Source organism: Siphateles boraxobius, unplaced genomic scaffold (genome assembly GCF_051911475.1).
Source record: "Siphateles boraxobius isolate OS27281-9 unplaced genomic scaffold, OSU_SipBor_1 77, whole genome shotgun sequence".
Lineage (NCBI taxonomy): Eukaryota > Metazoa > Chordata > Actinopteri > Cypriniformes > Leuciscidae > Siphateles > Siphateles boraxobius.
In genome coordinates this window covers 10,876,174-11,017,678 of record NW_027509205.1, presented here as the reverse complement: position 1 = coordinate 11,017,678, position 141,505 = coordinate 10,876,174, and the positions used below count along the sequence as shown (strand labels likewise).

The following is a 141,505-nucleotide window of genomic DNA, read 5'->3' as shown; positions in this document are numbered from 1 at the left end:
TATAAACATTTTGAATTAGCTTTTAGTTGAAGTTTTAGTAATTTTGCTATGAGCTTTTGTCGTTTTCATTTTTAATTATAATAAGCTCAAATAAAGTTATTTCAGTTTTAGTAACTTTAGCATTTTATTATTTAATCTCATTTCAGATAATCTTTAGTTTTTATTTTAATATTAATATTTTATTTTGTATTTTTATTTCCATTAATAAAAAAATATTTTTAATAGATTTAGTAACACTGGTTGTAATGGTTTTAGAATAATTCATATTGTTAAAACAAAATACTTTATTTTAACCAGTGCACTAAAATGTTATTGTACAATACATAAGACAATAAAACACTAGTAAAAGAAAAAAGAAGGGATTGCAGATGAAGTGAAGAGCTTACTATAAAGGCGTCAATACAAGAGGCCATTGCTTTGAGACGTGACCGTCCACGCCCTCTTCCACCACCGCTGCCGCCGCCGCCACCGCCACCTCGTGGCCGCCGTTTCCCTGGGAAACCACTGCCTCTGCCCTGAAGGGTCAGGAAATAAATTTATGAGCATCAAACTTGACTGCTCTTGGACTAGTGGCGAACCTAAATTTCATGCAGAAAAAGTTTAGAGACTGACATCCACCTGCTTTACCCGTGAGCGTCCAGGAGAACCCCTACGCTTCACTTTCTCCCCATCGGGCTTCAGCGGATCAAATGGCAACGAGTCCTCTGTTTCCGTGAGCAGCGAATCAGAACGGGTCCTGCCAGCTGGCACCAGGCTGAGTTCCATGGACAGCATCTGAGAGTCTGCCTCAGCCGGTGAGCCAAGGAAACCGCTGCTGCTCTCGTCACCATGGCTAATGTTTGATGTCTCATCGAGGACCAGCTCAGGCTTCATATCTTCTTGCATCTCCTTCCTGGATTGTTCATCTTCTCCCTGACTCCCATCTTTGAGGAGAGACTCATCTAAGGATTCCTCCAACCCCTGCTCATCCTCCTCTTCCTCATCCTCAGACTGGCCCATTCTGTCATCGGTGTCAGATGCAGGGGGCATTTCTGTCTGAGGAGGATGTGGAGGAGTCCTGTCTATTGACCCTTGCCGCATCTCAGATCCCATGTCCTCCAAGTCCATCGCAACTGGCTCTGTTTCTTCCAAAACAGGGAGTGTGATTTGAGAAGATTGAGAACACAGGCTTGACGGAGGCTGTGTTTCAGTGGAATCCACTGTAATGTCCACCTCTGTCTCTGTTTGCGGAGGCTTGTCTTGCCCTTGCGACTCCTGCCTTTCTATAGGAATCTGGGATACATCAGGTTGGGCTTCCTCTATAGTATCAGGGACAGGGCTGTCTGGGCTATCCTTCATAGGAGGGTCCTGATTGTCCTTCGATTTTTCCCCAACTGCCTCTGTAACCAATGTTTCACTTGTACTCTCCTCCTCTTTTTGTTTTTTATCCATATCTATAGAAGACAACGAGCATAGGAAATACAAACATAAAAAAATCTCTTAAATACCTAAGTCTGTAGCATGGATAACATGGAGGATTTGTGGGAACTGCCAAGAATGTTTTGTGATAGTTTTGGAAGGATTAAAAAACAAAGAAAAAGAAAAAAAGTAATTTTGCAACAACAACAAATCATAGTGTTACATTGTAGTTTCATATTGCAGCTATTATTGGAAATAAAAACCTAATATTTGCAGCCTGTTTGCAAATTAAACTTAATAGAAAACATTAATTAAAAAAATATGTATAAAATGTGCAGTTTATAAATTACATTTCCCCATCCAAAATATAATTATATTTTTATTAAACATTGACCTATGCGTCCATTCAAATAAAATGACCCATCAGATTGCCTATTTTTGTGGCAGGGCCAGTGTAAGTGTTTGCAAGTAAAACCTAAACTATGGTGGGTTTCAAAATGTACCTGAAACCGTAGCTAAAGAAGCCTGCAGCTCTGTAGAGACCTCACTGTGCACATCAGTCTCTGTGGAGCCCTCAGCACCTTCTGGCCGTAGTTCCTCCTCTATAATGCTTTCTTTCACTTCTGCCATTCCAACCACCTCAAGCTCTGTCCCTAAAATGAAGCATCAGCTCAATATCCACATCTAATATCAGTCAATAATACACAGAGAACAGAAACTAGGGCTGGGTCTCACCAACTAACCCATGATACCACATACACATTGGTATACAGAGAAAACACTGACTGCAATGCAGCATGCAGAACTGAATTAAAAGAAGCCTTTTAAATTCCATTTGAATGCCGAAATTTTCAAATTTGTATTCATCAGGTGCACTACTGTTCAAAAGTTTGCGGTCAGTACCATTTTTTTAAAGAAATGAATACTTTAAAACAGCAAGGATGTATTAAATTGATAGGATAACCAGCAAAATGTAAAACAAAGGATGATTTACAGGAATACAGGCAACAGGAATCATTAATGTTTACACTACAAATGAGATGTCACATGCAATTCTGACAACATCTGAATGTAGTTTGAAAAAAAAACATTCATAAGTACATCTTGGACACTATTTAGTCCTCATCACGAGACTCGTTTTAAAGAGCCCTTTAAAATAGTTAAAAACAGAGTACCCACTACATACCCAATTCCATTGGCACCTCCGAATCCGCTTTCTCATCTACATTTGTGGATGATACCTCAGACTCGATTGGAACCTCATCTGGGATTTCTTTGCACAGCACACAGATGCATTTCTCCTCAGGAGGCCCTGACAGAGCGGCACAATCTCTGTGTACCCATCTGCGGAGGACATCAAACAAGTTACAAATATGCAAAGAGACAACTGAAAGTCAGTTTGTTTGTTTGTTACTTCATAGCAAACATTGCTTCACAATAGAGAATTTTTAACAGGTCACCTCCATTTTAATAAACTGCTTCTTTGTACAGCACCAAACGCTCTGCTTTAGACGAGGATGTAGCTCACCTGCCTGTGCTTTATAGCAGAAGGTACAAAAAACTAACCTGTGGCAGATGGCACAGCAATGTTGGAGGGAGGCCGAGGGCTCCACGACTTTACTGCACACACCACAGACAGAGGTGCGCCTGCGCTGACAGCCATCGCATACTGTGTAGCTCTCAAACCACTGTTCAGAGCCAGGAAGCTTCAGCCCTCGCATGCCACAGTCAATACACACACGGCACCGCTGAAACAGATATGCAAATGAGGTCAGCCAAACCAATAGTGATATTTCACTTACAAAAATCCCATTTTCCTATTAGCCAAACATCTGTTCAAACTGATATTACCATCACACGCCACAATCACTCAAAGGGACATTATAAAAGGAATGGCACATATTTTTAACCTCCTTAGAGGCCAATCATAAAGTGTGTTTTTGCGGTTAAAAATGCGAGATGCAGGGCAGTGAAACTAAAGATTTGCATTCCATAAAAACGCACTCAAGATTTGTTTTTTGTTTTTAAGTTGAACTTTTTAACTTGATCACTGTGTTTTAGAAAAGCATATCAACCGGAAGACGTTGCAAAGGATACCAGACGTGACGGCAATTGTCAAAGGTGTCCATCTAGCACATGTTCTTTACATAGAAAAACAATGGAAACAGCACAGAGGAATGAAAAACAAAAAAAAATTTTTGTGTGAATGGCCTCTTAAAAGTGCTTGGATTACATTTCATTCGAACTGAATAAACTTCTTTTGTGTTTCAACCATATGGTGGCGAGTTAAATGACAGCAATTTTCACTTTTAGGAGAACCTTGGTGGGGAATTCAAGTGGTTTCTCCATCCAATTTTGGGTATGAGAAAAGAGCAGAGCAACTATGTACATAAACTGCACAGGTCTAATTTCTACCTTAAATGGTGAAAGATTAAGGGCATGTAAGAGTGAGTCATGAGTATAAGCTTACTTTGCACTTCCATGAATCAGGGGGCACAGAGTCCATGGCTGGCAGTAGACAGAAGGTGTGGTAGCCCTTGTCACAAGCATCGCAAACCAGCATCTTCGAATCCTCTCCTGGTTGCCTGTACGTCATTAAAAAAAAAAAAATACACTTTTACCACAAAGTCTGTGCAAACATTGATATAAATATAGTTTTATGACATCAACTTCATATAGAGATGCAAGAAGCATTCAAACATACCTGCAGGTCTGGCAAACTTTGCACTCAGGACACTGCCAGCCTGATCGCTGAAGTGGTGTAGCACTGATTTCTAGACAGGCGTCATGATAGTGCTGCCCACAGCCCGTACAGTATAGCAAACCCGACAGGTCTCCAACAGAGTCGCACACTGCACACCGTGCCTCCTCTCCGGCTGCAAAACAAACACAGAGTTTGTCATCTCAAAAACTGCAAACTTTATTTACTGATGATATCGCATCTCTTCAACTGCAATTCCGTACCAATCTCCTCTGCTTTGTCTATGTGCTCTGGACAGAGGAGCGCCAGCTGCTTCATGGACTGGAATGATCCACTTGCAGCCGAGCAGGGGAAGTGGTAGAACCGTGAGCAGCCTTCGGCCCGGCATTGGATGGTAGCGCCCATCCTTTTACAATAATCACATGGCTGAAGCAGAGATAGAAAAGCCAGGTAAAAGATGGGAAAGTTAATTTGCCCGCCATAAAGCAATATTTATGAGGTTTAATGCTTTGATAAAGGAAGCTTTTGGCCTACCCGCTGTATCCCTGAGATGACTGCCTTATCCACGTTTATCAGCACCTCACCCTCAGTCTGTTCCACTCCCCCTGACCACACGGCACACCAGTGGTGAACCCAGCAGCTCCCTGTTTCAAAAGAAAGGATTTGCAATTATAACAAATCTGAGAAAAAAAGTAAATAAAAAATGGGCCAGGTTTATTAATTTTTTTCTTATCCCAATTTTGATCTTGATTATATAATAATTTCGAATTTACATTTTTACAAACTTATTGTTATTATATTATTTATAAATAATACTTTGCAATTATGTTAGAAGCATCAGTTAGAATGGGTTACACTACATTTCAAACTAATATGACACTTAATTATTTGTTGTTGTAATTGTATTTAATCTAAATTAAAAATGTTTCTTGAACACCTGTTACATAAACACAAATACACTACCGTTCTAAAGTCAGTATGCTTTTTAAAAATAGAATAATAGTTTGATTTAGCAAGGATGCATAAAATGGATCAAAAGTGACATTAAAGATATTTATAATGATACAGAAGATCTCGATTTCAAATAAATGCTGTTCTTATTGGGGGGAAATTACTGCTTCCACAAAACTGTCTTCAATATTGATAATAATCAGATAAGCTTATTGTGCACCAAATCAGAAATTCAGTATATTTATCTTTCCCATCATAGCAATAAAATAAATTTTTAAGAAAAGCAGGGATGCATAATATATCAGCCAACAAATCGGTATCGGCAGATATGTGTTCATTTTTAATGTTACCGTTATCGGCAATTGTGTGCTTGGGACATGGATTTTAATGATGAGACTTTTGTTTTTTAAAATCAGGCTCTTAAAAATTATATAAAAATTTGGATTTAGATTTATCGGCCAATTTAACGGTTATCGGCTTTCAAATATAAAGAATTATCGGTCATCGGTATCAACCAAAATGTTCATATTGGTGCATCCCTAAAACAAAAGTCAGAATAGAAGATGGTTATTTTAATTGTAATAATATTTCACAATATCAGTGTTTTACTGCATTTTTGATCAAAGAAATATAGCCTTTGTGAGCATAAGAAACTTCTTTCAAAAACATTAGGGAAAAATCATATTGACCCCAAACTTTTGAATGATAGTGGGGGCATGGCATAAGAATGTTAATTCTCTGTATTGTAAAACTCTGTATTGTCCAAAATAGTCACAAATAGAATTTTTATTTTAGTATTTAGAAACTATGATATTTCACTCAAACATGGAGAAAGGTTACAAATTGGGAAGAAACTACTGTCTTAAAGTGTCTCACTGCAGCATCCGAACATGATAGCGATATCACTATGATTCAAACCATTTGATTTCCTAAGTATACCTGTGTCATCAAAGAAAGATGCCAGACAGGTGGATTCAGAGAATCCGATGGAAGACAGGTCATCGTTTCCAGCTGCTGGCAGAGAGGAGACAGAGGGCTCCAAGCTGGGCCGATCAGAAGAGGGAACAAAACACCGGAGCTCCCGTTGACCATGCAAACTACGCTCCACACAGTTACACAGAGCACAGGCCCTGACAGTCTCCCTAAAAAAAAAAAAACACCAACACAAAAAAGATGATCAGCAATTCCGAACACATTACTTCAACAAAACTGCTCAGTGCAATCAAATGGGATGCATTAATATTCAAATTCTGTGTGTCATTTGACCTTGGCTGATAGATCCAAGGCTCTAAATGAGTGACTATTTTGTCTACATAACCTCATGTTCAATTTAATGAAGATAGCCTTTTCCTATAAACTGAGCTATTCAAGCATGACCTACATTTTATGCAAAGCAGCGCAAACTGCAATATTTATAGAAGGCCTTACAATGATGAGCAGGAAGTGTCCACAGTAGTGCCTGAGATGTCCTCTGCAGCAACAGTGACACTCAGTTCCCCCTCAACTTGGACGCTCTCCTTTGCAGGGGTCCCATCATCAGCTGTGAGAAACATTGCAGCCGTAAGTTAAGATGGAGCAAATATAAATGTTCCCTTTAAAAATCCCAGATAGGTAGCACTGTTCCCTCACAGGGAATTCAAGAAAAGGTCATATGCTAGAGAGGATCACCATTTAAAGATATCATTCTGGTGCAAGATTCAGGACTATTTTTTATATGCTTTGTTAAGCTATCGAAAGTAATGCATCCACAAAACTGTGCATGAATAAAAATAGTGTAGTTAGTAAAACATGCACTTATAAAAGGGTTTAAATGCCCTTTAAAACAGTAAAAAGACACTCTTGAACTTCAGACACACGCATGGCTAAAGAAATCATCTTATTTTTCTGGTGCATGTTTTTCTGATGATTACTAACCTGCAGTTTCTGAATCATTTTCTTCGCAGTTTGATTTCTGCTCGTCCATTCCTACTCCTGAAGAAGATCTCTATTGCAGAGATCTGAAACAGGGAGGACAGTTAGATGGTTTAAAAACAAAATGATCATGCCAACAAAGTAGAGCAGCATCCATATACAAATCCAAGTTTTGCAATGATCTACAACCACAAAACCACTGTCCCATTTTTATTTAAGCCTCTCAAAGGCGGTAACGAAAAAGTTGGACTGGTCGACCTCTCTCTTGATAATGCACACCATCCGATCAACTGCATTTGGGAATGTCTAGTCATTCCGCAAACGCGTACTTAATGTACATAATCCAGCAAAGTTCAAATTACTCCACACCTAACTACGCAAACATTAGTGTATATAGGAAAACACAAAGCAGCTGATTAAATACAAACCATGAGGTGGATTCGCGTGTTCGGTGCATTTTCTCCGTTTTGGTTAGCGCTGGTAGATAAACAACGGTTAATGGGTTTGTTAAATGTGTCTGATCCTGCAGCTGCGTCGTTCTGCTCAGCTTACAGTAGTGCCTTGAACCTGCTAACACGCTAGCATTCTGGCCGGGGTTAACAAACTCTATGCAAAATAATCCATTCGCCCATCATCAAACCAGGTATATACAGACACGTATACACAGCTCTTTTGCTTATTAATGACCCGCGGTCAAAAAAACTCTACAAATTCGTGCATAACTAAGATAACGTGTTACTTTCTTTATGTAAAACGACGCTAAAGGGAGAAACACAAAGAAAATACAACTTCCGTGTACCGCGCTTCCTGTGACACACAAAACGTGGTCGGGCTAAAACATGGGCAACGTTATTTTGTTCCGCCTGTTATAGTGCACGTTTATAAACTCAAATATGGTCATATTGACAAAAATTATACCATAACTGTGAAACTCAATTTGCAGCGTATTTGACATTTAAGTAATTACGTCTTTCTCTTCTTACACTCATGTTCTTGCAGTTCCTGTTGTATGTGTATCTATCTATCTATCTATCTATCTATCTATCATAGCATAATGTCACTTTATGTTGATAGTTCAAACAGAAATGTAATTCAGTTTCAAGGTTCCATAATGGGCTCAAGATATCATGTATAAAAGAAAAAAAGGGGGAAAAACGAAACTCAAACTGAAATACATATGTCCTGTCCTTGTCTGACTCCTGCACGCACATCTCTTAATAATAATAATAATAATATAGGTGTGTGTGTGTGTGTGTGTGTGTGTGTGTGTGTGTGTGTGTGTGTGTGTGTGTGTGTGTGTGTGTGTGTGTGTGTGTGTGTGTGTGTGTGTGAACAGTTTTGCAAGAGATGAAATCAGCAGACTGTAACAGTTTAACATTTTATTTAGAAAACAATAATAATAATTAAAGTGATTTTTTCATTATTTAATGTTTCATTTTATCACTTACATTGTAGTGACATGTTTAGTGGCTTTTTAATTAATATTTAAAAGAATTTCACTGTACAGATGGAAAAAAACACAAAATTACCAGTTAGACTTTTAAAGACTTTTAAAGTGATTGGTGGACATCCTAATCTAAAGCCTAAACTAGAAACACAAAATTCTTCGGACAAGACACTTTAGACTAAGCATTACCTCTGATTATGTGAATGTTTGCATAATAAAAGCAAATCGGAATTACAGATCATATTAATCCTTAAAGTAACTTAATAAAAAGTAATATGACTTATGGTGGAAAAGCATACATTTCGCACTGTGTTGATATTCTGGTTTATCCTGATATGCTGATTATTCAGTAAACTCAATCTAAGCTTGCTCGTACTGTGACCATATTTTTCTATAAAAGAAAAAAATCTTTAAACGTTTATACCCTCATTTCTTTCCTCAGTTTGATCAAATTGTTTCACTTAGATGTTCGCATAAGGAACTGTGTAATCCTGTACGCACTGCTTCCCCATTTTAACTTTCAACTGCGTAACGTTAGCTAATTACAAAAATATGGGACATTGGTACCATTCGCACTAGTGTTTTATTGTTATTATTTATTATCGTTTAGCTGAATACAAATATTTGAAAACACCAGATGCCTAAAATATAGGCTACAACGCCACTTTGACAATCCCTGACCCTTTAACTCGGAATAAACTGTCAAGCTAAATCCTTTCACACTAATTTGTTGACATGTTTCCCAAGCAGTTTTAAGTCCTAACACGCTAACTGACGACCACATTCACACATGCTACAGACAGCACAGTCCTTTAACAAAATCTATTTTAAACTATTTGCCTCTGTTATAGCATTTTCAATTGTTTTACCGAGGAAAATACTAAAAAGGAACTAAACGTATTGCCTGTAAAGCAGTGCATGCTAACAGGCTGCAAGTAGCGTCTCTATGTGCTATATAAAACTACAACCACTGCTATAAAACGAAATATATTAGAATAATCACCTATTTTGATCAGATTTTATTATCAGCCCCACTTTTGCACAAACAAATCACCCAGTTTAACATCTGCTAACTCTTGCTAGCCAGACACTTTCATACTCCAAAATGTTGTTGCTCTTTCCAGCAAAAAACAAATAGAGCAGTTTAATTGACTTAGATAGCAAATAAAGCGTTCGGAATAACATGATAATGTATATCTGACAGTAAGCAACACATTAATTCTTAAGCTTTAGTGGTTTCCGTGTTCATAATGACGGAACGTCCATGGACTGTTGCTGGCTAAAAAAATAATATGGCTTACCCATTTACCAAGGACATAAACACTCATGCACGAAGCTAAACTAAAAATCACAACGAACTATCGTAAAATAACCTAAACGGCCTGCACAATAACATTACATCCCTAACGCTGGTGTTTTTAACCTTGAGTTTAGGAAACGCAATGGTAAGTTACGTATGAAGCTAGCAGCACATTCATTTTGGCCGACAGATTCGAACTCACTTCGCTAAATGGACGTAGAAGGGGGCCCAGAGTATTGCTAGGGTGATTAATCAGCAAGTATATATATTAATTTAAAAATTAAATCCTTCTTTTGAAACTCACCTACAATGCGCTGCTAACGTCCTCGTACATGATCGGAACAATCCTCCGGATAATAATCGCTGGGGTCCGTTTCATTTCATTAAGCTAGCTTTGGCTAGGCAGGGTTTACTAGTTTGTTGTTGATGGGGGAAGTGCTGTCGGACGAGCAAACGTTTGCAAAACTACCTGATATTAAGATTTTGGTTGGCCAATACCAGTGAATCAAATTCATGCTGGACTCTCGTGTTTGCTGCTTTCATCCAGACTGAGTAGCTTTGGCTAACCCCCACACCCAGATCTCCAATCTGGAGAAATCTAGCAAGCTTGTTTGATAAACTTGCTTCATGTAACAGTTTGGAGGATACGGCACCAGCTTTCTGTCTGTGCGATTGCAGGCTGCAGATTAAAACATGCTTTTTTTACACCTATGTTCAGTTCAACGGCGACCCCTACTTTTGAGAGGACAAACGGGGTGCACTCTATGGGTCATTAAATTAGTTAGAGAGTGTTTCTCCCGTTTTACATGTCTCTTGTAGTGCTGGAGAGATGCGATGCGGTAATGGACTGTAACTTATAGGCTAACTGTGTTTTTGTTTGTTTGTTTTTTGTTTTTATTATTAATAATTGTATTATTAGAATACACATCTATCTATCTATCTATCTATCTATCTATCTATCTATCTATCTATCTATCTATCTGTCTGTCTGTCTATAGGTGGGTAGGCTACTTGAGTGAAAGTACAGATGCTAGTCAAATATTACTCCATTACAAGTAAAAGTTGTAAAGAATACACATCTATCTATCTATCTATCTATCTATCTATCTATCTATCTATCTATCTATCTATCTATCAGAGGTGGGTACTTGAGTGAAAGTAGCCTATACAGATGCTACTGGTCAAATATTACTATGTTACAAGTAAAAGTTGTAAAGAATACATACAGGTCCTTCTAAAAAAATTAGCATATTGTGATAAAGTTCATTATTTTCCATAATGTAATGATAAAAATTGAACTTTCATATATTTTAGATTCATTGCACACCAACTGAAATATTTCAGGTCTTTTATTGTTTTAATACTGATGATTTTGGCATACAGCTCGTGAAAACCCAAAATTCCTATCTCAAAAAATTAGCAAATCACGAAAAGGGTCTCTAAACGAGCTATTAACCTAATCATCTGAATCAACTAATTAACTCTAAACACCTGCAAAAGATTCCTGAGGCTTTTAAAAACTCCCAGCCTGTTTCATTACTCAAAACTGCAATCATGGGTAAGACTGCCGACCTGACTGTTGTCCAGAAGGCCATCATTGAAACCCTCAAGCAAGAAGGTAAGACACAGAAAGAAATTTCTGAACAAATAGGCTGTTCCCAGAGTGCTGTATCAAGGCACCTCAGTGGGAAGTCTGTGGGAAGGAAAAAGTGTGGCAAAAAACGCTGCACAACGAGAAGAGGTGACCAGACCCTGAGGAAGATTGTGGAGAAGGACCGATTCCAGACCTTGGGGGACCTGCGGAAGCAGTGGACTGACTCTGGAGTAGAAACATCCAGAGCCACCGTGCACAGGCGCCGCATTCCCCAGGACAAGCCACTTTTGAACCAGAAACAGCGGCAGAAGCGCCTGACCTGGGCTACAGAGAAGCAGCACTGGACTGTTGCTCAGTGGTCCAAAGTACTTTTTTCGGATGAAAGCAAATTTTGCATGTCATTCGGAAATCAAGGTGCCAGAGTCTGGAGGAAGACTGGGGAGAAGGAAATGCCAAAATGCCTGAAGTCCAGTGTCAAGTACCCACAGTCAGTGATGGTCTGGGGTGCCATGTCAGCTGCTGGTGTTGGTCCACTGTGTTTTATCAAGGGCAGGGTCAATGCAGCTAGCTATCAGGAGATTTTGGAGCACTTCATGCTTCCATCTGCTGAAAAGCTTTATGGAGATGAAGATTTCATTTTTCAGCACGACTTGGCACCTGCTCACAGTGCCAAAACTACTGGTAAATGGTTTACTGACCATGGTATTACTGTGCTCAATTGGCCTGCCAAGTCTCCTGACCTGAACCCCATAGAGAATCTGTGGGATATTGTGAAAAGAAAGTTGAGAGGCGCAAGACCCAACACTCTGGATGAGCTTAAGGCCGCTATCGAAGCATCCTGGTCCTCCATAACACCTCAGCAGTGCCACAGGCTGATTGCCTCCATGCCACGCCGCATTGAAGCAGTCATTTCTGCAAAAGGATTCCCGACCAAGTATTGAGTGAATAACTGAACATAATTATTTGAAGGTTGACTTTTTTTTTGTATTAAAAACACTTCTTTTATTGGTCGGATGAAATATGCTAATTTCTTGATAGGAATTTTGGGTTTTCATGAGCTGTATGCCAAAATCATCAGTATTAAAACACAAAAGACCTGAAATATTTCAGTTGGTTTGCAATGAATATAAAATGTATGAAAGTTTAATTTTTATCATTACATTATGGAAAATAATGAACTTTATCACAATATGCTAATTTTTTTAGAAGGACCTGTATCTATCTATCTGTCTGTCTATCAGAGGTGGATACTTGAGTGAAAGTATACTACTGGTCAAATATTACTCCGTTACAAGTAAAAGTTGTAAAGAAGTAAAAGTACCGAAGTACTTATTTTTAAGTATCAAAGTAGCCTATCAAAAGTAAATGTCAATGCATTGTTTTATTATTGTTGTATGCAATACTTACAGTACCTTACGCCTCTGAATCTATGCTTGCCTACCTACCTACCCTCATATTTATTAATTTTTTTTATTTATTTAAACCCATAAATTTATTTCTAGAACACAGTTCCAGTGGGATTGAATGTGAGATTAAATAAGTGCACTCAATAACGTCCACAATGGCTTTGGACACCCAAATGGCTGTTTCCTCAAATAGTGTCCTATTTAAAGTTTTGCTTTTAATATGAATATGTTAGCCTTACTCTTGTCTATAAGCTAGTGTGTTTCAAAACAATGACAAAATCAACATTTAGGAGACCAAACTGTTGGACAGATGTTGTATTGTGGTTGAAAATGAAAATTGTTTTGACGTCAGAAACCAACATCAGTCGGGTTCTGACGGCAACCTGACTTCCAAAATCCATTTCCAAACAAAATCCAAGTCAATCTGACATCGGGTTCTGCATGTCAGACCGACTTTATTTTCCAACCAAAAACCAACGTCAAACCGACCTCGGATTCTGACGTCAACCGACTTTATTTTCCAACCAATATGCAACCCCTGCAACCAAAATCATCCCCTGACTGACCTTACTACTTTCTACTCAAGGACCTTGACAGAAATGTAGAGGACTAAAAAGTAGGACATTTGTCCTATACTGTTAAAGTTAAAGTTAAAAAATAATACTCAAGTAAAGTAGATACTCAAAAAGTGTACTTAAGTACAGTAAATGTACTTTGTTACACCTCTGTCTACCTCTGCTGTCTATAGCCTACAAGTACACGATTACATAATTAAATTATTTACTCAGTTTATTCATTGCCACAAAAAGGTAGCCATTTTAAGTGGCCCATCTGGCCACAATGCTCACAGGCAGCACTCTCCGAGACATTTGGTCATAATAGATGTCAGTTCATCTTTTCTTTTAAGATCAGCACACTAGCTCAACAAAAATCAATTGTTACCAAAACATTTAAAATGAGTAAATGAGACCACAAAATATTGCCCGATCAAAGGTTAACTATGTCTATTCTTAGACTAGATAAGTATAGATTTATAAAGAGACCAACTTTATTGATCCCATGCAAATGCATAAGCTGCCCATTTTGAAATAAAAGGTCTCTGTTATGTATGCCTGTAATACATGGCTATTTCTTATTAAATATAATCTTATTTCAATCTACAGAGGATTGTTGAATAAACTATTATTATTTATCTAATGAAGAAACCAAGCAGGTTTAGATGTTGTTCTGTGAGCTGACAAGCCATCAATGTGGTATAGTTTGGATCACAGGCATTAAATACAGCACTCAACACACCCAAACAGAATGTTTCATTTTCATGCTGGAGAAGAATGAAATGATGGCTATTTAAATGCACTACCAACATCTACTACAATGCAGTCATGTTCTTTCTTACATATGACTCAATCATGCTGTATTTGGTCACATTTAAGTCAAAAATTCTGATATTGCAAGATTCCGTAGCACAGTACAGGCATATTTTGTGCACAGTGTCTTTTAAAACACAAACTGGTATGTTGATCTCTACAGAACATAACGTGTCATATAAAAAAAAATTGTCTGATCAAACTAACCCATTGACAAGATTAATAACTTCTTCCCAGCTTTCACTGGGATTAATTTGAACAGGAAAGGTTTGGATGGAGCCTGAATAAGCTTATCTTAAAAATCTGATTGGTTCGCCAAAGGTAATGGTTGGGTGGGTCTACATTACAGTCTTTGCCATTGGCCTGATCCAGATGGAGTTTAGAGTTTATGGGGGGATGGGGGGGGGGATGGGGTTGTATGGGGGGTCCACCTGCCCCCTCCATAATCCTCTTCTATACCTTCACAGCTGAGAAAAATAAATAGAGGAAAAAACATGCACTTCTAAAAACCGACAGTCTCAAAAGCTTAATTTTAGCATTACAATGCTAAATCTTTTACATTGTCAGGCTGTAATGGATTAGCATAGTGCACTATAATTGTACATTGTGTTTCAGTTTTTAAAAAACAATTGCCTATATGCACATTACACACCCAATGTGATTTTTGTTATTTGAATTGCATTTATTAAAATTAAAACAAAGAAGCTTTCCCAGTCATTTTTGGCATTAATGCTAATGCACAATGCTTAAAAACACAAACATTAATAGAGAACAACTTACAAATATAACAAACAATAATTTATTACTTCATTAATTTTATTAATTTCAGGAAGCTGATTTTCAGAACAGATCATTTGTAAATCATACTAAGCACATCAGAAGATACAGTGGTGTTTTCATTGGTGTCCCCAAGGGGGTGTGATGCACTGTTAATTCCTGTTTAGCACCATCATTTCAGAATTATACCTCAATTAGTCAGACATGGTTAAACAGTGTTAACACAATATTTGGTTGGCAACTCATTTCTGTTTAGAACTTCTAAATGACTAACTACAGGATGTAATGTAATATGCAGATTTTTCTGACGTATTTCAACAAATTGGGAACTGACATGATATTGTACTCAGTACAACTCTATGAGAATAAAACTCTCTGTGTTTTGGGTGAATAATGTCTATAAACACTATAAACTAAAATAAGTAAAAAAATAAGATTGTATCAGTGTCTGTTTGGTATAACAAAGGGCCTTTAGCCATAATTTGAACTACATGAAATATATATTATGAATCCAAATGTATAAAAATAAATATTTATTACTCTTTGAAATATTTTCTTGTAAAACAAACATAAAAATACAAGTTTACATTTCAAACCCCGTTATTGTCCATATGGTGATTATTCAATATGACAAGTATTATCTGAAAATACAAATATTATCTGAAAAATTTGATTTTTTTAAGTTACACTGAATATTTCACATACAGTATATGTATAACGGCAACACATTTACATATTCTCAATTAATAAAGTAATTGTAACTGGATGTTATGTGGTGAGTAATTATACCAGTTATAGTGCCTAATGCATTCTCTTTTTTTGGTCAGTACAAAAATCAGTTTTATATTATGTTATGCATATTCTGTGTCTTAACCATCAGTAAAACTTCTGAGGGTCAAGAAATATCCGTCCTAATGTGTGCAAAAGCCTTGCATACCAGTAAACCTCCTTTTGCTGCAAAAAACTCTGTTCATTTTCCATTTCCACTTTGGCATCTTGGAATTTGCTGCATGTGCTGGAAGGACTATTGTGCATCACATTTGTAAGGAAGGTCTGATTTGTGGAACAGATATTAGGGATCATAGCACTACTTTTAACCCCCACTCTTTGTAAGTTTTCTTCCATTTCTGTCTGGAAAAAGCCAAACAGGACACGGACAGGCCAAAACGCCCAGTGTGCGAGTCTGTGATCTTCAACAGAAGCATAGTTGGATACCAGCACGCCATCCACAAATAAGTTCCCATGTTCTGTCAAAGGAGCATAAACCCCCATCCTCTCCTCCAGAGAAATCGAGACCACTTTAGATGGCTGAATTCCTCTGTTGTCTCCAGTAGTAAGTATATAGTCCCCAATCCTAACTTCATTGGCAAAAATAGCTTCATACTCATGGTGGTGCAGTACGAGATTGTGAGCCGCAAAGATGAGGTGATTGGGAGTTAGTGCCATTTGTTTACCATTTTCGGTGCCAAAAATAAAGAAAGTGGCTCTGCTCTCTCTATTCAGATGTAGAAAGAGAAGTACCCGACCGAGAACAATTTCACCTGACCCAGACAAGGAAAGCACCTGTTCCCCAGGCCACAACCTCGAAATAGGCTTTTGAACACCATCGGCCATTGTCACAAGTCCCAATCCTGAAAAGCAGCCACCTTTCTCCACGGCTACAGAGTGATCTGGAAAAAAAATATAGAGGTGGAACTAAGTTAAATGGATAGTTCACCCCAAAAACCGAAATGCTGTTATATCATTTACTCACCATAATTTGTCCATACACTGTAAGTCAATGGGATCCAAATCAACTCTGGACCCCAATGACTTTCATTGTATGGACATTTTTAAAAATATCTTATTTTTTGTTCCTCTCACAGTTTCGAGGGTGAGTAAATAAGGACAGCATTTCAATTTTTGGGTGAAATTTTCCTTTAAGAGTTACATGATCTGAATGAGGAATAACACTGAAAAGGAAAGGTTTAGCAGCTTACCAGCTTTAACTGAGCAGTGTACATGATACCTGGATTCATAGTGCACCCAGTCAAATCCAGCCTCAACTGCCAACTGGGCAAGTAGTCCATATTTATCTGTGTCTCGGTCTGAGGTGGTGATGTCGACAGCACGGCCCTCATAATGTAAAGAACCATCAGGGTGATGGCCGTCCTCATCCCAGGCCTCTGTCACTCGCAGTCGGACCCCAGCCCATTGGTTCATTACTGCTATCGCCAGTTTATTGAGGCAGTCCTTACAGCGCTATGCAGTGGAAAAAGTAATGAAACCATCATACAGGTGACACAAACAGAAGGACAAAACATTCCATTTAAAGCGATAGTTTTCTTAGTTTAAAAGTCTGTCACCATTTACTCACCCTTATATCATTCTAAACCTGTATGGCATTCATTCTTTCTTCAACATTTATCAAAATATCTTCTTTTGTGCTCCACGTAAAAAGAAAGTCATTCAGGTTTAGAACGACATAAGGAATAATATACAGTTTTTTGGTGATTTTTCACTTTAACCATTCCCGACTGTCTCCCTTCTTACTAATGTTTCAAAGCAAAAGTGTGCTAATTTTGAAAGCATATGCAAATACCATGACATTTAACTATTTTCACAATCCTTTGGCAAAAATTGGTGCTGGCAGACATCAGCGATTTTTTTGTCCAGCATACTCGGCTCTGCAAAAGGCCATTTCCACCCCCTTAACATCTAACAAGAACAAAGCTACTTTAACTCATTTCCAGCATTCTTCGGACACTTCAGCATGGTCACAGAATGAAGTCAAGGTCAATTCCCTTTTTTTCTCTTCACACGATGGGAACATTTTCACACAGTCTTTTGAACGACCCGTGTTAACCTTGAGACTTTGTACTGAAACATTTGACTTCCTCCACAGATTTTCAAAATGTTGTGTCTCAATACACCTCAGGTGAAGGGGAATCTGTGAGGAGGTAGTATTATTTGTCTGTGAAAATAATATAATGTGACCTATGGGTCGTGATTGAGAGGGTATGGGAAAAGGTGAGAGAGCAAAACAGGGTCGAAAAGCCAAGGCAAGCGAGAAGAAAGCAAGAACCAGTCCGAGAGAGAGGGCAGATGGATGGAATGTTTAGACGTGTTCTTGGGAATGTGACAGCAAGAGTGAGAAATCAAGAGGGGAAGAAAACAAACCAGGGAGATTTTTCTCGCAATGCTGTTGGACAGAGGCGATTCATTGTGAAAACTACAATAGAGGCTTTTCCGATGGTGCCATTACTTCAACAGGCGAGAATTCTGCACAGGCGACCCCGCAGAGGCTTGAAAAGATGCACAAAGGATAGCTTTCAGAGTTGGGCAACAAGAGGGCACATGCATACGTACACATACACCAACGCAAAGCACTTTCATAAGAGTACTCACTAGATGCCAATTTAGTCAAACTTATTATCAGTGATATCAAACTTATCAGCAATATCTCAAAACGACCTGATACCGTTACAGATTAGGACATGCCAAACAATACAGTGTCTTTTTCTGTTAACTTATTTAACTGAAATTTTCATCATATTGCCTTAGAGAAGCAAGTTTTGAATGTCTCATATTGTGACTTGTATGTATTTAAGGTTTAAAAATAATATGTAGTGTGGTCTGCGTTCTTCACGATGTTATCTGCTTTACCTACCTTCACGTTTACACAAGAGAACACACACACACACACACTCCCAGGCTAAGGAAGTTGAGGTGTAGTGATTATTTTATAGCTCTAATGAAGAACTTGGTTAAAGATTAAATGGTGCAGTGGCAGTTCAGACAGACCTATTGTCATGTTTTTTGGTTTTTTTTACATTGCCTAGGGAACATGGGAAAATGGGTAAACATGCTATCAACATCATGATATCATGACAGTCAAAATCTCTCCTCTTGGACCCTGAGTTTCAGCTGCACAAATCTAAACATTAAAATAATTCTTGTTAAGATTTCTTTAATTTAAGGTAATTCATTTTGCAGGGCCTGTTCTGAATAATTCACCTTCTGTCACTGTGTAATATCATAATAGCTATTTGCATCAATTTGCAACTAAAACTATGACAATGAAACACATCTGAATTACAGGAATCTGAAAACCCCTGTATTTTCAAGTACTGTTTAACTGTGCATGAAGTATGTCATGGATGGCTGAGAGAGTTGAATGGGCCACCAGACATCCATCTGGGTCATTCCACGAAATCTGTGCCTTAATTCTCCATTTTGATTTTAAATCAGATTTTAAAATTATATGAGACAAAGAATGCCTTTAGGTATTAATAAATTGAATTGCGCTTTTGTTTTTAATTGTATACATTTTAAAAATGCAATAGGCCTACATGTTAGGATACAGCTATGCCTTTAACAGGTTTGACAGTAACAAAGTTGACAGTTTTACGGTTCATTTAGCCATTACTAGTCTTGTCCTCAAGATTATGATTCTACAAAAGACAATTTGTGGATTTGTGGATGGCGGGCTTGTATACATCTATGCTTCTGTTAATATGAAAGACAATTTAATGATGATGATGATGATATATATATATATATATATATATATATATATATATATATATATATATAAAATAAACTGTTTACTGTAAAAAAAAACACAGTAAGAAGTATTGACTATTTAAAAACTTTCCTCATTGACTACCTAATGTAAGGTAAAGTGACAACTATGATGTCAAAATGAAATATTCCTAAATAATAATTTTAATAAATATCGAGTAAAAATGCTTTAAAAAATGAAAGGGTATTCTAACATGGCCTATATAGAAAAATATTAAAATAGCATATAATTTTTTCTAAAGATATTTTAATAGACATTAAAATGTATAGGTACTGTTTTAATATACACACAAAGATATAGGCCTATCACATAAAAAGCCATGAAGAATGTTAAAAAAAAATGTTTAGTCATTGTTTACACTCGTTAATGACAGAAAGCACCGTACAGTGACCAGTCTGCAAAAAATATGACGCGGTGGATTATATTAACCGTTAGACACGGGTTTCCTTTACCTTGGTCATTAACCGGTCGGCTTTGGTATGCTCCTCGTCTTTGAAGACAATGTCAGGGTTATAGTTGCACACGAGCTTATTGAAGCCTTCCGAATCCCTCGTTATCCTGCCCTCCGCTCTTCCGCTCGCTCCCAGGTTGTTCTCAGAGACACCGGGCACGAACTGCTTGTAAGACATTGGAGTTAACTTGCGTTGCCTGGGGCGACTGCCGTAACCGGGACCCGGCCCGCATCCGTCAACCGCCAGCCATGAATAAAGACACGCAGTCAGCAGGCCGAGCCTTGCCAGCCTTAACCAAGGAGTCAACGTCATTGACGCGCGTGAAGTGTGCCAGGAGATCAGCGAGCCGCGAACCCTGCAGCGCGAGCGTCTCTCCCAGCACCTCGTGGTATTTCGTTAACACAACTGACTTTTTCCATGTCCATATCACGGTGTTGAATTAAAATGGGCACTCGTGGAGATTAGGCTCGTGAATCATTGACCAAAGTGTAATGGCTTCCAGATTAAACTGATTATTTAAACCTTAACATCAATGCATCCGACATCCAGACATGGTGAGTGTTTAACACTGAAGAACTTTCCATATAATTTGCATAAAATAGCTCTCAATGAGCTTACACAGGTCAAATTTATATAGCCAATTTCAGTATTCCAAGCTGAGATGGATTGATCGCATCCTCGTTCTCGTTTGTAGATATTGGCATAGCAACAGGTGCTTCATCCCATCATCCTACCCCACCTTGGACAGCTCCGCGCGAAGCAGCGTGTTCTGCAATAATGTTCACAGCGCGTGTCTCTGTTTGTCCTGCCTCATAGTCGCGCTCAAGCATAATTTCATTCCTTTACTGTATGAGGGCTCTGACTCTGGATCAACATGTGTTTGCTCCCGCTTTTAAGCGTTGCGCTCGGACCATTGAGTATTTGTGACCGGACAAATCGCCCTCCCTTCCTGCGCGCGCTCCGGGACAGTAGCGCACACGCCTCCTCGTGCGCGTTTCCAGTCATGCAGTTGTGAAGTCATTGCAGTGTATTGCAATGAGTGCAAAGTTTTACTTCCCTGTGCTGTGTATTTAACAGCATAGGCGAATTGTCTCTCCTTGAACTGAGAAACAGGAAAGACTGGGACTATATGAATAAATTGGCTATTTCTCAGGGTCGGTTTAGGCTATTATTAAAATCAATTTCTACAAACGTACAGTCTTGGCAACACGTTGATATTTTGTGACAACGTGCCCCAATAGCGTTTGCTATTACACTATGTCAGTTGCTTATTTTACAGAATATATAAATGGGTAGTTTGAGGCACCTCGCTACCACAGAGACTGGGGCTATAGTTACCACAGTTGGCACAAGGGTTTGTGTTTCAAAAGCCCAGTTACACAAAATGTGTTTTTACTTACATTGGTGTTGTATGTTGATACATAGCCTATATATATATATATATATATATATGTTTATGAAAAATACTGTTGTCCTCCTGAGAACGCAGTTTAACCTTTTTGTTAAAACCTATCTCTCATACTAGACCCTTGCATAAATTATTTTAATTCGTTTAAAAAAATCGAATTATTCTAAGAGGGGGTTTTCAACAAAAAATACATTTGTGTACTGGACTTTTGAAACACAAACCCTTGTGCCAACTTTGTGACAACTAGACCCAGTCTCCATAGTAGCAAAGTGCTTACAACTAACCATTTACTCCATCGGTCCATCGGCTTGTATTTACTTGCAGGTGAGGGTCATTGGCATAAATGTATGAGAGATATCATAACAGTCATTCGCAACATTTCTATGACTCATTCATTTCTCTCTTTGTTTTTCTCCTGAAGCAGAAGACACCGGCTGACATGCACCCCGTGCCGAGAAGACCTCTGGGCTGTTAACACCCATGTTTTATCAGCATCGTAATTTTAAACCACCTCAGAACAATGGCTCAAAATTAGAAGACAATACAAATATCTTAAGTCAATATGGCAATGCTAGCGAGAGGAAGAAAAATAAAGAGCAACAAAATATCAAAATGATTTCCGCTGACCTACTATGTGCATTCAGACCTTTGGCATCTCAGACCATTAATTCACACACACAGATAAAACATGTAAAGGTTAACCCTGTTCGGAAATCTCTCAATCCTTTAGATTTAAACATAATGTTTTATATTCATTTTCCTTCATAATATTGCTGTTTTATTGTTTTCAGGTTTAAATTAGACTTTGAATGACAGATGTTTTTACACCAATGGACAAAAATGACTATAATAAAGCTAGATATTATTTTGTGTTCAGGTTATTTAGTTATGCAACATGTTTGATCAATTTAAACATAATATTTTATATTAATTTTCCTTCAAACATGTCTGTGTTTTAAACTTTTAAATTAAAATTTTAATTTACCAGTTTTCAGTGTGGTCTCAGACACTCAGAGATACAAAAACAGCTGTAAAGTAAGTAATTATGCAAAACTTTTATATATAATTTTTTTATATTAATTTCCTTCATAATGTATTTTTGTTTGAAACTTTTCAAAAACTTGAAACTTTATTTTCAGGTTTAAATTACATTTTTAAATGACCCATTTTCATTATCTCCGACTAATAGACAAAAAACATTATAGAGTAAGATAATTCTGTGGTCAAGTAATATATTTATGCAACATATTAGAATAAATCAAAGATCCAAGATCATGCAGTAGGCCTTCTTTTATGTTCTTCTGGCAGACAGATCTATGGTTCAATCACATCCCAGACACCACAAATAACAGCAAATGTGGGGAAAGGCTTAATCACAAGTGCAAATGCTTTCGAGAGCTTAATCAGTGATACTGACATTCCGCCAAGGGGAAAAAGAGAAAATAGCTGCCATTAAACATTAAAGGGAGGAGATGACAATAAAAATAAACACGACTGTTTCAAAATGGTTACGGTGTAATTGTTATTAGTATTTCTGCATCCCCCCACCCCGTTGCCTCTTAAGCGACCTCACTCCCCCACTTCAGGATGGGAGTATATAGAACAGTGAATGGCTGAGTTTCCTGAGCAGCCACAGCACAGAAAATGAGATCTTTCCTGCCAGAGTTACTCCAGCCCTCGTTTTCCTGTTACAGACGAATCGTGACTACACCTGGCCTTATAATAGTAAAGTACCGTTGAGCTCATGCTACTTTATTTGGCCTCAGCTAAATTAGATGCTGCGTCATTCACAAAGCCCTCGATTTCAAAACTGCCTAGAATAGTCAGCTGATCTTCGGGGGTGATGGTGTTCAATCAATCATGTCAGACGTTACAGAGCACGTTTGCATAACACAGGCTTGTAAATAAGGTAGATGCACTTAGATTTAGTAGGAAAATGCTGACTAGATGCTTTAAAGAATACGTTTCCTGAAACAAAAGCTGTTGGGGGGACGAGATGAGGGGTCACCGAGAAGAGTCAAGGAACTGACACCCATTATGACCCACCACCATCGGTCAATTCTATCGTCCCTCACCCTGTTATCAGTGCAGGAAGAGGCAGGGTGGTGTGTTGTACTGTGCTATGCTAAAAGCACATGATTTCTGGCTTCAGTGCCAACATACAGTTTCGTAGGCTGGCCCTTACCTTAAATAAAATGCTAGGGATCACGGATAAGCAGGATGATAGGTGTACATGGCTACACCCCGTACTGCATTATGGCCTGGTTTAGTTGACACTCATGCAACGTCAATATATGCATGCTCTGTGCTTTTAGAAGATATTGAAATTTGCCTATATAATAATTGTAGTAATACAACAACTGTGACAGAACAATAGCAGATCAGGGTGGAACTTCCTGATCCGAAACAAACAGGTTAAAGGTCAAGAGAAGAGAATATATTGCAGATAATGTACTGTACCTGCTATCATGCTGACCAGATTTAGAAACATGTTTTTACAGCAGTACTCGACCAGGAGAATAAAAGATACCATGCAAAGGACAGCTTCACGTTTCACTTTTGTATGGCTAATACTTTAAAATACACTCACAGCTTGTTTACGTAGGCTATTTATTGTAAAAAAAAATGTGAATGTCACTTTAAGAGCTCTGTACTATAAAAACCTTGTTTAGAATGTCTTTAAATATAACAGGTTGACAGACTAGGGACTGTCTTTATGAGTGAGTCATTGAATTAATTACTCAACCCTCTCTTGGCATGCGTCTGTCAAGAATGACAATGCTTGGGTAGTTCACATTAGTCCATATTGGTTAACTTCATCCGTCTTTCCCTCAACTTACGAAGGTTGTTGGCCTGGTCTAGTTGTCTTCCTTTGTGTAGTTGAGCCCTCCACTGATCCCAATTCCTTGATGCTAAGGTCCATGATTCAGGTTGAATGCCAAAGTCCACAAGATCTCGTTTGAGTACATCTTTAAAGCGAAGCTTTGGTCTACCAGTGTGACGAGTTCCCTCTTCCAGAACGCCATAGAGGATAGAGTGAGGGATGCGGGAAGGTGGTATTCTGTTTACATGTCCTGCCCATCTAAGACGAATAAATTTGAGCCTAGATGATAGAGGTCCTGAATTAGTTATCTTAAAGAGTTACTCGTTTGTCATCTTATCTTCCCAGGTTTTTCCTATGATGAACCGTAGGTTTCTGGTGTGAAAAGCACTGAGTCTACTTTCTTGTGGGCGATAGGCCAGCTTTCTGCTCTGTAGAGGAGAATGCACAGGACACAGGCTTCATAAACTCTGACTTTAGGTCGGACAGACAGGTACTTATTCCGCCAAACTCGTTTAGTGAGTCTTCCGAAGGTAGAAGCTGCTTTACCAATTCTGGTACCCAATTCAAGATCAAGTGTTGCATTTCGAGTTATTGTAGAACCCAAATAGGTGAACTTCTCAACTTCTTTAAGTGGGGTCTCATTGATTGTAAATGTATGAGAGTCATGAGCATGTGACATTGTAACAGTCTTTTTCAGGCTAATGGTGAGTCCAAATTTGTCACATGATTCGGCAAATTGATCTATCAGGATTTGAAGCTGATCTGGAGATGACGCGCATAAAGCAGCATCATCGGCGTAGAGTAGTTCACGCACAACAAATTGCTGGGTCTTTGGTTCAGCTTTAAAACGAGACAGATGGAAGAAATTACCATCGTTACGTGACGATAAGGAGACACCAGTGTTGTTGTCCAAGTCTTCGTATGCTCTTTTGACTGCATATGTTACTCAACCCATTTGTTCAAAAACACAGATTGATTCAATAACTATTTAAGTGACTGCATGGCTGCATCTGAAATCGCATACTTCATTTAGAAGGTCAGAATTCACAGAATACTCATAAAAGATTAGTTTAAAATGTACTCGGATGACCAACTACTTCCGGCGAGATTATGAAGCGAGCATACGATTGACACTATATCGGCCACAGAAGAGGATTTGCAGTCACATGACTATGACAACATTGCGGATCTAGTATGATACATTACATAGGCTATACTATATAGAACATACTTATTTAGTGGATGCAAAATAATTCTTCAAAATAAGTAGGCCTACCTGTCTTTATGAGTAAATTATTGTATTATTCACTCAACCAACTAGTTCATAACCCTAATTCATTCAACACCTTAAGGCTTACTGTACTGGGTGTTGTTCAGATACGGTTGATCGTGTGTGTGGCTTAGTTTGGAGCTGTATTTGTTGGAGAAACATTGTTAAATAGTGACGTCTTAACCTTTGAAAAACACAGAGGCGTTCCTCTCAACTGTATCATAGGGTTCATTACTCAAAGCTTGTCGACATGATACATAGCCTACATGGTCAACAATATGAATATCACCACCTACCAAACATGCTGTGTCCCATTACAGCTGCTATTTTCACATCTGGTTCTGCAACCGATTTTTCATGCAACTTTTGTAAGACATAAAAGTCATTGTCGAAATGATTAAGTTGTTTTGGTGATAAAATCTGTGATCTATAACCTAACCATGCATTATTTTTTTTTTACCACATTATGATATAATTATTTTTCTGTCTTTTTTTTACTGGAGTAAGGAAACCTGCGCTGGAGTTCTCGCTTTTAGCAAAAAACAAGTTTGTAATCCGATTCAAAATACATAGGGTGAATTGCCCTAATCTGGGAATTTTTTTGCACTTCAGACTTCTGTAAATAGGGCGATGTGTAACCAAAACATTATATCCACACCCAATACCTTTTTAAATACCCCAGTATGTTTCCTAATCAAATCAAAAGAGAAAATTCAGATAACCCATTCATAAGAGAAATTATAGACATATTTGTGCTCTTATTGCAAGTTGTCTGAGAAAATCTGCAGGTTCCTAATGTGGGACAGTTGTGTTCCCAATATGGGACACTGAAAAATCTATGATAAAAGACCAAAAATCACATTGATACATGTAGAATAGTATAATCTTATTTTATTTTAGATTCTTTTTAAAATCTTAGTTAGTAATTTTCTTGGTTATGAATGGATGAAACATGTAAAATAAAATGTTTAGTTATATTATCCATTTCCAGTAAACCAGTATCACAATCCATAAACAAGTCCATTATATCAGTTATAGTGATGAATTTCTAAAACACCTAACAAATAAACGGATAAGCTTTGGACCAAAATAATTTGGTATAATTACAACTAAAAAATAAATGTACAATCTTTTCTGTTTCCTCTTTACAAAAACAGCATAATGGAGAAACCCCTTCTTTAAACTTACTGATAAAATCATTACATGGATAATATCTATTTATTATTTTAAAGGGAGTTTCTATGACTTCTTTATTAGGAATTACATAGCCTATTTATTCATATCTGACCACAGAATCTGTAAAAGGTAAAGAAAATTTCATCCATTTCATCAATGCCTTAGGTGAAACATTTTTTTCTTTAGTTAAGATTTGTTTAATATAAACATTATTAATATTAATATTTGTATTAAAATTAAAACAAAAGAAATTAAACCATGCCCCACCACACATTTTTGACTCATTGAAGTACTGTCCCACATTAGGCTGATCATGCTGTCCCGGATTTGGAAAAAACATTTCCTAATGTGGGACACTAGGAAATTTGATAAAAATATAAAATATATAGTTTATACACGTTAAGTTACACAATTTTTTGATGGCAAACATTTCATACGCATATTAGGCTAAAAAGTAGCAGGATTGCTTAGTTTAAAATCTATTTAACTCCTTAACATCAAATTTGTTAAAACTCTATGTCATTAACCTTCATATGGTTTTCACACAAGGTGTCTCCTGTTTGATGATTGCTACACCCTCAAATATGATTGGACATTTGATAGGTCGTGTGATTTTGATCACATGACACCACAGCTTTGTCTAACCCATAGTTTCACTGTCATTCATGTATTTAGGGGGGACCTACAAACACTAGACCTTAGGTGTCCCACATTAGGCAGTTTCCCACATTAGGGCAATTCACCCTATAGCCAAATTCTCATGTCCTTTTCTTGTTTCAATATTATAATTTTTTCCCGGTTATGTCCGTTCTTTTCTTACAAAAACACCTCTTAAGGTAGGCTTTATGTGAGAAAGGCTCTTGAGTGTGTGAAGGGAGTGTGTCATGAGTGTGCAAGGTGGGTGTGGATGTGCCGTTGGAGGCCGGCAGCAGCCCATTATCAGTTGATTAGCAAGTCTTTTCCGGCCGAGAGTTTTCTATTTTCCAGAAGGAATAATATCTTCTAATGCACTTTGGCACACACTTCAAACAAAAGCCAGGAGCTAATCTGCCTATTTCCCCCTTCATTCTTGTGTTTTGACAATAACGATAGCCTATCGCAACCTGTGAAAGACTGCCTGTCTTCCTCTTGTCTGATATGATTAAGTCATTTTGGGCCAGTCAAAAATGCCCTCTTGCTGACAAAAGTGGCTTGCGTCCACCCAATATTGTTGAACTAAATGTTTCTGAGGTAAACCAAAAGTTAGAGGAAATGCGTTTGCAGCTGTCATAAGCACGTACGTTTGTTAGTTTGAGTTCACATGATCAATGTCACAATTTGCTTTAAAAGGTGACTCAGAAATAGTGTAGAATCTTGAGACATTTTCTAAACGTTTCCTTCATAATATATTAATAGGCTATTTACATATTTTTTTCATCAAACGCTAAAACTTAATAGGCCTATTAAAAATTTGATTTTTCATCCCACATTATTAATGTCCCCATACTTTTGATCAAGTAAATAATCAATTTGCAAGATTATAATACTAAACAAAGGTGTAATATTTGATTACACAGTGGTTTAAGAAATGTTAAATATTATTTTAGCTTAAATCATAATTTAATGATGTTATTTTAACTTTTGCTTCTCATGACTTAAGTGTAGGCTATTTTATATTAGGCTACATTTTCAGTAAAAATAAAGAAAACCTTTATGGTTTAACTGTTTCAGCAGAGGAAATTCAACATTTTAGGTCTATCAGGACATCCACCAAAGAGCACAAGAAATGGCATGAAAACAAAAATCAAGACAGACAAATCATAATCAGAGGCCGGGATTTCTTTTTCTACTTTAGGAGAAAAGAAAAAAGGAAAAGGAAATGAACACTCAACGAGGACAACGGATGGACGATATAGAGGTTGGGGGTGAAAGGGAGAAAGCGAGTGGCTTGCACTCTCCTGATGATGTAGGGCTTTTATCTGCCATGGGCATCCGTGAAGGGAAAGCACAGGATGGGTCAGCAGCGGCGTCTCTACGGGCCTGGTGACAGACCTGGGGCAAAATAAAGACCCTGATTAAAGCCGGCCAGCTACGGGTGGAGGGACAGCTGGGGGAAAATGTATGGACAGACAAACACACTAACACCCGAGCTAAACATAACCACCACGGCGCCATTAAAGCAGTAGTCAGGTGCTCAGATGGCAAGAAATGTATGCTGACCTCCATGGAAAGGTCCTTAGCAGTTCCAGAACCAAAAATGGGTCTAAAAACACCCACAAATGACGCACTGGTTGGAAAAACAAGTGTAAACACATTTATTGTACTTTTCTCCTGTGGAGAAATTGTTTGTCACAGTCCCTTGGTATGCTTCAAGGAATTATTGAAAGAAATTAAATTGTCAACATTCTTTTTTTACAATTATTAATGCTCACTGTATTTGCTTTGTCCTCCATAAGAGTTAATGATTATTAACTATCAATTATTCATTAATAATGAAGTAAAAAAGACATCCATATATGATCTATCAGAGCAGGACACCCAGTCTGACATCATGTCACTCTTGAATCAGGTTGCTTTGAGATGTAAAAATGCTTTTTATGAGTGTGGAAAAACACTTAAAAGGATAGTTCACTCAAAAAATTACACGTTCCAAACTGTATGAACGGAAAAGCTATCTTGAAAAATATCTTTTTTTGGCCATACACTGAAAATCAATGGGGTCAAACATTTTGAACCTCAAGCATTCTTCAAAATATCTTATTTTGTGTTCCAGAGAAGAAACCAACCATACAGGTTTAGCACATGAATAATGAATAAAACATTATTATTTTTGAGTGGACTATCCATTAAGCAATGATTTTCATCCATAATTGACTTAGAATATAATTTACAATCATGTTGCTATATTAAAAAAATCTGTTTCAGCACTAACATGTTATTAATATATATTTTGTTATAATGGATTTGTGGTACACTGTCCTCTACTGGCCACCATTTGAAGGACATTATGACATGTATGATGCTTCCTATGTATATTGTGTTGTTATGGTAGGTGACATCATAAATTGCCCCCTGGGGACAAATAAAATGTTTGACATGAAATGAAATTGGTTTAAAATGATGCTGATACAAAAACAAATCCATAAATAATACAATCATACAAAAGAATAAACAACAATATAATCAGCAAATAAAATGTGTACACCATAAATACTGCACTCTATAAAACTAGTGATTATCAAATCAAAAAGTCCACATTTATCAATCACATTCTCGTAGTGTCCATTAAACAGGAAACGGCCATGTGCGTTGATTGTCCCGCCACACAATTCAACCCAAAATGTATGAACTAACCAAACTGTGGCATTTTTGCCCAATTTAGGTGTTCTTAAAGCAAACACCTTCTTTTGGTCATCTGCATAAGTTTCTGGAAGGTAGTAAAGTTACATTTGCATTATTCTGTGTTAACATTTCAGAATATAATATTGCACATTAAAGTTTCACACATGAAATAACAAAAACAGGAACAAAATCCCTAAACATTCACAGTATTCTTGGCCTAAAGCTTGAAATCAATAGCAGCCATAGTCTAACTTTAACATACATTTTAAAACAAACTCTCCAAAAAGTGTCTTTTTCAACCTAGAATCTCACCACGTTTTTTCACACCGAACATATAATCTCCAAGATCAGTATCACTTGTTCCACTTTCATCCCTTTTCTCAGGTTCTTCTCTTTAGTTAGAAGCAGACAAACCCCATCATAATGGACTTCCTGCTATAAGGACCCACAGTACAACAGGGATTGGATTCATTGGATGACACTAAAAATAGTGATATACAAGGGGAAAGCGTGGGGGGCCCACCAGGACAGAACTCAACACTCATTCCACCACCAGGAAAAGGAAACGTGGTCATGGCTGTGATGTCATCCTCTGAAATAGCTGTTCTGGATGCATGTCAAAGTCCTCCAAAGCCATTGTTCATTTTTCATAACGCGTTAGTTCAAGGCGTCCAGTGATTTGACATCCCTTTTAAATGCAGTTATATGTATAAATATTACTGAAGTAAAACAACGCATAAAACTGCAGTTGCAGAAACCCACTCCGGAAATTCCATCAGTCGATATATATCGTTCAGGCAACCTTTGTAAACAGGTTTGGTGACTATTCACCTATAATGGACGCAAATTAGCTTTGATCCAATAGGAGACAGCCACAGAATTGGATCAAGCAGGTAATGGGCTTTAATATCCAATGATATATGAAAAAGCTGATCGCTCTTCAATGAATCTTTGAGAGCCCATTGGCCAGGAGGAGTTTGAGGGGGATGGTTGAACGAGACACAGTCAGAGGCAGTCTATGGAGACCTGGAGAAAGGAAACAGGAAGTAAACAACATTAGAGCACTATACCTGTTCTAACAACCAGAAAAGGTAACTTTGGTGGGCGATGTTTGGGATAAAAGCAAATCAATTGAAGAATAAAAGCCAGTAGGGGGAGTAACGAAAAAGAAATGCTATCTGAAGATGGTCTATGAGAGTGTGTTCACATTCAGCAGTGTTGTTTGTGTTGGGCAGAGGGCGATGGGTGTGTGTCTTCCAGAAGGAGTTTGACGCCCTGATGTCCCTAAGGAACCCTGCTTCACCCCTTCTGTCCTCTCTCACTTTCCTGAGAGAATTGTGCTTTTTCTATCTGAGGAAAGAGACCTACCCATAGAGAAACATGGCCTGTGTGAGGAACACCTCACCCAAAGACTAACTACAAACACTGGCAAATGGCAATATAGAACACACCCCTTGTCCTTTCAAGATACAATGTGTACATGCACAAATCTTTCTCCTTGCACGTTTTCCTTGAGATAAATGTTAGAATTAACCGTTAAAAAAGGTCAATACAAGTTAAGGTCTATCGACAACATATGTAGTGACATGTTGAAAATAAAAGGCATTAAAAGTCCAAATCCAAAAGAGTCATATGTATTATATAGTGTTTTACAAAAAAGAAGTTCACATACATACAGAACCAGTGATGAGTCACTCTTATTCAGTGGTTTTTCTTTATTTTTATTGTTTTCAAAATTGTATATTAACACTGAAGACTTTGAAATTATGACAGAACAATTATGTAATTAACAAAAAAAAAAATAATACATTTTATTTATAACGCACTTTTATAACGCTCGAAGGATCTCAAAGTGCTACCGGTTAAAAAAAAGAGCTCTACACGTGGATAAAAAATATAAAAAAACATAAAAAATATGTTTTGTATTTTTGATTCTTCAAAGTAGCCAACTTTTGCTTTAATGACAGCTTTGCACACTCTTGGGATTCTTAGTCAGCCTCTTATGAGGTAGTCACCTGGAATGCTTTTCCAACAATCTTGAAGGAGTTCCCAGAGGTGTTGAGTACTTGTTGGCTGCTTTTCCTTCACTCTCTGGTCCAACTCATACTAAACCATCTCAATTGGATTTAGATCAGGTGATTATGGATACCAGGTCATCTGATACAGCACTCCATCACACTCCTTCTTGGACAAATAGCTCTTACATAACCTAGAAGTGTGTTTGGGGTCATTTTCCTGTTGGAAAATAAATGATGTCCCCACTCAATGCAAACCAGATGGGATGGCATATCGCGGCAAAATGCTGTGGTAGCCATGGTGGTTAAGACACCAACAGTGTCACCAGCAAAGCATCCCCACACTATCACACCCCTTCCTCCATGCGTCACAGTGAGAACCACACATTCAGGAACCATCCGTTTACCCTCTCTACTTCTAGCAAAGACAAGGCAGTTAGAACCATAAATCTCCAATCACACCTATCTTAACGATTACTATATATTGCTTATCCTGCCCGTAAACATTATAAAGAAAACAGTCAAAGTATCCATTAATGTACATGCATATATCTTAAAAACTATTCATGTGCTATTAATACGCTGCAAATCAGGTGATTTTTGGTCGATGTTTTGGCTGTAAGTTAATGATGCACTCTGTTGGTAGGGAATAGCAAGATGGCCACTCGAACACTTCTGGAGGCTTCACCGCCTGCTGGCAGTTTAGAACGCAATGAGCAATCCACTCATTATACAAATCAGTGTTTCTTGGCCCAAGCAAGTCTCTTTTGCTTGTTGTTCTTCTTCTAAAGTAATGGTTTCTTTGCCGTAATTCGACCATGAAGGCCTGACTCACAGTCTCCTCTAAACAGTGGATGTTGAAATATGTCTGCCACTTCAGCTCTGAGAAGCATTTATGTGGGCTGTAATCTGAGGTGCTTTAAACTGGCAGTTTCTGAGGCTGGTAATTCTAATAAACGTATTCTCTGCAGTAGAGATAGCTCTTGGGTCCTTTCCTGGGATGGTCCTCATGAAAGCCAGTTTCATCTTAGTGTTTGATGGTTTTGCTATGCTTTGAGAAAATCTCAAGAACTTTGAATGTATCACTGACTGACCTTCATTTCTTAATATAATGATGTAATGATGTAAAATATAAAACATATTCTGGGTTGTTTAACACTTTTTTGATTACTACATAATTCCATACGTGTTCATTCATAGTTTGGATGTCTTCAGTATTAATCTACAATGTTCAAAATAATAAAAATAAAGAAAAACCACTGGAGAAGGTGTGTCCAAACATTTGACTGGTACTGTATTTTCCACCGAATATTTAAAAAGAATAAAAGTATCATCAAAATAAGTGGTAAATAAATAATAAATAAATCATTATCATAGGGATCTTCCCCCAAAAATAAAAATAAATAGACAAGTAAAAATACAAAAGACTAACCAAAGGCACGGATGAGTTCTCGTTGCAAGGCCCATGTGACTGTGTTGATGAGGCAGGCAGATGTGAGTCCAGCAAAAAGCATATTGTACAGGAAAACAATGTGGAAACTGCCGAGCCAGTTAACCCGTCCAAAGTCTCCAAGCAGATCAAACCTTGTAATTCCTACACGTAGTTACATGAAAAAGAGGAAAATTATAAAGTATTAATTAAAATTGTAATACACAATGGACACATATTGCTGAATTATTGCTAACTACTGCCGTCTTGTGGACAGACAAAAGATTACAAATTATACTCTGGTTATTTATGAAGTTTGACACATGGCGCTTTTATTAAACATTTTCACTAATATGAATATGCTTTAAACCACCAATAAATGTGTAGTACACTCAGTTCATTCATAATAATTTAGCAGATTTTTCTCTAGAATGCAAATTGTCTTGGCCTACAACAGACCTTGAAATCATGCTGCTATTAAATAACATTTTACATATAAAAACATTAAATAATGACTAATAATTTAAAAATACTTACCCAATGTGCGGGAGAAAACAGGCAGGGCTGAACTGAGTATTAAAAGAGAAACACAGTTCCCTATAATCTGTGGAGAGATGTAAACAATTCAATTTAACTATAAAGCCACAGCATCTGAATGCGAGATATCCAGCCCTATTTCTACTGTTGTTTTTTTATGACGAGTATAGGAGATCTCTGTACCTGTGTGAGGGTAGTGTCCTGAGCACGGGGCAGCAAACCGGTGAAGAGTGGAGAGCTGTAGAAGCCGACGACAGAGGAGACCATGAGATACAGGATGATGACCACCTGCACTGCAGCTCCCAAAGAACCGAACATTGAGAACGAGGCAAGCCCCAAGTGAGGGTCCTGCAACAGAGAAAACCAACCATTGTGAGTCTATGATCATTAATGATTGCTGCACTTCTTTTTTGATGATGCTTTGGGATGTTTTTAGTGCTTCTTTTGTGTTTTGTGGAAGGAAAAAAATTAGCAGAATATGGTTTTAGAAGGACATGAGGGTGAGTAAATTAAATTTTCCTTGAATTTTTTACATTTACAGGTCCATATATGAATCCCACTGACATGCATCTCACCTCCATGCCTCTAGGCATAGCAGATTCATCAAAGAGCAGTTCCAGCACATGGAAACAGACCATCAGCACACACACCGCCTGAGAAACACCGTACATTCTGTTTTAGCAAAATGGTTTAATCGTAGCCAGTATAAGTATTCTGAATTCCATAAGGTTTACTCTTACAGTCAAAGCTAAAAGTAGCAGCATGGCCACTGGGTATCCCAGGTTGCGTTGCCATGGAGATACTCTCTTCCTCATCTCTAAATGGAAGAAATAAGGATGAAAAGCAATTTACGATTGTTCAATTATCAATGTATTTAACAGTTTGACAGATGTGTTCTTACCTAGAGCAATACGTTTGGACTTCACACTCAAAAATTCCTTGTTGATGGCCTCTATGTTTGCACTGATCCAACAGGAGGTGTTACCTAAAACATCAGATAGAGAGAGAAAGTATTTATAAGTTTAGGAAACCATGTTTTGGCAATGTAAATCCTGGTTCATAATGGTTCAGAAAAAACTGCTTTAAACAATAAAAAGAAAATGAGAGAAAGAAAGAGAAATCTTTATAAGGTGGGCCCACTTCCTTAACAACAGCCAGTTTGTCTCTCATATCCTGACACTCACTTTTCAACTTCCTGGACAGAGAGTCCTCTTCAAAAACTGTGCAGTTCATTGTTTCTTCCAAGTTTTCCAACAACTAAAAAAATTTAAAAAAGAGAAGACTCTTAACTTCACACTTCTAATTTCTCTTTAAATATATGCACTATAATTTAAAAGTTTAAAGTTTAAAAAAATTTCAGCAAGAATACATTAAGCTAGTTTAAAGTGACAGTAAATACATTAATGTTACAAAATATTATCAAATAAATCAGTACGAAATAAATGCTATTCTTTTAGAATTTCTATTTATCAAAGAATCACAGTAGTTTACACAAAAATATTAAGCAGCAGAACTGTTTTTAAAATTTATAATAAGGAATGTTCATTTAGCGACAAATCAGCGTATTATAATGATTTCTGAAGGATCATGTGATACTGAAGAATTACAGTTATATACAAAATATATTGAAATAGAAAACTAACACACATATATATATATACACATATATATATACACACATATATATACATACATACAGGTCCTTTTCAAAAAATTAGCATATTGTGATAAAATTCATTATTTTCCTTAATGTAATGATAAAAATTAATCTTTCATATATTTTAGATTCATTGCACACCTTTTATTGTTTTAATATTGATGAATTTGGCATACAGCTCATGAAAACCCAAAATTCCTATCTGAAAAAATTAGCATATTTCATCCGACCAATAAAAGAAGTGTTTTTAATACAAAAAAAGTCAACCTTGAAATAATTATGTTCAGTTATGAACTCAATACTTGGTCTGGAATCATTTTGCAGAAATGAATGCTTCAATGCGGCGTGGCATGGAGGCAATCAGCCTGTGGCACTGCTGTTATGTGTTATGGAGGCCCAGGATGCTTCGATAGCGGCCTTAAGCTCATCCAGAGTGTTGGGTCTTGCGTCTCTCAACTTTCTCTTCACAATATCCCACAGATTCTCTATGGGGTTCAGGTCAGGAGAGTTGGCAGGCCAATTGAGCACAGTAATACCATGGTCAGTAAACCATTTACCAGTGGTTTTGGCACTGTGAGCAGGTGCCAGGTCGTGCTGAAAAATGAAATCATCTCCATAAAGCTTTTCAGCAGATGGAAGCATGAAGTGCTCCAAAATCTCCTGATAGCTAGCTGCATTGACCCTGCCCTTGATAAAACACAGTGGACCAACACGAGCAGCTGACATGGCACCCCAGACCATCACTGACTGTGGGTACTTGACACTGGACTTCAGGCATTTTGGCATTTCCTTCTCCCCAGTCTTCCTCCAGATTCTGGCACCTTGATTTCCGAATGACATGCAAAATTTGCTTTCATCCGAAAAAAGTACTTTGGACCACTGAGCAACAGTCCAGTGCTGCTTCTCTGTAGCCCAGGTCAGGCGCTTCTGCCGCTGTTTCTGGTTCAAAAGTGGCTTGACCTGGGGAATGCGGCGTCTGTGCACGGTGGCTCTGGATGTTTCTACTCCAGACTCAGTCCACTGCTTCCGCAGGTCCCCCAAGGTCTGGAATCGGTCCTTCTCCACAATCTTCCTCAGGGTCTGGTCACCTCTTCTCGTTGTGCAGCGTTTTTTGCCACACTTTCCCACAGACTTCCCACTGAGGTGCCTTGATACAGCACTCTGGGAACAGCCTATTTGTTCAGAAATTTCTTTCTGTGTCTTACCCTCTTGCTTGAGGGTGTCAATGATGGCCTTCTGGACAGCAGTCAGGTCGGCAGTCTTACCCATGATTGCGGTTTTGAGTAATGAAACAGGCTGGGAGTTTTTAAAAGCCTCAGGAATCTTTTGCAGGTGTTTAGAGTTAATTAGTTGATTCAGATGATTAGGTTAATAGCTCGTTTAGAGACCCTTTTCATGATATGCTAATTTTTTGAGAATTTTGGGTTTTCATGAGCTGTATGCCAAAATCATCAGTATTAAAACAATAAAAGACCTGAAATATTTCAGTTGGTGTGCAATGAATCTAAAATATATGAAAGTTTAATTTTTATGATTACATTATGGAAAATAATGAACTTTATCACAATATGCAAATTTTTTGAGAAGGCCCCATGTATGTACAGTATATATATATATATATATATATACACACATACATATACATACACACACATACATAAAAAAACAGTTATCTTGTCCACCTACCCGAGGTTTGACCAATAAGCTCCCAGTGACGCTAAACATACGTGAAAGCCCCAGGGGTGTGCACACTGTTACAAGACAAAAAGGCAAAAAATCTATATATGAGAAGTCAAAAGCAGTAAAATACCAAACAACATGTTAATCATCAAATGATAAAAAAATTATATACAAATGCATAAACACTTACACAAAAGCAGCAGAACTCCAAAAAGTGAAATTCCAGAATAGAGATAGGGCAGGTAATATTCCCACAGGTCTGAAAAGCACAAGAAAAAGACCAGAATATTACAAAACCTTTATCTTGCTCTTATGCCATTAAGAGGAAATTTGGGAGTCTAGCTGGCATTAAAAACTTTGATGTGATCCATTCAATCAAAGATACTGAACAAGTGCAGCACATAGTCTATAATGTTGCATTGCTGCCCTTACCGTAAAGACTCTCACGGGCGGTGTTGTGATGGAGAAGAGCTGATGCCACCCACACAATGCCCAGCACCAACAGACTGAGGAGAAGCAGCATCACTGCAGTCTCATACACCCGTGCCATAACACCCTTTCAGAGAAAAACACACATCAACTAAACAAATACAGATCTGAATTCAGATGCTATAGAGATGTGTTTACTGTTAAACTAAACTAATTACATAATTTTACCTTTTTGGACCCAGCAAATCCTTCTGATTCAGTAAAGAAGTAGGCGAATGGCATTAGGAAGACCAGAGAGAGGTTTGAGAATAAGAAGACTAGGTTCCACAAGCCTGAAACCGAGACAGAAGGAGAATGAGTGATTAAATGAAAGATGATTTTGTACTCTTCCCATATTAAAAAGCAAAAACCCAAAACTTACATGATAACATTTGTCTTAACACTACTCTTCAAACTCTGGGTCTCCACAAATATATTAAGCAGGACAAATCTTTTCACCAGTGCTAATAATAATAATAATAATAATGTTTCTTGAGCACCAAATCAGCATATTAGACTGATATCTGAAGAATCATGTTACACTGAAGACTGCAATAATAATGTTGAAAATTCACCTATGCCATCACAGGTATAAATTAAATTCTAAATAGTAGTACACATCAACAATATTTAACCATAATATTTTGTGCTCAAAAGAACTATCAGGTTTATAGGAGGAATACAACGAATATAGTACACTTACAGACCACTAGGGAGCAACCATGTGCAGCTTATGAGATCTGGTGTTACACGTGCACTATAAAGCAGCATTTCACCAAATGCCGGCAAACTGAATAAATCTGGATTTTCAACTAAATTGTGGCCTTGGATTTACAGCCAGAACATCTCATTCTCTTGGCAGACTCGCTGCCATTTCCAACACGTGCTAGCACAGAGCTGTAAGACTTATTAGTTTGTGTTCCCACACTAAGTCCTTGTGGGAATAAAAACATTACCATTTCAGTTCAGATTGGGTGACAAAATACTGCTTGAGAACCTAATGAAGTTGTGATTAATTATATTGATAACTCTATTGACTCCGATATGGTAGACACATAATCCAAATGTGCAAAGCAAACGTAGTTTTTCATTAGTGCGTGTGTTTGTACCGTGGATGAGCGAGCCATTGAGCCACTGCATGTAGTAGCTGTGTGGGAATGTGAGCAGAACTTCATTGGACAGGATAGAGATGGGCAGAAGCAGCACTGCACACACGGCCACTGAGAGTGTGAACGTACACAGCCACAGCCTGCGGAGTGAGAAAAACAATCAAAGAAGGGCGAGGAAATGTTTTTGCAGCCATTTACTTTGACATAGTGCCAGCTATGAAGGGAGGTGGATGTTAAACGCCACTCTGGAGACCAAAGTGCAATTTGTTCACTTACAATCATTCAGGGCAAACTAATAAAAAAACTAAATACTAACCAGCAGCCTGTCCTTTACTTAAAGTCAGAGTGAATTACTGTGCAATGCACCATTTTACTGCCATAATGTGACATTTCTCAGTGGAATGAGATATTTAATTACTTAAGTAATGTGGGAGCTGATTTTATCCATTTTGGAATTTATTGGATGTTAAAAATGGGAGCCAGACTGAATTTGAGCGTGCTGAAATAATGGCTGCGGCCCACAATAAGAAATTTAATTTCCACGCAACTTTGATACTTTACTTAAAGGGATAGTTCACCCAAAAATTATTTTACTCACCCTCAAATTGTTCCAAATCTGTATTAATTTATTTTTTCGGCTGAACACAAAAGAAGATATTTTGACGAAAATAATAAAAAATACTATGGAAGTCAATGGGGTCCATTAACTGTTTGGTTTCCAACATTCTTCAAAAGAACTTATTTTGTGTTCAGCTGAAGAGGCTGAAGTAAACGATGACAGAATTTTCCTTTTTGGGTGAACTATCCCCTTTATTCCGCCTTTTATTGTGCTTCACTAAATACTGATTACTTACGCAATTTTGTTGACAGTGGCATCCTCAATGTCATCTGTGGGCAAAAAAAGGAAATAAGTTTCTGTCCACAACACTATCCCACTGCAGACATACTGATGACTAGACTCACAGTTCAACCTTGAAACTAAAATGATCAAAATAACAAGATCCCAGAAGGACCCAGATTCATTATGAAGCTATTCCATGAAAGAAACAAAAATATATTGGAAAGATTTTGGGAAGCCTTTGTTGTTTGATCATTCCTTATTACATGTGCAGGAGAACAATATCCATTTAAAGAGGAATTTGTCGCAATAACAGGGACTGATTGAGAACATGAGGCAGAGAGAATGAAAAATAAACCTCAAACATTCTCCTGCGAGAAGAGCAAAACATGCCCAGTGTGACAAGAGCCCCAGGGTAGATACACGACTGGTGCACGTTTAGTCTATGAAATGGTCTGAGTTATAGAGGTGTTAAAAATACAAAAAACATTGAGCAACAAATCTTGTGCAGTGATTCTGTTTGTGTTCCTAAATTAGAATATGTATTATAATGATAATGGTTTGGCTGGAAGTACACAATGTTCCCTGTGTCTAACAAAAGACATGTTCTTATGTTCCTCTGCACTATTGATCATGTAAACGTGCTAGCCGAACGTTTTTACAGGCTGCCATGACACGGGAGCTGCTGTGCTCACGGGGACCCAGATTAAAGACCGAACCAATTTCTCCTGTCTCTCCTTACACTTTCCTTTCCAGTCTACTCTGACCTATATATAATTATTAACTTGTATAATTTAACAAATTGTAAAACAATTCTTCAACCATCTAGCAGTCTGGCTATAAGTTCTGTACACAATGTTCCCCAAGTGTGCCTGACACAGGACATGTTCTTACTTTCCTATGCACTATTTTTACATTTTTGATCATGTAAGCATGTGGTAGATGGACATTTTTAAAGGTTGCACTGACACAGGAGCAGCTGTGCTCACAGCAACCCAGGTTCAAATTCAAAATGATTTCCCTAGTCTCTCCCTACACTTTCCTCTCCACTGATAGGAGACAATTATAAAAGGTATAAAGAAATTAAGAATGCAAAAAATTAGTTTGAGACCCCTGAATTCTGTCCAACTGTACCTAGCTGTCATTGATCAATAAATGAAACAATGTAAAAAGCCAATAAATTAATAAATAATTATAAAATGTATTACATGAAAAATATGTCAAGACCTCTGCATTCTGTTCTGCTGTACCTGTTTCTGAACAACAAGAATGCATCCTGTGTGTGCGGCTCCTTACAATTCTTCAACAGTCTAAACAAGCCTGATGTTTTTAAACAATTCAGGCATGAAAAAACAACCCCTTAGATTTTCCACTGAGAGCAGGTTTAGCTGAACCAGGAGAGAGCGGAGAGTTCAATTAAAGGGGTGTACACCAAAACATGAGGTAGAGTTCTCCAATGAAACCTCAAGCAGTGCTCGCCTCGGGCAGGGGGCCTATGTTTATCTCACGGGAACATTCCTCATCCACACTGCTGCCCTCCCTCAACGTTACATTACTGCTGTCGACAGCAATCAGAAACTGACTCCTCTATTCTGAAGAAGATTTCATTTTCGAGGCCAAAGAACACCAAACCTATTAATCAAATAACAGAGGAACTACAGTAATAGTTCACTATCTGAAAATGATTAGGAAAATGCAGGAGAATGACCATGTCAGGTCGTGCTGACCAAGCGTGCCGCACAAGCCCTGAATCGTGAAGCCAAAGCGTCTCGATCGCCCCCCGGTGACTCGTCCTAGTATAGCTAATAAACCCCGCCTCCCCGTGTTATTCAATGGGACGTGAGACCAACTAAACAATTAAATTACACTTCACATATCTTTTTTCCAAAGATTGTTTCTGTCATTTACTGTAGTTTTCATCACGCTGATGTAATTTCAAGCGTTTGTTTTTAAAATAAGATTGTTTTTAGTTAGTTATTTGATGCACGGTGCTGTGGCGTACATGATTGACAGCTGTGATTGACAGGTTCTCTGAGCAAAGTAGTCATTGAAGCAACAACTGACTATTTTCGGGATCTTTGGAGGACTGAGGAGATTGTAGCTTTAAATTTAATATCTAAATTTCTATAATTAATTATTTCACACCGACATAATGGTTTGTTCTGCAGCAGAGGCGCGTGCTTGCGCTTGATTCAGCAAGAGTGAGGGCGGGACCAGAGCGGGACGTTGATTTCACGGCTTTACTTCCTGCTCACTACTGCGCATGTCTGGTCCCGAAATCGCAACTGCGCAGACTCAAGTCTCAAGATGTCAGCGCCATATCGGGACAATAACGGCTTCACTTCTCGCCAATGGAAGAGAACGAAGGGGCGTCGTCCATCTTTTTTTACAGTCTATGGTGCTGACCAACAAATAGTAAGTGTGTGTACAAATGTTGTTCAGCTCACAGAGCAGCTGCAGTAAATCACAGGTGTGCTTCGAAGGACTGTAATACATAAAACCAAACAAGTCCTGAGGGTCCTGGGTGTCACATTTAACTTACCGGCGACAAACTCAGCATTCTTCTTGAAGTGAGTGAGAATGAAGTGTGACAAGATATACAGGCAAATGAAAAGCAGCACGCAAATCTAAAGCAGAAAAAAAAGAAGAAAATCAGTGCAATTTGAAAACATGAAATTTGAAACATTTACAAATTCAATGAACATCATCTTTCAAGAAGTCTGAATTTCACAAACAAAAAAAAAAGAAAAAAGTCTGAAGCTGGAACATACATTTGTAATCGAAATTATTCAAGCCCCATTGCAAATCAGGTTTATTGGCAAAATTGACAGACTTTCAGCTGTTTAACATGAGCTATTTCAATTACTTTTGTTTGATTTATTCAACAAATGTTTCAAGTGGTTTTCCCAAATTCAACAGAAGAGGCAACTTTTAATGACTTCTGCAGTTTAAAAATTAATCAACCCCTTCATGGCAAGCATCTTTATTATTTAGTAGAACACCCTTTGCTTTTATGACCTGCTGCTAATGAGATGTATAACCAGACACCAGCTTCTGGCAGCTTTCTGAGGAATCTTAGCCCATTCCTCTTGAGCAATGGCCTCCAGTTCAGTAATATTCTTATGTTTGCGTGCTGCAACCGCTTTCTTCAAATCTCACCAGAGATTTTCTATGGGGTTCAAGTCAGGTGACTGTGATGGCCACTGTAGAATCTTCCAGGACGACTTCTGCAACCAAGCCTTGGTGGAATTAGAGGTATTCTTGGGATCCTGTTGGAAGGTCCAATGACACCCAAAGTTCAGCTACCTCACTGATGGTATGACGTTTTCTCCTAGGATTTCCTGATACTTCAATGAATTCATCGTGCCTTCTACACGCTGCAGCTTTCCAGTGCCAGAGGATGCAAAGTAGCCCAAGAGCATCACAGAGCCACCACCATGTTTAACTGTAGGCAGAGTGTTCTTTTCAGCATATGCCTCATTCTTCTACCCAACATACCGCTGATCCATAGGGCCAAAAAGTTCCAGCTTTGTTTTAATCGCTCCACATAACAGAATCCCAAAACTTCTGTGGCTTATTTATATGATTTTGAGCACTTTTCTTGTGTTTTTTTGTCTTGGGAGTTCTAGCATGGAAACCGCATCTAGGAACATTTAGTGCCTTCGTAATCTTTTTGTATCTGGTTCCTTGTTAGTGAAGGGCGATGATGTCTTCTTAACTTTTTGGAACATTCTTTTGACTTAGCCATATTCCTAACATGCAGTCAAACGTAACACTCAACAAACCTAGCCAGTTTCATGTGTTCTAGTTTAAGCACACCAGGTGCAACTAATGAAGCCCTTGATTAGTTGCATCAGGTGTGCTTGAGACAACACCTGTTTTACAGATTTGTGCGGGATTCTATTCAGGGGCTTGAATAATTTTGAGACAGCGGAAGTCATTAAAAGTTACATTTTCAGTTGAATTTGGGTAAATCACTTGAAACATTTGTTGTGTTGAGCTATTTCAATTACTTTTGTTTGATTTGTTCATTGCAAACAGCTGAAAGTCTGCAAATTTTGCAAATAGACCTGATTTGCAAAGGGGTTGAATAATTTCGCTTATTTACAACTGTAACTGAAGTGCTAGTTTTAAAGCACATTTTATTCTAAATGAAAATTGTATTTTCTTCTTGTAAGCTCACATAAAGCTAGCTTTTCCAGTCATTTTTTTGTCCTTTTATTAACTAATATCCCCACCCTTGGCCTGCACCCAATGTGATTATACACTCAGGAAAAAAGGTACAAAAGCTGTCACAGGGGCAGTACCTAAAGAGTGCAAATTAGTAGTTCAAGGTAACATATTTGTACCAAAAGTGTACATATTAGTGCTTAAATTGTATGTTAGAACCTTTTTAAAAAGTACACGCGTCTGTAAAAAAAAAAACATTCTGAGAGTGTATGGAAGAGAGCAGTGTGAACATTCTTCAAAACGTTTCCTTTTAAGTTCCACAATGGAATAATCACTATCTTTCTTAGAATATTGGGTGTAAATGCCACTTTGCAGAGTATCAGAGATTACCTACATTCTCACAGGCATCTACAGTATGAGTCATGCAGTTAATGAGAAATATAGTTGAACAGGCAGCTACAAGACGTGCTATGCAAACGCACTGCTTAGATGTGTTGCCTGCCAATTTACGTTATCAAGAACACGTTAGACAGAGAGCCTGTAATGGAGCAGAGGTCATGAGAGACACTCCAACATAGCCCCATTATCGCTGATAAACGCTGCTGTGCACAGTCCAGAATTGCCTTTATAGCTCTGTGACATAAGAACTCCTAATCAAGGACATTTGGTTCTTATGATAACACAAAGTCCGGTGATGGGACTAGACCAATCAAAGATGTTATAGGTGTAGATTTCGTATTATTGATAAAGATAATGGGAAGAAAGTGGTACAGCAGTGATAAACAAACTGCATTCTGTGTCCTAGAATGTAAAAGCAATAAGTGAATCAATAGGTAGTGTCCTTTTTTTTTTTAAAGCCAGCTGTCCCCTTTCTGAGGAATCTGAATTCTTAATTAACACCCACAATACAGATTTAAAAATAAGGGTAAAAGCACCAGATGGAGGATGAAGATTACAGCTCAAAAATGCAAATTAAGATTTAAACTATGCAGTTACAACTGGGATTAGATCAGTGATTACAGTAAAGATTTGGTAAAATGTAGAGATTTATCACAAGAACTTAATAGTTGGTCATATTTATATTGTATATTACGGTCTTACTACATTATCTATATAGCTATTTATATATAAATAGTTGGTAATATATATTACTGTCATACATATATAGCCATAGAGTTTCATGACAGAACTTAAAATAGGCCTATATAATAACAAATAAAATCACAGTGCTGCAATATAACATCTCTCAACATTTGACCAGAAGAGAACATAGAGATGCAAGAGAAAAACAGCAGAAAAAAAAGTCAATGCATGACTCTACCCAAGTTCCCATTCTCATCCTGCAGGAGAGCTGCAGTGGGATCTGTCCACATGACAATAACCTTCTAATTCCATGATTAACCTCTAACCTAATTTCAGATATAAGATCCTCATGTGTATGCAATTCATTTGAGAAGTGAAACACAAGACATGATGATTGTATGATGAAGTGAACAAAAGAAAAAACATTCTGAAGCACTGTATGTCCCATAAAAGAGAAGAATGACAGCAAGAGGAAGAGAGATAAGGGAGGGGGCAGGAAGCTGGGATTTTGTCTTCAAAGTGCCAACAGCAGGGAAAACAATGGATCCGTGGGATATATATCTCTCTGGAGCTTTGAAAGGTGTTCTCACTCATCTGTGCTCAGCGTTTGAATAGTTGTCTCCTTTGACTAAGACAAGCGTGCACTGAACCAGAGTTGAAACAGCCAAGCTAAACTGCAGAATATGTTAAAACTGAAACAAAAGATTGCTTAACACAGTTGAATATAACATGAGAATACATGTCGTTTTTTTCACTGCCCTCAACTGAAAAAACAGTTATTGAAAATATCTTTTGTGTTCCACAGAAGAAGAAAAAAAAACTTCACACAGGTGTGGAACGTCATCAGGGCGGGTAAATGACGAAAGAAATTTCATTGTTTGGTGCACTATCCCCTTTAAATCCTTTCAAACAACCACAAGGGTGGACAATGATAACATTTGACAATAAGTCCCTGTAATACCCTGTCTGTCGTAGGTCATTAAACAGAAAGAAACTTTGCCTTAACTAATATGCAGGCAATGGTGGGCATGTTTTCAAACCTCTTCATTAATTTGGGTCAATGGTATTGAGACTGGCCGTAAAATGTGAGTGTAATCATATATCAACCAGCATCCAGTGTATTTGCTGACCGATTTGGCAGGGCTGGTTAAACGGCCGAGCTCAAACATTTTGAATCTTAGGGCTCATTCAGCTGCTCTGAGTAATCCTCGGCACACAATACAAGACCTGGAACGAAACCCAAGTTATTCCTTGAAGTGAAAGCCTATTTAACAAAACAGTCAGCTATAGAGCGACCCCGAACTGACACAATGAGAAAACAACACTCATGGTGTGCTGGGATACGTTAGCAAAAGGACAGACATATAGGACAAAAACTCAACAACTTGATTTTAACCGGGCCGTTAAGGAGGCGAATATTTAGACCAGTGTCAGAAACTTTATGCTTTTTAAAAATGTTAGTTGGTAAATACAAAGCCCTCTATTGTTCAAGGCCGAGCGGCATGTTCAGATAGGCACCTTAATAAAGTCTATTACACGCACACTGCATTCCTTGCACATCTAGTGGGAACCGTTCCAAATCAGCTACTCCCTCTAACAGGTTGGCTCTCTTGAAGATCAACCAAGTATAAAACTGTGACATTGCCATAAATTGTGTTGTTTTTTAAAAGTGGGAATTCAGTACTTCTGAGTTCCACCCAAGAATCCCTCTACTAAAAAAGTTTTTATCTGACATATTAAATCATCCAAGTGCATTCTTAATTTAATTTAGCTTCTGATTTAAATTAATTTAGCTTCTAATTTAAATTTAATTCATTTTATTTAGGCTTGGTGGTAACAACTTGTGGCAAAAATGTTTGATATTAGTGTAAATAAATATCCGGAAATATCGAATTATCCTTTAAAAAGTGTCACAGTTCCCACAAAAATATAAAGCAGTAGAACACTGTTTACAACAATGATAATAATAGGAAATGTTTCTTGAGCATCAAATCAGCATATTATAATGATTTCTGAAGCATCATGTGAAACTAAATACAGTAATGATAATGGAAATTCAGCTTTGCCATCACGGGAATACATAATGTATATTTTAATGCATTTTAAAATAGTAAACTTTCATTTTAAATTCTAATGATATTTCATAATATTACGGTTTAATTTTGCTCTATTTTTGATCAAATAAATGCAGTCTTAATGAGCATAAGAAAGTCTTCAAAATACAAACATATTTAAATCAGTTGTTCTCAAAACTAGTTTCACTTCAAAATTCAGATTTTTGAATGGGCATCAAAAGATGTTAAAACTATATAGCATGGCAAAGTAATCAGGAAGAAAACTGTCAAAAATGGAAAAAAAATGCAGAAGTGATTTATTTGCATAAAGTGAGGAATCAGAGTCAAATATTCTATTGGTATAGTCATATTACTGAGTGACAGGCTGACTTTACGCACAATCTTTGACGTCAAAAACAAAAGATATGTGAAGCATTTTCTCCACCCATATTTAAAGTTCAATTGAGATTTTGCTACCCTAACAACAAACAACTAGCCTATGATTAGTTGCATTTTAGTATTTTCAATTTTACATTTAACATTGATTTTCCTAATCCGTGACAGATTTACAAATTCCTATCAGAACAGATCGGAGATGCATTTTTGAGGCAAAACCCAGAAGTTAAATCACTTAAATTATACTTAAATTTAAATTATAAATCCCAGATAGCATCAGTGACCAAGGGATCAATAACCATGACAGCATGAGCTCGGTGGTGCCCAAGGCCTGGGGCAGGACAATAGTAAAAACAATTTACAATATCTAGTGTGATCCATCTGTGCATTTCACTAAGAGACGTATTTCACATTTTTTAGGAGGATTACAGAAGCTTTGCATCACAACAAAACAAAACAGAAGCGTGTATAAATAAAAGTGAATGCCCTTAAAATATCTGAAAACAGAGCAGCTTGTTTGTGTAGAAAACCAAAGAATGAAGACAATAATGTCTACAAGTGCAGCTCCAACAAGATTAGAACTAATTCTGAACTGATTTTACGTTGTCCTGGTGAACACTGGATTTAACCTAGGCTATAGTTTTAAGAGGTTAGTTTTTGCAGCTAGTGAATTAGGCTACATGATCTGAAAGCTGGGTCGTTTAAAAATATAATGCACCAAACTGTTTGTTTAAAGTGCTAAGTAAGATGCATCATTGTGAAGGACTAAAGGTTAACCCCCAGTGTCTTGTTGTGAGGTCCTTGAGGTCTGAAGTTCTAGTTGTAGACATGTTCATGCAGGAGGGTGCCAAAAACTCACAAAGCGGAGAAGGCTCATATTGTGCCATTTAAAGAGTGTTACATTTCACAACGAGCAGCTGCATCATTTCTTTGTTCGCACTTAAGAAAAAGACTATCTCAGAGTCTGATTGTGAACACGTTACTCTACTTTATAATTAAATGTCTTATAAATAATAAGCAAAGATAACACTTACTCCAAACTGTCCAATTACAGTGAAATCAATCAATATTTTATGAGAACATAAGCACTCGAGCACAGTTCACGGTATAACGTCACACAATCTATATATAATCGTCACACAATAGGCTATATCTAATCAATCAATTATTATTATTATTGAATACCATTAGGACAAACACAAGGGCACATTCAAATTGTAACACTGCAAACGGTAACTTACTACGTAAACAAAAGCAGCAAAGAGAGGGAAACTCACAATGGTTTCTCGGACTCGGTCGTGGAATAGTTGCTCTCTAACCGTCACGTCTTCTGTTTCCATGCTTTGAAACCATGTCTTGGTGTGTGCTCGGTTATAATTTGCAAAGCATTTGAGTCTCCGAGAAGATAATAGCTTACGTGGAAACTTGTCTCAATTCTCGAACGAACGGTTTCCAGCTCTAAACGTATTGCAGTTGCTCCTTCTGAAATCACTAAGTCAGCATAAGCGAACTACTCCTGTTTTACTTCATTGAGGTGGATAGAAGCTTCTAAAATGATTATTCACCAGCAAACAAGCAACAGAATTCATCGAGTCAGCGTGTTCACAGATGCTCCTCAAATGAATCTTCCAGTCGCTCTCAAACTCCATCTACTGGAGAGGCTGGGCTGTGGGAGGAGGGAGAGGCGGATTTAAGACTAAAGAAACTTCATCAATAGTGAACATTTGCAGACCATTATATAAAATAATACAACGTTATAAGAATTTAATAGTTTCGTGTTTGAGTATTATGTAGGCCTAATAGAATATATGAAATTGTAAAAATATATATATTTATGTGTTAAAAATATGCGCCAGAGCTGTTTTCACTGAAAGGAACTTGCACTGACATAGCCTATCTTAAAATATGTCAGTGCTTTTGTTTTGTCTCGATAAGCACACCAGTAATGTTTTAAGGCACATTTTAAAAAAAGCTTAAATGTCCTAAATTAACTAAGGCCTACTCCTGGCTTAATCGAAACCCTGTCTGTGAAACCAGGCCTTTATGCCCTAATGATGGAATATTTCACGTTAGATAAAAAAAGAAAAACATGTGTATGACAAAAGGATGGGGAAATATATACATTTATAGCCACATGGCTGTTTCTCTTTTGTTCTCTATTTAAACCTACAAAGATGGAAACAACAGTCATCCAAATCCACCAATCAACTGTTTAATGTTTAACAGCATTTACTTACAATGAATCATACTGGCCCTATACTTTATATTAACAGAAATGTGTTTAAGGTTACAGTCTGAGCAGTACAGCAGGTTACTCTTGCAAAACAGTTTAGTCAAATGCATTTTAGCCAATGCCTATGTTCTGTGTCTTATTTGTTTCCACAGATATGGTAAATCAAAGTTTACTCTTTATGACCCGTGTCATCATCAAACCAAAGTCCATATACTAGTGCAAACACGGAAGTCCATAGGTTACATTATTTTCAGAAAGTGAATGATTTAAATTTAAAGTTAACTTCAAAGTTGTGATCTATTGCATGCATTCTTACATTTTTAATGCTGACCTTGTTGTAGGAGTCGTCTAAAACTATTTGATGTATGAATGAAGCTTGATCTCTCAGTCCCGCAGGTAAGAGAACAGTGACCTGTTTGATTTTATAACTTGAAAGCCAGTGATATTGATGATATGAGAGAGAGACAAGAGAGATTATCAAAACCATAATTCACCCCCAAAACGGCAATTCTGTCATTATTTACTAACCGTCATAAATTTCAAACCTGTGTGACTTAATTTCTTCTGTGGAATACCAAAGGAGAAGTTATATACCAAAATATGCTCTTCTCATTCAGTGGAAATAAATGCAGACCAAGGAATGTCAAGTTACAAAAAGAGCAATTATAAAATAAATAATTAGGATTTATATGCTACATTCCACGTCTTACATAAAAGCTTTGAATTTTCATTTATTGGTGAACTATTCCTTTAAAAACTTTATAAGGTCCACATGACATGCTTGTCCCTAATTTTAAAGCACTTTTCATATTGGCTAATCTGCTTTTAATCTGCTCAATGTTTAAAGGCAAGTGTTTACAATTAATTTTAAACATGCATTTTTATTAGTTGCACTTGATCAACTATGTTTTAGCCAAGTTATATCAGCTTAATTATATTGAGTAGATTTGGTTTATTCAAGTCTGTCCTTTAGAGTATGGAAATGACATTAATGCTGTACATTTAAAAGTTACTGCCCTAGTCTTTCCCATAGACCTTATTGACCATATTGAATTTAACGCTGATGAAAACGAGGCTGTGAGGGATAGACGTTCCGTCTTTACAATGGCACGCACTGTGTAAAGGTCTTAGATCACATAATTCTCACAACTTTAAAAAAATGTAATGGAGTTTTTGTCTATAGTGAAAGTTTTTTTTAGAAAGACGTTTCGACAGCTGAACAATTGGATTGTTGTTAAACAACTGTACAATCCATTGAATGCACTGTAGTCTATCTTTCACAGCCTCGTATTCTTTCCTGTCAAAAATCAAGTATGGTGCTACCCTGACTAAGGTCTATTGTAAAGTTATTGCTCATTGAGTAAAGCAACACTCATTATATTAATTAATGTAGCCAACTTCAACTATTCATAAGCTAGTCTTGATGATAAAAAAAAACACAAAAAAAGAAAATCAAATATAACTGTACATTAAACATTAACAGGTATTTCCCTTTACTCAAAAACACATTAAATAACAACATTTACTCTCCTGATCCAGCTATATACAAAGCATCATGTGGACTAGTTTCAGTAAATTCAGTTCATGTATCCCAAACACAAATTGATTAAGTAAACATCAATTTGATATATTTAAGTGGATTCAACAATGAAATTAAGTTTGAACAAGCAGCAAAAAAATCATATTTTTCAGTGAATTTTTTTTTTCCGTGTTTTAGTGTTTCCTTAACATGTTGAAAATTACTTCTTTTTCAAGTTCCTGTGTGCAGCTAGAATGACCTCATGGCTAAAAAGCTCCTGATCACATATGCCTTGTGGGCCATGGGTGGCCCACTTGGCCTTCATCACATTTACCTGGGCAGAGACAGCCATGCCCTTCTTTGGATACTGACCTTTGGTGGTTTTGGCATCGGTTGGGCAAGGGAGTTCTTCCGGATCCCATCGTATGTGAGCGAGGCCAACCATGAAGCAGAGAGAGCCCATGTTAGACATCCACGTTCCACTCCGCCACCACCCGTAGGCCTGATTCGGTTTGCCGGTCAAATTTGTGTTGGTATTTACTTTGGCTCGGTGGCTTTAATAAGCCTCAGTTCTTTTAGCTTCTTCTACTTCCTAGTGCTGCCATTGAGCATAGGTGCAGGTGTGCATCTGGTGTCCTCTGTTGGCCAGCAGACCTCTGACCTTCAAAAGACCTTTGTTTCGTGCATCATCACGTCTTCTATCTTCTACGGCAGCAATCTCTCACCTCTGCCCATCAGCATAGCTGCCAGTGTTACCGCTGCACAGCACAGCACGTTCAAACCTCTGAGGCCAGAGCCACTGGGTGAGATGCACTATGTACATTTTGGTCTAATTTGTTAGGCTATAGTTAATGCATTGACTAACATTAACATTTGTTAAAGTCACCATGAAATAAAATTGAGCAAATCTTGTTTTTTATAATTTCTATAATTATTATAAATTATTTATATCCGTGCACATCATTTTCTTTAAAATGAAGATACAACGTTTGATCTAAAAATGTAATAGTAAATGTTGAGATTTACATTAACATCCTTTATCCAAATATTATATACGATTTTGTAAGCATATTACAGTTATTAACACATGCAAAAACAAAAGAGAACCAACAAAATATGAATAACTGATTATGTTGTAGTCAGTGTGTGCTTTTTTTGTCCTGATGAGCTTTTTGTTTTTCTATGCATTTTTTTGCATAGTAAAATAAAATCTGTAGCTATAGTTCGCCTTTTTTTTGGCAAAATAATTATAAAGTCATTTCTCTGACAAAGTTATTTTCCAAAAAAGGCAAAATACAGCTACCAATTTTAGTGTTTTTTGTTTTATACACACACATATTTTGATGGTTTAACTAACTTGTAGGGTCATTAAAAACAAATATCCCCTCCTTTTGGGAAATATGTGTCGAACTGGTCTTACATCATGTGCAATAAATGTGTTTAATTAACCCGGTTTGTGTCAATCTTCCCAAGGGCCTCGTCTGTATCGTCTAAGTTTAGGTGTGCTGGCTTTCTCCGCTCCATTGGGATACTGTGTTTTCCACAACACCACAGCCACATTGTACTACATATCGGACTGTATAGCGGCCCTGCTTGATTTCTTCTGGTTCCTTCCATGGCTCAAAGGACTCCTGGAGTATTTTCTGCTGTTGCCATATCGTCTGTTATGTATCCTGACAGGAGGGGGTTTCTACGAGGAAAGCTGGAGGAAGATGCTGGAAATAATTCTTAATGAGTATAATAAAAAAGAAATGGAGGCACTGAAGGTGAGTTCAGTACAGTTTTAAGTGGTCAACAGGGAGTCTATTACTAATCTTTTTCATTTGTAGTGTTTATAGAATCACAAGGTAATCAAGGATGTTTTTGTCATTATAATGTTTTCTTACAATCAGATACTATCATTGCCAGAAGAAGCTACTCTGGAAGAGGTCACTCGCAGCTATAGAGAACTGGCTAAAGTGTGGCATCCAGATCACAACCCCAAGAAGCAAGCAGAGGCACAACAGATGTTTATTCAGATCCAGGAGGCATATGAGATACTTCTCGACAGACACAATACAAGACAGAAAAAATAATCTTCTAAGGAAGAAGAGGACATATACCCTTTAGAAGGCTCAGATTTAACTTTCACATACCAAAGAACAACAGGATTTTTTTTTACATAAAGCCAATTTGGTGTAATAAACGTGAAACTATCTTAAACAAAAGAATTTTTCATTTTTGTTCAGAGAAATTCTATTCTTAGGACAACTTAGGATTCTCTGCCATCTTGTGGTAACAGTATGAATAGAGTTGTTTCAAATGGAGGGTTTGTACTGGTACTGCAGGGGGTCGGACAAGTATTGTTTGTCAAACCATTTTTGTAGAAAAAAATGAAAATATATTAAACAAAATGGGTATACATTATAGTAAATATACCATATTAAATTTCATTGTCCCCCCACTTAAAACGTGTTGAAATAAAATGAATGTAGGCTATGAGAAAGTATATGAATAAATAGTAGTCTCAGTAAGTATATGTACATTAACATGGTACTATATGCTTGTTACTACGGGCCAGGCTTAAAATGCAACACTTTGGAGTGAATCTAAAATAGAATATGAATAATGTAGGCTTACTATAATAATAATAATAATCACACTAATTATATTATTAAGGGTTTTAAAATTTGGAATATCATAATGTATTTTTTTTTTACATTAACATATTTTTTGCCAATTCATAGAAAATAATTTTTTTTAACACATTCAACAAAATCCCCACAAATATACATATAGGCCAATTACCTGTTTGACACAGAGAAAGAATTAGGCTAAATTCCTTAAAAATCTTAAATTGCTTAAATAAAGGAAGTTGTATTCATGATAAATCTTAGTAAACAGTAAACACACGAGTCACTTTTACTGATACTACCATCGAAATAACAACAACATCAACACTAATAATAATAATTATGATAATAAAAATAATAATAATATTTGGTATTTGTAGCTTTTTGCAGGATTTTGTTTTTCTAACCTGTAGCAAGAGGATCGATGCATTCGATAATCCCTCCCAATCATGGATTTGAGAGGCAGTTTTTCGGTTATAGGTTATTCGGGCCTGTATCCCGGCATGGGCCCGGAAGTTGTTTGGGGTTTCAGGTAAAATATCCCGGAGATGCTGCCTTCGCTAGAGAAAACAAACGGCGCTTCTGCTGTATAAATATTGCAATCACAGTCGATCGTCAGGTAAGAAAAAATACTCACCGTGCAAAATCAATGGCAGTTATTCAAGGAAAGTGACATTAGACCAGGTAACTATGCTCGGATTGGGAGGGTTTACACGGCTAGACTCATCTGTCGATTGCTGGGTGCCATAGCAACGCCAGCGGGCTCTCAGGAAACAGAATTCCGCTTTAGTTTGTCACGTCTAAAGATCGACTGTATTTCACGACCGGAGGCTGCCGATCGGATTGCGTTGTCAGCAACACTTGTTCTTTCGTTTGTGAGTTAGTTTAGCGACGTCTTTGCCTTAATGTGAGCTGTCACGTCTCGTTAGCTGGTTAGCAGCGGTGGCTAGCTAGTGTTGCTCCAGACAGTCAGGATTGACATGATTCTGCGTGCTGTCAGTCCTCCGCTACAGCACGATGGTGTATGTAAAGTTACTAAAGATACGAGACCTCGTGTTTTCGTCGTCAGGCGTTGTTTTCTGGTGTGACTGCAGACAGATAGGGCTGTTTCGATTATTGCGTTAATTAGACTCATTGACAGCTCTATGAATTCATGAGATCTGCCTGTTGCAGCTGTGAATGGTTTCTGTCTCATACGACACAATTAGGTCTTACATTTCTGAAGGCCTGTTTGTTATTAGATCGTGTAGTAGTATGTATACCATAAATCCGATATAAAATAATAACAGGACTCTGTTAGAGTCCATTTATTTATTATTTATATGAGTCCATATTTATTCATGGTTTGAAAGAACTGAAAAGAAAGCAGTTTGCCATCTCATAGGATAATAGCATCAGCCTGCACCTGCTCTTTATAAAATCGGAATATGTTTCAATTATGTTTTATTTTATTTTATTTTTATCTGTGATAAATTTTTAGCCATATTATTAACCATGAAAAAATCATAAATGATAAAATTATGATACCATAGGTTTAAAGTCTTTCAGAGGGAGTTTTTATTTGAGGGATTTTAATTGGGAGTTTTTAGTTTTTCCAAAGTGTATTATAGTGCATAAACAAAAAAAATCAATTTAAATATTCATGGTTAGACACAATCTGTGTAAAAAGAAATGTTGAAGAGTTAGTGTTGGTAAAAGTGTCACTTTTCTTGTTTAGTTCAAACACATTGTGAATTATGTTGCTGTTAGTAAATGTATGATGTATGCTTGTCTCTAATTTTAGTTTGTGTATTTCATAATTCTCTGTTGTGAATGGAGCAGTTAAAATGAGTCAACTTTTCAAATTCATTAAACAAAGTCATTTATTCTCATTTACGTTATGTTGTTTAGGAAAGTGCAAAGGTGGTTTTTGTTGTCATTTGGGGTTTTATGAAATAAAATTACATACAAGGGCCATTGTACAACAAGTAGTCTTTGGCCCTACTGTTTCCTATCATCTAGTACTGTATGTGTGAGGGGGTCAACCTTAAACAATATCAAAGATTTTGGGGGATAAATTTGATTTATAGATGTCCAGAAAACATGCTGAAAGGATTAAACCGGTTCTTCATATGCACGTCAGATGTGACCACCGATGAGTCAAATAGTTATTTGTATAAAAATTTATTATTTCATTGTAATATGTGTTGCGTTTAACCATTTCCAATACCAAAGTGATAATATGTGGAAATTTCTGAGTAATAGCAAATCATAACAACCCCTGCATTTGGCTTAGTATCATAATTGCTTTAGATGTCAGCCTGTGTTCTGATAGGTCACAAGATAAAGGGAGGGCAGTTTCTTGCACACTGCGCTCTTCACTTAAGAACAGAATTCTATAGAATGGACACTCAATTCAGCTGTTGAGTTAGAAATGAGATCTTGACCAGTGTGTATATCAATTATTCAGATACTTAAACCTTGCAACCACACAGGAAATGAAGAAATAAGAAACTGCAAGTGAACTAGCAAGTTTCTTTTTTCAGCTGAAATCAGATGAGCCAAATATATATATATGATTTAATGTTTTTTGATTGCACTGTATTATTGTAAAATGTACCAATGCATCTCTTTAAAAACTTGCTTTCCTTTTTTTTGGCAATGATGAAATTGTAAGTTGGTTTTATGCTTCGTAAAACAAATATTTTTGTGTGATTTCTTGGTACAGGCAGCTGCTGTGATGATGAATGCTGACGATTGCAATGGCCGTTCGTACATGTCAGGTCAGGTATCTTTTTAAGTTCTTTTTCTTTTGTTATTTTCATAGATATGCATGTAGCTAAATATAGTGGGTTCCAAATGTCAATGACCACACTGAGATCTGGGACATTTATTATATATATACACTGCTGTGATCCTCATGAAAGAATCCATACATATTTTATTGAATTGTGCTGGTTTAAATTCTCTTAGGAAATTATATTACTCAACAAACTCCTGAAGAAATTTTTGACAGGGTGAATTCCAGAGTTTTTATCCAAAGCAAACTTTAAAAAACTTATTTAGGTTCTTTTTTATTTCATTTTATTTTTCTATATTTTTTTATTATTTTAATTTAAACACATTGAATAAAAAAAATCCTGAGACTTTCTAAAAAAATAATAATAAATTCACTCAAATTGTTCTGCCGATAATACAATTTCTTGGGGAAATTTGGCATGAAATAAGAAAAAATACAAAAGTGTATTTTAAGCGCCATTGTACATTGTAAATGTTTTCAGGTAGTGGAGATTCTTCAACAGAGCGGGAGTTTTTTGCAGGGCTGAGAGGTCCCACCGTGAGCACACCAAACAGTCAACAGTCCTCACCCAGCCGCTCACTCAGTGGTCAGTCTCTGTCCATTAAACACACTTTAACATCTAAGTTTGAACAAGTTCTGCTTTAGGTAAAAGCATCTGCCAAGTGAATAAACTTTATCTCTATGCCCAGCTAACTCCATCAAGGTGGAGCTCTACAGTGACGAGGAGGCAGGTGGTGCTCCACTGACGGAAAGGAGAGTCGGGGAGAAGAATGAAGGATGGAAAGATGAAAAGGGCGAGTTGGCTGAAGATGTTGGAGTGGAGATGGTCGGAGGTACACGAGGAGGACAGGCTGGGAGCGGCTGTGGAGAGATGGCCAGCTCTGAGCCCGCATCCCCTGGTCCCATTCGGTTGCCCAATGGGAAACTTAAATGTGATATATGTGGGATGATCTGCATTGGACCCAATGTTCTAATGGTGCACAAACGCAGCCATACAGGTAAGTGCTTCTTCACTGACCCATGACAAAAAAAGACCAAATATATTTAAAAAATGTCAGTTTGAAGATATGTGCTGCTGTTTTTTTGCGCCGGTGGGAAAACTGGTAGTCTTGGTCTCGGTAGGTGAGCGGCCATTCCAATGTAACCAGTGTGGGGCCTCCTTCACTCAGAAGGGCAACTTGCTGCGTCATATCAAGCTCCACTCTGGCGAAAAGCCCTTCAAATGTCCCTTTTGTAACTACGCCTGTCGCCGCCGTGACGCCCTGACAGGACACCTCCGCACCCACTCCGGTGAGCCTTTGTGGTTTGAGAGAGGCCATTTGCGAGAAATAAAGAGAAGGAAGGAGAGAGAACTTTGTGGCTGGAAAATAAATGGATGGAAAAGTGTGTGGGATGGAAAAAGCCATTTTGATTTGCCACAGAGCATAAATGAATAGTCAAGGTCATGTAACCTACTTCTCTTTTAATGTAAGTGGTGATTATTTTTGCTGCATAGAAGTTCCTTTTAAACCTGTTGCTCTACTAGAGCTTGTGCACACAGACTAATAAGTGTGAATAAGACATCATTGATCGGTTATATAATCAAGTTTTTTAGTCAAACGATATGCAGCGGTCTAGTATGACATTTAGAGTATTATGAAAACAGGAAATCCTGCTTGTGTTTTTGAATGATGAAGAGCATTCACCTGTAGTGCCTAAGGTCCTTTGAATAAGAATGCAGATATTCAGAGAAATGACTTGATAGAATAATGAATTTCTCTGAAATGACGCACATCTCTAAAGCTAAATGGACAGATGTGGTCTGTAGTTTTTTCCTCTTCTGTTCACGTCATAGATGAACAGCGTCATTTCGTTTTTGGGGAAATTGTGACAAGGGAAATTCTGTGGTCTGACAAATCCTGTACCAGTAATTAGAGTATTCTAATGTAACTAATTATATTGGAAATATTACTATATTATAGATCATAATATATTATTATATATTATCTGTTATATATAATATACACTGTCCAGCCAAAAAAGGTTGCTGTTAAGATTTAAATAGGCAAATATTTAAGAGTCTATGAATTATTATTGCTGTGATTATTATGTTTCTAGCGTGTTATATAATTGTCAACAGTTCTTCTGAACCTAATTGATGGAGTAGCTTTTCATTTCTTAAACAGCCATGTACCTATGAAGACACATGGCCATATTCCAAGATGATAAAGTGACAAGATGAATCAGGCTCAAATTGTGAAAAATCATTTTCACACTTGAATTGGCACCTCTGAGTCCAGACCTTAAATTCATTTAAAGTCTTTGGGATGTGCTGGAGTAGACTACTGAGTGCTGGACACTCTTGCTTTGTCAATACAAGATCTTGACCAAAAATAGATGCACCTCTTGATGAAAATACATGTTGTGGTGTTATTTCCTTCAATTATGGTTAAAAGAACTGTTGCCAAACATATAACATGGTAGATGATCACAGCAATAATGATCCAATTATTGACAATTATTAAGCATTTCACTATTTAAATCCAAACAGCAACCTTTTTTTGGCCAGGCAGTGTATTATTTAATAACTTTACAGGGTAACACCTTAAATTAACCACAGCATCAATACTGTGTTAGTGATGTTTGTTTACATAACACATAAGCTGTGTGAAATGCATTCATATTCTCCCTCCACGTTATTTCAGTGTCCTCCCCTACAGTAGGGAAGCCCTACAAGTGCAGTTACTGTGGCCGCAGCTACAAGCAGCAGAGCACCCTGGAGGAGCACCGTGAGCGCTGCCACAGCTACCTACAGAGTCTGGACCACCAGCCTGCTCATAACACCCAGCCTGCGCACGGTAATGCCATATTTACTAACACAAATGCTTGGGAGGTCAAAACTAGCTTTACTTTGGATATCAAGTTGACACTAAAATGGATGATTTCGGTCTTTCTGCAGTACTTACTTAATTTGTCCTTTTGAAAGCTCACCAGTGTTGTTATGTGCATGCTGTGTGAAGATCACAGCTGGTGATGTAGCTGCGCACTTGAACGGTCCAAAGCACTTCTTGATTAAAATACATGCCTTAGAGAGGTATTATTGTAAACACAGAGAATCTAAACGGGTGGTTATGTGTACAAATATTACTGTGCTGTAGGCCTTGCAGTATGAGCTAAAATGTAACCTAATATAACTGCTGCTGTCTCTTATGTTGTTAATATGCTGAATTTTATTGTTAATTGAAATAAGCTGCTACTCAGTCAAACTCTGAGAGCATTGAATCAGTAATAATATACATAACTAATAATCATATATTTAAGACTCTGCAAAAAGAATAATTTTAGTAATTTATTTTACATTAGACCACTTGTGAATTTTTTTTATTAATCTTATTAATAAAAGTGTACACTGCCGTTCAAAAGTTTGGCGTCGGTACAATTTTTATTTATTTTTTACAGAAAATACACATTAAATTGATCAAAAGTGACAGTAAATACATTTTTATATATTGGTACACAATTTCAAATAAATACTGTTCTTTTGAACTTTTTATTCATCAAGAAGTCCTGAAAATAATACTAAGAAGAAGAAATGTTACTTGAGCAACAATCAGAATATTATTTATTTGACACTGAATACTGAATTAATGACTTCTGAAAATTCAGCTTTGCCATCACAGGATTAAACTGTATATTAAAATTGAACAGTTATTTTAAATTGCAATATTATTTCACAATACTGATTTTACTTTATTTTTTATCAAATAAATGTAGCCTTGGTGAGAGATTTCTATTCGAACGATAATTAATATAGTTTCAATACCATATTACATGCTGTGGTATCAAAATTGGTGTGATATACTCAAACACACAGCATTCTATTATAATCATGCTTATGCGTGTGGATTGTCTTCAGGTGAAGAGTCCCATAATGTGGAGATGATGTCTGAACCACTGATCCAGTCCTCCTCAGAAAAGATGACCTTCATTGATCGGCTGGCCAATAGCATCACCAAGAGGAAGAGATCTACACCCCAGAAGTTTCTGGGTAGGCCCATTTCTTTGAATACCTATCTAGAACAGTAATACCTGAGTTGTGAGCTTGTGAATTATATGCAGCGAGAAAGACTGGAGATTTTTTTAAAGTAATAAACATGCAAATTTGTAAGAATCGTAAAAATCAGTCTGTTTAATGAATGGTTGTCTATATGATAACGTGTTGTTCAAGACATATATATCTTATAATATATAATATATATATAATAGGTTATATATATATATATATATATATATATATAAAACCTATTGTTCAAAAGTTTGGGTCTGTAGTTGTTTTTTTACAAATGTTTTAGAAAGTAGGCTCTTATGGACATAAGGGAATATTATTACAGGCTAAAATAAATGTTTTCTATTTTAAAATAGTTAAATAGGCGAAGCTGAATTTTCTCTGCATCTTTACTCCAGTCTTCAGTGTCACATGATCCTTCAGAAATCAGCCTAATATGCTGATTTGGTACTCAAGAAAACCTTTATAATTATTATTATCAATGTTGAAAACAATTGTGTTGCTTTTTTCTTTAATTTTTTTGTGGAATCTGTGATACTTTTTTTAAAGTCAGGATTCTTTGATGAACAGGAAGTTGAAAATAACAGCATTTATTTGAAATGGAAGTCTCTTGTAATATTATAAATGTCTTTACTGTCACTTTTAATCAATGCAATGTATACAAGTATTAATTTATTTTACAATAACCAAACCTTTTAACGGTAGTGTATATATGTTTATTACTTTTTAAAATATTATATTTTAAATAATTTATTTTAAAAAATCTCAATTTCCAATTTGTTGAGTTTCAGAGTTTTGTTTCTATAAATTAGATTTAGAAATAGTATAGTAACAATAGTATTGGCTTTTGCATAGATGCAAAAACAGAACAATTTCAGTGCAATCTAGTGATTACTAAAGATCAATGATTATGATACTTCCTGTCTTTCTAGGTGAAAAGCACATGCGACTGAATATATCCGAAGCACCTTATGAACTCGACTCCAATCCTGATAAAGAAGGGGACATGTTGCTGTCGCACCCCGAGGGGGACCCCGCTGTTTTAGCGGGCATGGGCGGGCGTTTTCTGCGGGGGCCGAGAGGAGGCAGCAACGATGTGGATCCTTCCCGGTCGCTGCGGATGCCCCCCCACTCCACCTGCATCTCAGAGTTCACCCCAGTCATCAGCTCCGTCTACCCTCATATAACCTCTCTAGGGCAGCGTCTAAACTGTGCAGGGGGTCTCTCCATGGGCCTGGCCGGGAGGGAGGCCGGCGAGGGTCACGAAGATGCACCTTCCACCCGCAGCCATGCCGCTTCGCCGAGCAACGGTTACCAAGATTCGACAGACACTGAGAGCATGGCGGAGGAGCAGTGCGTCATCACCTCGGTGCCACCGGGAAACTTGAACCACCGTGGGCGCGAGCGGCACAGTCCTAGTCACGCCAAAGAAACGGACATGGAGGGGGACAGGGAGAAAGGGATCCCTGGGGGTTTACCGACCAAGGCGAGCCCACGCTCGCCACTGACAAGGGAAGCCATGCAGGTGGTGGACGGGGAAGGGCGGCCGGTGCGCTCCTTCCGCTGCGAGCACTGTCGCATTTTCTTCCTGGACCATGTCATGTTTACCATCCACATGGGCTGCCACGGCTTCCGCCAGCCCTTCGAGTGCAACATCTGCGGCCACCGCAGCCAGGACCGCTACGAGTTCTCCTCGCACATTGTCCGCGGGGAGCACCAGGTGGGCTGAGGTGGGCGGAGGTCAAGACTGGGGGGAGATGTACAGAGTGTTGTATGCTGCTTTGAGATGGCGTCATGGCGTCTAGTTCGGTCTGCACCAGATTGGGGCACATTAGCACTTGCTTTTATAATTAGCGGACATCAGATCTTCCATCGAAGGCTAATCGCTTAGGTACGAGCATAAAACGTGCATATCCTCCGATTGCACTCCCACACCAAGTCATTCATCGCAAGAAGCAGCTGTTTTGCTTTAGAAGTGCCTTACTTCGGTGGGGTTTATTTTTTATCAGTTGGGAAGAGAAATTCGAGATGTGAGATTAGGTCTATACCCATCTGTTTGGTGGCGTTTACATAGAGTCTGCCTCTTGAAAAGAGAAAGACACTGAATTGCTTAGACGTCCAAAGTCTGGACTGTTTTATCCAGAGTGGTTTTCCAAAGTTTCTGAGCCTGTTAAACAAGAAATCTATGCCTAAGAGTATTCACACTAACTTTGAGCTCTTTTAGGATACCTCAGTGGGACTGTTGAAATTAGGCGACTCAGGGAGGAAACTGCTGACAGAGAGGGAATGGAGAGCAAGCAGCGTGAATTGCAAAATTGAGGCTGGAATATTGGTATGTTAGCCATATAAGGAGCACAGACACATATTGCCTTAATCGTTGCTTTATATGAACCCTGTACGAGTTAGTTTTAGAATTGCACATGGTTTTTAATGCTGGACCATTCCGTAGGTACAATGCAGCCTGAATTCGGGTAACTTCGAAACAAAGATGATACGTCACTCTTGGGTCAAATAGGATTGGGTTTAGACTAAGGCTCGGATAATTTTATTGCTTTCTAAAATGTATGTTGATGTTTTATTTAAGAAAGGAAATGAACTTGAAACATTTGCCTTAGTTTTTGAGTCTACAAAAAAAAAAAGTTGGTTTCCTTGTGCCTCAGATCTTGATTGTCGTTTCAACTTTATCTCAACCTCACTTAAGTGGCGATAAAGATTTTGCCTATCAAATCTATTGAGGTTTTTTTAAATAGTTTTTGTAGTACGAAGTCCCCGCCATCCATCCTCTGCCATGCTGCGAACACAGTGAGCCACATTATGTTTTTTAGATGCGGAAAAGAAGCCTTAATATTCTGGTGCAGACCAAACACAGACCTATGATGCATTCCGTGAATCTGATGACGAGTGAAGGGGAAGGGTTGTTACCTCATAAGGAGGATTGCACTTTTTCTAATTCTGCTTAAATGTGAGTGTTTTTGCTGGGGCTGTTGGGAGGGTTTCGGACAGGCGGGGCGGCACTGGGTGGGAGGGGGATTTTATTCAAAGGCTTTAGGGGAGCAGACACAGTAATGACTGGTAACTGAGCTTTGAAACATATTCTTTTGTTTTCTGAAATTGCTCTATTGCACTGATTTCTGATAAAAATGCTATTTAGAGAAAACAAGAAACAATTTGATACAAGAACACGTTGGTTATAAAGACCAGATGAACAGTGTGGTGTTTTTAAAAACAATTCTATAAAGGCTATTTTCCTAATCATAAAATGGGTCGCGGTCATTTAAGGATTCAGAACTGAACATTTTCTCCTTGTGTTGTAAAATTTGGTGCTTGGATGTTTGTGTGACTTCTGCCATTGATATTGGACTTGTATCCTGTACGCTTGTCCTGTGTGGTTATGTCCCATATGAGTTCATGCATACGGTACTCTCGATCCCCACTGAGTACAAACTGCTGCTCGAATTTGAAGGAAAGGACTGAAATATTGTTGTAGAGTTACGTACCGTCCTGCCAAGATATATTGTGGCCTGTTTTATCAGCGGATCTCACTTGCACAAACTGAAATGAAACTAAAGCACCAATGAGAGAATTTTGGAGAATCTCGAAGAGTTGTTTTGTTTGATTGCTTGTACATCTTTATGTGACGTGGGATGTGGTTAAGGGTACTTGGATGTTGTAGCATGTGTGTATCACTTTGATCTTGGAGGTGGTCAGCTGTTTCCAAAACTTGCTTATGTGTAATTCACTGACCCTACGTCTTTTCAGTTACTTTTACAACATTTGTAGGCCTCTTAAGGGATTCACTCCAGTGCAAGCCTACGGAGTACAGTATGAATGGATCGAAGAAATGAAATCCAGTATTTACAAAGGTTAGTCAGTGACTTTGCACCCTTTATAGACTTTAATTTTTTTTCTGCTGACATAAATTTATTTACTTGAAATTATGGCAAAAACCATATGTGACACTTAATGCACTTATCAGTCAAAAAGAAATTATGTAATGAATTCCACCGAGTGTGTGAATGAGAGAGTTTGCATGTGTACTCGTTTGTTTGCTGGGGTTCTGCAACTGTTCTGCTTGTGAAATACTAGCTGCAATTTTCCCTATTTCCTCTAAACCAAACCAGGCTCTTTTCTGCACCATTTCATATTTCTTATCCCCAAGGTGTGATGAACTCAATATTTTTAAATGAACTGTGAAGCAACCATAATGAGCAGCAACTGAGAAAGAGAGACCTAGCATTTTGGGGAGGCAGGGATCAAACTGTCATTCTTGGGCTTTATCCCTGGGTTCAATGTTTTTAAATATTTTGTGAGAAAAAAAATGTATATGACAAAGAAAAACTCTTTACCTCAAATTTGTTAAAATATAAAAAAACTGCCTCATGTTCTATAAAGGTGTGTTGATTTCAAGAGGTATTGTTTATTTGATCTTGTTTTTAAAGAGTGTAACCCAACTTTAAGTTGAAGTAATTTTTCATGTCCAATAAAGTAATATTTGTTGTAACTTCTGTCCGCTTACAACTCTCTAAACACTTGTTCTCTAGTTTCCCTAATTCATGTCCAGTCTTGACCGGGTCAACAAATAATCGGTCTTTGAATTGTTTCTCTACAGGTTCAATATGTGGTCAAGGTGAACATTTAAAGTGACTGCTCACCATCTTTAACTGCATTTTTTTTTTGTAGTGCACTTAAATAGTCATGCAGTGTGACGGATGAATTTGAAAAATAACAAATAATCTGTGATCTCTAGATTAATATAAAGGACAAAATGAAAAACTATTTTAGAGAACAATTTTTTAGTATAGTATGTACTATAAACTATTTAAGGCATTTTTTCTCAGTTCAGCCAACTTGTTTCAGTGCAGTATTTTAGTATTAATATATAGTATTTATTAATATTTTGAATTACCTTTTTTATATGTTTTCACAATTTATTATTAATATTCAGTTTTTACTTAGCATTTGTAGTTTTAGTCAGAATCAGAAAGAGCTTTATTGCCAAGTGTGCTTGCACACACAAGGAATTTGTTTTGGTGCTGAGGCTTCCAGTGGACTATACAAATACAACAAGAAACATAATACTACAAATTATAAGAATAAAAATATATGAGAATAAAAGTATCACAGTTGGGTTTAGTCAGAATAGACATTTCCAGATTTACAGATTATGAACATTTACAGTGTTTTGAATATTATAATAAATAAATCTAAATATAAGTAATTGTAACTCAACTGTTTAGATTCTAACTGTTAGTTTATTCTCAAATTAATGTTTTTTTCCCCGATAATGCATTCATTTCTATTGTAAGACTTGGCTTACATCGAGCAATCTAATTTACAGCATTTATTAATCTTTATTAAAAAACAATTTTTCATGATAGTTCAGAGCATTCATTAATGTTAACATATACATTTGATTTTAAAATTGTTAGTAAATGTTAAAATGACCATTTAGATTAGTTAACTATACTTCTACAGGATTTTTTAATGAACAAGTGTTTTCCTATTGAAAATGGGTTTCAGTAAACTTAAGACCACTCATGTTTTACACCATTTTTGCCTTAATGTAAAAACTTCAATTTAAGGTCGATTTAAAATGACTAACATCAATCAGCTTTATTTTTCCCCAAATGAACTCTCCGAATACAACAACCAACCCCAAGAAAAACTTTCTTGTACACATTAGAGGACAGCAACAGTTTCCATTTTTGATTAAACGAAGACAAGAGAACATTTTAGGTTTAGTCATCTTTATTTCTTTACAGAAACATGTATGCAAATATCTCCGGATCACATTGGTTTTGGAGGGGGACGTGGGGGACCACCCTGAAATAAAGAAAAAACATAATATTGTATTGATCAGTATTTTTATTGACAAAATAGAAGCAAATTTGTACGCATGTAATAGCTATTAAGCACAATAAGTATGCCTATGCCCTAATTTAAAATAGATAATGATGAATCACTTACAGCGGGCCTGAAGCGTGGAGGAGGGGTACGGTCCTTCCTGGCCTCACGAGAACGGTTCCTCACCACTTTGCTGTGGATGGCACAGCTGACGCAGTAGTGCAGCTTCACATACAGTTTGGGCAAAACGTAGGCTGTAGAAGGACAAAGAAATGGGTTCGATAAATGGTTTAAGCCTGTTTGTTCCCCTCCCTAAGAAGCCCCAGTATCTTACTCACAGTCAAACACACTGGCTTCAGAGATGTCCCTTACAGCCGCAGCCTCCACAATATTTCTGATGACAAACTTCTTGATGGCTTTGTCCTTGGGCACACACCGGGCACAGTTTGTGCAGCGGATGGGCTGGACATGCCCACGTCCCTTCTTAGCACGACCGTTATTCCTCCTCTTCTTAGTCTGAGAGATGGAGAAATAAAGTTAGAACTGGTTTGCAACCTTTAATTATAATCTGTTAATGCACATTTACAAAACATTTAGTTTTATTAGTTAAAATGTAATTGGTTGCTTTCCACTTGATACTTTATACCTTGATACGTTATACAATTTAACAAAACTGATGAGTTTTATAATGTGTATTTGAATTTTATAACGTCTGTACACCTATAGTGCACACAGGCACAGTAAATAAGACTTTTCTGTAATTTGTGGAGAATAGTGAAATCAATCCAAATTAAGATACCAAGAAATAGTAATACGGAATTTCTTAAAATACAGATAGCTATTAACGGGGGTAAAAGGTTAACTCATCGGTTTAAGATAAGATAAAAGACTGTAACGTTAATGCGTGTTTAGTGTAACGTTGCATGCGTGATACTTCAGGCGTAGTATCGTTAATGAATTATTATGATCAAAAACTATGAAAAACTGAGTGGTATTTGGTTGTATATGGAGAGATATTACTCCGAAATGTGAAACGAATGAAAAAACGCACTTGTCGCAATATCAACAGGATAAAAGACGGCGCTCTGTCTGAACGATTGGTAAACTCACCATCTTGATTTAGAGAAGCATGAGAGAGGACCGGAGATACTTTTACGTCATTTATATAGTGCGCGCAGCAGCCGGACGTCTTTGGGTAATATAATAAAAGCCATTATTCATTTTAAAATAATTTAACTTTATTTTCTTTATTATTATCTTAAACTTAAGTAAAAAAACAGATTGTAAAAATTGAGTGTTTTACCATGTGTTTTCAGGAGTGTTTTGTAGTGTATTTTACCTGTGATATTTGCAGATATATAAAGACGTATAAAGACAGACGGTCTTCAACGTAAACTGGTGCCATTTTGTGGTTTACAGCCGCAAAATAACCTGAGTGAAAGATCAATACAATTGATTTATTATATTCTTGGTAAATCCAAAGAATGCAAAGTATAAATTCGTGTGCATACGTTTGTGGCCCATTAAGACTACCACTAGATGTCAGTAAAGGCTTTGTTATAGCAAAGAGAACCAAGTCTTTCACCTTAATGCTTGTCAATGCTCAGAATTAGTCAGTGCAAACAAGCACCGAACATTGAGAGATACCAAATGTAGACGTTTAAGAATCAGTAATTGCAACACTTATATTGACTGACCAATAATCTAAATGTACTGGTCCTTCTCATTGTCTTTGTTGGTTAGTGCTCAGTGCACAGTGGATTTCTTTATGAACACTTTTGCTGTCTATAATACCAGTCATCGAAGATCAAACCACACCTCTGTGTGTACCAGTGTTGTCATTTTTAGGTGGATTTATGAGATTATGGACAATGATTGACATTTGGCTGATGTCCTCTGGTTTGCCTCTGGAAGTGATTACAGAGTTGGGTTGTGGAGTGGAGCTCTGGTGAAGGGTGGGGGCAGAACAGGGAGGTGTTCTTAAGCAAGCAGCTCTCAACATGCATGTGCAGTCTGGAAGAGTGAGTGTGTAGTTCCTGCAGTTGACTGTCCCCTGTGTCACTGCACTTAGGGAGCTGTTGCCAAGTCTTTTTTACAGGGTCGCTGATGGAAACTGAAAGGATAAAACCAGGGCCCTCTTACGGAAAGGTGCATTCAATCAAATACTCCCTCTCATTTTACTTTGACCTTGTAATGTGGCATTTAAGATATTCATTTCGGCGCTGGGACTTAGTCATACTTGTGGGAAAGTTTGCTGTGGCTATAATATTTGCATTGGTAAATTGAATTTGAGAATGGAAAGTGCCTGTGAGTGTGTGTGCAGAAGCTGAATAGTGTTTTAAGCCATCATGACAGTGTCAGGAATGTGTCAGTGTTCCTGTAACCACTATGCCCTTAAACTGCAGCAAATAAACATTCCTCCATTCATGTGTCAGAGCTGAACACTTGCCCACTGTTGCTGTAAAAACATAGGCAATAATTAAAACCAAAAACCCAATACTTTTTCCTTTGTCTTAAACAACATTTTTCTTCCAGTGGATTGCATTTCAACAAAGTACCTTAATATAGTTTTTTTTTTTTACCACCGAGACTGGATAGTATGGTAGTGTGCGAGACACTACAGATTACAATATATCATTTGCATCCACACAGGCAACTTTTGTGACGGCAATGCTGGAGGATTCTTAGCAATGTAGAATGGCTATTTGGGATACTTGATTCTGATTGGTCAATAGTGCCATCCAGCGGTCAGATATTTCCTAATATTTACCATTGTCTGTGGCAACACTGTAAATATCAAACTACTTAACGGCTAACTGAAACCGTTACGTTTATGTCTCCTGTATTACACCATGTATTCTTGTTTTACAAAAATGCATTTGTTTCAGATTTTTTGTGAGAAAGACCTCAGAGGACTTCATTAGCTATTAATATTGCTTTAAAATTCATCAGTGTTTGTCTTGTTGCTAGGCAGTTGTTTCGTGTTTTGTAATGTGCTTTTTTTAAAATTAACAGATGTTTTGAGATAATATACAGGTAAAAAATGATAAAATATATTATGTCTATATATTTTTGGTAAGTAACAACAGTGCAAACAACGTTGGACCTTTATTGACTTTCATTGTATGGACAATTTTTTTTTTATTTCATGTTCTGAAGAAAAAATGTATGCAAGTTTGAATGATGAAGGAATCTTAATTTTGGGGTGAACTGCCCTTTTAAGACCTTTTCCCCCCTGAGACAACAGTAACAATTCACTTTTTACAGCCATCAAAAAAATATGGCACCATTATATTTGAGCTTTATCTCTGTCATCATGTGGTTGCAGAAAGTGATTTAGCCTGGCTGAAAAACAGGCCTACTGAGAACCGTCCGTCACCTCAATAGACTAAATCAAGAGGTCATGGTCCATTAGTGAGGGGGGGCGATATACCTAAATCATTACTACATCAGGCCTGTTCGCCCACACACACGCCAACTTACACACTTGCAAAGACATACAGATATTATCATGCAGACATTACACATGCATACTCCACTCACACATTGCTTAGCATTACCCACAGATGTCAGTGTAATAGTTTATACTACCCACCCTCATTCCACAGACACATCCTCAGGAAATAAGTGGATTTAAGATTGTCACAGCTCCTATTTCTGTGGATATAGAGTACTCATACACTAAATAATGTAATACTCTCTCTCTCTCTCTCTCTCTCTCTCTCTCTCTCTCTCTCTCTCTCTCTCTCTCTCTCTCTCTCTTTGATCTTTCATGTCAATCTCATACCCTCAGCTCTGTTAAAAGCAATGGCATGTGTCTCAACCTCTTGATTTGTGCATTTTCTTTCATATGCTCAACTATTTTGTACTGAAACAGGAGGTTTGGACAGACATATCAAAGATCTTAGTTACGTCACAGTCATCAAACATGATTTGGTATTTGGTGTTTCTACTGCATTCAGAAGCAGGTGATATTTAGGGATGGGGAAATGTGCATGTGACCCAGAGTGCAAGATAAGTAATCAATGTTTTCGTTTGCTTTTTTTTTCTAGAAAAGCAGGAATGTGTATATACATTAATTTGGTCGATATTTATGAGTCCACTAGCATGTAGCCTAATTGGCTTCCGGGTATCAGGTATAAATGGACCCTTGCACATGATATGCAGGGGAAAAAAGTGAATTAATAATTTGTTCCCACTACTTAATAATTTGTTCCCTTGTATTAGGTCAATCTTGACCACGTTGAATTAATTAATTTCATTTAATTTTAATAATTGAATTCTGAATTCTTAATCATGGCCAAATGACATATGCGGAGCTCCATAGATATAGAATAAAAGCCACAAATCTCATTGTAGATGGATATTTTGGGAAATTTCACGTGTTTTTGTCCATACTATGAAAGTCCACAGGGTCCAGTGTTGTTTTGGACCCCATGGATCCCATTTTTTCAAGATATCTTATTTTGTATTCCACGGAAGAATGAAAGTCATACAGGTTTGAAGCGACATGAGGGCAAGTAAATGACGACACAATTTTAGTTTTGAGGTAAACTATCCCTTTAAATTAAAGTAGAGCCTATATGAATCAAATCAAATGATCTATTAGATCAGTGATCATATATCTAATTGCATTATGATTTCTAAACAATGATGCCAACTAATGCCCTGTCATCTTTAACATTTCTCCTCCTCAAGGAGCAGTTGCAAGGCAGAGAACGAGCGCATGATGGAGATGTTACAAGACTAGAGTCTTTGTGATGTAAGATGGCAGTTTCTCTGGAGCCACCATCTGCTGAGAGGGTCAGGCAGCATGCAGGGTTCAAATCTCCTGGATTCTGCCTGCTTCCCAGCTGCCATGCCCAGGCACTCCGAGATCCACACACAACCACACTTACACACCTCGCAATTATCACACACACTCGTAGACGCTCATAATCCCAGCCAGGCATGCTGCGCTGCCGAAACAATTCTCATCAGGGCTGACACTTAAGAATGTTTGGATTCTTGTCTTGAGGTACCAGTGTTTTTTCCTCCCTCTTTGGGTTTGTGCAAAATCCACACATTCTGTTGAACCCATGCGCCCACACTGCATCAGCCCTGCATGTGACCACTGCTCCACTGTGCTCTATTCAGCACGGTGACTCGAACTTTGCTCACATTCCATATACTTTCTTTGGTCCATTTTGCCCGTCAGCCTGTTCCTCAACCCTTTGAATAGGCCCCGAGCTTAGAGGGAAAACAATCTCCCAGAATTTTTGGAAGAAGCTGCTTGCCACTTTTTTTTTGTTTTGTTTTTTGTGGTCTATATATCATGTACCTGTCTGCTGTACTGTTCCTTTGAGTTTAAAGTGACTCTTTTCTTTCCTCGAATGGAAAGTAGTCATTCTACAACAACATCGCTTAGCCAAACTCTTACTCAGTCCAACCCAGTGAGGTTTTGTTTTGGATTTTTATCAAGTGATTTAATTTTTTGCCATTATTGTATTAGCTTTAAACCACGACTGGAAGGTTAAGTTTCTCGAAGTTCTTCAGAGACTCTCAAGGGCACTTATTGAATTAAACCTTTATTGCTCACTTTTGGAAAAAGAGCAGAGCACTCCAATTAAGGAAAGAGGCAATTCATCAACCCTCTCGACCATGTTACTTAATAGAGATGTACAGTTTTAAAGAGTTTTCAACTTGCAGTTTTGCATCTATCGCAATCTGCGACTCAGAATTTGTGCTTTTTGACACGTCGGTTGCATATGTCCATCACGCTCCTTATTGGCATTGGAAGTGAAATGAATAAAAAATTTTCTTGTGTTTCGAGATGCCTCCCTTTCCCAGCCTCCCTCCCTGCTTGCCGCCTGGCAGGCCCGTGTGTCAAAGGTGGCTGCTGCAGAACAGACTGTGGGAACAGCCGGTCAGCCTCCCCTGTCCCCTATTCCCTAACCAGAGGGGCAGCCATCAATCCAAGCCTGCTCGAACCCCTCCCGGCGCACACATCTCCGCAACCCTCACACTCGCTCCCCAATAATCCGCGGAAGCAATTTCATCTCGACTCGGGTGGCGGCCCATTGTCGCCAACTCCTTCAATCTTTCCTAATTAACTCTCGCTTTGTCCCGCATCCGAGCTTCTGGACTCATCTCTACGACATTCCGATCGGGGCCGGTCTTCACACTCCCGGGCAACCCTCGGACCCTAATCCCACTGCACCCCTCCCTCCCGAGTAACTCTTTCCATTTTTTTCTTTCCCCCAACCTGCCGATCACCTACTTACAGAGTTAGGTAGGGGCATTAACTCCTTGGGTTTTTTGAAAGAAGAGGACGAAGGGGGGGGCGAGGAGGAGATGGCCAGAAAGCGACTCCAACCCAGACAATTAGAACAATGGGCCGGGCCTGTAGGAGGCTAACTCGCAGCGTCACGCCTGGACGGTGGGGTATTTTGTCGGTTTAATGAATTGTCCGTCAGTCCCTGGCTGCATCACAGGCCGTGTAGAGAGTGGACAGCAGGGACCCAGACACTAAGTCGGTATTTATTACATTGCCTTTGTCACTAATTGAGCTAATTATCAGTGACTCTTCAGCACTCCCACAATGACAGTAGCCCTCCACCCTCCGCCTCCCTCATCCCACCAGTGCCTGGGAATGCAGCCTGACTTTGCTTCTTTATCCCCCTTTTTTATCTTTCTCTCCCTATTCTCACTATATCTTTACTGTTTTTATTAATGCTTCGTATTGTTTCATTATTTTGCCTTATAATGCACTTGCAAGTATACAGGAACTTCCTGTAAAGTCAAAGATCAGTTTCATTTGTTGTTTCTATTTTATTCAGTATTATTTACCATTCAAGTAGGGAAGCTTTTTAGTTATATATTTTTGATCTTGTTTGGGTTTATTAAGACAGTTGAATTGAGACAGGAAGTGAAAGGACTGTGATTGGGCATCGAGCTGAGATTCAAACTCAGATCGTCGGAGGTGCTACTATGCAATATGTTGAAGTGCAGCCCACAAGGTTACGGCTTTCAAAGAAAGTATGTATAATGTGCATTATTTTTGTCTCGTATAACTACACCACCAGTCAAAAGTTTGGAATAATCCAGATTATTTTTTTTAAGAAGTCTTTTATGCTCACCAAGGCTGCATTTAGGCTATTTGATTAAAAAAATACAGTAAAATAGTAATATTGTGAAATATTACTGCAATTTTAAATATCCATTTTCTATTTGAATTGATATATATATATATATATATATATATATATATATATATATATATATATATATACTTTTTTTATTTTTATTAAATGTATTATGTATTAGCTAAATGTATAAGCTGAATTACTCCAGTCTTTAGTGTCACATGATCCTTAAGAATATCATTATGCTGATTTAATGCTCAGTTTTTACCAATAATTATTGCTGCTCAATTGTTTATGATGGTTCTTATTATTATTCATGTTGAAAACCGTTTTTGCTGCTTAAATTTTTGTGGAAACCATACATTTTTCAGGAATATTTGATGAATAGAAAGTAAAAAAAAACAGCATTTATTTTAAAATAGAAATCTTTTGTAAAATTATAAATGTCTTAGTCACTTTTGATCAGATCAATGCATCCTTTTGGAATAAAAGTATGATTATTTTAAAAGTCTTACTTACCTAACTTTTGAGTGGTAGTGTTTCACGGTTTCCACAAAAATATTACGCAACCGGACTGTTTTCAATATTGATAATAAGGAATGTTTCTTGAGCAGCAAATCGGCCTAGAATGATTTCGAAGGATAATGTGACTGAAGACTGGAGTAATGATGCTGAAAATTCAGCTTAGCCATCACAGGAATAAATTACATTTTAAAATATATCAAAATAGAAAAGAGTTATTTTAAAATGTAATGGTATTTCACAATATTACTGTTTTTACTCTATTTTTCATCAAATAAATGCAGTCTTGGTGATCATAAAAGTCTTTCAAAAACATTTTAATATTATTTAAAAAAAAACATTTGACCAGTAATGTATATAATTAAAAAGTTGTATGTAGAAGTTCAACATTTAAACTTAAGCTTTAAGCTTAAGAACCTATGTTTATATTTATTATATATCTGTTTTTTCCTTTACTTTCTATCAGTTATCTGTGAGCTTTCTCTTTTATCCTGCCAACATTCCAGATCTCCTCTCTCCCATCGCTGTGTGTTCTGGGATGCGGATGTGACGACTACAGCGGTGCAGCACTCCGTCTGGCTGACCTTCAGTGGCCCTGCGATATGTTGCGGTGGGTGAGAGAAAGAATCGTCCGCCTTCATCCAAACTCTTGTGGTCGCGCTGGCCTCGGCAGCAGGGCGGGGGCAACGCAACCTGTCATTATTTCTAATACCATTTCTTTATTTTGTTTCTGATATTAAGTAAGTGAAGCAAAACCGCTAGTGTTTTGAAAACATACAGATTTAACGCTGTGTTACACCACTGCCCAAATTCCCTCAGCGGTTACTGAGGATTTAGGGTGCATAACTGTTCTAAGAAGAAGGCTGGTCTTGTGCTTTTGGTGGTGGGAATGATGTTTAGAGGAACGGATATACTTTGCACACTCACATTGTTGATTTTAGGATAAGTGCTTTAGACATACCCTGTTATACCAGGTTGTGGTTCTGAGAAATGATTGATGGATCATAAACTAAGCTGTGGAGAATATTCTGAGGAACATATGGAAAGACGAACCTGTTATTCAGCTCAAACTGTGAGCAGTGTTAGAAAATGAGGGGTTCTCTGAAAACACAGATAATGAAAATATAAACTTTATTGTGCTATTACTCTATATGAAAACAACTTTTCTAAACTGAGCTAAAATATTTTATCAGCGTTTTTTTTCTAACAAAAAAGCCATCATACAATAATAAATACTTTTCATTCACAATATTAAAAGATGGTGTTCAGTGCATGTAAAACACAAGTGTCAAGAGACAAGCAATTCAGGCATTTGACAAAGTACCGGTAATCATGTCTCTGAGATGTATGTGGCCTTGTTTTGATCATCCATTTGTGATCATCTGTATAAGTTAGCACACAACTGGATGGAATTACTCATAAAATTGTAAATAATAATAGTGTATTCACCCCACTTTCAGATTAAGTCATTTTCTCACATTGCAAGTTGCAGCATAAATATATAGATCATATCTATTTATAATATTTACAACATTTTGGTTATGTTAGCTGATATACAAAATACAGTTTCCATAATTGTGGCTCTTTCAAAAACATAAATGTGAACTGTTTGTCCACTGTAAACTAGGTAGTAGGGCATTAACAGGATTATCTTTACACACTTTTTTAAAACTAGTATGTACTTGTGCGTAATCGATGTAGTGTCTTTGACAACTTCTGACAGAAGTCTTCTTCTGTAATAGTAAACATGCTTATGTCAAAGCTGAATCGACGAGTCAATCTCAGGTCAATCTTAATTTTTCTCTTCCCAATACTTTTCCATCAGTACAATAACATGGTATACCACATAATAATAAATGGTATTAAAAAATGGCAGGAGACTCAAAGCAATGACGGGAAGTATGGCAGGTCCGAATGGGAAATCACGAGAGGTTGGGCCGAGTTCGGGATTCCGCTACATAGTAATCGGAAAAGGAAGCCCCATCCCTTGAGAAGCACTTCACACAGTTTTATATGAGACGAGTAAGACTGCAGCTAAAGAAAACAAAACGCTAAAATATTTTAAAGAACCGCCCTCTTGTTAGAATTTTGCACTGGTTTATGAGAGAGCATGCTTGTGGTTCGCTAACCACAGGAACATCTGTCAAACTGTGTCCAGTTACTACTTTCTTGCTTCTATGTTCCCCAGAGTACCAGAGATGGAGATCAGGAGAGTAAAAGACAAGCTAGAACCTCAGGACTGGTGGTTCAGCACCCTAAATTTTAAACGCCACCTACATGAACGCCTTTTCCTGCAAATAGTTGCGCAGTGTGTAGTGATTCTCGACCCATTTCTTACGATTTGAAGCCCTATGCTGTAGTAACATCACCAAAATATTGTTTTTCAAGACCTACCATCAACTAAGAGTTCTGCTCATGAACCTTTGAACTGTTCTCAGTAGTTAATACATTGAATATACTTGCCTATTCAACCAACAGATAGTGTTTAGTCCCATTTAACCTTGCCATCCTCTCTCTTTTCTCCAGTATTTAAACTTAACATGTTTACTCATTCCTATATAACCTCCAGATATCCCAACGGCCCCTTTTTTTTACCCAGCTTGGGACCCTTTGTCTCTAGTTTCTCAGTTTGTTGTGTTTGTTCATCATAGACACTGATGGACAGTCTGTGTACTGGTGCAGTTGAGGCAGCTCACGTGACAACACCAGTGGAAAGTACAGTGGCATCTTTCTGTGACCTGCTCCATTCGAGTCTTGTATCCCCTTCCACAACACAGCAGCTCGCACCCATCCAGCGCCGGCGAGGAACTGTTGCAGGTACGTCCCGATGTGCCATGCGTGCCTGTTTTGCCATTGTAGGAACAGAAGTTGGGCGACTTTTCAAAGTAGACCAGGTCCCGAGCCGAAGGGAGCTTATGTGCTGGATTCTCCGGTTCCAGGTGGCGGGGGTCGGCTCGGTGGGATGCACGATTGCTGCCTTTGTTGCCGTACACGACTCGGGATGCGCCATCGAAACGGTCCTTTAGAAAGTCTCCCACTACGCGGAAGCTGGGCAGTCTCATCCAGCACGTTCGCACAGTGCAGGACCCAGACATCCCATGGCACTTGCACTCTTGTTGCATTTCTGATGCGACTGTCTGTGGGGAGAGGAGAGAAGATGAAAGAATCTGTTGAATACAAGAACAACAACAGCAAATATTGTAATAATTTATACATTTATATTGAAATTCTGAACATTTTGAACAGATGAAACTGTTATTTTAGTAGCTTTCCATCTGTACTTTGGAAAAATCCATTTATTGATAAACCTATTCCTGACATACTGGTAATTTGATGAGACAAATGGCCTCGGAGAGTTGAGTGTTTAAGGGGTCTCTTACCATTCTTCCTGCTTCATTGTTGTGCAGGTTTGTCAAATACCGTAGATCTCTGCCCTTCTCACTGGAATCCACAAACTCTCGTCCGAACATCCTACCAAATTCCACATTGTCGCTGCAGCCTCCCCAGTGCCAGTCTGGCCCTCCAGGACCTCGGCGCCGGTAGTCGCAGGTGCAGGACTCAATGGCCCCCTCAGAGCAGGACCGAGCCACGGCGTGAGTAACACCAGCACTTGTGATGGCAAACACAAATGCGGTCTCACGGCAACCTAACAAAACAATAAGCACAACTTCTGACAAGCTGCATCTCCATCCAGATAATATTAATGTGTAATAATTATGTATTCTCTTATTTTATGGTATGAGATGAATAGTGTTCAGCCCATCATTTAAAGCTTTCATACTGCCATTTGAGAACCCATGCTCACCTCGGTTGACAATTTTGCCAAAGACGTTGGGGCTGTGGGTGGTCGGACAGTTCCAGCGCCGGTTACGAAACTGCCATTTGCATTCCTTGATGGCTGTGTGCAGGCCTGCTGCAATGGCGTGCAAGATGCCGGGGTTTTGCCGGATCAGTTTTCTCTGACGACGATTTAACAATGCCAAGCTTGGGTCCAGCACCAACTGTACATTCTTAGAGTTGGTGAGGTGATTGCCTGAGGATGCCACATTCACAATACCCCTGGTGGAGAAAACGAAAAATTGACTTTGGTAAGTTGGAAAAAGGCCATTTCTCATCTGAATGGACTGAAATGCTAAAACTTTGTAAGTTAAGGTCTTGGGGCTTTAGACCAGTTTATTATAATATTCTCATTTATTCTGTATGTTTGCCTTTTTGGTTTGTGAGATAAATATATTTACCCTATATGTACCTATATATTTAGGCTATTATATATATATATATATATATATATATATATATATATATATATATATATATATATATATATATATATATATATAGCCTATATATATATATACATATATAAAATCAAATTAATTATAATATAAAATAATAGCCTATATATACTTTTATTTATATAGATGAAAGAAGGAAGAAGGTAGAAGAAGTTCATCCTTTGTAGTGTATCAATCAGCTTTTATTATTTTTAATTCCCCTTTGACCGCTATTATGCATACGTACAGCTTTAAGGCTTTGGCTCATATGTCGTGTTTTAACCTACTCCGGAACGCTCAGCACATTACACGAATTCGACCCTGAAAACGACCTGGAAAGGAACTGCTCCCAACCATAAAATAAATCCGCATTTAATTTATCCCACATTGGATTGAAAAATCTTGTCCCGTGTTCAAGCCACACTGTCATAATGACTGAGAGAGATTGAGAGAGAGAGAGAGAGCGCGCGCCCAAGCAGTGGCTCTGAGTAAACAGGCTGAGAATCCATTAATTTATTTGGGAAATTAGTTTGACTTATAATATATTAATAATATATAATATACCTATAATAGTAAAAATATGTTTTCTTTAATATAGCCTATATAAAATAAAATAACAATGAAGCTCCGCATATGCCCTTCGCATGCTAACACAGTGTTTCACTTCAAACAACGGAATGACATTATAAATCTTTAGCTTGTCTAATATCTTTGATTGTTTAATTCGGGCCTACTACTGTACCATGCACTAAGCATCTAATAGACTTAGATATGTAGGCTATCATAGACATTGTGTACCAGCCAAAAGAAAAAGAGCACTAATTATTCACATTCTAGGGTGTACATGATATAGCCTACAACTATATCTTACATGACACTAAATGTCATAGTAGCTATATATATAAAAGGCCTGCTGTATCTTACCACCACCGGCCGCTGTTGTTGACCGCCCCTGTGCCAGTGAGAGAGGAGACCAGGAGGACACATGCCGCTTTGACTGCGAGAAGCAACGCGAGGACCCGCATGATATCTGAAAGGGCAAAGTTAACCAATTAACCTCAAATGACACTCCTGCAATAATAAACGATGTCAGTCTATGGTATGTTTTTCTATATTAGAGGAGCTGGTGAGCATCTTAACAATTATGAAATTAATAAAAATGGCAAAATAATTAGTGTAGTGCAATGGAATTATGATATTTATGTTTTATTTTAGCCTTTTATCGCATGGCGAATTTTATTATAGCATATAATAATACGCTTTTGTTTACATATGTGTATAAAGTTTTACACGAATGTCAGAATACTAATGTCATTATTCTGCATGTCTCCTCTAAAATTAGTCTACACTTATAAAGAAAAGAAACCTTTAAAGGTTTAGAGACAGCATAATCCAGATGCCATAAATAACTTTTTTATTCTTTAGTTCTTTCGAACACCATATGATGGTTTAAAGAACATAGGAACTAATATGCTTATCTAAAGAACCCAACATCAAGAACTTTTTAGTCTCCAAAGAACCATATAGCAACACACGAAACCTTATACTGCCCAAAAATATTTTTGGTGCTCTAAAGAACCTTTATTTTTGACATTCTAAAATTAAACAATGATAATAAATAAACAAGCAATTTGGTTGCATTACGCATCCACTTACCACTCCACATTCCAGTGCGACTGACAGCGTGGGTCAATGTTTATTCATAAAATCAGTGTAGAAGTCACAGAAAGGGTTCTGGATGGGATGCCAGTGCAACTGCTGCTGCTGCTCCTCTTACAGTCTGTGTGTTAGTGATGCTCTGCTCACAGCACTGAGCGCGTGGGACAGTCCCGAAGACCTGATCCCCTCGGTGACTGATAGGCGACACATTGTTCACTTATTGCAACGCTACAAGATGAATAAAAAAGGGATTTGCTGCTCTCATCTCCCTCTGTTTTTTTTCCTCCCTCCTTTTGAGTGGAACTGAATGGACGGATAGCTTAATTCTTCTCATTGGGCACAATGAATACAGGAGGCAAAACCCGACATAAAGGAGAGGAGATGAAGAAAAGATCCGTTATAGGCGCTTTAAATTACATATCATTTTGTAATCCTCGTCCAGAGATTCCTCAGATACATTCAAGCGAAATCATATAAAATACAGTTCCTTCAGGCGTCTTCAATATATGCAGAGCAGATTTATTCCTTCTCATTGCAGTGAGTGTGTGCGCGCGCGCCATTTGTGTCTTCAGTTCCTTCTGCTTGGATGGTGTCTCGAGACGCTTACTGTAAGAAGGGAATATAAAACCTCTAAACTGGCTTTTTTTACCCGGAGTGCATGCATGCATTACTCCCTTAACTGCGTCTCCTCCCTCTTTGCGCGTAAAAAAGTGTTTTTATAGATGTCCAAGCTTGCGCTCTGCACTCACCCGTATGTACTGTTTAGCCTGAATAAAGCACATCAAGTGGAAACGTCATGCAATGATTATGGTAAAAAAAAAAATTGGGCTAAATGAAAAGGAGAATATTAAAGACATGGGGCAGTGGTAATGCTGCTTCAGTTTCTCATTTTAAATGAGGATTGACCGGGGAGTGTAACAATCTTTTGTTTCAAACAACTAGGCTTCTTTTTTGTGTTGAGTCTCAAATTTTTTATATATTTAGCCTATATATGCCTATATATAGGCTATATTTGTCTGCTACAAATTAAATTGGTTAGATGTCTACAGTTTATCACTTAACTGTGTAAATCAATGTCAACTTCAATGAGGGATGTTAGGTTGTAAGGATACGTTGATTGTAACAGTAAAAACGTGGACATTTTAAATTGTGCACATTTATTTATTATGGTTATCAACTGTATTTGTTCAAAATAATTATTCCATCACCACCCCATCCTCATTTCATTTTAATCATTTAATTTAAATGTAAATATATTGCAAGCATTTTATAAAATATAGTCGGTAAAACTGGTAACAATATACAGACGGTGTTACACACCTTTTAACCTCAAAATTAATTATATATATCTTTAATTGTTTTCAGAATCTTACAACTTCTAATAGTAATTTAACCCCAAAGCAAACTCATTTCTAATTGGTTACACTGATGGTTACAACTTGTGTTAAAACCCTCCCATCTAATAGGCCATTCTTCGTCGTTTGCGACAACGAATAAATGAAGAAATTGGTACTGATAAATAACACACAACACATCTGAGTTTACAGTGTGACACCACATACGAAATAGTCATGATAAAACTGTTCACCATCTGGACTGCAGACCTCCCTTAATCGCATATGGTCACTAAAGGCACGAATCAAATAGTATTTTGCTGTCAGTTTTGACTCCATACGTTTATATGCTATCTGCACAAAGAATTATGATCAAGTGGCAAATATTAAATCAACGTGTTTTAAGCATATGTGGTGTTTGATGTCGCCATGAAAGAATCTGGGAGAAAGAAAGCGCACTTTTTTCTCTGAGGGATTGAAGTAAATGGCTAACTGAAGGAAGTGCGCTTTTGTTAGTGGTATTTAATGAGGGCTGCTTTTCTGGGCTTAGCCTGCTCTTATACTCTTGAAGGATCTTAAACAGGTTTTCCTGAAACACTCATGCGATACGGCGCAGATTAGCGGCAATCCGGTTAAAGGGACGCCTTTTATACACAAATCAACTTCAAATCACTTTTTAAGCCACTTAGATATACACGCCATGGCAAAATGCTAATGCACTTTTCATTGCCAGAGCTTAAGAAGAGGAATAGAGGTGATTAGCTCCAATACAAGAATTGATCTTCCAGAATAGGAGGTGATTAGCCCAAAACCAAGAACTGTTGTCAGGATTCTGTGTTGGTTAAGGGTGGATTTAACTCAATTTCATGACATTAATCCCGATTCTACTACTGTTAATTGTAATATTAATAAAGATAAGACGCAAGATGCTCCTCTAGGGTCAGTTAAAGAGTTTTTTTCACCTGCTGCGCATAGTGCATAGCTGACCACCAACACGATAATCCCTTAATCTTGTAAACTGCTAATGCCTTAAAAATTCTGGTTTATTCATACATTCAGTGTTCAAGTCTTCTTGTAGGCTATCATATCATGTCTCAACTAGAAAAAAATAAAAACACTGACAGCTTGTATATTGAAGAAACGTATTATGTGCATTATGCATAATTTGTTGGCCCACTATGTAATTGCGCATCCCTTTCAATGAGTCTTGACAAAAACCTCTCCATCATGGTCAGTTATGGGACTAATTATACGCACAAACTCAGACGTGTAGACAAACAAACGAAATAAGTCTATTTTCCAGTAGTGCTCTAGGCTATCTCCGGTAGCAACAGTCAGCAAAGCCTTCTCATTAAGAGTGTCGGGGAAAATGATGAATGTGGGCCTAATTAAAGTGAAACGTCACTAGGGCTGCACGGTGAACTGTTGAACTGATTCGGAGTGGGAGGATGGGCGGACACATGAACGCGCACACGCACCTCTCATTGTTCGAGAAGAGTCGCACGCCTGCCTGCTGCTGCCCTGCTCATTGTAGCCTATATGAATGACTTTTAGTTTAGTTTAGCTTAGCTATAGTTGGCATACATGTTTACGGGGGAGCAAAATGTCTTTTCACAAGTTCTGCAGTAGTGCAGGTCAGATAATAAGCCTACACTGTAAACAAACAGAAATAGACAGCGGACAATATAAAAATAACAGCCTGCAAACGGTAACACTTGACAACGGACAATATCTAGAAGTCTAACAGCGATGCATCGAGTTACACACTAATTAATTTAGGCAACACATCAATTCATGTAATTATACTCGAGTTTGCATAGTTTCAACATGTATTTATCATCAATTCAATTCAAAGTGCAAAGCAACGGAAATTAATGTATTGCTGATTGTCATTTGGCATCAAATTAATGTTAGCCTAGCCTTCAAATGTGAAGCTCCAATTAAAATCTTACATTTAAAAAAAATAAAAATAGCCATAACTGGTTTGACTATTTATTTATTTACCTGTATTATAGGCCTAGTTTTCTATTTAATCAGTTATCGGAACTACCGATGCATAGCATCATTTGGGGGTTCTTCAAAAAAGGCACCCGAGAATGCCATTACAACACTTTAACAGGAAACAACAGTAATCGCAGGTAAAGCAAATTGCATATTATATGTTGTTGGCATAAATTACTTTTTACATAGCAGCCATTTATTTTCAAGTGATCAACAAGGAAACTTGTTAAGCCTATTGCCCAAAACAAAGATGACAATAAATTCGCCGTTTAGATCGTAAAACAATTTTGCATAAATGTAATGGCACAGCTAGCCTAGTAATAATATGCTAATCAAAATTATAATATATTTAATGTTTTTGTTGTGTAAAAAGTAGAAATAAATACAACCAATTAAAAAAAGGCTGTGGTAGCTAATGGATTGGTTGTAAAAAAAAAATGTTTTCAGGCTACCATTGAGAACATGTCTATTGTCAATCACGTGTTGTTCAATGCACTTGATACCAAACAAGATTTAAATTCAATGTTGTCAATATTTGCTCCAATTAGTTGAGGTAGTGTTGGACGATAGGCTGAAAACAATAATTGATTTATTCATAGCCAGATTTATGCTCATTCAGCATGAATAATATTGGTAGAGATCACATCACATGCAGTTTCAGGAAGATGGAGAATTTGACAGGCCTCTCTACTTTTTCATCATGTTTAAAAACAAGCGCCTCAGGCGATGTTTGCCCACCCCGACGGCGCCCCCTCCTCCTCAGTGACATACACGCTCCAGTCCCTAGCTTCATCAAATGCTGCTTGCTCAACTCCGCTCCTCGCACAAACAATTGAAGTCATTTCCAGTTCGCCTATAAAGCGATCCCACAGGTGTTTTAATGTCCCGTCGAGAAAAGCTTTCAGCGCAATGGAGTTACCTCACAGACAGTGTTTGGGACGAGTCCTGATTGTGACTGCTGCGCTTCTGTCACCTGCGTTCACGTAAGTAGAAAGTAGAAAGGTAGATCCCTTTCATGGGGAATCATTTATTTGTTTTGGAAAGCAAGGGATTCAGAAACATGATTATGTACAATAGCCTCAAATTGTCATTTGCATGATAATTAGCTATTATTATTTAATAAAATATTTCAGGTAACATGTAACAGCAGCTAATAGTAGGCTATCTAAAACAAGTAACCTCCTTAGTAAACTACTTATATCTAAAACGAACTAGTATCTATTTTAATGTAACTAAAGTAACACTTTGTTTTACAGTGTCATTGTTACACATTAGCTACATCATGTTTCTAAAGTAATTACTATAAATTATGCATAATTACATGCAACTAATCCCAACCCTAGTAAGTACATGTAGTTAATTAATATTACTTACTAGTGTATTATTACACTGTAACAAGGACACCTTAAAATAAAGTATAACCATAACTTCTATATTAATGTTTCTATTTGTCTTTAATAATATTTTGGTATTTGTTTTTTCAAAGTATATCATTTTCAAGTCAATAAAAGGCTACTTATTTATTTACATAATACTTATTCCTTTGCTACTAGACCATTTAGTCCTCCATTGTTACTGGTAACAAAATACACATGATTGCTTGGCATTGAATAAATTGGAATCTGTAGTTCAGATACTAACTAGAATGTATTCCAACTGTCGTTGGTTACCTGTTTCACTCATTTTAATAGTAACAATTAATTTAGGTTTTCCTACTAATTGAATAAACACAATTCTGGTAATTGTTACCAGAAAGAGTTTTAATTTAACTGTTACTGTTAAACTTTATCTAAGCTCTCTCACTTTTCTCAAAACTGTCAGTGGGCATAATGTATTTATTAACATCAGTGTGTTATGATTTGGATATAATACTTCCCACAAATCTTTTCCATATAGTCATTTTCTCATCAGATTATTCTCAGGCATGCCAAGACACTGATAGAAACCAGGGCGTTTGAATATTCATGGATGTTTTATGTATGCCTCTTGCAAGGTCACAGCCTTGTTTGAGTGTCAGGGCACTAGAGCACAAGTGTTTCCAACTGCTGAATCTCTAGAATTTGTCACTTTTTTCTTTGCCGTATTAAAAATGTTCCAGTAAGCATGTATTGATCATATTATTTGAAATGAATATGGCACTATAAAAACATCCATTCCTTTTACAATATTTTCCTGCGTCTCGCTAATGACTGAATTCATTGTCATAATTTCTTCACATATGTGAGTCATTTAAAAAAGACCACATGTGATGCTAAGTAACACCAGCCTTCTGCAATATTTACTGCATGCGGTGTTAATTCATAATGATATCACTGCTATAAAATTAATTTTCTCCTTTCTCAGGGTACTGGGTAATGACATCCTTGGCCTGAAGGTGGCAGGAGAGCCAGTGCTTACCCCCAACGCAGTGTGTTTACGACTGGCTGGCCTGACCAAAAAACAGATGCGTCTGTGTGTGCGCAGCCCTGATGTCACAGCCTCTGCTCTGCAGGGCATTCAGGTTGCTATTCACGAATGCCAACACCAGCTCAGAGACCAGCGTTGGAACTGCTCCTCCTTGGAGAACCATGGCAAGTTGCCTCATCAGAGTGCCATTCTCAACAGGGGTGAGTGGATGGCAAAAGGGGCATGGGAAGTGCTGAAGTTGAAGTTGTAGAGAGAGCCAATACAGTCATAATCCGGGCATTGAAATGCTACAAATGCCAGAGAGGCAAATATCAGCGTTGAGTCATTGTTTAACGCATTTGCGCCATGGAAAACATCTTTTATGAGATTTTAGATAAAGATTATTATAGATAGTTATATCACCAGCTGGCTCGTGCGCACTTCACTTTCTGAAGGCTCTGTTTACTCTCTTGGCAGCTTTTTTTGCTATGTAAAGGCCCATTCACACTAAGGACCATAACTATAAAGATAAAGTTTTAAAAATCGTTCTAAATTGAATAGTGGGCACATCACAACTATAACTGCACAGAGGAACGATATCATTGGGATCACTTTTCAGAATGATGAAAAATAAACTAAAAACCAGTCAATCAGAATCCATCCACCTTTAAAATTCTTGAAAAACTGCAGCACAGCTTAGTCAGGTTAGAAGCCATTTTGAATTTATTGAGGATGAAAATGAGCCTGTGAGGTATACATGTAGACAGTCTGAAATCGCATACTCTTTTGAGTAGGTACTTATTTTGAAAAAGCAGCTAAAAAAGCATGTTCTCTGCAGTGAAAGTGTGTGTAGTATGAATGTAATCTGCACATACTACATTCACCATGCTGTCATTATCATGTGACCTACCAACGTCAGTTACTGTTCGTCACTTCACTGCCATTTATAAATCCTCTCTGTGGCCTCATGGGGAGAGTAAGGTGTCCATCGCATGCTCGCTTCAGAATCTGGCCGAAGTAGTAGGTCATCCGGGTACTTTTTGCCTCCTCTTTTATTAGCTCTGTAAATTCAGACATACTTCTTTTATCACATTTATTCGCCTACTATATAGTAGGGAAGTATGCTATTTCGGATGCAGCCTTAAGGCGCTCGCCTCAGCTCGCCTCGACTCGACTCGCCTTTGTTTGGTTTTCCACGGCGTAAAAGTTGTACCTGTACCTGTTTTCGGGTACTTTTTTTCGTATCACCTCCGGCGAGGTTCTGAGCGAGCTGAGGCGATACTAAAATGTGACGTGTAAACACGGCAGACTGCTGATTGGTCAGAGAGAATCGTCACTATTCACTCCATCATCATTACACGCGCCAGACAGAGTATCCTGAATAACCCCTCCATTTTCAAATAGTTTGGCCAGAGATTGCGTGATTTTTAAATAGATATAAATTTACCCATGGCAATTCGGAAGAATACGCCGTGTGAGAAACAGCCACATCCCGAGGATCAAAAACAGACACTCGATTTCCTCCATTATCCTGTGTGTGAATAGCGGGTGTGTGTCGCTTTGAAGATTACGTCACGGCAGTTTCCTGCGGCGTCGCTATGACGACCAGGTACTATTGGGGAGGTACTATCTGCAATGGAAAACGGAGCGAAAAGCGAGCCGAGACGAGGCGAGTCGAGTCGAGTTGAGCTGGTACTGGTAATGGAAAAGCGCCATTAGTCTTTACAGTAGCACACACAGTGTGCAGGCTCTAGATCACGTAATTGTCACAATTTACAACTTGTAAAACTCTTTTATGTTTTTTTTTAAAGATGTTTCATCAGCTGAACAATCGATATTTTCTTAAACAAAAGTACAGTCCATTGAACGCACTGTAATTCTATCCCTCACAGCCTCATTTTATTTCCTGTCAAAAATAAAAATTATGCTACCCTGACTAAGGTCTATAAACAGCATGTTCTCGTCCATTAATGTGTACGCTAATATAGTTGTCTTATTGTGTTCTTATTGTCCTTGGTGTGAACGGCCCTTAAAAGTGCTCTCTTTCATCCCAGGTTTCCGAGAAAGCGCCTTCTCGCTGTCGCTGCTGGCTGCAGGTGTTATGCACTCGGTGGCTTCGGCCTGCAGCCTCGGTAAGTTGCGCGGGTGTGGTTGCGAGGCTAAACGTCACCTGGACGATGACAAAATCCGTCTCAAGTTAACCCAGCTCCAACTTCAGACTTTTCAGAGGAGTGGTGCAGGAGAGAACACACCTGAGTTCGGTTCACTCCACGACGGTCTGCCGGTCAATCTACGCTCGTCCCACCCCGTCAGTCTCCTCAAACCCTTACCAGATGAGGTCACAACGTTACAGGACACCTGGGAGTGGGGAGGCTGTAGTCACGATGTTCGTGTTGGCGTACGGTTCTCTAGGGATTGGTTGGATTCCAGAGGATCTCCTCGTGATATACACGCTCGTATGCGGATTCATAATAATAGAGTGGGCAGACAGGTGTGGTTTTATATTTTCAAATCTAATAATCATTTCTAATAATCGGTATTGCATTATATGGTCTTTCAAATAATGACAACTGTGTCCTAAACGGGTGTGAAATAATAAATAGATTTTTTTCCCCATGTATATTGGAGTTTTGGGTTGGGATTGTGGGTCAATGACACTGATTTTTAATCTATCAATTTATCCAAAAACACATGCAAGTGCAATTTATACATCCAGTGTATTGAATACACCTAATACATGCATATTTCTAATTTAATTTCTGAATTTAAATTTGTTAACTTTTTTGGAGGGACATTAAGTAAAAAATGTTCGCCAAAAACATAATTATATGTATGAATTAATAATTTAATAATATTTGTTACAAAAAAAATCCATTCAATTACATTTAAAAAAATTTGAAAGTAATGATTTAACTGTACACATATATTCAAGATGTAAGAAACAAATTTTTATGGTTGCACTAGACTTTTAGAGTAATTACATCTTTCAATAAAAATATAAAAAACAACGTGGGTAAATTTTTAAGAACTTGGTGCATGTGTCACTAGATTTTTAATAGATAGATAGATAGATAGATAGATAGATAGATAAATAGATAGATAGATAGATAGATAGATAGATAGATAGATAGATAGATAGATAGATAGATAGATAGATAGATAGATAGATAGATATATAGATAGGTGTTTACTAACTTTAAAATACACATCTGCTATATTATTTTTATTATGTCTTTGACCTTAACAGGTAGTTTCTGACAACATGAGAAGAAAGTGCAAGTGCCATGGCACATCAGGCAGCTGCCAGTTCAAGACTTGCTGGTATGTTTCTCCTGAATTCCGGTTGGTGGGGTCACTGCTACGGGAGAAATTTATGACTGCCATCTTCATAAACTCTCAGAACAAGAACAACGGGGTATTCAACTCTCGAACTGGAGTGAGCACCGGCTCAGATCAGCTCAGAGGCGGGCGACGCAGCATCTCGCGTGAGTTAGTGTTCTTCGAGAAGTCCCCTGACTTCTGCGACCACGAGCCCGAGGTGGATTCGCTGGGCACGCAGGGTCGCATCTGCAACAAGAGCAGCCCCAGCATGGACGGCTGCGGGTCGCTGTGCTGCGGCCGCGGACACAACATCCTCAGACAGGCACGCAGTGAACGATGTCACTGTCGCTTCCACTGGTGCTGCTACGTGCTCTGTGAGGAGTGCAAAGTTTCGGAGTGGGTTAATGTGTGCAAGTGAATCTCCATTTCCTCGTTTTTGGACCGGGAGGCAGCAACCTGTACCCTTCCATACCGAATGTGATTGCCTGTGTGTTTTGCTCTCCCACGTTGTGTCTGTTTATCCATTTCTCTCCTTCTTTTAACCTCCATCATCTGGGATCCATTTGCGTTGTGTTGCTGTTGTTATTCTCAAAATGCCAAGTCAGAGATTGAGGAGGAGTTGACTCATGTCATTTGTCTTTTTTTCCTCACTTGGAATCTTCAGTCTCCAGAACCATACAAAAGGCCCAAACGCCATCTGCACTCCTCCAAATAACTAGGCACAACAGCTGGAACAAATTATTCCTGCAAAATATAGGCACTGCTACGATCTACCTTTTTTTTTTCTTCAAAAGTGCACTTAATGTATATTCCCTTCTTTGGCAAAATGTTTGAGAAGTTTATGTTGTAATCATTTACAATGGTGAAAAACCATCTGTGCTGGGTTGAGGTTTCGAAACACTGTATCTTGCAGCATTATGATCTTTGCCCACGTTGACCATGAGGAATCAATGGCTGTGATAATTGAATGGAACATTTCAGTGCCATTTCATAAGATGTTATAGAGAAACATTCCCAAGTCTGGAGCAAATCTTGGCCATGGACAGAGAATGTGCCTTGCGTAGGGGTCTGAGTTTGGTTGGTTTTTATGAAAACCAGGACAATTGTGATGCTGTGTAACCCTATAACCTTTAATAGAGACAGACCAATCAGAAACGGAGATGGATAGAGTGAAGGAACGCCTGGAAAACACTTGTGCCTCCCGTGGATTTTTTGCAGCTGATTAAAAACAGTCACATCTCATCTCATACTGCTGAACAATATTGGATGCCAGATGCCTTTAGAGTATGAATGTCTTCCATTCTTGCATCAAAGTCCTGTGTTAAGCTGTATTTAAACAGTTGCCATTACAATCTTATTACAGTGAAATTGATGTATACAGTCTTAAAACGATGCTTAGGAAATCAAGTTAATTATATGGATAAATTAACTTTCATATATTGCCGCCTTTTGCATTTTTAAGGAGACTGTAGAGAATTTATTGTTGTATTATGTTAAGAAAGCCTAAATTTTAATGTTAAGAAACCTTTCTTGGTTTATTGTGTGTGTATAATCACACTGGTTTTAGAACCATAAAAGACCCTCTAGAACAGAAGAGGGGTCGTATATCATCGTTTTAGAAATAATTCTTCTCTTCTGGAGATATTTTTTAACTGAATCTGACCTCTCATAATGGACAACAGGTATAGGCTTTCATAAGAGTTCTATAAGCAGATTAAGGCATGAACCTGTCTTACAGGGATCAGCTGTCCAAAGTTGTGCCATGTGCTGCTGAGTACTGTTTGTCCTTGTCTGTGAATCTGCATCTGCAGCCGTCAAGAGACTGGACCACTGATTTCCTAACTAAACACAGGCCCACTTCTGATGTCTACACTCTGTCTGAGTTCTTTGATTGCACAACAATCACAAACATCTTAGGAATAAATGAGTTTTTCTGAATGTTTCCTCACGAGACTCTGTTATGAGGATGCGCTGTGGCGGCTGGCGATTGAGTGAAGTGACCACCTACGGTCTGCTGGCTTTATCGAATTCGCTTCTTGCGGTATTTCCTCTGGCAATAAATGATGGGAGAGAAAGAGAACTGGAGAAAGAGTGGTGTGGAATGATAAAGCACTCGATATATCTGGTTTGTATTTCTCTATTCCTTTATCATTTCACCCTGGAGCTGCTGCAGGAGGGAATTTCCTGTCGCTGTTTCTCCCATGTGTGAGACAGAGAAATTGGACAGCCATAGACGACCAAACACCTCCCCCTATAATGCAGTGCAGCCAATCACACATACAAAGCAACTTACTGACAGCATCAAGAATAATGACAACCAGACTGCCACAGTTAAGACAAAAGGGCATTGAACTAATATTGGGTCATATGAAATATTTCAGTTAGTTATACGTATAAGTAGATAGATAGATAGATAGATAGATGGAAATATGTGTATATATTCTTGGGTACATCAAAAGAGAAGGAAAAGGGAAAAACAGCTGGAAACATCTGCTTCTGGGCTCCTTGTCCAGCTACCCCTTCCATTTTTGATGTGGGATAGAGAGAAAAAGAGAAAGGGAAAGAAAAAACAAGGAGCCAGTTACCCAGAACATCAAAGGCGTTGCCTAAATGTGCAAGCCCTCATTAGTTCTGCAAGCCTAACCAACCCGACTTATGATTGTGTTTGCTGGGATGCACTTTGGCAAACACTTCAGAGGAGAGGCTCCTTTAAATTATAACCAACCCCCCCCCCCACACACACACACCCCAGCCCAGCTTTCCTTCTCCCACCCCTACCCACTGTAGCCTCTTTTGCCCATCCCATAACCCCCAAAACTCCCAGTGCACACGAACACAGCACCCCCCCCCCCCCCCCCCCCCATACAGCACTCCACCCTATAATCTGGTTTGCAGCTGCAAGCATCTGCTCCACTCCCTCTCTCTTTTCCTAACCACTGAATTGATAAACACATCGATCATAAACCCACTGACACACGGTGGACCAAGTTTCCTTTTCATCTGGACTAGGTCTGGGCTGGCACTGTGTGCACAATTACTGTTAAAAAATATATATGAGGAGACATTTTAAACACATTTATTGATGTACAAGAAGCACAACGCAGTGCCAAGTCCTGTAATAATTAGACCCATTACAATTTTTGCATGTCATGAAGCTGTGTGTATTTCTTGTAGTATTATATGATCTTTACTCTATAACGAGTGATATTTTGCTTAATTTCTGATAATCTGGCATGTAACCTCTAGTAACTACTGAGTTGGCAGCCTGAGGAAATCAGTTACTGCCAAGTTCTGTAATTTGGCAGCATCTAGTAGGTTACTTATTCATTAGGTTCAGTCATAGCTGAATTATTAATCACAATATGGAAATGTGCTTCCAAACATTTGCAGCAACAAATCCTTCAGTTGTAAATTATCACATAATACACATTTCTGGAGGAAACATTATCAAAATGTACTAGTTCACAGATGTGTTTTTTTTTTATACATGAGAAAAAACAACTTTACCAGCCAACTTAACTGGATAGACAACATTTCCACTGTAAAATAATTTAGAGGTCATCAGAATGTTCGTAACTCACATGTACAATTTAATTTGATTATAGTTTTTTTGTATCAAACTTATGACATTAGCCTACATTCATTTACTAAAACCACCTATCCTTAAACCAACTCAATGCTTGAGATATATATTATTAAACTTAACAAAAAAAGAAATAGCATCTTCCATAGGAACAATAGATTTAACAAAAATTACTTACACCTCTTTTTATTTATAAAGTTTCACAACCGTGTCCTCTTTACTGGTATATATTTATAAATATTTGTAAAACAAAATCATAACATTCAAATGCTTTCATCCTGCAGGTCCATGATCTTCTTTAAAATGTAATTTTCCTGTTTAAGAAAACACGGCACTGAACATGTTAGTGAACTCTGGAGTTTTGTAATCACATTTTAATGAAATGTGCTTATATTTTGTCACAAGCATTGGCTATATCAACAAATTATATAAAAAGTTTTGGTAATTTTCTAAACTTATAGGTAAATACTTAATAATTTTCCTCTGTTCATATGTAGAGATCTTACATCCTCGTTCATATACAGCTCTTGCATGAGTTTCATTGACATTTTGAATGCACATACCAGGATGCGCCTCAATGATATCGCGAGATATCATCTAACATACTCTTGCTCATTCCGCTGATATCGCGAGACTGGAGTGACTTGCGTGAAATTATCCGGTGTCGGTCTCCGAGGTGAGTAGGGATGCTGGAAAACGTAAAAAAAATAGGCTATAATTTCGTTTAAATTACGGTAGAAATTCATGGCGAAATGGTATATGTTACATTTAATTTACATTAAATACCTGAGTAATTTATGATTTGTCAATACGCAGGCCGGCTTTTGCTGCTATAGTATTTCTACGTCGTGACAAAAATAAAAGATGTTTAAACAGTAGGCTATTGGCTATCACTGCCTGATGTGACATGCGCCGGTTTACCATAAGAAGGCATTTCTGTTTTGTAAATGATACAATGGAATTTGAGCTTCTTTTGCGTAGCCTAGCCTATTCATCAGCAGCCCACATATGTAGGCTGACATTAGAAATCAATTCTCATATCAAGGTTTTTCTGATTTTAAATAATTGTTTCCATTTGTGTCCATTGTGTTAAAACATATCTGATTCCGAAACCTGAATGTGAACTGATCTGGGCTTCAGTAGTTCTGTTGGATTTAAATTGTGATACAAATCACCAGTCTTAGATTTTCTGGCATTTAAATACTCCACAAAAAATATGGATGTCATCACCATTTTATTGAGGATGAGAAACCTCTCCCCCTTACATACACAGTAATGAATTGGTCCATGGTGCATCTCAATCTGTCAAGCAGTACCTAAAATAAAATAATACTATGTTAGTTGTTGAAATATAGGCGTTTCAAATTGGATATTTTAAAAACCGATGATGCCGAACTGGACTAGGGACATAGTCTTGTATTTTATTTTTACTTTTTTACGTGTAGCCTATATATTGTCCTGGACTCTATTTATTTAAAATTTATTTATTTACATTTATTTAATCAGTGCATGATGACAGTTATGAGTCACCTGAGATGAATTTGCAGATTAGTGCTCTCACTGTAAGGCTAGTTCAAGATGATCTTACATTAACTTGACATCACTGATATGTTCGTGTGCTCTGGTTCTGTTTTTTTAAGGATTACATTTTGGTGCAGGCTCTAGTAACAGCTATATTTTCCCAAATAGAAAGTATGCTTTATTAGTCAAGGGTGATTCCGAGCATGGGTTACCAAACTTGGCCTTCACATGACGTCATGCCATATTTTCATCTGTATTGCTATGCTAAAGGATTCACTCTAAAACATGTCAAAATGAAAAATGTCGAAATTTTCTCTCCTGATATGTGGTGCTCTCTGTGAAAGACATATGTTATTTTATGATTTTGTCCTGCCATAGTTAAAGATCATAAATGGCAGAGGGGTTTCTAGAAGAGTATACAGTATAAGAGGAACATTGTGATAAGGGTCAACAACGTGTACTAATGTTTAGATAAAGTTAAGAGAATTCAGTGTAGTAGTAAGTGCTCTTTTTTTTAAAATATATTTTCATTTTCTTGACAATAAACAAGCCAGAATGAGAACATGAAAACACGAATTAAAATCAACTCCCTACCAATCCCTCCCTCCCAGTATGTGCACTTTTTGAAAGCGCCTAGCCTTTAACTGGAGGCAAGACAGTTGTCATTTAAGAAAACTGACCCAAGATTTTGTCTTTTTATATAAGTAAAGGCTATCCAGCTACGATGGGGAACATTTTTGGTAACCTTTTGAAGAGCCTCATTGGGAAAAAGGAGATGCGGATTTTGATGGTTGGTCTGGATGCAGCTGGGAAGACCACAATCCTGTACAAACTGAAGCTGGGAGAGATAGTGACTACCATTCCTACTATTGGTGAAGCACATTTTCAGACTTAAAATGTTTAATCGCTTAATTATCATCGTATCATTTTCCTCTTACACAGAGACAAAGTCTATGTGAAGTTATAGACAATGTCTACTCTACTCGTAAAAATGGAGGTCATGTTTTACGAATCTTGCCAGCTTGTAATTTGTATCCCATTGTGCTGCTTTGTTACTAGGTTTTAACGTAGAGACTGTCGAGTACAAAAATATCAGTTTTACAGTCTGGGATGTTGGTGGCCAGGACAAAATCCGACCTCTGTGGCGTCACTACTTCCAGAACACACAAGGTGAGAAGAGGACTCGAACACACACACTCGCACACACACTAAACACACAAATGATTTTAAATAAACAGCCAACACACCTTGCAAATCATGAATCATGGATGTGACATAAACTAAAGCCTAAAAAGTCTACGGTCAGTAAGACTTTTTTTAATACTCATCAAGGCTGCATTTATTTGATCAAATATACAGTAAAATGATCCATCAGATATTATTCTAATACTCTGATTTGCTCAAGAAACATTTCTTATTATTATCAATGTTGAAAACAGTTAATATACTGCTTAATATTTCTGTTGGAACTGTGATAAATGTTTTTCAGGATTCTTTGATGAATAGAACTTTCTAAAGAACAGCATTTATTAGAAATAGAAATAATTTGTAACATTATAAACAGTCACTACCTCCATTTCATCTCTACTTAAATATCCACTATAACGTGAAAATAATTATTGGCTGTATCAAATCTCAATAGCAGTGCACCCCCAGGTTCCTTCAGGTTGTGCAATTTGTTGTTTAGTGACAGTTGAGTATTGTTCCTTTTAGTCCACATATCTCAACTAAATCACAAGTAATTTATCAGAAAAATATCCATATTTAAACCTTTATAAACTATACTCACTGGCTTCCGGCAACGGTCGCATGCGTGATCATGAGAGAGTTGAGTTCCGGCGGAAGGATGACCTCTGCTCTGAAACCTGTGACGTAGACATAGTGTAAGCTTAGGTGAGAATTGACAAATGCAGAATCACAGAGGATAGAGCTAAACAAAACGCGGTCATGAATTGGAAGTCTAAAACAAGAAGTTTTAAAGAAAAATGTTTTAGGATTTCGATATAAGAGAAGAGGAGCTACGTATAGCAAGAAGAAGAAGAAGAAGAAGAGGAGCTATGTCATACGTCGGGTCAGAGGTCACCCTTCCACCAGATCTCAACTCTTTCATGATTATAGTTTTAAATATGGATGTTTTTTCTTACAAAAACCCATCACTTCACTCCGGAAGGCGTGTATTAACCCACAGGAGTTTTTTTATGGATAGATGTGCTTTTTGGAGCTTCAAAAATTCGGGCACTATTCAATACCATTACAAAGCTGGTAAGAACCAGGATATTATTTAATATGACTCCGATTGTGTTCGGCTGAAAGTAAAAATTCATATACACCTAGGATGGCTTGAGGGTGAGAATTCTCATTTTTGGGTGACTATTCCTTTAACTGTCACTTTTGATCAATTTAATGGATCCCTGCTGAATAAAAGTATTCATTTGATTTGTAAAAATTGTACATGCATCAATAGAGGAAGGAAATACATTGTCTGAATAAATTTGGCATTTATATTAGTACCCACATTTCACATAATTTCCCGTTGTATTTTGAAGGTCTGATCTTCGTAGTGGATAGCAATGACCGTGAGCGAGTGAATGAAGCCAGAGAAGAGCTGATGAGGATGCTGGCTGAGGATGAACTGAGAGACGCTGTACTCCTCATCTTTGCCAACAAGCAGGCAAGAGCTTCCCTATGCTTCTGCTGTGTTCATCAAATCAGAGACAATTTATTTGCATCTACCAATATAACTTTCAAAGCAGCCCTAGTCAGTTTCTATAACCTACGTTGTTGACAGTGGAAACCCATTGAATTATTTGATGATGTCCCTGCTGTTACAGTAGGTGTGGTTGCAGCTCATTAGTGGACTGGTAGTTACAGTTATTATATTATTGAAGAAAACGTCGTATGATGCTGAGCAGTGATCAACATTTGTAAGATAGAAAATGTTCCTCAGTCTAGTTCCTCAGCGTGCCTGTGTGTCTTCCAGATGGCAGAGGTGAAAACAGACTATTTTTGGGCTGGATGAGCTCTCTGATGATTTGCAGAGCTCATTGCCGGTAGTGGCTGTTGAGGTCTGCCGCTGATATGTTGAGCAGTTTTGAAGGTCTCTTTGATCTGATCATGTGCAGCTGGTGTATCATAGGCCCCGTTCACACTGCAGTCAAAAGTGGCCCAAATCTGATTTTTTTGGGGTCAAGTGACCAGGTCAGACTTCTTCAGAGGTAGTGTGAACACTCAAATCTAGCCCAGATCTGATTTTTTCAAATCAGATTTAGACCACATACATATGTGGTCCTGAATCAGACCCAGATCTGATTTTTTTCAATGCGGCCGCAGTGTGAACAATCAAGGCGGATTTGATGCGACTTTCACGCCAATCTACGTCGACATTTGTCACAATTATGCGCCGGCGAAGCCCTAGACACAACAAACACAGACAGTAGCCTAACATTAAAAACTTGACTAGATATGGAGAACAGCGATGAAGCGATTCAATGAGAGTGAGGTGTTAGATCTAAGTAGTATATGGGGAGATACTTCAATTCAAGCTAGAAGGACCTACCGTAACCGCTCCGTTTTTGAAAAAATTGCACACGAAATGGAAGAACGGGGACACAGGAGAACAGCGTCTCAGTGAAACTATTCACGTCATATTCCCACCACTCCTGGCTTCGTCTATGCATCCACACAGATCTCTGTAGTGAATTTGCAACCATAAACCCGCAAAAGTTTCCATTACACAAACATTATGAAATAAATGCGAATATGCTTACTTCCTCCATAACCTCCCGAACTTTAGTGCAACCGCGTGCTGCGTCTGATGTCATTGTTATTGTTCTTCTGCGCATGCCGGTTAGTTTGAAACCTCAAACAGTTCACACTGCAATCAGATATAGGTCACATTTTAAAAGGTAATGTGAACAGCCAATCAAAAAATCGGATCTGAGCCAAAAATCAGAATTGAGCATTAGGACTTGCGGTGTGAACGGGGCCATAGTGTGATGCAGTAGGACACGATGCTCCCCAACACTAATTCTGTAAAAGACCTCTAGAGAAATGTAGGCTTTTCGGTGTGTGCAGGAGCTATAGACACATCCAGGAAAATGAGTTGAGGAACTATGGGAAATCCTCATTGATATGGATGCTGAGAAACTTAAAGCTGTTTTCCTGTATGCTTACTTGTTATATAACTAAGAGAGATAGTCAGACTGTCTGAGGTAGGAATACTGATATTACATTATTTGAGAGCTATTATGAAGGTTCCTTTAAGAGATGCACAATATGTCAGTACAAAATATGCATGCTCATTTCCTCTATTGTTACACTTAGGCCTGGTTTCACAGACAGGGCTTATATTAAGATATGATTAGGCCTTAGTTAAATTAGGACATTTAAGTAGCTTTTATAAATGTACCTTAGAAAAAAAACATTACTGGCTGTGCATCTTGAGACAAAACAATGGCACTGACATATTTTATTTAGGATATGTCAGTAAAAATTGCTTTCAGTTGACATTCAGTTTAGTCTGGGACTAGCTTAATCCTAATCACCTAATGCTCACATAATGCTACTATTTAATTTTTTTTTTATTTTAAACAGTTAAATGGAATCTTTAGCTAAACTAAAAAAAATAATTTCCATTTTTCAGACTGCACATTATAATGTTGTGATGCCTAAAATAAGTGTTTAAAACTGAAATTAGTGTTTAATTAAAATGTTTGTATTTTATTTGTAAGATGTATAGTTAATTTACTTTAAATTATTAATGTGTTTTTTTGTTTTGTTTTATAATTTTAAATGTAGAATTTATTTAGACATAATAATATAGAATTTTTTATTTCCACCATAGTATGAAAATAATTATCAACTATGTTGGCCAGCACATCCATAGTTCCTTTGTGATTCATTATAATTTCCTTTATATTTATTATTTTAATTTTAAATGAGAAAATTATTTAGACAAACCAGTATAGAATTTAATAGAAGTCAGTATGAAATGAACCGTATCTATTTTGCGAATGCATGTTATAGATTTTATTGTGAATGATTCATCCATCCATTTATATATTTCATTTTTAATTTTCTTGTAATGTTTAATCAAAATGTCATAACTAGATCTTCTGATGAAAAAGACTTCTCTGTGGTGACATATGCCGGACTTCTCCAAACATTTAGTCCGCTTAAACCCCGCCCTTTTCTTACAATCAACTGCGAGCTCACAATCATTTTTGAGTGCGACGGCCGAAATCCAATCAACGACCAGTGGATAGAACCAAGTCTCCTCCTCACATTCTCTCTTTTTCTGATAGTCCAGGCCATTACACTTGTCATAATGCGGAAGAAAAAATCAGTCGCTTTCTCCATCTCTCCATCTCTACTTTAATATCCACCATATTGTTCCTTATAGTCCACATAAGGAACTAAATCACAACTAAACTATCTATGTAGGCTTTATACATAGTAAGATATGTAGTTGTGTATTTTTCTTTCTCACTCTACAGGATCTGCCAAATGCAATGAATGCTGCAGAAATCACAGATAAGCTGGGTCTCCACTCCCTGCGCCATCGTAACTGGTACATCCAGGCCACTTGTGCCACCAGCGGAGACGGCCTATATGAGGGTCTGGACTGGCTGGCCAACCAGCTCAAGAACAAGAAATGAGGCAGGCTGGATCCAAGTGGAACCGGTGGGAAAGGAGTCACCGGAGTGACAGCTCATCAGGGAGCACCAGTGGTTTCAAAGATTCTTTCATTCTGTTTACAAGTTATGACCAATGGGAGTCGAGTCATCTCAGACAGTGTAACCCCTCGCTACGACCCACCTAACAGATCCGTGAGATGATTAGGGTAGCACTAGCACCCATGATTCATATTCATTTTTACAAGTGAAGATGTTTTACTATTCTTTATGTGATTTAAACATCTCAGTTTCTTGTGTCTAATGTACAATGTAAATGTATAAAAGACAGGGAGTGAATGAAAAGCTTTTACTTATATACTTCTATGGAATATGGAGGTATCGCTTAAATGCAGGTCATTTAAACTATATTAACTGTACTGATAGATGAGAAACCTGTTGATTCAGTTTCCTGAAATATTTCAATAAAATCAAGTGAAATAATACTCTGAAAACAGTTGAGAAACATGTTGTGATGTTTGCTATAGTGTTGTTGTTTTGCTACTGAAAATGAAATAGAAATGCATTGTGATTTATTATTAGCATATCAGCCAGACTTCATGACTGTCAGTCTTACACAGGGGTGACGATTGTATGTATCCACACAATATAGCCAGTGTCTCTGCACAGGTTGCTGAGCAAGCTTTGGTTTGTAAATAGATACAGGAGCCGACTGTGGATCTCTTCTTTCGGCATGCGTATTTAATAGCATAGTGTTCCATGTACAAGAACTATTTTTTGTGTGTAGCTGTTTCTTTCTGTTCTGTTGTGTAGCTAAATGCATGTGTCTCACCAACTATATCCGCTGCTATTACATGTTCGTCTGTGTCGTGCTGTGTACGTGTAGACATGCTCATTGAATGTGTCATCACTTGTGTTGCATTTATGTTATTGACTTTTTGCTAGTGTTGCATGGGCAAATCTGAGGAGAAGAACAGGGGTAAATCTCTATAGCCATGTGACTGGTGTAGCTGATTTAAAAGCATTTGGTAACTTCAAACTCAAAAATGGTTGTTTGTGTACGCTCATGAATGACTAAGTGTTTATATATTGCACGCTTAATAAAGTATGCATTTAGATAATTTAATGTGAATATCTATTATATCTTGTAAAATGTGTCCAGTGTCTGTAATTTTGTTTTTATGTTCCTTGCATTGAGATACGGTGCATTCTGCAAGCATTCAAATCAAATTCTAAATCAATTTAAATAGTTTTCCCAATTTTGCATCTGCACACAAAATCATTTTCCGTTATCCATATTACTTTTATCCGTATATGCATCTAGCTCCCCAACCAGTGTTACTACTGTTAACTAAAACTATTAAAAATCATTTTCATTAATTTCAATAAAGCTGAAATAAAATAAGATATAAATAATAAATAAAAACAAAAACATTTGTATTGCTTTGGCACAATATTCACAAGCAATCAGTCCAAAGCTCTTACTAATATCACAACAGATCATCAAAAGTGCAGGGGTTTTTTTTTTTCAAACATTTCAGCATAATTTCAATTGCGTTAGTACACAACACAAAATCACAAAGTATCCTTTTCATTACACAAAATAAATGTTTTATATATAGATGTTTCATTCACAGTAACTGCCCTTCATAAAGCCTTTACTGTCAAAATTTGATTTGCATCTCATTCAGTTTTATACATTAGTCTATAGGCTATATTATCCAAATTAACTTAATGGTTGATGTATCATTTGGTACACCTATAGTTTGTACAGTATAAAAATCATTATGTCTATGGAAAGTCCCCATAAAACAGGAAAACACAACGTGTGTGTGAGCTTGCGTGTGTGTGTGTGTGCGCGTGTGTGTGTGTGCGTGTGCTCGCGTGCGCGTGCGTGCGCATGAGAGAGAGAGAGATTTGCAATTTGTGGACTATAGCATTAGATTGATCAGAGATACATCAGAAGAAGGGAGACAAATGGCATCAAATACAGTATTTTACATTACAGTATTTATTACAGTATGCCTCATGCATACACAAAACCTCATGGCTATGTCATAGACCTTTTGATAACACACTAGATAGATACAAACAGTATGGATTCAGTTACAATGTAAGCTAATAAGTTAGGTAATGTAAATGTATCTTTAAAAATAAGTTTTGAAAGAATGACTAGCTGTGTTACATGTGTGATCAGTTTGGATTTTTGAAAGTGTTTTGAGAATGTACACCTTTACATTTATTCATTCACCTTCCTTGCGAAAATAGTACAAAAGTGTTTTCCAGTTATCACTCTCCAAAATGAATCATTTTACAATATGGTGGAATATATTGTAAAATATGGTGGAATATATTGTAAAATATGGTGGAATATATTGTAAAATATGGTGGAATAATTAAATATATATATAAATATATATCATACATCAATTTGCAGTTTGTGAAATTTTCACTCTAATCTCAACACAGTCCGCAATCCCATTCAATATTATTTTAGTATTATCTTTATCTATATTATACTATTTATTAATGTTTTGAATTAGTTTTTATTGTCATATTTTTAGTTATCATTTTAATTTTAGTTTAAGTCATTTTTATGTGCTTTTATCATTTTTATTCGTTTTTGCTTTTTTATCTATTTACTTAAATTTTTTATTTTAACTTATTTTTTTTAGTTTTAGTTAACAACAACACTGATCCCATTTAATTAAAATTAAAGTCAGAAGTGTTTGAGTTAATATGACAGGTGCTAGAGTACAAATTATAGCCTATGAGGAAAAAACTTACATAATACAACAAAACCACTCAAAGTCTTTATAACCAAAATGAACCCACATGGCTGACGAAGTTCATCTACTATAATTGCTTCCATTCTAGGATCTTTTTTTCTTCTTCCAGAATTCAGTTTAGACAGACAGTCTCTTCAGTCATTCAGTGGTTTAGTATACAATTATAAAAAAAAAATCTGCATTCTGATAACTTTATCTGACATCACGAATGTGATAAATCTTATCTCTGTGTGGTTTTGGGTTTGTGGAAATTTCACAGAGCGTATTGACAGTGCTTCGTCTGATCTGTGTGAACACTTATGGCTCAGAAAAGCCTAGAAAAAATAAGAAGGGAAGTCTGTTTGTTTAGCAAGATGCCCAGTACCTCACCCCCTTATTCTGTGGCAAATCCCACACACCTCCCTGCCTGCCCTCACAGTGTGTGTCTCCAGGGGCGTGACAGCAGTATGTGGGTCAGGGCTGCTCCCTGGGTTGCCAGCCCCAATGGTCCCCTGCAGGCCGCTCATAATAGCGGCACCATGGCGGGTGCCATAGCTGGGATTCCCTCCCGTAACCGGGGCGCCCTCGCCCAGGGCACAGACTCACTGGCAGCAATGCTGCAATCAATTCATCAATCGTTGATGGGAGCTGCGACCGCTGAAGCCAGGCCAGCCCACTCCTCATCCAGGCCATGGCCACCAGCAATGAGGCTGAGAGGCAGGACTGGAGAAATCAGGAGCTGGATGGCGTACGGATGATTATTTAGGGAGCTGTTGAGTGGTGTGTGTATTCAGTCAAAGCAGACGGCCATAATGAGAGTTGTTTCACTTCGGGCAGGTCCTGAAACAGGTGAAATTAGTACATGGAGTGGCAACTGGCAAGCTTTAACAAGAGCACATACACACGCATGTGAACAATAATGTTACATTTGGATGGAGGCAAGGCTGTAGCAACCATAATCATTAAAGCAAACACATCACCCCAAATATTCCAACAAGTGGTTTATTAATATGGCTTTTCAATGTCAGATTTTTAAAGACTTTAATTTTTGTTCCCCCTAATCTTGAATATTTGGTGACTTTCTCCAAAATGTTTAAAATATCAAACAGTAAAAAAGTAAATAATAATTAATAATAATTATTATTGTTTATTAAAAGCAGTATTAGTAATAGTTTGCTTATTCAAACAGTAACAAACGCAAAATGTATAATAATAATAATTAGTATAGTAGTTTTGCTCATTCAAACAGTAGAAAACACTAAATGGATGGATGGATGGATGGATGGATGGATGGATGGATGGATAGATAGATAGATAGATAGATAGATAGATAGATAGATAGATAGATAGATAGATAGATAGATAGATAGATAGATAGATAGATAGATAGATAGATGGATAGATAGATAGATAGATAGATCCAACCATTATTATTAACTACAAATTCATCTCAAACTGGCGAAGATGTTTTAGCTACATCCTTCAACATTTGTCCGATGTCTCCATCTGCTGGACAACAGACTCTAGTGTGACGTCACTCAATTGGTTCTGGATACTTACTCATTTTTATTTATGGATTGGTCTACATTTTGGAAAGAATATACAGTATTTAGCTTAAATCGTCCACATAATAACTACTGCTTTTTGCCTCAGACATGATATAACAGCCCTTAAGAAAAGTTACAAAACTAAAACTATGATAGCATTTTTGGCAGTAACATTTTAGATTCCTGATTTAGAAAATCCCTAGCAGATGTATAGTTTCTACATTTGTGTAGGCTATATATATATATATATATATATATATATATATATATATATATATATATATATATATATATATATATATATATACGATAAATTTGTAGTTGTAGCCTATATTTTTTAGGGTGTTTTTTTTCGTAAATGAACACGTTTTTTAATACGGTTACTTTGAGCTAACCATGGTGATGGTTATAAATAAAGAAAATATATTTGTAGTTTCTATATTGTTTAAGCTGTTATTTCTCATAATAAACACGATATCCATTTTTGGAAACAATGGTTACATTAAGCAAACCTTGATGAGGAGCTATTCATGGTTTTATACTTAGGCTACTTACTCTACAAGAACCAACCAAATAAATAAAAAAATAAAGTGCTTATTAAATAGATTTTCCCCCCATTCTTTTGGTTGGGTACGGGCTCATCTGAAGTCTCTGCCGTCCGAAGGAAGACCGACAATGCGAAGCAACTTTATTGTTCCCTCTCCCGCAGACAGTGGTCGCTGCACGGGCGGATTGGGATGGATTTATAGCAAGAGAAATCGCTGCGTTATGAATTTCATAAAATCTTTGCTTCTCGGTTGTGGACTGTATTCTTTCGAGATCTTGCCAGATTTGTTTACTCACTCTCCTCTGTTGAATACGTAAGAACGGAAGAACTGTACGGTTTTTGAAAGCATCTTGTTGTTTGTAAAGCAGGCCGCGCAGTCCTCGGATTTTCCAAAAAATTCGTCCGGCATGGTGCGCTCGGCCTTTGGGACACTCGCGGCATTTCACACCCGGTAAGACCCGATATTGCGCGCGCTGCAACAAGTCCTTTTGTCTTGCTATGGGTCGTATAATCTCAACTCCATATTTCATATTTTGGTTACATTTTAGGTTAGATTAGTGAGTTTGCTCAGTAACGAATTGTTATTGCATTGTAAACACAAAGATTCATGTAGTTAGACGTTGACGAGCATGCTATAATATTAGCAGCTAAGCTAGCTATCAGGTCTTATGTTTCAACAAACTGTTTTCACAGAAACCTATCACAGACCACGTTTCTAAACACTTCCAAAAACATTTTTTTTTAAATTTAAAAATCCGAGGGATAAAATTAAAATAAGTATGCATTGCAAATTATAGCTTTTATACTTACGTTATAGTTCGCATCGTCCCAGTGGAAGTCAGCTTTATCTCTGGAGCTCTAAACTATACGATTTTAGTTATACAAAGATGAATATGTAGTGTTTATATTATTATTTTGCTAATAATTTGATTATTAATTAATTATAAGTGTCGCTTTCATAAATGTGTAGTTTTACCACTATAATGCATAAAATGTATAAGTGTTATAACGTTAACTCTAATCCCAAATAACGTTACCTCTCAATCTCTAACTCTCTGTAAATGAGCTACAGGACCATATATAGGGATAATATTTAAAATGCTGTACATCATGCAGTAGGCTATGTAGTTTGCGCTGTTTGTCTTCATTGTATAGAGGCTTGTTTGAGAATGAATAGGAACTTGCTTATTGTGAGTCTGTTAACCATAATAAAGGCAACTTGTGCATTTATGTGATATTTTAGCCAAGCAGATCAATTAGTTAACTGCTGACTAAAACAATTTTTTCAGATTTTACTATTTAATGTGAAGTGCACTTTTTTCTGCAGTTTGGGTACAAGAATGATATTTCTTATTTTTCTCAGCAAATTCTCTTTTGCTCTCTCAACAGGCGCCGAACCATGGTATGCACCTAGCGCCCAGTTCGACTGCAGTGGTCGTAGTAGTGAAGCTTTCTAATTTACGATTGACTGAGAGCTGTTGTCACTGCCAGCATACTTCATATACAACACTCTACTGTAAATATAACAGTCTTTACAGCACTGCAAGCTGATTTGTGAACCGCTCTGAAGTGAAGTTGACTCCACAGAGGCAACTAAGTGAACTGTGGTGCCAAAACAGAAGCAATACCATATTATTTAAGTCTTTTTTATATTGACATTTGGCCAGGGACTTTAGAATGGCATCTGTTCCCGTTTACTGCCTGTGTCGTCTCCCTTATGATGTCACCCGATTCATGATTGAGTGTGATGTTTGTCAGGACTGGTTTCATGGCAGGTGAGGTTGCCTTTTGTAAATTACAATTCAAAACTAATTTTTTCTGATTAAAATGATTTGTATTGTATTGTAATTTACTATTTGATCTTCTGTAGTTGTGTTGGAGTGGAAGAGGACAAAGCGGCAGAAATTGATCTGTATCACTGTCCTAACTGTCAGGTGTCACATGGACCCTCTGTCAGTAAGTGTGGCATACGTCGTAAAATATGTAAACATTGGCTAAAGTTATTTTAAAGTCGTCATGAAAATTAAGTTCTGATAGTCTTTTCTCTCCTATTGAACTGTATGTCCATGTAAAATGGCTTATTGAACAAGAAAAAATTTAGGGTGGGACTTAATTTTGTCACTTGCTATTGCTGTGTCCCACCCTCACTTTTTGATTAAAGATTACGAGGGCACATGAATTAAAAAAAGTATAAATGATGTGCAACAATAAAGGATTTAAAATAAACTGCAATATTCCCTAAAAAAATGAATTGTCACGTTAGTCAAGCTCGCATCAGCTGACTATCAGCTGATCCACGTCTACCTATAGGAATACGACACCTATCACTTTATACATATATAAGCTCCTTCAGTATTATCAGCAGCTTTCGTTTTTCTCAGGCGCTAATTTCCCTCCTCCATCCCCAGCTCCTCCTCTCATTAGTCAGGATTTGGCATTCTGATTACCCCTGAATCAGACAAAAATTCTCTAATTATGTTGTACATTAAAATTAATGAATGAAATCTGCAATACATTAATTTTGGTTCGGTTTACCCTAAGGGGGGTTATTGCTGCTCTTATCCATGCTAGGCTGCATGTATGCGCAGGGAGTTCTTGCCCAGAACAGAACCATACCACCAATCCTAACTGTATGCTAATTGTCAATCGTATTTGACGATAGTGGTCCTGACAGAATTGTTATTTTGTTGACCTAACTTTGTTGTGATAATTAATCAAGCTCAACGAGTAATAAAAATAGACAGCAGAGCCATTTACACCCTCATTGTGAAACACAAACAAAATACAATTTTAAACCAAGAAGCTCAGAATGGACTAGTAAGCCTATAAGCTTGCATGATTGGTAACTATGATATCTTTTTCTCTCTAAGTGCGCAAACGACGGGGGGCTCCTAAGCATGCTGATACTAGTGTGGGGAGAGAATCAGGACGACCTGTGAAGACAGGCAGTGCTCAGTTTGTCAGGGAGCTACGCAGCCGCACTTTTCCCAGGTATGGTTTATTCATGTTATCTCTTACTGAGTTACAGGACACTTATTGCAAGGTCAAAATTCGTCTGCAAGGTCAAAATTCGGCCACTATGTCACTCTAACTCAGATTAATTTAGCTCTGATCAGACTTGAAGCGATGATTCATACCACTCAGCTTGGGTTTGCAGTCTCTGGTGTTATTGGATTAAAAAAATGTTTTGAAAATGCACAGTGATGAGTACGCTGATATTTTTAAATGTTTGTATTTAAGTGCTGATGAAGTCCTGCTGAAACCAACCGGGGCCCAACTCACCGTTGAGTTTCTAGAGGAGCGCTCTTTCAGCGTCCCGGTCCTGGTCCTCAGGAAAGATGGCCTGGGCATGAATCTGCCCCCGTCGTCCTTCTCCGTATCGGATATAGAGCATTATATTGGTAAATAACTCTAATCACATCTGCAGTGCCATTCTGTGCTATGTTTCCGGTTGTATGTTTGTGAAAAAATAGATAGAAATGTAATGTCTTACAATTGTGTCATAGGAGCTGACAAGGAAATTGATGTGATTGATGTCATCCGCCAAGCAGACCTGAAGATGAAACTGGGAGAGTTTGTGGAGTACTATAACAGCCCAAACAGAGACCGAGTGCTGAATGTGATCAGCTTAGAGTTCTCAGATACCAGGTGCTTTTTGGGATGTTCTAATTTAATCTGAATGTTTACGGCTGTAGCAGCGGTGTATTGGAGTCAGCATGAAATAAAAATTCTGTTTTCTAAATTGGTAAATGAATCATTACAGCATTTTTTTTTTACCTTGTAATTTTAAATTTTTCTTCCCGTAAGAAAACTAAGAAAAAAAATATTTGTTGCTATTTCAGCTGAATTTAAAGAGTTAAATTAAAGAATTTAAAGGCACATTTTCCTAGCGGATTTATCTGTGCAAACTGTAACAGTTTTTGTGTCTGTTCTTAGGTTGTCAAATCTGGTGGAGACACCAAAGATCGTGAGGAAGCTGTCATGGGTGGAGAATCTCTGGCCTGAGGAGTCTGTCTTTGAAAGGCCTAATGTGCAGAAATACTGCCTCATGGGAGTGAAGGACAGTTACACAGACTTTCACATTGACTTTGGAGGAACCTCTGTGTGGTACCACGTACTCCGGGTCAGTTATTCTCTTTAAATCGTCTGCATTACATTATCTGTGGAGACGGTTGGAAATGTTTCTATGCATTTGAGAGGAGTAACTGCATTTCATTACTATAGAAAGCATCATGCTTTGTCTTCCAGACAAAAGAGGTCTTATATATTTGTTTTTATACATGCCAGGGTGAGAAGATCTTTTACCTAATTCGTCCCACTGCTGCTAACCTGTCCCTTTTTGAGTGCTGGAGTTCATCCACTAATCAGAATGAGCTGTTCTTTGGGGACCAGGTTGACATGTGCTACAAATGTTCAGTTAAGCAAGGAAACACCCTCTTCATCCCAACAGGTACGATGTCTGTTTCTGCCAGTAGTAAGATGCACTGGGATTAATTTCAAAATAAACTTTTTGTTTTGATATCCTGTGTGACTGAGAAACTACATTTAGAATAATTATGTTGATTCTTTCTTTGTTCCTTAATTGTTCGCTGTCAGGGTGGATTCATGCTGTCCTGACCCCTGTGGACTGCTTGGCATTTGGGGGAAATTTTCTACACAGCCTCAACATTGACATGCAGCTTCGGTGAGATAATGCGTCTGTTCATCTTCTTACGCTAAGCAGTTGTGCTCTGGGCTTTTTCATTGGTCAATTTTCCCTTTCTTTTCATCAGAGCATATGAGATAGAAAAGCGTCTGAGCACGGCAGACTTATTCAGGTTTCCAAACTTTGAAACGGTGTGCTGGTATGTTGGCAAGCATCTGCTCGATACCTTCAGAGGTGAGGCTCCTCCTCATAAAGCAAATGGATGTTTTCTTTACTGCTTATTTTTGTTTTTAAAACAACAGTCTTTCATGTACTTTCATTTTTCTGTTTTTCCTATCCACTTAAGGTCTGAGAGAGAATCGACGGCATCCTGCCACTTATTTGGTCCACGGAGCCAAAGCTCTCAATAATGCTTTCCGTAGCTGGACACGGAAGGAAGTAAGTTTAATTATATTACTTGTAGGACTTGTGATTAGTACGGTATATACCCATGATTTATTCATATATTTAAAGTCAATTGAAAAAACAAAACAATGAATCAGTTCAACCATGAATCAATTCAAACTGTTTAATTTTTTTTATTTAAAAATTGTAGTTCAATACACTATGTGAATAAATATTGCTTATATTTGGAGCCTATAAATGAAATATTAAATATATATTGTTTGTGTTCTTTTAGTGAAAAATGCAAGTGGAAAACCAGATTTGTCTGTATTTTATGTATTTTCCAGTGTAATTCGATTGGGTGTTTGGCTGAAATTGTTTCTTCTTATTGTAAAAACTCGCTTTTTAATATTAGATTTGCGTTGAATTTTATCGAAAGGCTAAAAAAAAATATATAGGATCATATCACAAAGAATATCATATCTGTCAAATAGCCCTGAATTGGATACTAAATTTATGTAAAATTTATGTTTAAAGTATTTGTTTTACCATTGTTTTATACCATCGTAAACCATTTCATTGCAATTATTTGCGATGACACAAAGCTTATGTTGGTTGTTTTTGTGATATTCAGTCCCTGGCTGAGCATGAACATGAGATACCGGAGACCATAAAGATCCAGCAGCTAGTGAAGGACTTGGCCAAGGAGATACGGCTGGTTGAGGTGAGAGTAGCTCTGGCCCAGATTTTCAATGAAAAAGGTAGATTTATGTCCTGCATCTGAATTTTGTGTCTCTTCTTGCAGGATATCTTCCAGCAGAACATCGGCAGGAGTGGGGCACCCTTTGGTGGCTCTCAGGGTCTTCCCTCTCCTCACCCCAAAGCTCCATTGAACACATCCTTCACTTTTGGCCAGCACCCAGGTAAAAAGAAAGGTCCCAAGCTGAAGGATGGATTTGGAGGAGTGGGCGTAGGCCCTCCAGGAGCTAAGAAAAAGAGTCAAAAGGGCAAAGAGATAAAGACAGAAGCCGGAGAGCTGGACCTACTCGAGATTCATACTAAACACACGCTCAAGAAGTTCCAGCCAGGGTGCAAACTCAAAAAGAGCAAGGTAGAATTTCTAAAACATTTATATTTATTAATCATTATAATGTTTATTACATTACCATTTAAACATTTTGGGGTCAATAAGAAATGTTTGTTTGAAAACCAAAAATGAAAATTCTTTCATCATTTACTGACCTGCAAGTTGTTCCAGAACATGAATTTCTTTTTTCACAAAATAAGATATTATGAAGAATATGGATAACCAAACAGTTCATGGGCCTCATTGACTTCCATAGTATGGAAAAAATTACTATGGCAGTCAATAGTGTTCTTTAACTGTTTGGTTTCCGACCTTCATTAAAATATCTTTTTTTGGGTTCAGCCGAAGAAAGAAATTCATACAGGTGTGGAATAACTTGAGGGTGAGTAAATGATGACAGAATTTTCAGTTTTGGGTGAACTATAAAAAAAATTATATTTCAAAAAAATATATTTCATGTTCTTTTAAACTATATTCAGCAAGATCCTGAAAAAAATGATCACTTTCCACAAGAATATTAAGCAGCACAACATTGATAAAAATAATTGTTTCCTGAGCATCAAATCAGCATATTAGATTATTAATTTGATATTGATCATATTGGTTTCTGAAGGATCATGTGAAACTGAAGACTGGAGGAATAGCTTTGCCATCACAGGAATAAACTACAACAAAATAGACATTCAAAATATTAAAATATGTTTAAAAAGAAAACCTTATAATTAGTAATATAATAATATTATTTAATTTGTAATTTGGAAATGTAGCTTTGGTGAGCATAAGACATAAAAACATTTAAAAAAGTACTGATCCCAAACTTTTGAACAGTTTAATAATCATCATAATACTTTTTATATATTCTGTCTAATATAGTATTACATTGGGTTCAAATAAAGGATGTTCAGATATTTTTTTCATTTTAAAAACTGATTGATGGGAATAAAGCTGAAAAAAGTACAACATTTAATTTGTCTTTTCAGCTCGAGTTGCCTGATGACTGTCTAGATGACTTTGAAGAGAAGATCAACAAGAGCAAGCTCAAGCTGGTGCTGACTAATGGAAAGATACAAGGGTAAAACCGTTATCTTCACCCATTTCCCTGACACAAGTATTTTTAATGTTATGCAATGACACCCTTACTTTTGACATCTCTTCTTCTTCCTGTCTTAGGAAGAAAGGTCGTGCTGGCAGCGCAAATGGAGCCGGGAGTTCACTTCAACAGTTCCAGCCCCACATGGCAACTTTGTCCGACTTTGATTCTGAAGATGAGCTTCAGATTGATGAAACCCCTCCACCTCGCCGTAGAGCATCTCTACCAAGCAAGAAGAAATTAGCTGGTAAAAGATTTCTCCCATTTATTTTTTTTGTTTTACTAATTAGGTTAATTTAAAGGATTAGTTCACCTCAAAATGAAAATTTCCTAATAATTTACTCACCCCAGTGCCATCCAAGATATCCATGTCTTTCTTTCCTCAGTGGAAGAGAAATTAAGTTTTTTGAGGAAAACATTTCTGGATTTTTCTTCGAATAATGGACTTCAATGACAACCAGCGTTTTGAAGTCCAAATCAATGCAGTTTAAAAAGGTCTTTGAAGTGCTTCAACGGGCTGTGCACGATCGCTGCTGAGGAGGAGGGTCTTATCTAGCGAAATGAAAGGTCATTTTAAAAAAAAATATATATATATATATACTTTTTTACTACAATTGTTCGGATTTAGCTGATCTGCAACGCGCCGGGAACTACGTCATCACGTTGAAAGGTAACTGTCGATGTCGCGGGCGCCGGCGGAAGTACCGCCCTACTGTTTACAAAGCGACCAATAAAATTTGAACTATCCTCCTTTGCATGGTCGAGCGGGGCTTCCGCCTGTGCCCGCGACATCGACAGTGACCTTTCAACGTGATGACGTAGTTCCTGGCACGTTGCAGATCAGCTCAATCCATATATATTTATATATATATTTTTTTTATATTTTTATATATATATATATATATATATATATATATATATATATATATAAATTTTTTAAATGACCTATCGTTTCGCGAGATAAGACTCTCCTCCTCAGCTGCAATCGTGCACAACCCATTAAAGCACTTCAAAGACCTTTGAAACTGCATTGATTTGGACTTCAAAACGCTGGTTGTCATTGAAGTCCATTATTCGAAGAAAAATCCAGAAATGTTTTCCACAAAATACTTAATTTTTCTTCCACTGAGGAAAGAAAGACATGGATATCTTGGATGGCACTGGGGTGAGTAGATTATTAGGAAATTTTCATTTTGAGGTGAACTAATCCTTTAATAACATCAACATCTTTGTACAAACTAATATTTGGCTCAATGGTCTCATTAAGGTCTACCAAGGAAACTACCCCGGGCCAAACCATGCAGCGACCCCCACAGAATCCGTGAGCCAGGAGAAGTGGACTTTGATATTGAGGTATGCAAGTCTCTTTTAGGCAAGCTTTAGATTCATCTCTAGATGTCACTTGTTTTGAATCTTGTTGTTAAATAGGAGGATTACACCACAGATGAGGAGATGCTCACAGTGCAAGGTGTGAAAGGTGGAGCAGGTGGGATTTTAGACTTGCTGAAGGCAAGCAAACAGGTGGCGGGTCTCGATTCTGCACTGAGGTAATTCATACGCACACTTTATATACTGCATGCTGGCGATTATTAGTCTTTATCCCATAGTGAGAGCTGTAGATGTTTGTTTTTTATATTCACTTCTGCTGCTTTCTCTTTGTGTTTATCAAGTGAGGAAGCACCAGCCTCCCCCAGCACCCGTGATGCTATCCAGGGGATGCTCTCAATGGCCAACCCTCCATCTTCCTCATCTTCTTCCTCCTCCTCCTCTCCTCTCTCTATCTCCGGAGGAGGAGAGATGCTGGGGCTTTTGAAGGAGAAAGGCGGGAGAGCTGGCTGGATAAGTGGAGTAAAGAAGAACGAGAAGAAGTCCACCATTCAGAGGCCAGGGAAACGGCCCATCAAGCGTCCAGCACGGCATCTCAGTGATGAAGAAAGCTTGGATGAACAGGAGACCCTGGGTACCTGTTTTAAAGACTCCGATTATGGTGAGTTCACAGATTGTTGAATATTTGCACCAGGGTTGTTAAAATGCATAGCAGAGGAAATGCTGCGAAGCAGTGATTCAGTTTAAAAGAGCATTTCTACTCTTCTACAGTGTATCCGTCACTAGAATCTGATGAGGAGGACCACTTAAGCAAGTCCAAAATGAAAAGAAAGAGAAACTGGGATGATACACCCTGGAGTCCTAAAGGTAACAGCATGAAATGAAATTTTTGTAGCATTTTATTTCTAAAAATTTCTGAACATCATTTCTTCATACGTCTTCAGCCCGTGTGACCCCTACACTGCCCAAGCAGGAGCGACCGGTAAGAGAGGGTGCCAGGGTGGCATCTGTTGAAACCGGGCTTGCAGCTGCTGCTGCCAAACTGGCACAACAGGTGAGCTTCTGTTCCACGCTATGCCAGAACCTACAATTACGTTGGATGTGTACCTTTTATGAGTGTTCATTTTATCTTTTCAAAATATCCTTTAAATTTAGTCAAGTCGTATTCATTCAAGTCAATCATTTTACTGTAAAATGTCATCTAATTAATTAGTTTAGTTATTCGCTGTCTGTGTTTTATGTGTTTTAGTACATTGAGGAAAGAGCGTGTTCACAACATGAGCTACGTATTCTGATTAGCGTGGTTTGATTATGATTGGATTATTTGAAACAATCAGATATATTTTTGTACAAATTATACACTATGGCAATTATACACTATTGTTTAAAGATTTGGGGTCAGTAAGATGTTTTTTTTGTTTGTTTTTTTTGTAGAAAAAGTCTCTTATGCTCATCAAGGCTGCATTTATTTATTTATTTAATCAAAAACAGTAAAATTAAAGAGACCGTTCACCCAAAAATAGAAATTGTCATTAATTACTTCCCTTCATGTCGTTCCAAACCCACAAGAAGATCAGTTTTACGATTTCTTTATGAACTTTTTGAAGCATCAAAGTGTCAGTTGCGTAGCTGGCAAAGGAAGGACAGAAAGCTCTCAGATTTGATCAAAAAGATCTAAATTTGTGTTCCGAAGAAAGTCTTATGGGTTTTGAACAGCATGAGGTCAAGTAATTAATGACAGAATTTTAAGTTTCGGGTTAACTATCCCTTTAAGAAATGGTATTACAATTTAAAGGTACACTATTGGCGCATTTCCACTGGATGGTACGGCTCAGTACGGTTCGGCTCGGCGTGGCACGGTTCGGCTCGATTCGGCTCGCTTTTCCACTGCGTTGTACGGCTCGGTTTGCTTACGCTCGGTTGCTTTTCCACTGCAGTTAGTACCGCTTCATAGTGGGTGGGATTATGACTGATCGTTATAGTTTATCCGCTCCTCGGCAACCAACAAGAGGAACGTCTGTGCTTCTCGTCCACTGACCACGATTCAGCCATTTCTTGTTTGGAAGTTTTTTTTCTTCAAGCAAGTATTTTTTACAACAGGTGCTACAGCGGTGGCTGATACTGGCTATTTAAATCTAGCGGGTTTGATGTCTCGCAAATACAATGACGCTGGTAGTGACGATCCTGTCTGTCTGACCAATCACTGATCTACAGTGCTCCACCTCACATTTTTGTATCGGTACGGCCGAGCCAAGCCGTACCGTACCATGCAGTGGAAAAGCGCCAAAGCGTGCCATACCGAACCGAACCGTACCGTACCATGCAGTGGAAAAGCACCATTTGTAACTTTTGGCCCTCTAGCAGTTAAAAAACTCTGTTCAAGAGCAACGTATCGCAATTAACCTGTTCAATAAATGCCTTACTCACCTGTTGGGTATTAAAAACGCCATATCCACATCTTCTTCACAACATTTCAAACAGTCTCATTTCTCACTGTCTCCAAAATGCCAAGCCAATGTCGATTAATTTTATTACAAGCTCTGTTGCATTCTTTTTTGTCAGCAGACTCTAATCTGTAAACTATAGATTTTTTGGAGGTTTGAGATTTAGCTGCTCGATGTCAACCTTTCTTGCTCATTGTGACAGCTAACCTATGCCGCTCCCACACCATACACTAGGCAAAGTAGCCAGAGCAACTTTCCTGTATTTACAGAAATGACGAAACATAAACGGGCGAGTGACCTCGCAAAAACCATTCCATCAGGTCTAGAATATAGAACTCTTATAATAGGCTTACCATAGTGAATCAGAGTTAGACAAAAACACATTTTGGAAGGATTGATGATGTATTGACTCATTATTTAAATTTTGGTTATTTTGAACAAAAAAAGTTACATAGTGTTCCTTTAAAATACAATATTATATATATTTATTTATAGATAAATATAATTTTGTCCTGTGTTAGCATTTTCAGCATCATTACTCCAGTCTTCAGTGTCACATGATCTTTTAGAAATAATTCTAATATGCAGATGTGGTGCTCAAAAATAATCTATCATCATACATGTTGAAAACTTAATATTTTTTGGTGGAAGCCATGATATTTTTTTTGTAGGATTCTTTGAATAGGAAGTGCACAGCATTTGAAAGAAAGAACAGCAAAGGATTGAAATAGTAATCTATTGTTGCTTTAATATCAGGAACAGCAGAAAACCATAACCAAGAGAAGATACACCAAGAAGAAGGTCTCTCAAGAGAAAGTACATTCTGCAGCGGCCCAACTCCACCGTCAGCCGGACTCTCCACCCGTGTCTCCTCCTCTGCCCTCTGATCCTCCTGTTGACTGCATAGTTGAAGAGAGGAGAGTGGAGGTGTACTCTGCCAGCCTGCTGGACCACGAGTATACAGCAGGACCAGGTCCGTTCAGCCCTGGAGGTCCAAGAGGAAGTGGTGCCATGGCCCCTGGCGTGTTCCTGACTTCAAGACGCCACTCTCTTTCTCCCCAAAACAGCAGCAGCTACTCTCCCTCTGCTCCCTCACCCGGAGTTCTGGCAACTCCAACATCAGCAGGAGCGTGTCAAGGTATCTAGAATTACAGCACAGTACCTTTAACGTGGATATGCTTGGAATTACACTGAAATGTTATCTCTTGTTTCTTTCTCACAGGGAAACGTCCAAAGAAAGGACTTGCCACAGCTAAACAGAGACTGGGAAAGATTCTGAAAATACATCGAAACGGCAAGCTTCTCCTCTAGATTGATATGGAGAAGAGACTGCAGGGAACAATAGAGGTGGAGAAAACAAATGAGGATAAGAGGACCTGAATGATAATGGAGTAAAATGATGTGACTGTTTTATGGTTTTATGGTTCTGCTTGACTGGTTTTATTTGCTTCATCCGGGTGAAAAGTGAAAAGAACAGTAACTTGCTGTGAGAAAATTCAAGTGAAATCCATTTAACATGTTTTTTTAGAATAGAAATTCTATTTGAAAAGCAAATGGAGCTAAACAGACGTATACATTAAACAATTAATGGATACCAGTCAGTAATGGCTGTTTTGCTAAATTGTTATTTTTTCCCAACATTTTCAGTGCTCCACCTCTAAAAATGTACACCCCACCTAAACCCTCTTTGTTTCATTGTTAATTTTTAGTTTTAACATTGTTTATTTCTAGAAAAAAGCTGAATTATGAGGAGCACTTGATGTTAGATCAAATTGCCTAAGGCCATCGGAAAAAAGGACAAGAACATTGTTCAGAAGATGTTTGACTGGTTTATTTGGAAATTTGACTTCCCAAAATAGTTTTTTGGTCTGAATTGTCCCATGGAGGAGAGGAGATCTAATTCTTCAGTCATCAGATCATCCATTCTCATTGCTATTTGTCCTAGTCTAATCTCCTCCTAAAGCCTTGCATATTGTTTGTTTACATGCTTAATTTAGTGTGTGTTCATATCAAATTGTTTTATACCATAGAAGGCAATTTGATACACCATCGTAATTGCTGTAGAAGTCCTGTAGTAACGTCTCTTTGCTTGTTAAATAATGTTTTTACCGTAGTTTACTAACTCATTTTTATCAACAAATGTCTTTTAGATGTGTATATATTTTATATAAGTTTGTCTTGTTTTGTTTGTTTGTTTTCCACTCAGCATGGGCAGTATAATGTCCTGCCACCATTTGGCCATGGTTGTCTTGTTGGCCTTTCCATCTATAGTACAGGTCCGAGTTTAATTAGGGTCGAGTTCAGTGGTACACATTTTAGTAATTGTAAAGAACATGGAAATTGGTTTTAGAGCAATGTGAGATCTTAAGGCTGATTTTTGTAGGTTCAGTGTATATATTTGATGTTTTATTTTATTTTTTTCTGGAAAGAAACAAATTGCATTGGAATCTTTCTTGACACATCTTGTACAAAACTACTCATTTGTTTGGGTAACAGCATAAGAGTTGTTTAGTCAGTTTTATTTGTATAGAATAATTATGCTGTTATTTTTCATTGATGCTTATGATATTGGCAATGTGATAAAGTTAATGTATTCTATTGCTATGTCAATGTTATTGTTTATTTTAACCCCCCCCCCCCCACACTTATCAATAATATTAATTGTATTGTCGATATACTTTAGTTTTGCTTTTTATATATATATAAATACTCCATTCTAGAAGAGTTAAATATAACATTTTCTTGTAATTTTAATGTAATGTCAACAATACTTTTTAAGTCTTCTCCCTTGACCATTATGTCCATAATCAGCACCAAAAATATTGATAAATCAATGGGCCAGTGTAAATATTATTTTACCGTATTTTTTTCTGAAAATGTCAGATCTTCACCCTGCCGAACTGTCATGCCATCCGAATGTGATTAGAAACTTGTTTTAAAGTGGTTTGTAGAAATTAATTTTGAACATGAAAAAACAGAAGACAGTTGTTAGAATATCCTGTGTAAAATTTTTTAGACATTATTTTCAGATGATTCTGGAAATTTAAAAGGATATTTCTGGAATATTTTGAGTTTTTTGTACATTTGTTTGATTTGACTACTTCTTCACATCATCTCTAAATGTACACTTATATTTTACTAAACATTTGTGCCTTCAGTAATGTCCCAAACATAGCAACCTCTCTTACTGAAACTTCTACTGAGACACTAGTCAGGATCTCTAGAAATTGACAGTGAAAAACAGGAATGATGTGAAGCAAGCTGCTTAACAAAGAAAGTGTTAACAAAATCTCAAAATATAAGAGGACTGGCTTTTAAATATGTTTTTTTATTAAAACACATTTAATTAATTTATCGTCTTGAGTTAATTGTGTGGATTTTAGGATTAAGTTATCCTTTAACCTTTTTCTTGTATGTTGAAGTTTATTTTGAACAATTAATGTTGATCATACAGTTCCTCTCAGGGTTTATTTTGTATCTAATATCATTTTGATAGAACAACAGTAGTGTTAGGAGTAAACATTCAGGACCACTTAAAAACCAAGTCAAATTTCAACCCATTTAATATTTATAATTGGACGTTGTCTTTTGCAATTGTCACCACCTTTGGTTTTTGAAACGGCTTGAGCAGTTTTTTCCAAATGACCTGTTATTAAAAAATATTTTTTAAAAATTGTTTGGATTTTTTTTTCTTTATAAGCTTATTTTCATCATCAAGTCTCTCACGCGCTTAGTGGGTCAACTCAGCATTTACCCGCTTCGTTGTCTCTTTCAATGTTTTATATTTCTATTGTGTGCCAGTCTCCAGACGTTAAAAATAATGAACCCATGCAAATTGAACAAATGGGAGTCACGTGATTTAAAGCCGCATCTCTGTTGCTATAGTGGTGTCAATGGCGGTCACTTATTGGCTGATAGCACGTCTCCGTCAGCCAGTCAAAATGCGCGCTTTTTACAAACTACTCCGGAAGTCAATACGCTACTGAGCATACAGAGCATTTTCCCTGTGCCAGTGAAGAGTGGTTTGATGCGGAAAGTCCTGTAGCTGGAAAATAAAATAAAATAAGCTGCAGTTTTTAGATATCGCTTAAGCTGATTTCCTGGTACGTATGTGTGTGTTAGTAAAAATATATTCCTACAGATTTATTCACATGAATACATAACAACTAGGTACGAAGAGCTTGCATAGTACTTTGCTGTTTTCTGATGCTGCACATTGCTATTGTGTTAATTATGATTGAGCGAACACTTCTACGTTAAGGAAAATTTTTCATTCTTATTATTAATCTCAAGATCCGTCTTGTTACAGGTACTGAATCCCTGTCGAGATGGCGTCCTCTAACCCTCTGCGAACCCAGAACAGAAGTCAGCAGGATCAACCAGGGTAAGTGAGCTTATCATTCACAGTAACGTTAACGTTATATCAGCTTTCTCCCCAAGAACCGGTGCATTTAAATGTCACAATATCACTTCCCTAATTGATTATTTGACGGAACATTTCAGAATAAATTTTTTTTTAATGTCAATGTTTTTTTGTCAATGTTTTAACAGTTTTAAATCTGTCTTTAATCAATTTATCAAGTCATTTTGTAAGTATATGGGTGGATCTTTCTACACTTGTCAAGAAATGTCCATGGCAAGCAGTGATATTTTAGGATCTTTGAGATACCATACCATCATAGTTTTTATTTATATTCTGAATTTTTATTTTTATATTATGTTTTCACTTTAATCTTAGTTAAATTTTTAGTAACTTTATGTCTATTCTTTCAATTTATAAAATTTTATTTCAGTTTGTTATTTTAGTACATAAAGTTAAACTAAATGCGACAAATAATAAATCTTATTTGACCTATTTTGCATTGTAACTATTTTCACTACAATTAAGCCCTCAATTCTCATTACTATAATGGTTCTTGTACTGTCTTTATCTTTATTTTATTTTAATGATGATTAATATTTGATCCATTTATATTCAATGCAATTAGGACCTTGATGAATCAGGAATTGAAGACTAAGCTCAGTGCTTCCTCCTTTAAAAGAGGATCTGAGAATCTGGACCCCAATGCTTCTTCTGAAACTGGAAAAGGAGTCAATAAACTGAAAGCTGTCAGCAGACTTCCAGTCCTCGCCAAATCTCTGCAACCGGTCCTAAGTGAGCTCTCCCAAAATCCCAGTCTCAACAGATGGGAACAGAGGCCTCTTACGGTAAGGACAAGCATTTCTGATCATTACACAAATCTGAAATAAATTACAATGTCTACCAAGCAATTTTAAAGGAATAATTTACCTAAAAAATAAAAAATCGGACCACATAAGTATTATTTATGTGATATTACAGTATCTATTACAATTTTAAATTACAAAATATTTGATCTTATTTTAGCTTTATTTTAATTATTGAAAACTTTTTTTAATCGTTTTAGTTTATCAATAACAACACTGCTACAAGCATAATGATTGCACTTTTTTTGTCCCTAGGGTAAAGCGCAGAAAAAAAGGACTTGCACCAAACCCATTCCTTTCAATCTGTCCCAGTCACGCTCACGTGGTCCGAGAAGCACAGACATTCCTCAAGAAAAAGCCCCTCTGACGCATTCTGCACGACTAACACCTGTGGAAAAAGTGAGGAACTTAAATCCAAGTGCCAAGACTGAAACTCAGAGCCATAAGGCTGCTACACCAGGTGTCCACAGGGCTCCAGTAAACAAGTCACAGCGATTGCTGCCTGATAGTCATGTAGAATATGTTGCATTAAATAAAAACTTCACTGATGTTCACCCACCTTCACAAGAATCCACATACTGCAGTCACACTGATTTAAGTTCACGTTTAGGTAGCATCACTCTTGTACAATCTAAGCTTCCTGAAGACTTAGGTTGGAGTCATTTATGTAAAACTTCACTTGTTAAAGTAGATGTTAATTCTGATAATCAAGCACCAAAGGACAAGTACTGTTTCCAAACTGTCCCTTCAACTACAGAAAGCCATGTAAGGACTAAAGGTGAGTGGCATACTATCAGATCTTTTCTCATTGTGTCAATCCATTCAATGTTCAAACTCTTAAGTGTTTATGGTTCTTTGTTCCATTTGTTCATTAGTTGTTTATCATTGATGTATGTGCATGTGAGTACAGGATCATCATCAAATCTTCCATCAGCTGTACGCAATGTCCTTCCATGTGAGGGATCGAGTGCTGTTGGAGGACAATGCATGATGCTGCGTTTATCTACCTGCCCCCCTGGACTGGGAACCTCCAATCATGTGGTTAGAAATTGTAGAAAAGCACCGTAATGAAACCAAATTGTTTGCTGACCCTTCATAATGATCATGCCAGTTGTCTTTTCAGTCTAGTATGATGATGTAATGTTTAATATTTTGCTCCAGATAGCATTGTTGATCTGTATGTTTCTGGATAGTTGGTACTCATGTGTTGTTGTTGTTGTTGTTGTTGTTTTTTTAGCCTCAAAGAGTTGTGAAGAAGAGTCATCATGGGGTTGAGGGCACCGCAGGTTAGTTCACCTTTAAAGACTTTTGCCCCCGGTTTTTACAGACAAGGCTTAAGCCTAGTCCCAGACTAAAATGCAAGGCCTAATACTGACGTAATCTAAACCTTGTCTGTGAAACCAGGCCCTATTTTTCTCACTGTCCATAGAGGGTGAGCTTTGTATTTTCCTTTCATTTCAAGACAAAACTGGGCCGTTTTCCCCTGACCCATCGGCACTACGTAGTATTCTACAGAGTGATGGAATGAGACTGGAGGAGCATGTTGGAGCAACACCCAGAGTATCAGTCTGTCCCACTGGCAGAGGAACTTCTGTTTATTCAGTGAGTCCAGTCCAGTGAAATGTCATTCACACAGTGATTATGATATTATACTTCTAAATGGTCCATTTAGGCAGAATATGTTGTGAAATAGACATGACCATGTCCACTTTAGGCTCAAAGAGTACCTGTCAAAAAGACTCAAAAAGAAGCTCCAGCAGAGGCCAAAAGCACTACAGGTATGTATTTTTGTTCATCATAGTGATCTTAGCAGGACTATTTAGTATTATACAGTAGCATTCAAAATTTTGGCGTCAGTTTTTTTTTAAATGTTTTTGAAAAGACTCATGCTCATCAAGGCTGCAGTTATTTTCGAATACAGTGTATTCTATTTTACAGAATACAATATTTGAATACAGCGATACAGTAAAGTTATGAAATGTTACAAATAAATTAATTGTAATATGTAATTTATTTCTGTAATGGCAAAGCTGAATTTTCAGCATCATTACTCCAGTCTTCAGTGTCACATGATCCTTCAAAAATCATTCTAATTTGCTCCACATATTTCTTAATGTCTTATTAGTGTTAAATATGCTTGTGCTGCTCAAAATTGTTTATTGATACTCATTGTTTTCTTTGATCAAAATATCAGCATTTATTTAGAAATCTTTTGCAACATTATAAATGTCTTTACTGTCAATTTTAATCAATTATTTCACTCCAGAATTAAAATTTCCTAATAATTTACTCACCCCCATGTCATCCAAGATGTTCATCATGTCTTTCTTTCTTCAGTCGAAAAGAAATTAAGGTTTTTGAGGAAAACTTTCAAGGAGTGTTTCAATGCAGGTTCAAAGGGCTCTACACAATCCCAGCCGAGGAATAAGGGTCTATCTAGCGAAACAAATGGTTATTTAAAAAAAAAATATATTGTATTTACTTTAACCACAAATGCTTGTCTTGCACTCTGGGTGCGCGTCCATGACTGCACGCATTACGTAATCACGTTGGAAAGCTTGCGCGTTACATAGGTGGGAAAAACTACAACTTCAAAATCGTTGACATCGTTGTTTTCCTTTTTTTTTTTTTTTCACATTCACTTTGTAAACACTGGGTCGATACTTTCGAAATATATACAAAAATATATGAACCCAAAATTTTTGTACTGTGTATTCTGTTATATAAATATTACAAAACTTTATTATGTCAAAATGATGCAGCTCTTTTCATCCCATATGATTCATTTGGATTTCATGTGATCCTTTAGGAAGTGCTGTGTCCTTCTCCCCTGACCCTGCAGCCCTGTGCAGTATTTTACTGAATGAAGGTGTGAGGGCTGCTGGAGCAACACCCAGGGTTTCAACCTGTCCCACTGGCAGAGGAACCTCCATGTATTCTGTGAGTCTGTTCAGAGTGATTCAACTTTCAGTTTTATGCTAAAATTAAGGCATTTTTACCAATGGAACTTTATTCATCTCAGGCCCAGAGAGTCCCAGTGAAGAAGAATAAACCAGATGCGGCAGCATCTCAGTGTAAGTTTCATTAGCTATGTTTCCGTCCACTTTCTTCCGGCACATTTTGGGAAATTGCATTAAAAAAGCTGGACGGAAATGCCAAGATGTGTTTAAACTACAATGGAAGCACATTTTCTGAATAAATCCCTTGATGTGCAACAAAAAACCCACATGACTTTGCCTCAACAGTGGATGTGATTGGATAACTGGACTAACCAGCAGACCAATTTCATTCCACAGCATCTCAAATGTTGGTTTGAGCATTCTGAACTGCCAGAGCCAAAGTCTGTCATCAAAATGATTTGGAATAATTCTCTCCCAGAAGTGTCTCGTGCAATTGCATCCGATCGTAAGATAACATGACAGCGTTTATTTTGTTTTGTCTGTGCGCTCTGAGACACAAGTCATTTAGGATTTGGATAAAAGAGTCAGTGGCTTCCCCGATTGCAGCAACTTACATTTTTATTGCAGATATTTTGTGCCAATTTCCAGGAAGTCACTATTTATTTTCTCTTAAAGGGATAGTTCACCCAAAAATGAAAATGCTGTCAGTATTGACTCGCCCTCATGTTGTTCCAACCCCGTAAGACCTTCGTTCATCTTCAGAACACGAATTACAATATTTTTGATGAAATCTGAGAGCTGGATCACTTCTCCATACAGGTCCATAGGCTTCTTGAGGGATTGAACTTGCAGGCCTCAAAGTTAGTACAGACATCGTAAAAATAATCCAAGTGACTACAGTGACTCAATCTTAAGTTTATCAAACGGCGAGAATACTTTTTGTGTGCAAAATAACGACTTTATTTCAACTATTCATGTCCTTCTCTGTGGCCCTTGAGTCAGTTCACTATAATAGCGTAAGCTTCTGTTGTTGTACGTCACACGCATCACACACATGACCAGCGTCGTCCAATAGTGAGCCTACGTGTGACGTAGCACTACGCTATTACACTAAGTTAACTGACTAGAGGCCAACAGAGAAGGAAATGAATAGTTGAAATAAAGTCGTTATTTTTGTTTGTTTTTTGCGAACAAAAAGTATTCTTGTCGCTTGATAAACTTAAGATTGAGCCACTGTAGTCACTTGGGTTCCTTTAACAATGTCTTTAATAACTTTTCGAGGCCGGCAAGTTTCAATCCTTTTGAAGCCTATGGAGGAGTGATCCAGCTCTCAGATTTCATCAAATGTCTTAATTCGTGTTACGAAGATGAACTTCTTACGGGGTTGGAACAACATGAGGGTGAGTAATTACTGACAGCATTTTCATTTTTGGGTGAACTATCCCTTTAAACACGTAGATTGGAGACGCTACTTGATTCAGAAATTCTTTGTGATATTACAATTTTGCCCAAAAGTAAGAATTCCAACTGTGGATGGAAACATAGCTAATCTCCAGTGTTCCTTCTCCTTCAACATCATGCTTTCATCCCTATGTCACTGTTTCTCTGTTGTGATGCAGGTGCAAATAGAACACCAGTGATGAAATGGACACCGCAGCGGGTTGCAAACAACAAACCACAGTCAATTGTGAGTGTTCTCTTGTCTTGGTTTGTATTTTTTGTTTTGAAACTATTTGTATCCCAGGCTAATGTTTACTGTTTCTATATACAGAGGAAGCTCTGTACCGGCCAAAAGATGTCCAGTTTAAGGGGCTCTCCAGGTTTGCGTGGAGCCCATGACCCCAGTACTGAACTCTTGATGTGCCATGAGGTAAAACAAGCCCATGATTCAGAACCTTTGTTGTTTACTTTATCTTTATGATAGAATGGCAGGTTTACACTGGGTGTTGATTGTGTTGTAGGGGGAGGATGTTGTTCAGAGGTTATTTGAGAACAAAGAGCAGACCGACGATGACCGGATTGACCAAGATGACGTTACTTTGCAACAATTACTGAAAAGTCATCAAACAGTATGATTGCTTTAACTGTAAAACGTTAATAAATGCATCACTGGTCAATTTTTTTGATGGTTTAAAGTAATCTCACATTGTCTTTTCCTCATTCAGGCTGAAGCTCAGTCAAGAATGAAAGAAAATTCAGATTCAAATCATTTCCACACTGAGAACATAGGCAAAAAAACAGCCCAGCCGTTCATACAAGCAGCACACAGAGGGTCAGTCATTGTTTTCTCATCAAGCCAAAGAATTGGACCAGACCGGTCTCAGGATACTCTGAAGACCACTGGAGCAGACGTCCCTTTGCAGCTCTGTGTAGACCAGCCTACATCCCATAATGGACTACCACTGCTATCAGACCAAAGAAATGGATCACAGATCAATCCTAGCTTAGACCTAACTAAACAAAGCCAATCAAAAGGTAACCATGCCATCTAATGTGAAACTACAATCAACCTTTTTGTCTGTTTTCTACCACACATTGGTGTAAATGACCATATAGGTCCAATGTTTTAATTAATGATGCTTAGGCAGACATCCTAAAGACTTTTAAGCGTTTGTAGTAGTGTGTACTGCTTTAAATGTGTCCTGATATTATGGTAATGTGTATCCATCTGTCTGTAGCTCCTACCGTCACACACTCTACTGCTGTGTCTGCTCTGCGATGGCGTCATACGCCTCTGGAGGAGATGATTCTGGATGAGGAATGTGCTACGTACACCTCTCGACTGCTGTCCTGCCCACTGCAGCCCCGCTGTGGCAACCCGGTGGCCACCACACTTCTGTTTAAAGACTGTACTGTGAGTTATTGGTCTGTTCTGAATTTTGCACAACAAACTTAGCTGGTTGTCAAGTTGAATAGCTGTTAATGCATCTTGTTATTTCTGTCCTCTCTTCAGAGTTTTTTACCCATTGGCTTGTCCTCACCGGTACATTTGAATCCAGTCCCTTCTGGTTCCTCAATCAAAGCATAAAGGCAGATGTCCCACAGCATATTTCTTGAGTAGGTCTGTGTAAAGTTATGTAATACTGTCTGAAACAGTATTTTTAGTTGCACTTTTGAAATGGCATGTTGTCATACAGTTAGATGTAACTGGTTACAGATTCCACAAGCAGCAAAGTCTTGGACAAATACAATGTTTGATGGGATTCACTGTTGACAGCGTGACTGAACGCTTTGTATACTGAACACTTTCATAACTTTTACACTGAACTTGTCACTGACTAGAAACACTATGTGCTTTCAGCTTGTCTCTTGTGTAAAGTGTATAATAAATCTATATATAAACACAAAGTTTTACAATAAGGTTTTTCAATTTGTTCGATCATTCATTCTTTTCCTGAATCATACTATTACAAGGTTCTACATGCAATCACAAATTAAATTGTATATACAGGTCCTTCTCAAAAAATTAGCATATTGTGATAAAGTTAATTATTTTCCATAATGTAATGATAAAAATTAAACTTTCATATATTTTAGTTTCATTGCACACCAACTGAAATATTTCAGGTGTTTTATTGTTTTAATACTGATGATTTTGGCATACAGCTCATGAAAACCCAAAATTCCTATCTCAAAAAATTAGCATATCATGAAAAGGGTCTCTAAACGAGCTATTAACCTAATCATCTGAATCAACTAATTAACTCTAAACACCTGCAAAACATTCCTGAGGCTTTTAAAAACTCCCAGCCTGTTTCATTATTGAAAACCACAATCATGGGTAAGACTGCCGACCTGACTGCTGTCCAGAAGGCCATCATTGACACCCTCAAGCAAGAGGGTAAGACACAGAAAGAAATTTCTGAACAAATAGGCTGTTCCCAGAGTGCTGTATCAAGGCACCTCAGTGGGAAGGAAAAAGTGTGGCAAAAAACGCTGCACAACGAGAAGAGGTGACCGGACCCTGAGGAAGATTGTGGAGAAGGACCGATTCCAGACCTTGGGGGACCTGCGGAAGCAGTGGACTGAGTCTGGAGTAGAAACATCCAGAGCCACCGTGCACAGACGCCGAATTCCCCAGGTCAAGCCACTTTTGAACCAGAAACAGCGGCAGAAGTGCCTGACCTGGGCTACAGAGAAGCACTGGACTGTTGCTCAGTGGTCCAAAGTACTTTTTCCGGATGAGAGCCAATTTTGCATGTCATTCGGAAATCAAGGTGCCAGAGTCTGGAGGAAGACTGGGGAGAAGGAAATGCCAAAATGCCTGAAGTCCAGTGTACCCACAGTCAGTGATGGTCTGGGGTGCCATGTCAGCTGCTGGTGTTGGTCCACTGTGTTTTATCAAGGGCAGGGTCAATGCAGCTAGCTATCAGGAGATTTTGGAGCACTTCATGCTTCCATCTGCTGAAAAGCTTTATGGAGATGAAGATTTCATTTTTCAGCACGACCTGGCACCTGCTCACAGTGCCAAAACTACTGGTAAATGGTTTACTGACCATGGTATTACTGTGCTCAATTGGCCTGCCAACTCTCCTGACCTGAACCCCATAGAGAATCTGTGGGATAATGTGAAGAGAAAGTTGAGAGACGCAAGACCCAACACTCTGGATGAGCTTAAGGCCGCTATCGAAGCATCCTGGTCCTCCATAACACCTCAGCAGTGCCACAGGCTGATTGCTGATTGCAGTGCCATGCCACGCCGCATTGAAGCAGTCATTTCTGCAAAAGGATTCCCAACCAAGTATTGAGTGCATAACTGAACATAATTATTTGAAGGTTGACTTTTTTTGTATTAAAAACCCTTATTTTATTGGTCGGATGAAATATGCTATTTTTTTTTGAGATAGGAATTTTGGGTTTTCATGAGCTGTATGCCAAAATCATCAGTATTAAAACAATAAAAGACCTGAAATATTTCAGTTGGTGTGCAATGAATCTAAAATATATGAAAGTTTAATTTTTATCATTACATTATGGAAAATAATGAACTTTATCACAATATGCAAATTTTTTGAGAAGGACCTGTATATATATATATATATATTAGTGGTGGGCCGTTATCGGCGTTAACGTGCTGCGTTAACGTGAGACTCTTATCGGGCGAAAAATATCGCCGTTAATCTATTCTCAAAGTTGGGTTGGGAGCTGAGCTACGCAAGCTATGATGACTTTCACCTTGATATTTTAGCGAGGATGTATACCTATTACCTAGCCGAATTGCACTGTAGGGGGTAGGGATGGGAATTGAAAACCGGTTCCACTCGAAAACCGGTTCTAAGTTTTACGAACCATCGATATTGTATGCCCTCGACGTTAACGATTCCTCTTATCGTTGCTCCTGCTCCGAGTCCCAGCCATAATATACACTACAGACCGCGAACTCAACTTTCCCTTTTGTCCTTTAGCGGGCACCATAGCGTGACGTCCTATACGCATCCGTGCATCATTCGTGATGTCAAAGCGATTTGAGCAGAGGAGGTAAACATGGAGGGGAAAAGACGATCTAAAGCGTGGCTTTATTTTACTAAACGAGACAAATTATGCTGTTTCCTGTTTGCAATTAACAGGGTTTTTCCTGCATTAAATTCGGTGAGTATTGTAGATGAACTGCTGCGCTTGTGACCGGGCACATGTTTAACTGAAAGAACGAGCAGAGAGAGAGAGAGACCCGGTCGCGCGCGCGCACTCTCTCACTTCGGAGCCAGGCGAAAGTGTTCACAAGACTTCACCATCTCCACACTAAGTGCTGTCTTGCTCTCTCTCCCTCACACATATAAAAAAAAAAATCGACACGATGTTAAAAAGGTCGGAAGACCAACGGTTTCACGTGGAGCATTCGGAGATTTTGTTTTCCTGAATTACCTCTGGGTGTGAATTGTGCTAAAATAAGTTACCTTATCTTCTCTGAAAAGCGTTCCACACGTTCAGCTGGCAGTCTCAAGTACCACCTAAACGCAAAGCATCCCTTAGCTAATGCGGTAGATGCCGGGCCAAGCACTGATGTAATATTTTAGTGCAACCGAGGCAAGCCCGTCAGCACAGCTCTATCAGTTAGATGTAAAGATGTATCCAATAGTAAACACAAGTGACGTCACATCTGATTGAACTTGATTTATTTTCATCACCAATTACCATAGTAGAACAGCTTTCTCAAGCAGTTTGTGATGCATTTTGGAAACAGGAGATGAGCCCCTGGTCTAATGCGCCACCTGGCTTGAGAAACCCGTTCTCAAAGACAGGCCTACTTTTAGTCATTATTTGGGTAGCACACATATTCTGAATGCCTTCGACAGAATTCAAATGAGCCATTTTAATCTAGATTAATTCCAAGATTACAGTGAGATTAATCTAGATAAAAAAATCTATCCCCACCACTAATATATATATATATATATTCACTGTATGTGTTTATATTATATGAGTGCTTTTTTGTAATATGGAGTTTTAAAACGTTGAAGTATATGACTTCATAAAGGATATTATTTTGTGAAAGAGATAAAAAAAATTATATTACATTTATGTAATTTCTTTTACATTTAATTATTTAAATGATGTTAACTCTTCGTTTTTAGTCAAAAAGCCACATTTAAATAAACTATTATAAATACTCAAATAAAACATAACATTAAGACTATGTAACATTGAGACATGGTAAACTTAATAATAAAAAAAACTTTTTTTATTGAGCATGCAACCTTTGCTGTGTAATTCAAGTTGATACTTTATATCTAGCTGAATCAGGGGGTGTGTTACTGCGGTATTTGTGTGTGTGAAATGAAATCCAGGGGGTGGGCACAATTTACTGGAACACTGTCCTATAAAACCCTTCCTTCTGGAGCCCCTTGCTTTGAGAGACGGTGCTAGCACGTCTTTCATTTGCCTCCTTTTCCAATTCCCTTTGCCACCAATTTCTGGAATTCCTGAACCATGTCAAACACAAATACAGTTGGGGTGGACCCAACAAACATGGGGGTCGGACGGTCCATTGCTGTACTGACGTCAGGTGGTGATGCCCAGGGTAAGTAACAATCTGCCTCTTAGAATTTTTCGTAGTTCATATGATGGTTTTCAAGAGGGTGGTAAAAAACATTCCTGCGTGGACAATTGGATCACAATACTTTTCGTGCAAATTTTGGACTATGCTTGTAGTATACCTTATGCAAAATAGGTTTAGCCCCTCTAATCAGATATGGTTATGTTATTACTATTTTTATAGACATTTTCTATACATATATAATCTATGGCGAGGAATTGAATATTACAAGAATTGTACTGAATTGAATAAATGCCACAAAAATACAAAAAATAATCTACAATTAAATAAGTTAAATACATGTTCTGAAGCAGAACAAAATGTACTAACAAAAATAAATCTTCTGTAGTTTTTTGATTTGCTCAAGTCTGGTCCATTAATGTCAAAGCTCTTGTAGCCTTTAGCTTTAGCCTGTAGCTCTTGTACCCTGTCTACCTATTTTCATAATTGAAGGCTAAATTTATCTCCAGTGACCTTCTTCTGAAATGACATGAGGTTATGGAGAGTAGCAGACTTTTCCACAGCTGCTCACTGTTGAAACTAGAGACACTGAGAGTTTTAATTTACACAGCACAATCTAAAACACCTTGAGCTTTACTGTTGAATTCACAGAATCAAGTTATCTCAGACACGCATAATTCTTCAACCTGTGGAATGAAATGTCATGAGGTATCTCTCTTTACTTTCCCTGTAGCCCTCTGTAGCTTCTTGTATCTCTACAGTTAAAGATATGATTATGATATGAGAACACACAGAGGTTTTCTTGTCTGATGCAGGGATGAATGCAGCCGTGAGGGCCACTGTCAGGGTTGGTCTTTACACTGGAGCCAAAGTCTTCTTTGTCCACGAGGTATATTGAACTTTATAAGAATAAAAACAAAAGTATAGATTCCAATCATATCAGTTAACAATGTTGTTACATTTCATGTCTGTTCACTGGGCTGTTTGTACTAGGGCTATCAGGGATTGGTTGACGGAGGGGATCACATCCGTCCCGCTACATGGGAGAGTGTGTCCATGATGCTACAGCTGGTGAGCCTGTACTTTCAGATGACATTCAGTTTATTATTCCTATACTTGGATTTTAAGGTCAATTCTAATACAATACAACACTACTCATTTGCTAAATGAAACAAATATGCTAAAAAGAATGTCTCATTAAAAATGACACTGGTGTTGGTCATTGATGGTGATAAGATAACATCCAAATTGAGTTTTCTTTCATTCGCACTATTCTTTATGTAGTGTCCTGGTTATCTGAATTCTTTCTGTGTTTCTGAAGGGTGGCACAGTCATTGGCAGTGCCCGCTGTATGGATTTCCAGACTAGGGATGGGCGTTTGAAGGCTGCCTGCAATCTCGTCAAGCTGGGCATCACTAACCTCTGTGTAATTGGTGGCGATGGCAGTTTGACCGGTGCCAACATATTTCGTACTGAGTGGAATGACTTGCTGAAAGATCTAATCAGCAAAGGTAAAGAATGATCTGTGCTGAAGGTACTATTAAAACAATTTATTGAAACACATTAAATTGTGTAAACATAGCCTGTGTACATGTTTTATTGCTTGAAGGCTGGAATCCCTCGTTCTGATTAAACTGAATTGTCCCTCTGCACACAGGTAAGATCACCAAAGAAGAGGGCAAGGCTTCATCTCATCTGAATATTGTGGGTATGGTCGGCTCTATCGACAATGACTTCTGCGGAACGGACATGACCATCGGCACAGACTCTGCCCTACATCGCATCATTGAGGTGGTGGACAGCATCACCACAACAGCACAAAGGTCACAAATATGTAGTTGATCAAATATCAGCAATCACGTTTTTTTATTTAGACATTTGTTGCTTAATTGTGATTTTGAACTCTGCTCTCACCCACAGCCACCAACGTGCTTTCATCCTGGAGGTCATGGGAAGACACTGTGGGTAAGAGTGTGCTTGTGTATGTGTGTTTGCTTATACACTGAAGTCAGCTTATGTGCGCAGCAGAACTGCAGTCAAGAACAGACCCTCTAAGACCCAAACCCAGAGCAAAACCAGACCCCCTTACACCCAGTGTGTGTGTGTGTGTGTGTGTGTGTGTGTGTGTGTGTGTGTGTGTGTGTGTGTGTGTGTGTGTGTGTGTGTGTGTGTGTGTGTGTGTGTGTGTGTGTGTGTGTGTGTGTGTGTGTGTGTGTGTGTGTGTGTTTGTGTTTCAGTTACCTAGCTCTAGTTACTGCTCTTGCTTGTGGTGCTGACTGGGTCTTTATTCCTGAGATGCCCCCAGATGACGGGTGGGAGGAGCACTTGTGCAGAAGACTGACTGAGGTACAAAGCAATGGACAACACACACACACACACACAAAAATTATTTAATTGTCAGTCACATAGTACAACATCCTTGACATATTTAATCATTTGGGATTGGTTAGACTACTTAATGTTTTTGAAAAAAGTCTGTTAAGCTCACTAAGGCTGCTTTTTGATAAAGCTTTGATAAAGCAGAAAAATGCTTTTCTGACTAAGGCTGCTTTTTATCATTTATTTGATGATAAAAACTGTAATATTTAATAAATGTAATAAAATAGCTAAATTTTCAGCATCATTACTCCAGTTTTCAGTGTCACATGATCCTTCAGAAATCATATGCCGATTTGGTGTTCAAGAGAAAAATTCTTCTTATTATCAATGTTAAAAACAGTTGCTGCTTAATATTTTGTGGAAACTGAAATATTTTTTTCAGGATTATTTGATGACTAGAAAGTTTATATGAAGTATTTTTATATTTTTATTATTATTATTTAAATGTCTTTACTGTCACGTTTGATCAATTTAATGCTTCCTTACTGAATAAAGTGATTAATTTCTTTAAAAGGAATTGTACTGACCCTGAACCTTTGAACGGTATAGTGTAAATCTACTGAAATGCTAATTTCAACTAAATGTTGTAAGGTTTGTGGTTAAATCACGATAAAAAGACGTTTTTTTTTCCCTATAGGGCATTAAAAATAGTTTAATTTAAGATTTTCTTACAATATCTATTATTATCTTGTCACATGTTACATAAAACACAGTACTGATAATAATCAAAGACTTTATATACAGACGTAAGGGGACTTTGCATTGATTCATAATTTTATCTCTCCTCAAACAGACCAGAAATGCAGGTTCTCGTCTAAATGTGATCATTGTGGCTGAGGGAGCGATCGATAAAAAAGGGGAGCCAATCACCTGTGACCAGCTGAAAGATGTAACTTAATATACTACAACATGCTCTTGAAAGAGATGCTCTAGCATAGTGATGTAACTGCTTTCTATAAGTGCACTTAAATTCTGTTTTTCTGTTCTCATTCAGCTGGTGACAAAGAGGCTGGGCTTTGATACTCGTGCCACTATCCTTGGACATGTGCAGAGAGGTGGCACCCCCTCAGCTTTTGACAGGGTGCTAGTGAGTCCCTCCCTTTTCACTCCTTCACATTTTCTCAGTTTTCCCTTTGTATATTCCACCCTTTTTTATTACATATGAGTTTAAATGTGCATGTCTGTTGTATATCAGGGCAGTAGGATGGGTGTGGAGGCTGTAATGGCTCTGCTAGAAGCCACTCCAGAAACTCCTGCCTGTGTGGTCAGTCTGTCTGGAAACCAGGCTGTCAGACTCCCCCTGATGGAGTGTGTGCAAGTGGTGTGTATACGCATACATTTTAAAAAAAATATATATATAATCATTTCATGACTTTCTACAAAAAAAGTGTCTTTTTTGGGGGGTCAATTTCTTCTAGTGATGTTTAACGAACTGTTTAATTTGTACAAAGCATTTAAAACTTATTAAAATAAAATGAATGCATTAAAACTAAATCTCATGATGGTAACCCCTAAATAGGTTCTATATCTGAAGCACCTGACAGAATCCTTTTAAGGTTCTATAGAACCTTTTCTTCTTAGAGTGTATAGATTTTTTTCGTTTTCTTCAAAATATAGACCAAGGATGTTACTGTTGCAATGAAAGAGGGTCGATTTGATGATGCTGTAAAACTCAGGGGAAGGTATGTTCAGAAATGTCTCTTTTGCTCTTTTGTTTTATTATTATTATTATGAGTAGCAGTAGTAGTAGCATTTTAAACTTGTATTGTATTAGTATTCAGTGATTGGTTTGCAGGAGTTTTGAGAATAACTGGAACACATATAAACTCTTAGCTCATGTGCGGCCCCCGGAGACAAAGGTGAGGAGATTCATTAATTTATTCTCATTTCTTATCTTTATATTCTCATTTTTAATCCTGTGTTTCTTCTTTTGTTCACCAGGGTAGCATTAATGTGGCTATTTTAAACGTGGGTGCTCCCTGCGCTGGCATGAATGCAGCAGTACGTGCAGCCGTCAGGATCGGACTCATCCAGGGTCACAACATGCTGGCGGTTCATGATGGCTTTGAGGGTCTGGCTCAGGAAAAGGTAAGCAACATCAATGAATCGAGCGGTGTTTCAAAGCTTGGGACTGGTAAAAAATTTTAAATGGTTTTTAAAAATGTCTCTTATTCTGACCAAGGCTGCTTAATTGATCAAATATAGCCTACCGTTCAAACTATATAACAATATACTGTATAAGATAATATAACAATATTACAATAAATCAACTGTTTTCTATTTTAATTTATTTAAAAAAATTTATAAAGCTAAATATTCAGCAGCATTACTCCAGTCTTCAGTGTCACATCCTTCAGAAATCATTCTAATGTGCTGATTTGGTGGTCAAGATTTTTTTTATTATTATTATCAATGCTGACAAAAGTTGCGCCACATAATATTTTATGTGAAAACTGTGATTTTTAGATATTTTAGAATATAGCCATTTTGAACAATTAAATGCGTCCTTGTTGAATAATAGTTGTCATTTCTTTTTTTTAAATCGTATTGTCCGGTAACTATGTTGTAGCACTTAATCCTGGAATCCATTGTAAGGGTTTTAAAAAGCCATTGTAGTGTTGTCATATTCTGTCTAACATAATGTTTAGATTGAGCCCATCACTTGGAACACTGTTGGAGACTGGACAGGGAAAGGTGGATCTGATTTGGGAACCAAAAGGTACTGATCACTTTAGATTATTTTTCACTTTACATAATTTATAGTTCTGCAATACTTGAAAGTATTTAAATATTTTTCTGTTAATGCAGAGTGTTACCTGGAAAGTACATGGAGGAAATCAGTTTGAATATTGCTAAGTACAATATTCACGCTCTGATCATCATTGGGGGTTTCGAGGCAAGTGACGAAATATGTCCTATTCTGTCCACATTTTGTTCAGGCCACATTATAAGGTTAGGGTAGGGTTAATGAAAATTCAGTCATTTATTACTCACCCTCATGTCAGTCCTAAGACTTTCGTTCAGCTTTGGAACACAAATGAAAATCTTTTTGATGAAATCTGAGAGCTTTCTGTGGCCTCCATTGACAGCATACGCAACTGACACTCTGACACTTTGACGCTTTAAATCCATATGAATTGAGTGGTTTAGTCCCAATTTTCTGAAGAGACATAATTGCTTTACATGATGAACAGATTGAATTTAGGCTTTTATTCACATATAAACATTGATCAGCGGACATAAGCAGAAGCTCAACAGAACCTGCTTGACACGCGAGAACAAACTTCCCAGGTTCTTGCGGAAGATCAAACGTTCTGCGTAACACATGAGAGTAAACCTCTTTGGTTCTTGCACGTCAAGCGGACATGCTTGAGCTTCCATTTACCACAAGTTATGTGTGAGCGGATGAATGTTTATATGTGAATAAAAGCCTAAATTCAAACTTTTTGAAGCGTCAAAGGGGTAGTTGCGTAGCTGTCAATGGAGGGACATAAATTCCTCAGATATTGTCAAAAACTATCTTCATTTGTGTTCCGAAGATGAACGAAAGTCTTGCAGGTTTGTAACGCCATGAGGGTGAGTAATTAATGACAGAATTTTCATTTTTGGGTGAGCTATCCCTTTAAAACGTTTTCAGGCATTTTCGGGTGGACTAGAGATGGTTCAAGGCAGAGAGAAGTATGAAGAGCTGTGTATTCCCATGGTGATCGTTCCTGCTACTGTATCTAACAATGTGCCTGGCTCAGACTTCAGCATCGGAGCCGACACCGCCCTTAACACCATTACCACGGTTAGAGACACAGCATACACACTGTCCATATATTAGGGATGCACAATATATATCAGTACTATACTGATTATCAGCCAATATTTGTAAAATAATTTGTTCATTTTTAAAAACATATTTAGTTATGTATTTATTTATTTCATTGTTTTGTTTTTATTTAAATGTAATTTTTAGCAAATCTCAAAATGAATATCTATTTTACATAATGTACATTTTAAGGCTATGATGTCTGAATGGACTTGCATTTAAAATAACAGATTTTATGGCAAGACACAACAGTTGGGGTTGTGTGCACTGATCAATTGGAAGAATTTGGGCTATTTCGCTTACATAACTTGTCTTCTTTCAGACTAGCTGAAAGAAAACACCCAAAATACACAATTAAGTGTTTATTTTATTACACTATCTATTTGTGCCTTTATTTTCAATGACAACATTTTAAAGGTTGTTTTCTCAAAATGAGTTTTGTCTCATGCATTCTGTAGCCCTTACATACACCAAACTTTACAGTTCGATTTCTATCTATAATCTGAAGGGTACCTTTACTGAGGGATTTGTTAATATACCATTCACTTGATATATTTGTAATATTTTATTCCTAAAAACATGACTGTTAGTGATGAAGAGAAGAAGATGAAGAGATATCCAAAATCTCCTCTGTAAAAACCCTTAACTCTAATATGTCAACAAAATGACAATAACTGACAACCGGCTTTATCCAATGTTCAGATTTCAGTTCTGGACGTTTATGCAAAATTATGCCATATTTGCATATTTAACCAACATTTAAGAAAACTTGTAAAACAATTTTCTTAATGTACTGTGATCAATCTACTAGAAAAACTATGATGATATCTATTAGTTAAATATTTAACCTATTCACCTGAGGTGTCTTGCCTGAAGCGTTTTATCTTTCATTTATTTCAACAAAACGGTAATTTATCGGTTATTAAACTTAACATGAAAAATGATTATCGGCTTATTAGTTTCAGCCAGAAGTGTAATACTGGTGCATCCCTAGAATAAGGTTATTCTGTAGTGTCCTCACATGAAGCCTCTGTAGACCTGTGACAGGATCAAGCAGTCGGCAGCAGGAACCAAGCGCCGTGTGTTCATCATTGAGACTATGGGAGGATACTGCGGCTACCTGGCCACCATGTCTGGTCTCTCTGCAGGTGCTGATGCTGCTTATATATATGAAGAGAAATTTGGCATTCGTGACTTAGAGGTGAACAAGCAACTTGGAACAAATAGCAAAGAAAATGGTTCTGAAAATAGCAAAAGAAAACTGTTCAGTTATAATTTCTCCAAATAATTCATGTTTACAGAGAAATGTGGAACATCTTGTTGAGAAGATGAAGACCACTGTTAAGAGAGGCCTAATTCTCAGGTTTGTCATTCAGTATTTGTAATATGAAGACTGTTTTAGTTTGTTTTTACCTTTGAGGTGAGACTCCTTCCCCTTAACTGTCACGATCCCGTATACGGGATATCTAACTTTACTTCGCTATGTTACTATTAAATCCTAATCCAATTATGACAAACTATATATCGTTGGAAAGGTCTAAGACTCCTAAATAGATATTGTAGCGCTGTTTTTTTCTTACAAAATATATGAATTTATGACAAGAGTGCGCCTCCAAAAATCGACGTCATTACAGGAGTTTCGGACCTTTGTCACAAAAGGTCGGCGCACACACTTTTAATAATTGAAACTTTGGTTTTTAATGCTAAAAGTTCATAATAAAACAATCTAGTATTTGTCAATAAAAAAAAGATAAAATTATATTTTAAAAAGTAAGAAGTCCTCTCAAAAGTATAATATATATTATATATATATATCTATATAAATATTTTTTTTATTATTATTATATCACATATTTTAGTAGTTATCATAAATTAGGTATCATTTGAAAGCTTACGAACTCAGAATTCATCCTGTGAAAACCGTTTTGAAATTGGATGTTGCGTTACCATAGAAACGGTATTTTTTTATTAGGCCCCTCCCCTTTTGGGCATCATCTTTCATAATTTATTATCAAAACCTTTTCTAATATTGACAAAACACATATTATCAGAAAGGTCTGAGTCTCAAGGTTCCATATTTAGTGACAGAAGTGATATTTGGATAGAAATTTATGAATTTGTTACAGCAGATAGCATACAATTAAATTCAATAGAATGCAATGGCACCCGGCGGCTATTTTTGGTACTACGCCTAAACAAAATCTCATGGGAACTTCAATTTTTGTAATATCAACTTGAAATTTGGAACACAGCTTGGTTAGATATATAGCTTTCATTTTATAGTAATTTTATAGTAAAAAAATATTTTGTAAAATATTTATTTTATATTAAAAAATATATATTAATAAAGTATATTTGATTTACTGTAAATTATAACTTCCATAACTTTTTCATACTTTAATTTATTGAAGTGCTTTCACTTCAGTAATAATCTGCTGATTGTTTTCTTTAAAAAAAGACTAAACTTAGGTCTGTATTCCAAAGCATTCTTGAATTACAACTATTTAAGTTTGTATAGTGTCAATTATCAAAAGGGGGGTGACAGCTAAGGGGTTAAAGGAATAACTTAAAACAGCATCTTTAGCATGTATCGGTTACTTCAGCAAATAACAGTAGAACACGAATTGTCAAAATGAACCTTTAAATTAACATGTCTTGTAGAAATGAAAACTGCAATTCCAATTACACCACTGATTTCATCTTCAACCTGTATTCAGAGGAGGGAAAGGGTGTCTTTGACTGCCGTAAGAATGTCCTCGGCCATATGCAGCAGGTTAGATGTAATAAGCCCTGTTTATTTTAATGCGTATTAAAAATGCACATTTTATTAGCACTTGTTTTTAAGTATTTTGTCTCACATTCATTCTTTTTATAGGGTGGCACCCCGACACCATTTGACAGAAATTTTGCTACCAAGATGGGGGCTAAGGCTGTTCTCTGGTTGACTGAGAAATTAAAGGATTGTTACAGACATGGTGAGAAATAATGCAATCAGATTTTTCCTTATATTTGCTGTCGTCCGTGGCAAAACTATAAATCAGTCTGCTGGAAACCACTGCTACATTCATGTTGCTTGTATCACATCGCTCTCTTGTTTCATACAAATGCACCATTAATATTATTGTAAAGTTGTTGCAATGGTTGTTATTTTTGTTGATTTGGCCATCTTTTTGTACAGTTGAATGGACTAATTTTTCTTGGCGGAAGATTTAATATAATATACACTATGACTCATAAGTAAAAAAATTAAAAACTTTTATCAAGCAATGATGGTTTAAATTGTGACAGTAAAAACATTTATAATGTTCAAATAAATGCTGCTCTTTTGAATTTTCTACTTATCAAAATATATATATATATATACTTCATGATTTCCTCAACTTTTTAGCAGCAGTACTGTTTTCAACTAATAATAAAAAGAAATGTTACTTGAGCAGCAAATCTGCATATTAGAAGGATTTCTGAAGGATCATGTGATACTGAAGACTGGAGTAATGATGCTGAACTCAGCTTTGCCTCACAGGAATAAATTACATTTTAACATGTATTATAAATAAAAAAAACAGTAATAATATTTCAAAATTGTACTGTTTTTTGCTGTATTATTGGTCAAATAAATACAACATTAGTGAGCATAGGATACTTCTTTCAAAAACATTTAAAAATCTTATTGACCGATGATCGATTCTAAAATTATTTCTTCTCAAATCAATATTTCATGTCCACGTATGTATTTATTTGGTCAGAAGCCATGTTATAATGTTGCATAGTCAGTCGCAAAGAAATATTCATTTTTATTCAATTATTATTTATTATTTTGTGACAATGACCGTCTGGCTGTACATTATCCCTTTAAATAAAACATGTATTTCTGATTTGACTCTCTGTACAGGGCGAATCTTTGCTAACACCCCAGACTCTGCGTGCGTGTTGGGCATGAGGAAGAGAGGACTTGTGTTACAGCCTCTGGCTGAATTGAAAGAACAGACAGATTTCGAGTAAGAATCTTCCTTTATCACGTGCATTTAAATGCATATCATTCAGAAGTTTGTGACCCCACAAAATAATTTCTTATCTCTTTCGCTCAGACACCGTATTCCAAAGAGCCAGTGGTGGTTGAAGCTGAGGCCTATTATGAAGATCTTGGCCAAGTACGAGATTAGTCTGGACACCTCTGAACATGCTAGTATGGAGCATGTCATAAGCAAGAAGCCTCCAGTGCACATGACCCTCACAAAGTAATCATAAGCAAAAATGAGGACAGACAGCTGTGACAGACTACTCAGAGCATTTTAACAATCGTGTGAAATGACGGGTGATCATAAATGTATCTACTTCTAGAATTATTTGTAAACCTGTCTGTATTATTCTTTCATTTTGTCTGTATTTATAGTATTAGTATTTATGCTAATACTGTTGCAATATGCAAAATAAAATAGTCTTATTATTAAATGCCCTTGGTTTTCTTTTATATATATATATATATATATCAATATACCAACAGCATGTAGTAACAGGCATTTTTCTAGTCTAGTAAACCTTCAACGATTATACAAACAAACGTGCAACCCAAAATTGTATTTTGTGTTACTTATATTACTTATATACATATTTATAAATATGAACAACTAAACCCATAACATACTATTTCATCTGATACCA

At 37.4% G+C, this 141,505-nt stretch overlaps 12 protein-coding genes and 1 long non-coding RNA gene across 35 annotated transcripts in view; 8 read left to right on the top strand and 5 right to left on the bottom strand.

Moving 5' to 3' along the window:
- Positions 1–10,340, bottom strand: part of kmt2d (lysine (K)-specific methyltransferase 2D) — a 40,179-nt gene extending 29,839 nt beyond the window's left edge. For 6 of the 14 annotated variants that reach the window (XM_077219077.1, XM_077219091.1, XM_077219088.1 and 3 more), the window contains exons 1-13: positions 10,013–10,340; positions 6,965–7,047; positions 6,479–6,590; positions 5,990–6,192; positions 4,634–4,743; positions 4,363–4,525; positions 4,103–4,274; positions 3,869–3,983; positions 2,965–3,146; positions 2,585–2,742; positions 1,902–2,051; positions 613–1,433; positions 387–515 (exon numbers count right to left, since the gene is read on the bottom strand). In XM_077219077.1, the coding sequence (XP_077075192.1) occupies positions 387–515; positions 613–1,433; positions 1,902–2,051; positions 2,585–2,742; positions 2,965–3,146; positions 3,869–3,983; positions 4,103–4,274; positions 4,363–4,525; positions 4,634–4,743; positions 5,990–6,192; positions 6,479–6,590; positions 6,965–7,013 (2,364 nt within the window). In that variant the 5' untranslated portion in view covers positions 7,014–7,047; positions 10,013–10,340. Of the gene's footprint in view, positions 1–386; positions 516–612; positions 1,434–1,901; positions 2,052–2,584; positions 2,743–2,964; positions 3,147–3,868; positions 3,984–4,102; positions 4,275–4,362; positions 4,526–4,633; positions 4,744–5,989; positions 6,193–6,478; positions 6,591–6,964; positions 7,048–7,389; positions 7,780–10,012 lie in introns of those variants that run through there. The other 8 variants (XM_077219081.1, XM_077219084.1, XM_077219092.1 and 5 more) reach the window with 4 other exon arrangements.
- A 4,533-nt stretch (positions 10,341–14,873) lies between these two features.
- Positions 14,874–20,825, bottom strand: dhh (desert hedgehog signaling molecule). The gene is made up of 3 exons (XM_077217904.1): positions 19,869–20,825; positions 16,832–17,093; positions 14,874–16,522 (listed from the first exon to the last, which is right to left on the bottom strand). The coding sequence occupies exons 1-3, from the start codon at positions 20,178–20,180 to the stop codon at positions 15,729–15,731; spliced, it is 1,368 nt and encodes a 455-aa protein (XP_077074019.1). The 5' UTR covers positions 20,181–20,825; the 3' UTR covers positions 14,874–15,728.
- A 7,991-nt stretch (positions 20,826–28,816) lies between these two features.
- lmbr1l (limb development membrane protein 1-like) lies at positions 28,817–48,957 on the bottom strand. The gene is made up of 16 exons (XM_077218957.1): positions 48,581–48,957; positions 42,143–42,227; positions 39,617–39,650; positions 38,763–38,902; positions 37,843–37,946; positions 37,618–37,741; positions 37,376–37,444; positions 37,192–37,256; positions 35,033–35,105; positions 34,750–34,833; positions 34,589–34,665; positions 34,424–34,501; positions 34,032–34,196; positions 33,849–33,915; positions 33,315–33,476; positions 28,817–30,893 (listed from the first exon to the last, which is right to left on the bottom strand). The coding sequence occupies exons 1-16, from the start codon at positions 48,641–48,643 to the stop codon at positions 30,808–30,810; spliced, it is 1,476 nt and encodes a 491-aa protein (XP_077075072.1). The 5' UTR covers positions 48,644–48,957; the 3' UTR covers positions 28,817–30,807.
- Positions 48,958–49,748: 791 nt separating this feature from the next.
- dnajc22 (DnaJ (Hsp40) homolog, subfamily C, member 22) lies at positions 49,749–53,251 on the top strand. 2 transcript variants are annotated; one of them, XM_077218168.1, is made up of 4 exons: positions 49,749–49,932; positions 51,292–51,858; positions 52,529–52,821; positions 52,964–53,251. In XM_077218168.1, exons 2-4 carry the CDS (start codon positions 51,318–51,320, stop codon positions 53,162–53,164), a joined length of 1,035 nt encoding a protein of 344 aa, XP_077074283.1. In that variant the 5' UTR covers positions 49,749–49,932; positions 51,292–51,317; the 3' UTR covers positions 53,165–53,251. The 2 variants fall into 2 exon arrangements, with proteins under 2 accessions (XP_077074283.1, XP_077074284.1); XM_077218169.1 differs by having other exon boundaries at positions 49,755–49,932; positions 52,948–53,250.
- An 891-nt stretch (positions 53,252–54,142) lies between these two features.
- On the top strand, positions 54,143–64,992 carry ikzf4 (IKAROS family zinc finger 4). 5 transcript variants are annotated; one of them, XM_077219008.1, is made up of 8 exons: positions 54,143–54,286; positions 56,375–56,429; positions 56,928–57,032; positions 57,136–57,444; positions 57,569–57,736; positions 59,131–59,283; positions 60,342–60,473; positions 61,424–64,992. In XM_077219008.1, exons 2-8 carry the CDS (start codon positions 56,387–56,389, stop codon positions 62,218–62,220), a joined length of 1,707 nt encoding a protein of 568 aa, XP_077075123.1. In that variant the 5' UTR covers positions 54,143–54,286; positions 56,375–56,386; the 3' UTR covers positions 62,221–64,992. The 5 variants fall into 5 exon arrangements, with proteins under 5 accessions (XP_077075123.1, XP_077075120.1, XP_077075122.1 ...); XM_077219005.1 differs by having other exon boundaries at positions 57,554–57,736; XM_077219007.1 differs by having other exon boundaries at positions 54,175–54,286; positions 56,375–56,434; positions 56,932–57,032; positions 57,554–57,736.
- Positions 64,993–66,221: 1,229 nt separating this feature from the next.
- On the bottom strand, positions 66,222–67,500 carry rps26 (ribosomal protein S26). The gene is made up of 4 exons (XM_077218688.1): positions 67,446–67,500; positions 66,674–66,851; positions 66,459–66,589; positions 66,222–66,314 (listed from the first exon to the last, which is right to left on the bottom strand). Exons 1-4 carry the CDS (start codon positions 67,446–67,448, stop codon positions 66,279–66,281), a joined length of 348 nt encoding a protein of 115 aa, XP_077074803.1. The 5' UTR covers positions 67,449–67,500; the 3' UTR covers positions 66,222–66,278.
- Positions 67,501–74,488: 6,988 nt separating this feature from the next.
- On the top strand, positions 74,489–77,722 carry LOC143726011 (uncharacterized). The gene is made up of 4 exons (XR_013198373.1): positions 74,489–74,591; positions 76,633–76,798; positions 76,921–77,181; positions 77,389–77,722. It is a non-coding gene; the product is annotated as an uncharacterized LOC143726011 (long non-coding RNA).
- wnt1 (wingless-type MMTV integration site family, member 1) lies at positions 75,096–80,533 on the bottom strand. Its single transcript, XM_077218963.1, has 5 exons — positions 79,912–80,533; positions 79,180–79,285; positions 77,787–78,040; positions 77,362–77,627; positions 75,096–77,118 (listed from the first exon to the last, which is right to left on the bottom strand). Exons 1-5 carry the CDS (start codon positions 79,919–79,921, stop codon positions 76,627–76,629), a joined length of 1,128 nt encoding a protein of 375 aa, XP_077075078.1. The 5' UTR covers positions 79,922–80,533; the 3' UTR covers positions 75,096–76,626.
- Positions 80,534–83,808: 3,275 nt separating this feature from the next.
- wnt10b (wingless-type MMTV integration site family, member 10b) lies at positions 83,809–90,893 on the top strand. The gene is made up of 4 exons (XM_077218962.1): positions 83,809–84,232; positions 85,593–85,855; positions 87,689–88,125; positions 88,882–90,893. Exons 1-4 carry the CDS (start codon positions 83,976–83,978, stop codon positions 89,371–89,373), a joined length of 1,449 nt encoding a protein of 482 aa, XP_077075077.1. The 5' UTR covers positions 83,809–83,975; the 3' UTR covers positions 89,374–90,893.
- A 2,279-nt stretch (positions 90,894–93,172) lies between these two features.
- Positions 93,173–100,813, top strand: arf3a (ADP-ribosylation factor 3a). Of its 3 annotated transcripts, none has more exons than XM_077218965.1 (5): positions 93,173–93,214; positions 94,765–94,931; positions 95,119–95,229; positions 96,606–96,730; positions 99,555–100,813. In XM_077218965.1, the coding sequence occupies exons 2-5, from the start codon at positions 94,784–94,786 to the stop codon at positions 99,714–99,716; spliced, it is 546 nt and encodes a 181-aa protein (XP_077075080.1). In that variant the 5' UTR covers positions 93,173–93,214; positions 94,765–94,783; the 3' UTR covers positions 99,717–100,813. The 3 variants fall into 3 exon arrangements, with proteins under 3 accessions (XP_077075080.1, XP_077075082.1, XP_077075079.1); XM_077218967.1 differs by having other exon boundaries at positions 93,175–93,214; positions 94,770–94,931; XM_077218964.1 differs by lacking the exon at positions 93,173–93,214 and adding an exon at positions 94,614–94,669.
- A 3,850-nt stretch (positions 100,814–104,663) lies between these two features.
- Positions 104,664–118,880, top strand: phf8 (PHD finger protein 8). Of its 3 annotated transcripts, none has more exons than XM_077218449.1 (23): positions 104,664–105,005; positions 105,944–106,070; positions 106,222–106,329; positions 106,425–106,510; positions 107,425–107,545; positions 107,795–107,955; positions 108,061–108,202; positions 108,491–108,677; positions 108,842–109,004; positions 109,151–109,238; positions 109,327–109,433; positions 109,546–109,637; positions 110,218–110,307; positions 110,389–110,694; positions 111,651–111,742; positions 111,841–112,007; positions 113,028–113,113; positions 113,189–113,307; positions 113,431–113,747; positions 113,858–113,953; positions 114,031–114,140; positions 116,287–116,668; positions 116,753–118,880. In XM_077218449.1, the coding sequence occupies exons 3-23, from the start codon at positions 106,232–106,234 to the stop codon at positions 116,839–116,841; spliced, it is 3,099 nt and encodes a 1,032-aa protein (XP_077074564.1). In that variant the 5' UTR covers positions 104,664–105,005; positions 105,944–106,070; positions 106,222–106,231; the 3' UTR covers positions 116,842–118,880. The 3 variants fall into 3 exon arrangements, with proteins under 3 accessions (XP_077074564.1, XP_077074565.1, XP_077074566.1); XM_077218451.1 differs by having other exon boundaries at positions 104,864–105,005; positions 105,944–105,956; XM_077218450.1 differs by lacking the exon at positions 105,944–106,070 and having other exon boundaries at positions 104,713–105,020.
- Positions 118,881–119,496: 616 nt separating this feature from the next.
- troap (trophinin associated protein) lies at positions 119,497–127,004 on the top strand. The gene is made up of 16 exons (XM_077217964.1): positions 119,497–119,633; positions 119,840–119,914; positions 120,519–120,738; positions 121,012–121,534; positions 121,667–121,797; positions 121,994–122,042; positions 122,219–122,358; positions 122,471–122,534; positions 123,566–123,696; positions 123,779–123,830; positions 125,276–125,343; positions 125,428–125,526; positions 125,618–125,725; positions 125,822–126,131; positions 126,335–126,510; positions 126,610–127,004. Exons 2-16 carry the CDS (start codon positions 119,859–119,861, stop codon positions 126,682–126,684), a joined length of 2,202 nt encoding a protein of 733 aa, XP_077074079.1. The 5' UTR covers positions 119,497–119,633; positions 119,840–119,858; the 3' UTR covers positions 126,685–127,004.
- A 2,092-nt stretch (positions 127,005–129,096) lies between these two features.
- Positions 129,097–141,295, top strand: pfkma (phosphofructokinase, muscle a). The gene is made up of 22 exons (XM_077218749.1): positions 129,097–130,674; positions 131,466–131,539; positions 131,644–131,721; positions 131,972–132,161; positions 132,308–132,473; positions 132,571–132,615; positions 132,888–132,996; positions 133,823–133,918; positions 134,024–134,116; positions 134,225–134,350; positions 134,647–134,711; positions 134,825–134,888; positions 134,971–135,117; positions 135,678–135,748; positions 135,838–135,925; positions 136,667–136,819; positions 137,880–138,044; positions 138,145–138,206; positions 139,505–139,616; positions 139,719–139,818; positions 140,736–140,841; positions 140,932–141,295. The coding sequence occupies exons 1-22, from the start codon at positions 130,584–130,586 to the stop codon at positions 141,083–141,085; spliced, it is 2,355 nt and encodes a 784-aa protein (XP_077074864.1). The 5' UTR covers positions 129,097–130,583; the 3' UTR covers positions 141,086–141,295.
- Positions 141,296–141,505: the final 210 nt, after the last annotated feature.

Coding starts and splice junctions, on each gene's coding strand:
- arf3a (XM_077218964.1), top strand. CDS start 94,623: ATGAAAACACGAATTAAAATCAACTCCCTACCAATCCCTCCCTCCCA. Junction 94,670..94,764: donor CTACCAATCCCTCCCTCCCA/GTATGTGCACTT, acceptor TTTTTATATAAG/TAAAGGCTATCCAGCTACGA. Junction 95,230..96,605: donor CTACTTCCAGAACACACAAG/GTGAGAAGAGGA, acceptor TGTATTTTGAAG/GTCTGATCTTCGTAGTGGAT.
- dnajc22 (XM_077218168.1), top strand. CDS start 51,318: ATGGCTAAAAAGCTCCTGATCACATATGCCTTGTGGGCCATGGGTGGC. Junction 51,859..52,528: donor TCTGAGGCCAGAGCCACTGG/GTGAGATGCACT, acceptor AATCTTCCCAAG/GGCCTCGTCTGTATCGTCTA. Junction 52,822..52,963: donor AAGAAATGGAGGCACTGAAG/GTGAGTTCAGTA, acceptor TATCATTGCCAG/AAGAAGCTACTCTGGAAGAG.
- lmbr1l (XM_077218957.1), bottom strand. CDS start 48,643: ATGGAAACAGAAGACGTGACGGTTAGAGAGCAACTATTCCACGACCGA. Junction 42,228..48,580: donor ACCGAGTCCGAGAAACCATT/GTGAGTTTCCCT, acceptor TTTCTGCTTTAG/ATTTGCGTGCTGCTTTTCAT. Junction 34,834..35,032: donor TCTGTCCAGGAAGTTGAAAA/GTGAGTGTCAGG, acceptor CTGATGTTTTAG/GTAACACCTCCTGTTGGATC.
- wnt10b (XM_077218962.1), top strand. CDS start 83,976: ATGTTTGCCCACCCCGACGGCGCCCCCTCCTCCTCAGTGACATACACG. Junction 84,233..85,592: donor CTTCTGTCACCTGCGTTCAC/GTAAGTAGAAAG, acceptor CTCCTTTCTCAG/GGTACTGGGTAATGACATCC. Junction 85,856..87,688: donor GAGTGCCATTCTCAACAGGG/GTGAGTGGATGG, acceptor CTTTCATCCCAG/GTTTCCGAGAAAGCGCCTTC.
- pfkma (XM_077218749.1), top strand. CDS start 130,584: ATGTCAAACACAAATACAGTTGGGGTGGACCCAACAAACATGGGGGTC. Junction 132,997..133,822: donor TGTGCAGAAGACTGACTGAG/GTACAAAGCAAT, acceptor CTCCTCAAACAG/ACCAGAAATGCAGGTTCTCG. Junction 135,118..135,677: donor AGGGTCTGGCTCAGGAAAAG/GTAAGCAACATC, acceptor CATAATGTTTAG/ATTGAGCCCATCACTTGGAA.
- dhh (XM_077217904.1), bottom strand. CDS start 20,180: ATGACGTTGACTCCTTGGTTAAGGCTGGCAAGGCTCGGCCTGCTGACT. Junction 17,094..19,868: donor CCGACCGGTTAATGACCAAG/GTAAAGGAAACC, acceptor TCCACTGCATAG/CGCTGTAAGGACTGCCTCAA. Junction 16,523..16,831: donor ACACTGCTCAGTTAAAGCTG/GTAAGCTGCTAA, acceptor TTTTTTTTCCAG/ATCACTCTGTAGCCGTGGAG.
- phf8 (XM_077218449.1), top strand. CDS start 106,232: ATGGCATCTGTTCCCGTTTACTGCCTGTGTCGTCTCCCTTATGATGTC. Junction 107,956..108,060: donor GGATATAGAGCATTATATTG/GTAAATAACTCT, acceptor ATTGTGTCATAG/GAGCTGACAAGGAAATTGAT. Junction 113,748..113,857: donor TTTTAAAGACTCCGATTATG/GTGAGTTCACAG, acceptor ACTCTTCTACAG/TGTATCCGTCACTAGAATCT.
- rps26 (XM_077218688.1), bottom strand. Junction 66,590..66,673: donor TGAAGCCAGTGTGTTTGACT/GTGAGTAAGATA, acceptor GTCCTTCTACAG/CCTACGTTTTGCCCAAACTG. Junction 66,315..66,458: donor CTCCACGCTTCAGGCCCGCT/GTAAGTGATTCA, acceptor TCTTTATTTCAG/GGTGGTCCCCCACGTCCCCC.
- ikzf4 (XM_077219005.1), top strand. CDS start 56,387: ATGATGAATGCTGACGATTGCAATGGCCGTTCGTACATGTCAG. Junction 57,033..57,135: donor ACCCAGCCGCTCACTCAGTG/GTCAGTCTCTGT, acceptor CTCTATGCCCAG/CTAACTCCATCAAGGTGGAG. Junction 60,474..61,423: donor TACACCCCAGAAGTTTCTGG/GTAGGCCCATTT, acceptor CTGTCTTTCTAG/GTGAAAAGCACATGCGACTG.
- wnt1 (XM_077218963.1), bottom strand. Junction 77,628..77,786: donor TGGCAAAATTGTCAACCGAG/GTGAGCATGGGT, acceptor TTGTTTTGTTAG/GTTGCCGTGAGACCGCATTT. Junction 77,119..77,361: donor ACAATGAAGCAGGAAGAATG/GTAAGAGACCCC, acceptor CTCTCCCCACAG/ACAGTCGCATCAGAAATGCA.
- troap (XM_077217964.1), top strand. CDS start 119,859: ATGGCGTCCTCTAACCCTCTGCGAACCCAGAACAGAAGTCAGCAGGAT. Junction 123,697..123,778: donor GAGGAACCTCCATGTATTCT/GTGAGTCTGTTC, acceptor TATTCATCTCAG/GCCCAGAGAGTCCCAGTGAA. Junction 125,344..125,427: donor ACAACAAACCACAGTCAATT/GTGAGTGTTCTC, acceptor TTCTATATACAG/AGGAAGCTCTGTACCGGCCA.